Source organism: Ambystoma mexicanum, chromosome 12 (genome assembly GCF_040938575.1).
Source record: "Ambystoma mexicanum isolate Mex_15411 chromosome 12, UKY_AmexF1_1, whole genome shotgun sequence".
NCBI classification, from domain to species: domain Eukaryota; kingdom Metazoa; phylum Chordata; class Amphibia; order Caudata; family Ambystomatidae; genus Ambystoma; species Ambystoma mexicanum.
In genome coordinates this window covers 373,557,742-373,701,920 of record NC_090936.1, presented here as the reverse complement: position 1 = coordinate 373,701,920, position 144,179 = coordinate 373,557,742, and the positions used below count along the sequence as shown (strand labels likewise).

At 45.7% G+C, this 144,179-nt stretch overlaps 1 protein-coding gene across 1 annotated transcript; it reads right to left on the bottom strand.

Annotated features, from left to right (window-relative positions):
• Positions 1 to 34,128: 34,128 nt before the first annotated feature.
• Positions 34,129 to 129,975, bottom strand: LOC138513554 (uncharacterized). Its single transcript, XM_069628498.1, has 2 exons — positions 129,882 to 129,975; positions 34,129 to 37,593 (listed from the first exon to the last, which is right to left on the bottom strand). The coding sequence occupies exon 2, from the start codon at positions 36,303 to 36,305 to the stop codon at positions 34,953 to 34,955; it is 1,353 nt and encodes a 450-aa protein (XP_069484599.1). The 5' UTR covers positions 36,306 to 37,593; positions 129,882 to 129,975; the 3' UTR covers positions 34,129 to 34,952.
• Between the last annotated feature and the right edge of the window lie 14,204 nt (positions 129,976 to 144,179).

Genomic DNA, 144,179 nt, shown 5'->3' with positions numbered 1-144,179 from the left:
CCACAGGATGTAATAAACCTGTCTGCAGATTCCTGTGGGAGAGCACTGGCCCTAAGGCCAGACTCGATGCATCAGTTTCTACAAGAAAAGTCAACGTTGTGTCTGGAAGCCGCAAAACCAGGGCCGTGGTAAACACTGTTTTGAGACGTGGAAAACGCATATCTGCCTCCGCGTCCCAGTAAAAGACATGTCCCTTCTGCAGTAGTTTGGTGATGGGTGTTACTATATCGGAAAAAACCTGTACGAAACACTTGTAAAAATTACCAAAGCCAAGGAACGACTGGACCGCCTCAGCTGAAGTAGGCAGGGGCCAGTCCAAAATCATACGCACTTTTCTCTGGTCCGTTTGAATGCCCGTTGGGAATAGGAAAAAGCCTAGGAACTCCACAGTATCCTGGTGCAATATACTTTTCTCAAGCCTTGTGAATACGTGGTGTTGACCCGCCATTGTAAAACCACCCGTACATTTTGTGCGTGTTCTTGCTGGGTGCGGGAATAGATTAATATGTCGTCTATATAGACAAACACAAATAGGTCCAAATACTCTTGAAGGACATCATCAAGGAAGTGCTGGAAGGCGGTGAGCTTGTTGCAGAGGCCAAATGGCATTATTTGGTACTCGTACAAACCAAATTTAGTACAGAAGGTGGTCTTCCACTCTCCCCTGCACGCACCTGCACCAGATGGTAGCCCTCCCAGAGATCCAATTTTGTGTAAATACAGGCATCCCGCACCTGGTCTCACAATACCTTAATAAGTGGCAATGGATACCGGTTTTTGATAGTGATCCGGTTGATTCTGCGGTAATCAATACATGTCCGTAAGTCCCCAGTCTTTTTGGGAATGAAGAACAAAGGAGAGAACACTGGGGAGTTGGAATGTTAGATAAAACCGTTTTGCAGGTTCGCATCTATATACTCCGCAGGAGTTTTGTCTCTGCTACAGTAAGGGCATCAACCCAACTACATGGCAGAACTGCCCCTGGTACCAGATTGATACAGCAATCAAATGGCTTATGTGGGGGTAAAGCCTCTGCATCCTTCTTGCTAAACACATCCTGGAAATCATGGTATTCTACGAGTAGCTCTTGGGTCTCACCCTGTGCCGAATAAACCATTGGTGGTTGAACTGAAGCCACAGCCCGTTGTGGAACGCTCACACAGCGGTCCCAACAGAACAGTGAAGAAAATGTGATAAGTACTGTCACCCAATTCACATGAGGATTTTGCCCTTTGAGCCAGGGTAGCCCCAAAATCAATCTGAATTGTGGGGCCGCTATAACGTCCAACCAGACATTTTCAACATGCTCACTTCCACATTCTAATACCAGCTTCTGTGTACAATGAGTAATCAGACCTGATGTAAGAGGCGTACCGTCAACTGTCTGAATAGCTTCATCACAGGCCTTAGGTTGTATGGGTATTCCCAAACAGGCTGCGTAGTGTTCATCAACAAAATTACCCATTGCTCCTGAATCCAGCAAAAGGGACACCGGAATCAACTGCCCCAGAAGGTAAGATGCCCGCTACATGAATATGGGAGGCGTATCCTATGAGACCTAATGTCTGGGCCTTCTCAGGGGAGATGAGTTTCCCTGAACCTGGAGCTTGTTTGGACAGGTACGGACATAGTGTCCGGTCTTGCCGAGGTAAAAGCACAAGCCCTCTTTCCGCCTCTTGTCTTTCTCTTCTTTGGCAAGTGGTCCCTGCACAGTGCAATTTGCATCGGCTCGCCTTCATCCATAGCTTTTTCCACCAGGGGTTGTGGCCTTGCCTGGTCCAAGCACACCACGCCAGGCCTTGTGTCCCATCGTCACCTATCGGATTGTCACTTGGTTTTGCAGTGGTCTAGGTGCAGTGCCAAATCGATCATAGCCGAACAGTCAGTGGGCTGGGGATCCACCTGCACTATGAGATCCTTCAATTCGTCCCAAAGCCCCTGATAGAAAAGGACCATCCTTTTCTCTACCAGACACTCAGCTTCTGCTACCAAGCGGTTAAACTGTGTTACATATGAGGTTAAATCCTGGTTCCCCTGCCTGAGAGACAATAGCTTCCGATCCCGAACCATGGCTGCTGCTTGTCGGTTAAATATCTTACCGAACTCCCCTAGGAAGGTAGCCCAATCGTAAAGTACTCTATCATCACGTTGGACCAAAGGCGTTGCCCAAGTGGCGGTGTCCCCAATCAGATAGGATATCACAAAAGCTGTACTTGGTTGCGTCGAATTGAAAACGGCTGGTTTAGTCAAAAAGTTGAGTTGGCATTGGGTTATAAAGTGTTGGAATTTTTGCGTGTCTCCGGTGTAGCGTTCTGGTGCTGAAAGGGGTACTACTGGTTGAGGGGTCACTTGGACATGTATGGGTGTTGTGGTTGGCATTGCGGTTAAAGGGGTTGTTTGAGCAGTCAGACTTCTCACTTGGGTAGCCAACATTGCATAGTCCTGTCGAGTGGATGCTAATTCAGACTTCAGATCTTGTAGGGCCTTGACTAGGTCTTCCATGGCGGTGTGGTCGTGCTACCCGGGTGCTGCAAAATCACTTGGGCTTGTGCCTTTGACAGGATCCACGTTGCCCTGTGCAGGGGTAGCACGAGCCGCTCACTCCCACTATGGCTTTGGGGTCTGTGGGTGTTGAAACACACAGATTCCCACAACCCCAGCAGGGAAGGAGGGTTAGGGTTTCGTTGAGTGGATAGGTAGGAGGAGGAGTTGAGATACCAGAAAGAGGGTTAGGGAGCAGTTATGGATAGGTATGGTGAATGAGGGTAGTATGTACTGCTCCTTGGCTACTGTGTGCTCCAGGTGAGGCTTCTTCCTACTTTCATACAACACACTGTTTTGCTCCCCCACTCACACACACATGCACACGTTCTGTGACTTGTTACCTGTTGCCTCACAGGTATTTCACAATTCCCATAACCTCTGTGGGATTACACAAGTCCCATAACCACTGTGGCAGTATACCTATGATGCATCTTAACATGACAGTAATATGCAAGGAAACACTTAGCTTCGTGGAGTGTCCTGGTTCTCTCCGCAATATGACCTGAGGCTTCTAAGTCCAAGGGCGGCTGCAAAACAAACCTGTGTGAAAGACAGTACGAGGAAGCACTGCCTAGAGTCAATATGCACTGTTAACATGCAGATGAATGCATGCCTAAACACAGTATGTTAGTGTTTAATGAGCCACTCATGCACTACGGCTCCTGGAGGTCTAGTACTATAGCTATGACAGTTTGTAATGCTACGAGCTATGGTAGAGCTGTATTCAGCGTGGATTAGCTGCCAGTTAGTCAGGGTTCATTACCATGCAGGAGGGCAAGGGTCGCGGGTAACGAGCAGTGACTTATCTGCACTCAGAGCAGAGGCTGGAAGGATCCAGTGGGGGCTCGGCCTCTGCGTGCGTTGCCGCTCTGGCGTAGATGGATATGGTGGGTTGCCCTGCAGGGCGCGACGTATCTGTACTCAGGGCAGGGGCCAGAAAAATCTGGTGGGGGTTGGCCACTGCATGTGTTCCCCGCTCTGGGGCCTGCTGCTCAACTATGCGCTAAAGGTCTCTCCCTCAGTGCCCCCACACTAATCTTTGGGATGGCGAGGGGCTGATGGTCCTATCTGGTGGGGTGGGGCCCCTCGCATGTGCTCCTTTTGCTGGAGCTCTGCTCTGCATGTCTTGCCAGGAAGAAATCTTGAGAGCAAGCCCTGGGCAGAGGCTGCGCATGACCGTTTAGTGGTACATGCCCAAGATGGCTGCTGCGTTTGTAGTCTTCAACATGGGACTTGTAGTCCATAAAGTAGTCCATAAAGTCCATAAAGCGTTCTAGTGAGTCTGCCTGCAATTGGGACAAATTAACATCCGGTAGGGGTGCCTGTGCCTTAGTGCAGGTTGCCGCTTCAGTAATGTGCCTGCCATATGCCTGATTGGTCCCTTTTTCCTTCTGGCAGCTGGCGATCGGTGGCTGCCCCTGAGGCCCCTAATCCATGACAAGGCGGCAGGCCAGTCTGCCAGAGGATGTGCTTGAAGCCTGCCACTTCCGCTTAGCAGCTCTGCACTCACGTCTTCGAGAGCCCAAGTTGGAGACATACCAGTTGTTGCGCTTGGAGGCAGGTTTCATGGGGATCCTCATGACAGGGGCAAGGATGTCCAGGGTGTTGGTGATGATTAGTTGAAGGTTATAGAGGGCTGGGTCAGATTGAGAGTCAGTGGGAGGGGGAATGAAGGTAGCAGCAAAAGCAGCAACTGATATTCGCTTCATAGGTCTAATGACGGACAAGTAGATGGGCAGGGCGGGTGCGGGCTTAGATGGGGGACCCAAGAGGTCCAGGTGAGATGACAGGAGAGCATAATCAGACCAGGAGAGAGGTGTAGTAAGAGGGTTGGAGATGGAGATGTCTGCAGAGATGAGAGCATCGAAGGTGTTTCTGGCTGAATGCGTCAGACGGTAGGGAAGATTGGAGAACCAAAGAGAGTCACAGAGGTTGCGGAAGAGTCCAGAGGCTGCATCAAGGGAGTCAAGATGAATATTGAAGTCGCTTGAAGATGGAGGCCAGGAGAGAAGAGATGAGGTCAGACCACTCAGAGAGGAAGAGGGAGGCCGGACCAGGGGGCCTGTAGATGGTGACCAGAGGAGAGACACCAATCCTGCAGACGAGACATTCGAAGAAGGAGTAGGACTGAGTGGTTATGATAGTAGCAGGAACCCATTCAGGGAAGATCAGGGCCACTCCGCCCCCGGACTTGTTAGGCCTGGGCTTAAAGAGGATCTTGTAGCCCTCTGGGCAAAGAGTGTCAAAACATGTGACAGAGCTGGCCATGAACACTTCTCAGTGAGAGCAAGGAGGTTGAGGTCTTCAAGAAGGTGGCAGATGTCAGAGGAGTGTTTGACGGCAGACCGAGAGTTGAGGGTAGCTAGTTGGAGCTGGTTGCCACTTATGAAGGTCTTCCTAGGAGGGGTACAGGAAAGTGGTACACCCGCTGATGGTGACAGATCGGCAAGAGAGGTGGCAGAAGAGGAGTGCTGGTAAAAGGTAGGACGTTGATGAGAGATGGAAGACACCGATCAAAAAGGATGAGGTTGGACTGAGAGCCCTGGACCATGACAGTGCCATTCAGGTAGACATTAATGGTGGCCCTAGAGGAAGGGAAGTAAACCAAGAGTACTTCCCAATGGGTACCACCATTAATGGGTGAGGATGAGAAAGGGGAGAGCACTGAGACCATATGGGAAATCCAAAGGTCCAGAGGGGGAGCGACAAAGAGGATGTCAGCGACAGTCTGCCTGGAAGAAGCGTTGACATACGTGTCAGCAATGGGCAAGCATGGCTTGGAGACCAAGAGGTCCTTCTTGAACATTTTCCTTCCAGACTTTGAAAGAGAGATAGGATAGGTGATAAAGTAACAGTTAGAGAAGTTGGGGAGATTGAAAGCACCATGGAGGGAGAACACAGAGAGAAGGAGGGGGAGAAAGGGAGAAACTGCAGTGCACAACGCCCAACTTTAACACAACCGCAATCCCATTCCCCACTCCAAGACAGAAATGAAGCATTGAGGGACAGAATCACCGGCTTGGATATCCACCTCGTGTTGCAGGAGCAGTGCAAGCATTTCAGCTCATAAGGCTTCAACACGCAAGCTCTACCACACATTTAAATCTTTGAGCAGCGAGCGCCCCCCCACATGCTAAATTCTTCTGATGATCCCCTGAATCCTGCCTGTCACAGCATAATACATGAGATTTACTTTTTCAAGGTTCATAACCTTGCCGGGCCAATTGGGCTATTTCATTTCTGGAATTTGAATCACCTGCAACATGCCCGCTGCTTTCCTCGTGTAGAGGAGGACTCCCGCCGCCATCCTAGCTGCTCACTGATTGGCCAGCTCACCCCACAAAGAGTCAATCCAGGGAGCCGGCAGGCGAAAGCCATCCCCCTCGCCAAGGCCCCTGTCTGGACTTGTCCTCCCTGCAGCAACTCTGCAATACTCCTAAATGACTCACACAGACTTGGTCCCCTGCACCCTATGACCACAGTCAAAAACTCAACTTCAAATTGCCCTGGTGAGCAATATGAATCGCATTGGTCCACCCACATTCCTTGGACACTAAAGCCTCACCACGAGTTTGGTGGTAACCCTTAAATCCGGCGGTAGCGCTGTCACCGCTGGATTTAAGGGTCCGCCAAATCATGGCTTTGGCTGATTTCCCCCCAGCTCTTAGGTGGGGGGAAATCTGCCAAAATTTCACGCTCATACCACCGGAGGGAAATCTGCCGGCGGTAAGAGGGCGAAATTTCCCCATTAAGCCCAATGGGGAATGGGGCATTCCCGAATGGGCTCAATGGGGAATGGGGATTTCCAATTCCGCCAAACCCATGATCCGGCACTAATAGCGTTGGTGGGTTTGGCGGTAGGGCAGAAAACGCTGGCGCTATTAGCGCCGGTGTTACCGCCCAACTCGTGATGAGGTCCTAAGACTGCTCAAATTCTTGCCTCTTCCTATTCCTACCTGCCTAATCCTTAACCTCCAATCTCTAATCTCTGCACCATCTGTACTATGCAACTTGATGTGCCTCATTCTGATTGCTTCTCTACTGCTTTCTTAATACCCTTCTTCAAAATGAAAAAGAAAACAAATAATGTAAACTCTTTTCTTTTCTCTGATGCATCCACCATTTTGCACTGCTTTTTAGTGCTTTCTTGCATAATTTGAATTTAGGTGTGCTTCAAACTGTGTATCCACAATTTTGTACTGCTTTTTAGTGCTTTCTGGCATAATTTTAATGTAGGTGTGCCTCCAACTGTGCATCCACCATTGTGTACTGCTTTTTAGTGCTTTTCTGGCAGAATTCGAATTTAGGTGTGCTTTCCAATTTATTATTGATCAGTAAATCAGAGCATTTCCAGGATGTTCATTGTTATTGTCTGTAAGTGCCCTCACTCCTGTGCATTCCCAAGATGAGAATACTCTGCAAGGGCAAGTACAAAGACAATTTCATGGCAGAAAGCATGGGTGATGAGAGATGCTGGGCTAATTGGGTGATGAGGTAGCTTCATGTCCTATCTCCCCGCACCTGGATTTTGGCTTACATTCTGCTAAATGAACTGAATGTTCCAGACATGGCACAAGCGTGCCAACCAATTGGATTTGTCCATATAACGAAGGACCTTATAGCTTGTAAGACCAATGAGAAACTGTGAATCTGATGTTTCTGAAATGACATATTTGAAGAGGTTGGCATAGGTTGTCCACCTGATAATGGACAGCCAATAACAATCCTAGCTCCTATGTGATTGTATATCTAGATGTTTTCCTTAACCAATCCCGCCCCTTGGTACGTTTTTACTATTGCCACGTAGTATGACGTCACTCTGACGTATAATTGAGTATAAGAATTGTATTTTTTGTGGAGATCATTGCAAGACTGAGCGTACATCCGTTGATGTTCGTTGTAACCACCCTGTTTTAGATAATTGTTAATAAAACAGTAACTTGCCATCTTCTTGAGTTTGTCTGATTATTTGGACTCAGAATTATTCTGGTGTAATCCCATGCATTACATATGCATGTTCCAAAGGGCCATAAACTCACCATCATGGACAAAATCACCTCTCTCGCCCCAGTCTTGGCTGACCTTTGCAACCACTCATTCACTACTGGCTTCTTCCCTCAACCCCTTAAGCACTCTCTTGTGCACTCTCTCCTAAAAAAGCCATCTGCTGACCCTTCTTGCCCAGCTAACTATCACCCTATCTCTATCACCCCTTTCTTGGGAAAACTCATGGACAAGCTGGTCATCCCCCAAATTACCCTCCACACTGAATGCCCTGGCTGCCTCTAGGACCACCACTCCAGTTTCAGGGCATCCAGAGGCACGGAACTGCTCTCCTGAACACCCGTGAAGACCTACTCTGTAACCTGGAATCTAACACTCCCTCTGTTCTGATCCTCCTTGATCTTTCCTCTGCCTTTGATACAGTCAACCACTCTATCCTCATAAACTGTCTCCATGAAACCCTACGCATCACGGACAGAGCACTGGTGTGGCTTACCTCCTTCCTTTCAAGCAGACCTTCCCAATTGAAAATGTGTCCTTTTCTCTCCACCACACTATCTACTCGTGGCAGACCTCAGGGCTCTATCCTATTGCCATGGCTCTTCAACATCTACCTGGCCCCTCTGGCCCACCTTATCTCCACTTTCTCCCCTCATTTCCAGTGTTATGCAGATGACACACAGCTCTCTTTCAAGCTGCCATCCTCTACCTCCTCCTCCTTCATCCTCATACATGACCGCTATTCAGGCAAGGTGCTCCGCCAATGATCTCTGCCTTAGTGCCTGCTCATTGTCCCCCCAACTCTCTGGCCAGGGTCCTTGGGTCCCCTCCACCCACCCACCTATGAGGCTGAAAGCCTTGGGATCATCTTTGACTCCACTCTCTCTTTCTCTCCACACATCACAGACCTTGATCTCTACAAGCAGAGAGTGGGCAGTAGATCCCTTTCCTCGGCTGGCTCCTCCCTCTGGAACAGCCTCCCTCACCCTCTCAGACTTGAGCTGGATCTTCTTAAGTTACGGAAACCTCTCAAGACTTTCCTTTTCTCCTCTTTCTTCCCTCTCCCCCTCCTGTGCTAACTCTCCCTCTGCCGCTACTGGGGCATGTCCCTTCAGAGTCAAACAAGAGACAGACCACCCCCCCTACTAGATCCCCCAGCATCCTTTTCCAGCACTTGCCCTCAGGCTCCCTTTCTCAGGCCAGCCGAACTTGGTCCTCCCGGTCCACCGCAGTCATCCTCCCTTTCCCCCTTTTTCCCTGGCATTTGCCACTTTGGCATGGGCAGAACTTGCCCACCCTGCACCCCCCTTCCCTGGGGGCTTCCTACTCCTGCACTTCTCCCTCTATTCCCTGCTCTCTTGCATTTATCACCTTCACGTTAGGATTGTCACAAGGCCAATATAACAACTTGTGTTGTTCTACGCTTGTGATTCCCTGTGTCCGCCGACCCATTTTGTCTTGTGGCATTTAGAAACACTTGTGTATAGGCAACATACCAATGTCCAATAAATAAATGCACCAATCAATCTAGATTCAAGTTTTCAGGATAAGGGAGAAGTCTAGGTCTCAGCAAACAGCAGAAAAGCAATGCAAGACCCCTAGAAGCATTCTGGATAGAGGGAGAAAATCCCACATTTCAAACACACAGCAATGCAAAACATCCAGATTCGACTTTCCTAGATAGAGCGAAAAGCTAACTACGACAAAGCATCGAAAACCAGATACGCATAACATACAACTGTGAGCGACGTACAGCAGACTGCAAGCTTAGCAATTGGAGTAATAAGAGAGGAGGTGCAGTTAAATAGGGAGCAGAAATGGCTGTTCCCCCTGTATGTACATTTCTTACCTTGTCAGTCGCTGCTAGTTGAAGGCTTCTGTGCATGCTCCACCGGCGAACACAGTCAAACAGATTTGGAGCTGCTACTGCAGGAGCTGCCTTTTGCCTCGGGGCCCTTTGCCGCAGGGGCTGCACGAGCAGTGGGGCTGTTGGTTTCAGGGTATGTAAGGAAGGCATGGTATCAATACTAAGACAGACACAAGTGACCACAGTTCAAGAGTGTTTACTGAACTTTCACAAGGGTGTGATAAACGCCTATCTAAACCTAAATCGGGAGCAAGCTACGACCATCAAATAATAATAATGCAGTTCTAGTGGAGTCTTGTCAAAATAAAAGGGTCTATACTAAAAAACCAATTGCCAATCCTAAGAAAGAAGTGTTCACAAAATAATATGTCAGGATGCTTGGGCCATTGGCCTCCCTTCCCTACGTTTTCAGCCCGGGACAAGGCGGGTCACTTGAGCAAAGCACACACTCTGGCATCTGTGGAACGAAGATATAGTTCCATTTCCCCAGTTCAGGACCTTCTTTATCCAAGTCTCTTTACTTCTTGCAGGTCTCTTGACGCAGAGGACCTGCTGTACCGAAATAAAATACGCAAACATTCTTTTACTTTCACCAGTACTCAACTTGGTGTTCGCCCTGGATCCCCCTCAGCCGGGCTCAGACACGTTTCAAAACAAAAGTTCAATGTTGGATCCCCCTCTTCCGGGCTCATATCCCCATCAAAACAAGGTTCAGAGAATTGTTTTTCGCGCGACTCATGGTTCATCCCGGATCCCCCTCTGCTGGGCTCTGGTCCATTTCTTTCATTCAATTAGTCTCCCTCAGCCGGGCTCGGACCAATTGTGCTGTACATTAAACTATCAAAGACTTTTGCATGTGCCAAGGGTTTAGCTTGGCCCATTGCATGACCACTTCGATCTCAATATTTCTTTCTCTCACACTCAGCATCAGTTGGATACATAACAGAGACTTTCAAATGTGCACCCACGTGTATGGTATCTTTTCTTGGCCTCCCAAAGTTCAATTATAAAGTTCCACTACTTCTTTTGGCTTCCAATTGTATTTGCATCGCTCATCACAAATGCTTCCCACACGGTTCTCTTTACTCAATGTTGCTGCTTGCAACCTTGGTTCAAAACACAAGCTGGTTTGGTATCAGTCTCTCCAACTCAATGGCTATGCTGTCTTTTCTGATGCTGCTTGGTTGTAGGAGCCAAGGACAGTACCACAGCGGCAATCACTCCTCCACGTCTTTGTTATCAACACGGGGGAGCCACGGGTTCCTCTGACACACTGTGCAGGTTTGGTCAGCCTTAGTTCCTGGTCTTTGGTTTCTTACATTTCAAGGCTCACGAAAGTAACGGTCTTAATAGGTCAAGGGAATTTCCCTCCGTGCAACCCTACCTGGTGTCGCCGTCTTTCTCCTTGTATTAATCTACAATCTTGCAACTGCTGTTTCCTTGTGTGTTTTGTCTCGCTCAGAATGTGCTTTCATACTCTGCTTTTTATCCATCTGGGAAAGTGTGATGGAAGTGAGGTGTGTGTAATGATCCGTAATTGCCTGACCTTGCCTGACCATAGCGGTGGGACATGTCAGGTATATGGCTCTGGGGTTAGTCCATTGTCGCTCACGGTGAACTGTCCGTGAGAATGTTTTTGTGTCGGGAAAGGGGGGGTTGAGTTCCTAGGTATTCTACTTGGTAGGATGGGAAAAAGTGTTACAAGGAAGGGGATACCGCGTCTCACCATCCGGTGTCCCACTTCCACTCCCCAAAGACCCCTCATCCAGGTGATCCTCCCACACTGGTCCACCCCCAGGAACTGGATCCAAAAGCGATGGCTGTGTCCTGGCCACCTGGATGACAGATGCCCGGCGACTAGTGAATAAGTCACCTTCAGGCTTATCATAAGTAGCAGTTATACCACTCCAGAAATCTTCTTCCGCATATACTCCTACCACAGATAAAATGAGTTCTGAAATAATTGCCTGGGAGTACAAAATGTGGAATTGCATCAGCAAACTAGAAAGACAAGAGTGGTTTAGAAGAAATAACTTTTCAAAAAGAGAACACAATACCCTACATATTTTGAATAATGAAAAATTGACAATTCAACCAGCAGACAAGTGAGGAGCAATTGTGGTGATAGACAATTTGCATGTGCAGGTACGTTTAGGATCAGCATTCAGTTAAGTGGGCTCCCCTGCCCTGCAGTTGTTCCTGACTTCGCCACAGAGCTTCCAAGTTGCTGACTGGGAGGTGGCACCATTCTCTTACAGAAATCCCCCTACCTGCTTGTTGTTCTGTCCCATTTGAAGAGCAGGGCCCCTGATAGCTATCCGAGCTAGTTGCCCTAGAGGTTCCTCCTTGGCTTTCTCATTAGTCAGGTTTTCCCAGAAAGTAATTCTATTGATTTTAATTTGTGTAACATGATGTTTTTAAGTATGAACATATAGATTGTCTTGTGAAAATCTTTGATCTCTTTTTAAGTATATTTAATTTTCAAATGATATTCGAATTTTTGAATGCTTCAATCTTTTTATCTAAACCATCTACCAATATTTTTAAATTCTCTATTAAAGAATTTTCTGAAATTACTTGTCCTTTCATCAAGGTCTTTTGGGTATTAATCTAATAATTGGTTCTATGACTTTTGGCAGTGCACAAAAGGCCACACCGCGGATTGCAGCAAAAAAGGCTACATTCCGCTAGTGCAACTTTTTGTGCATGGCCCTCTTCCCTTCCTTGAAGGTGGTCCCACCTGAACCCCTGTCTGCTTTGCAGCACCCACCACCCACCTACACCCGCTATAGACCCCACCCCTGCTTGCCTGCTACAGCCCTGGGCTCCTTGCTTCCCTGCTCCATCTGCAGTCTGCAGAGCGCACAGGACAGCGTGCTTTTGTATGTAACCTTTTGTGGCACCAGGCTTCCAGTGCTGCGCTCAATTAATTGTTTATTTATTGGATATTTGTAAGGCACCTATAGAACAAATGGTGTTTCAAGGCGCCACAAGACAAAAAAAGCACAGGGAACAAGGGAGAAATAAAAACAACGATCCTACTAGGCCTTGTGACATTCAAATCGTGCAAGTGCACTAACAAGAAGTGCGAGTCATAGGGGGGAAGTGCCGGTAGGGCGAAGTGCAAAGTGCTAGGGTGGGGAGGGAAGTGCAGTGTAAAGAGGAGAGAGTACAAGTGAAAGAGGGAGGAGGGGGGAAGAGGGCCACATGGGATAGGTGAGTGCTAAGGAGAGGCCAAGTGCCAGGGATTGCATGGGGTGCAGGGGGTGAGGGTTCACAAGCTCAGTGTGAGGAGGAGGTTGGACTGGGTGTGGAGGGCTGGTGCCCTGTAGAACTCAGAGGGAACTAGGTAGTCAGCCACTGCAGCAGATGGGTGTGTTAGCAGGGTAGGGGAGAGGGAGTGATAAAGAGGATGTCTGTGACAGTCTGCCTGGAAGAAGCATTTTATTTATTAATTTATATGCTTGTAGAGCGCCGGAAGCCCGCAGGCTTCAGGGCGTTTAGCATTGACATAGGTGTCAGCGATGGGCGGGCCTTGATTGGAGACCAGGAGATCTATTTTGAAACTTTTTCTTCCTGGCTTCGTGAGAAAGGTAGGATAGGTGATAGAGTAGCAGTTAGAGTAGAGAGGAGAGCTGGAGAGTGCAGAGAAATGGAAAGGGGGGGAGAGAAAGATGGAGAACTTCACAATGCAGAACAAACTCACCAGACGGCCTAGCAGAAAGACAGTTGCAGACAAGTCAGGTGCACGAGAAGTCCCAGATTGCCGAAAACAGGGTGGGTAGCTTGATGCATGGAGAATCTCCACTTATTATATGCTTGGGGTAGCAGGGCATCCCAGGCTTTCCAAAGTGGTGTGGACGATCAGTAACCCTCCACCATTGGGGCCACTTCGCTGTGCTCAATGAAGAGCACACCAACCCGAGGCTCCTATGTGCCCTCTTGCTGGGATTGATCCAAGGTACCCATCCCTCGCCGGGGTGTCCAGATGTGGAGGCGACCCTCCGTGATCTATGAGCATTGGCCTCTTTTGTATGCCTGAGCGTTCGCTCCCAAGTGCTCTCAGCTTCGGGTCCAGGAGGTGGGATTGGAAGAAGCTCTTCAGCAGCTGGCATCCCCCTGCATCCCGTGTTGCCCTCGGCGGCGTCACTCTTCAAACACAGGCGCGCCAGTCTGTGGAGCACGCGGCTCAAGGGACAGTTTGTAGCAGGGTGGCAGGCTCACTCTGCTCAATCAGCCCAGCCATATTAATTATTGAGCAGCCTCGATAATTAAAGATCATCCAATCCCTTGACTATCTATTAAGAACATAGCTGAATTGGCCATAGGACAAAGGATAATCCATAAATACTTACTAATTAAGATAATTTTTAGAAACTTCCTTTCTCCTCCCTTGTTTCAAACAAAACTTTGTTTGCATGATCTTCCTTTTGCAAACATATACTGCCATCCTTTGTTTCTTGTTCTGTTTAAAGTGTAACAAGAAGTGCGAGGGATGGGTGGGGAAGTCCCGGTGGGATGAAGTGCGAAGTGCTAGGGTGGAGAGGGGAGTGCAGTGTAAAGAGGACAGAGTGCAAGTGAAAGACTGAGGAGGGGGGAAGAGGGCCTCATGGGCTAGGTGAGTTCTAAGGGGAGGTCAGGAGGGCAAGTGCCAGGGATTGCATGGGGTGCAGGGGGTGAGGGTTCACATGCTAAGTGTGAGGAGGCGGTTGGACTGGGTTGGGGTGCTGGTGCCCTGTAGAACTCAGAGGGAACCAGGCTGCCAGTCACTGCGGCAGATGGGTGTGTTAGCAGGGTAGGGGAGAGGGAGCGATAAAGAGGATGGCTGTGACAGTCTGCCTGGAAGAAGCATTTTATTTATTTATTTATATGCTTGTAGAGCACCTGTAGCCTGTTTGACTATGGATGTTTTTCTTTGTTTCCTGAACAGGGGATAGAAAGCATATTGAGATCTAAACTTGTATTGTAGGGTGTTCCAGGGTAGGTCTCCCGTCACTCAGTGTTTGTTCTATGAGGAATTCCATTTATGTGTTCCATTCTTTCCATTCTCTTTTCCATCAGAATCATCACACTTGCTTGCCAAATGTACTTGCTTGCCAATCTCCTCTCGTGTTCCACTTTTCTGAAGTGAGACTGTCTCCAGTTAGCACAACGTCACAACTGCTTTTGACTTTATTGACCTTCTGTACGCTCATATCCTCTGAAACGCTCTATGACCCTGTTTTCCATGCCTCTTCCCAAAAGCCACCCCCATCCTTCTCTCTCTTGACTTACACTTGTATCCCTCTCCCTTCGGCTCCCTCCTCCTCTCTACCTTATGTCACCCCTACCCTTTGCTCACTGTCCCACTTCTCCCCTGCTGAACTCCTACCCTTCCTCAGCTCAGCTAATCCATCTTCTGCTCCTAGCTGCCCCTTTGCACCACAAACAAGTAAAAAGCTTGCACCCATCACTTCGCCCCCTTTCTCAATCTCTCTCTTTAGCCTGCATCTTCCATGTCTGCCTCACAATAGCCACTGTCATCTCCATAATTAACAAACTCACTGTTAACCTTCACCATCCCTCTTGTATGGACCAGCCTCTCTTTTTCCCTGCTCCTCCAAAGTCCTTGAGTGAGTTGTCTTTAACCACATTGTCTAATACCTTGAAGATTGCTTTCTGTAATCCCTCCATTCAGGTTTCTGGGGAAAGCACTTTGCCAAAACTGCTCTCACCTACGTCTCCAACTTTCTAATAACCTCTCATCACTCTCATCCATCCTTCATTCTCGACTTACTTGCTGTTTCTGCAGGCTTCCACACGGTGGATCATTCCCCCTCCTAAAAACAATCTCCTTGGCTTCAAATGCACGATTTTTAAATGGGTTGCCTCCTCTCGCTGTGACTGCTCCTTCTCCTTTTTACAGAACTCCTACACCTCCTCTCCCACATCCCTTTCAGTATGAGTCCCCCAAGTAGCTATCCTCTGCTCACTGATCCTCAAACTCTACACCCTCTATCTGCAGCAAACTATCTCATCATTTGACTTTCAGTATCAAATCTTTGCCGATGACACTCAAACCTTTTACTCCTTCATCGCTCCCATCTCTGAACACATCGCCAGCTGCCTCATAGCCACCTTTGCTCGCACAATGGCTCTACGTTGTCCGACTCGTCGAAGACTGAAGCAATCTTTCTCCCTGCTTCCAATGTTAATCCCAATCGCCCTTTTCCAATCTCCTTCTCTACTGACCTCCTCTCCCCATCAACCAAATATCACAATATTTGAGTCTTATTTGACAGCAGCCTCAGACGCCAGGAGTTCATTACAGCAACTGCCCCTACTGCGGGTATAAACATTCTATAAGGAAAATGGTTTCCTACCTCGCCCACCAAAAAACTCTAATAATATTTAACCTTGTGCCGAAATTAACTATTGCCCAAGCCTACCACGTTGTATCTCTCTATTCTCTTTCTCTTCTCCTAGGAAAGTGCCGAACTTTGCCACAAGCATTCTCTACACCCCGCCCACATCCTCCCCCACCGCAACACTCCATCACTATGCTAGATAGCTCGTCATGTAAAACCACTCCCCCTTTGAATTCCGACTCCTTGCCCAGGGGTGTTGCTAGGTCTGGCTACGGTAATATTGGAACTATCGGGACTCGGGGCTAGCTAGTGCTTTGGTTGTAGACCCTGAGATTCTATCCGGGGCTACAACCAAAAGACCCGGCACTATAGCCCCCTAAACCCCCCCCTAGCAACGCCTCTGTCCTTGCCTAAAAATGAATTCACAGCTTTGCCCCCTCAGCCTCGCTGACTGCATCTCTGTACTCTCTCTCAAACTTTGTGATCCTTTTCCTCCTGCTGCCAGTCCTTCTCTTTACTTGTCAGCTGCCACTGAATTGCCCTGCCCTCAGACATCAAAACCAGGCAATCAGTGGAATGGTGCATGACCCGACTTAAGCCCCGCCTAAAAGGACATCTCCCAACCCCACTCTATCAACTACAATCTGACACCAGACTGTTCCTCCCTGTTAAGTCTCACTCCTATGTTCCAAATGCAAGTATGTATATTATCAACTTTAATGGCTTTAGGCCCTGTTGTTGGTAATTCATTGCTGTTTCTTTGTCTTCGGTGCCAGTCTATGTCTCAGCTGGTTATCCCTTCAACAACTGGTTCACTTTCATTCAGACATTCACCATATAGTGCAAAAGCACTTAACCCAGGGAGCGTCTCTGTGAAATGTAATGCTTTTTATATGCAACATTTCTGGTTCAAATTCCATGTAATGTAAGTAGTCTTGAGTAGAGCCATTCTGACACTAATGATGGCCTCGCTGCACATGGCTCTGTAAGAATAAAGTCTTGGAGTGGGATTCTTAAGTTGGATAGTGAGAGAGGCAGATGCAAAACCTGTGGTGTTGATGGACCGAGGTCTAAAGTAACCAGTGCCTGCGCGCTAATCTGCTTTCTATGACAAATTTTTGAATATGTTATCCAAAAGGAAGAGCCCAAGATTTGGTAGACTACAGTGCTTTGGGTGTGGTAGACACTAATTTGGGAGAGTGTGATAGGGCTAAAGAGAACTTAGTCGTAGTTTGGTCAGTGTTGATGTGATAATGGCTATGCCTGTGGCAGATATCTATCGGGTTTGCGTGTGTAGTATCAGGTGGTAGGTTGTTTTGCAGGCTGAGACATGCCTCAAACCGCACTTTAACAAACTCATGTGATGTGCTTAGTGGCCTGCCAACCACTTTGCCTATTGCTCATCGAAGGAAGAGCCCATCGCGGGAAGGCAAATGCATTTAGCTGGTGTTCATCAGGCATTGGTCAGGGCAGAGGCCAGAATCAATACCAAACTGCCACAACTCACCAGGTTGAGATCCGGCATGAGGACTTTGGTATCAGAGTGATGCTGCTACCCTGCAGGAGGTCCTTCATGATGAAACTAGGTGTCGAAAAGACAGACAGTGGTGTGGATTGCACCAAATGTGCAGCTTCTAGGCCTTAAAAGGTGGGAGGGGGTGTGGCAGCTGCAGGATGATTGGCCTTTCCAATAACACTGCATTTTCGAGTTTGCAGTCTCTTTGGCCCCTTGCTAGCTAAGGGTGTCATAAGGATTCTCTTACACAGCTGTATACTTGTGCCACAGCAACATGACGGTTCGAGGGTAAAAAAAGCCATGATTTGTTGTCCTTCCAAGGGTAGGTATGAACTGTTAGGAATTGACATATGCATAGGATGTGAGCTGTTCCCCACACAGGGCCTCTTGCAGCCAGGGAAGGTACCACCTCACAAGACTTATTTATTTTTATTTTATTGGTTATGTATGGGGAAACAGGTATGTGTTAGGCTATTTCTGAAAGTGGTGATGAAGGGTGCAGTGCAGATGTGAAGATGTAGGGTGTTCAATCAAGATGATACAATTCACCTGTCTTTAGAGAGTCACAAAATAAGGTTCTTAGTGATGCATCTAATAACACAAACATCTTATTTGGCCCACTTTGTAAATTATATCCCACCTGGTACCTTACCTGTACACACTCTGTCTTATTTTTGTAATAACGTTTTTTTATTGAAGATTTTCAAAATCTTTACAATACAAGAAATTCTACCCATTCTATTTCACCCAAGTCACTTTCAGAGCATATGTGCTGTGACGAAATGCAGTATTCATCCCTTCTCCCCGAGGGGGAGCCAAGCCAACCCCTTTGAGGCTAGGGAGGTGAGCCCACTCTGCAAGACCCGGCTCTAGGGGTATGGGCAAGTGGGCCCTCAATGGGAGTGACTGCATATTAGGGGACAAGGACTCCCATTCCGATGAATAACCGCCTAGGTCCAATACCATATCTGCCTCTGTGGGACTACCAGCTAATAAGACTGATCTGTCATCCTTACATTTGGCTTCAAGCGAAGTGGGAACAAACCAGCAATACAAAGAAAAAGGAAATGTCGCTTTAAAAAGAGACGTACAAAACTGAGACAATTAGCTCTTGGGAGGAGACAGATAATGGTTTGCAGGGGAAGCCCCCTGACCTGATTACACCTTGGAGAGGCAGAGCAGAGTGAAGTCACGGAGCCCGCAAGTGTTGGACCAGCAAGGAATGCCAGTTTGATACACCAGAGAGCCAAGGAATCCTGCAACGGGAGAACCGTTGTCTGAACGGGAATCCAACTCTCCCATACCAGGTGGGGGCGTGACCACAACTACATTGTGGACCACGGGCCCAGCTAATGAAGCCAAGACCGCCTGAAGAGGGAGTGCTCTGAGCTCCCTGCTGCCCACTTCCATATACAGCATCTCCCTGCGGAGGAGCCGGGAATGAGACACTGACGAGACCTGACACAGAGAAGAGGAATCAGGAAACAGAAGACCTGACTGTGCGCCGAGCTGTACAGGAAACTTCTAAAAAGTGAAAGCAAATACCCTGGAAGGAAGGGAGAATCCCTCAGATACATAGCCTTAAGGAGAGGAGAAAGCCCACTACAAATCAGTGTAACAAGTATTGAGAAAAGAGACATTAAGGGAATAGAATCGGAAAGAAGACAATCCAGGTCCAAGAACACAGGAGAGGGGAAAACATAGTTGGCATAAAGTCACACAAAACCGAGGGAAGATTAACCCTCAAGACTATAAACACTAGGGGCCTCATTAGACGGTAGGCAGTAAACCATGGCGCTAATAGCGCCATGGTTCATGCTGGTAAAATACTGGCACCGCCTTGGTGGAAAGGGGAATTACCGCCCTATTCCAAGGTTGCCGGGGCGGTAATTCCCCCTTCCACCATTGCCCTTCCCCATTCCCATTTTTGCCCCATAGGGCTCTATGGGAATGGGGACGGCGCTAATTACGGTACCGCAAATTGCAGTACCATAATTAGCTCCACTGGTCCCTTTGCGGGTTGGTTTTTAACGCCTGCAAAAAGCAGGCGTTAGATTCCCCGACCCGCAAAGGGACCTCGTAGTAAGGCGGTAAAGATTTACCGGTACCGGTAAACCCTTACCGCCTACCGTGTAATGAGGCCCTATGAGACTAAAGACATGAGGGTGAGAAAGTAATCCAAGGAAAAGTGTCCTAAAGCTGGCATTAAAGAAAGTACAAAACCCATAAATATATGGGAAGAGCTACAGGAGCTCATGAAATATCAAGAGATTATTAGTGAAGATAACTGAAAGTAGCACACATTCTAAACAGCGAGATTTCAGTTCCTATGACCACAGGACATTAGATAATGATTAAAAGAGAAAGCCTCTAGAAGGAAGGCAAGAAGAGAAACGGCCAAGAGAAGCAAGACATTCTTTTGGCCCCTTTTGAGTTATTCTAACATGGCAGGGTCAGGTAGAGTTAGGTTTGGGACGGAGGACAGTTACATTTGGACATCTTGATGACAGACGAGCACCCTTAGTTGATTTAGATAGGTAGGATGATCCCTTTATTAATAGGGAAAGAACAGCCTTTTTACCTATAATTTCATTAAAGAAAAATAACATGTCCTTAATGTGTCCGACACCTTCTTCTGCAGTGCTTAATATGTGTGAGATCACGATCAGTAACCAAGCAAACTTAATGCTCTCAGCCTAGCTGGCAAAGTCTTGTGCCCCCCGATTCTAAATAATTTGGCGACATTGCCCTAGAAAGTGTAGTGTCATTTTTTTCTTTCATCATTAGTCCGCACACATTTTTGAGAGCCAATCATTCAAAGAGGGAAAGTATGTTTATTAACAATATGAGGTTATCGTGAGTCTTGATTAGTAAAATGTTGCTACCAGCTCACTACAACCTTCTGTACATTGGGCTATACTCATCCCCCTAGAAGGTAAGCTGTCGGGGTGTGAGGCAGGTGTGCATCCTTGATTGCCTTTATTCCTGAAGGAAAGGTATTGTCAGTTCCTGATTAGCTTGGTACATGACCAACAAATGTGAACATTTTTTATCAGCTCCTGCATAACCCGGCCAGCAAAGACAGAATTCATCATTGAAAAAATACAGAGTCCTCTCTGGTGTCAAATACCACCTCAAAACAACTTTCTGGCTGCTCATTCTCGTGAAAGGCAATCATGATTTTATTTAACCATTCTTCAGATTTGTTCCCAAATCTCTTCATCCGATTGCTGTTGGAAATGTTCATGCCATCTGGATCCTGGAAAGAGCAAACAGGAAAAGCAAAAACAGCACTTATGATGGAAGTAAACATTGTGCTAATATTTACTAGGAGGATAGGGTGTGTGGAATTAACACAAGCAACAAGAGAGAATATGTTGGTAAAAATGCCTGTGGTGTGCCCATGGAAACACCTTGGTGAAAATAAATTGCTGTAAGTAGACTAAAAATAGAAGTCTGGTGCAGACTTTCTTTACCGTTTCAAGGTTGTGTTTACGCAGCACTCAGGAATGAACTAACTGGCAGAGATGGTGCAAGGAGCTGTGGCTGCAGCGTCTGTACAGGGATTGATGCTTAAACATCAGCAGTAGCGAAACAACTATTTGCATGGGTGGAGTGGCAAATAAAGCCCCTCACAGAAATAGTAGCAGTAGCGAACCACTGTATGTCTTGCCAAGAGTAAAGATGGGAAGTAAGTGCATGCAAATTGATGGCCCTACAATTGCAGAGCTTGTAGGGGAGGACAGGAGTGTGACTATGAATGCAAAGGTGAATGTGAATGGCGGGTTGCAGATGAATGTCAGAGGACCTGGAGAGGTAATAGGGAGAGGACAGAGTGGTGTTTCTGTGATCCTTGAGGTGTACAGAATTATCGCAATGGGTTTGTAACAAGTAGGGCAGCATTCCATTATTTTAAGCAGGAGAGCCACTGCAAATTCAAGTGCTCAAACAGACTAGGGCTCTGCACTTCCATGAACCCCACCACCCCTCCTTCTCCAAATGAGAATCCTCAGGTAAAGCGTGATGGTTAGGATAGCCAGGGTAAAAGCAACATCATTCAAGCATTAATACTGATGGAGTATTTGTATTTGTATTTGTTTTATTTGTAACGCGCATCGTCAGGCCCGGAGGTATCAGGGCACAACTTTGGACATGGTTACATGACAGGCATACATATATTCACATTTTAGATACAGTGCAAAGTATTCAGAGCATACTGCAATATACATCATTTACAGAGCAGAGATTAGATCCAGCGTTTTACTGGGACAGGGCTCCCAGGTACATAAGAAATCCGAGTTTCAAGGCTGATTGAAGAGCCAGGATTTCGTTTTGGACTTGAAGGCACTAAAGCATTCTTCTGATCTGATGGTGAGGGGGAGGGAATTCCAAAGCTTGGAAGCTAGGACGGGGAAGCTTGATCCACCTGGTTTTTGTAGTTTGAACCTAGGGATAGTTAAACAGGGGATCTGGGCGGTTCTTTGAGGGCGGGTAGGCGCGTGGCGGGATAGCCGGCTGCAGAGATATGGGGGGGCTTGGTTGGCTAGGCATTTGTGGGTAAGGCTTAAGGCTTTCAGTGCAATTCTCTGTTTGACAGGTAGCCAGTGTAGATTGGATCTAGATTCCGAGGTGTGGTGGTTTCGCGGGATGTTTAGGGCCGCTCTAATGGCATTATTCTGGGAGATTTGCAATTTGTTCAGATTCTCTTGGCTGGTTCCTAGGTAGAGGGTGCTACCATAGTCGATTTTTGCCATGATGAGGGTTCTGGCCAGTGTGATCGTATTTGGGGTGGTCAGAAATGGCCTGCAGGCTGCAATGAGTTTGCAGGTGTATGCTGAGGCAGATCTGACTTGCCACTTGTCTAGTGGATATGAGGCCAATCACTCTGCAAACAGGTCTAAATATTTTCCTGCTGTGTCGCTTCTTCTTCTACTTTAAATGCCATGGTCTTTCTGATGATCGTGTGATTATCCCTGTTGTAGCCCACTGGACAGTGACCATAGGTCCAATTTCAGATGTGCATGCTTTCATTCTAAGGCTTCTCCCCAGCGAATTTATTAGTGTGTGGCCTGCTGTGTAAACTGAGCTGCACCATTTATTGTACCCCAGAAGGCATGTTTTGTGATATTACTGGTAAAAAAGAAAGCACCGTTTTGGCAGCGTTACAGACTGAATCGCCACACTTCCAAAAAGAGGGGAGCTGAGTTCAAATCTAGTTGTATTTTTATACAACATATTTGACAAATTGTGGTCTTGGGATGCAAATAAGTGTGGGCTAATTAGGAATGCAGAACCGATGTTGAGTAGGAAATCGTACTTTTGAAAACTTGTCAGCTGCCATAACACTCCTTCTCTCAATGTTCTGGCCATAATCCCGTATTTTAGCAGGAAATAGTGCAGGTGCTCCTCCTCTCCCAACCCAACACATCAAAGTTACTATAATCCCCTTCCTGAAAGAGACGGGACATTAATGTCCTTTCCTCTATTTGTGGAAGGCTGGCTCAATATGCTGGGCTGAAATGTGGGTTTACGTGGATAGGCGCTGCTGGGCCTGGCAAACTAAGAGAATCTGTTTCCTTGAGAGGTTTTTTTAAATCTGTATTGCTATTATTATTCATGATAGCTCATATATGGCTTGCGGTCTATCCTTTATTTGAATCCGAACCATATTCCTCATATGGTGGCCTGTCATATCCTACTCAATAAGCTTCCATATCTGAATAGAGTGTGATTTAGACATTAATTGAGCACTCTTAGTTGGGCAGCCAGATAATAGTTTAGGAAGTGAGGACATGCCATTCATCGCTTTTTTCCTAGAGGAGAAAAGAGAAGAATGTAGTACTCTGTGATGGGAGGTTCTTCAAATGAATGACATGCCTGATTTCTATCAGTGTTTGGACCTTGAGGTTGGGATTGCTACATGAAGGACTGGAAAAGGAACAACATTCAACGGATTATATGCATTTTAATGGAGGCAATTCTGCCCATATCCAAAGTAGGCCGGTTCCAGCAGTAGCAGAGGCCCTCCTTGATTTTGTTAATCAGAGATGAGTAGTTATCTTTTTATGAATCAAAATTATTTGTGGCTACAAAAATACCTAGAAATTGAATTTTGTTCTTATCCCAGTGAAACAGAATTTCAGTTATTAACCATTCCTTGACTTCGTCAGGTAGAAGTTAAGAACCTCAGTCTTGCCAAGATTCATTTTAACACCACCAAAAAATTCAGGAAGTTCTGGATCAAGGAGAAGGGATCTGCCAGTGTCAAAAAGGATACCATCTCCATTACAATTTTAGGGGGGAAATATGCCATATTGAATTCAATTAATATCTATCGATTTCTGATTGTAATCACTAAGGTTTTGACTGTCAATGAGAAAAGTAAAGGGCAAAGGGACTACCCTTTCTAAGGCCACTCATGAGTAAAACAGGGGCGGGGGTGAAAACAGCTCATTGATACTCTCCCTGCAGGAGAGTTGTGTAGCAAAAAGGCTCCCCTATTATCTCCTAATTCTAGTTTTTGCCTTCTCTGTGTAAGAAGAGCCACACAAGGTGATCCAACTCATTCTCTGCATTGTAGCTATTCAGGCTTCTGGAGTATGGTGCTTGTGTGCAGTGTCTACCAGGTCTGTGATATTCTTGATATTGTTTCAGGCTTTTCTCCAAGATGGGAAACCTCTATTGATCAATGACTATAATCTTCATCAGAATAGTATCAATTTTATTTGCGAGTATTGTAGCATAGAAGTTAGCACCCACATTCTGGATAGCAATCGGGTAGTACCAGGAAGTAGTATCCTGCTCTTTTTTAGGAAGAACAGAAATGTAGGCCTCCTACATCATTTGAGAAGTTCAACCTTCTTTCCAGATGTGTCCAAAGGTAGGTGTAAAAGATTTGGTAATTGCTAGAAGAAAGTTTTATCAAATTATGCTGGAAAGTCATCTGGGCCTGGAGCTTTATTAATATTGGTACTTGTTAATCCCAATAGAATTTCCTCTTTTGGAATTGAAGACAGTAGTTGTGCCAGAGATTTCTGCAGAACGGGGCTGGAAATAGTACTCCCTCAACTATTTAAATTCCGTTGATGGCATCTCAGGTCATCCCTTACTGATTCTGGCTCGCTTCTGGCCTGGTTCCGTAGGTGGGTCGTCTTTCTGGTTTTGGTGCATTGTGCTACAATTGTAAGCGCCGGGTCCCGTTGCAATTCTTTTACTAGGGTGGTCCAGTCGACTGCCATAGGCTGTGGGTGGTGAATTACGTAGTTGATGTATGCATCTACTATGGAGGGTCCCGCTTGGCCCGGTCCTGTGGGATGTCTAGATAGGTAGTCGGCTGGGTTGCTTTCCTTGCCCGGGCCGTGCATGATGTCAAACTTGTAGTCTTGTATCCTTGTCCCCACCACGCGATTCTCAGTGGCATACTTGCTTTTGGGTCACCATAGATCATTAGGAGAGCTTGGTGGTCTGTGATGATGGTGACCGCCTTTCCATATAGGAAGAGATGGAAATACTTGCAGGCCAACACCACCGCCAGGCTTTCCTTTTCTGCTTGGGAGTATGCTTTTTCCGAAGCTGTGAGGCTCCTGCTTGCATAGGCCATGATGAATTGATTGGTTGGGTCCATGGGGTCTTGTTGTGTCAGTGTTGCTGCCAAACCCACCGGGCTAGCATCGACAATGACTCCAGTCTTCCTTTCTGCGTTGAAGTAGGCCATGTCCTTTGCCTTGTAGATCTTGTTTCATATAGTCTCAAAGGCTTGCTGGCAGTCTTTTGTCCATTCAAGGGGCTGGTTCTTCCGTGTGAGTAGATGGAGAGGGTTGCTGACTGTAGCATAGTCTTGGACGTACCTTGCAGTGTAGCTAGCAAGTCTGAGGCATGAGCAGAGTTATGAGACATTCTGAGGTGGCTGTGCAGTGTTCAATGCCGCTACCTTGTCCGGGTCAGATCGCATTCCTTTCTCCTCAAATATGAGTCTGAAAAACCTGAGCGAACCCTTCCTGAATTCACATTTGTTCTTGTTGAGCGTTAGGCCCGTGGCTTCCAGGGCCGCAGACTCTGTGTAGGGCGGCGTCCTGTTCTTTTTTCGACTTCCCGAACACCAGGACATCATCGAAATAGTTGAGGCAATTGGGGAGATGGCGAATGACTTTGCGGATCTCCTCTTGAAAAGTTTCCAGTGCAGACAAAATGCCGAAACGGACCCGTTTGTATTGGAAGAGACCCATGAGGGTTATGAAGGTTGCGATGTACCTAGATTCAGGGGCAATCTCGAACTGGTGATAACCTTTCGTAAGGTCCAATTTTGAGAAAAACTTTGCGCCATGTAGTAGGTGGATCATGTCCATTATCCTGGGCGCTTGGTGTCTTTCCCGTTCAATCGCTTTGTTCACTCTGCTCATGTCCACACATAGCCTGATGGAGCCGTCTGGTGATTTCTTGGGGACAGGGACTATGGGTGACCCCCAGAGAGTGAGCCCTGCTTTCAGGTGGTCTATGGACTTCTCACGCGTATGCCCTGCTGTATTCGTGCTCGTCTTGGCCTTCGGGATTCACTGTCCAGCCCAGGCTCATGAGGACTGGTCAGTGTTGTCCTGCATCCGTGACTGGGTGGTCATCTGCTGGCTGGGGGTAATGGTGCATTTTTGCACACGGCTCTAAAGTGGTCATTGCCTCCACTCCACACGCAGCATATCCGACTGAGTGCCGGGCACTCTCCAGTGTGAGAATATTCATATCCATATCTGAAGCATGTGGTGTCCGAGCACCTGGCCGGCAGGTTGGGTGTGGCATACAATTTGTTGACAGTGTCAGGTTCATTGGATATGGGTTGTATTGTGACCTTGCTTAGGTTGTCCAGCTGGGATTCGAAGGTGGCTTCCATATGATCCAAGGCTAGAATTTCCTCTAGTGATCTCTGTTTTTGCAGGAGGTTCTTCCTGAATGCTCAAGAGTCACATCCGGCTATGACTGGGGATCTCAGCGCCTCCTCGTTGGAGTATCTGTGGAATTCACAGTGTTTCAGCTTTATTCTCAGCCTCATGACAAATTTGTCAAGAGATTCCCCTTTGTCTTGGCGCGTCGTGTGAAAATTGTGTCTCTCATAATCGACACTGATGTGGTGCGTGAAGTATTCTGACAATTTTTTGTGTAGGTTTTGGAACAAAGCCGCCTCCAAGCTGAGTACTTCACGTGCAATTTCTCTGACCGCTGGCCCAACGGCCATGGAAAGTGTGCTCTTTAGTCTCTCGTTATCATTAAGCCGTATTGCTCCTACATAGAATTTTAAGTCTGTTTGCCAGATTCTCCATCGTGGCCCCAGATTACTGGTGTCACACAGGTCAAATGCATGTGGTAAGTGTAGTATTTGGGATCCTGTGTCCGAAGGAAGGGTGAGTCCCGCTGTGCCTGCGCCTAACGTGGATGCTACGTCATCTCCTGACATGATGCGGTGCAGGTGGTGCTCTGGTAGCACTCTTCCTCTTTACTGACTGGGTTCTACTGCCCTTCTGATTTACTTTCTGTTGCTTGAGTGTGACACACCACCTTTTGGCAGGGTGTGGTGCTTTCTCTATTTCTGATGTGCTTGCTGGGGGTCCTGCAACACTCTCAGATGTACTGTGGTGGGTCACTCTAGCGTGCAGCACTTGCTGGGGGTTTCTTTGGATGCTGTGTCTCTGTTGACCCTCCCTGGGCCCTGGCAGCCATTCAGTCTGTGAGCTCAGGCCTGCTTGTGGGAGCGTATTGCTTCCCCCACCCCCTCCTACCTTGTGCTGAATACGATGGGAAGGGCGCCGATGCGCATTGGATGCGTCCGAGGGCACCCTCCTGGGCTGCAGGCTCTGTGTTTAGCATGCCAGGGCCGCGTGTGTTCTCTCCGCGCTGTTCCCGGCGCCTCAGGGTGCTGCAGCTTGTGTGGCATGTGCCCGACTTGGGCCTCCTTCATTGCCAGTGTCAAGTTTTCGCATCACCTGTTCCGCCGGCTACATGGACAGGAAGGCACCTCATTTAAATAATGCAGTGTCAACTTGCCTCTTTATTTTACGCCGTGATGGCAGTAACCAACTGTTCCCCTCTCTGCCTGACCCCTCGCTAACCCAAGGTCATTTCCCTGGTTCCGGCCCAAACACGGGCCTTCCCATACAATGATGTGGGAGGGCGCTCAGCCCGTATTCACAACATGACAGATATGAACATGCAACATGTTATCATTCGCTATGGAATGCCAAGGAATTGGCCTTTCATTCCTCATCCCAAGGAACTCATCCAGCAATGCAGCGAAAACCCCTCTAGCGCTAAAGAGATGAATGGGATAGCAAGCTTCCTAACCTATATTTGCCACTTCCAAGGTACTCGGGAATTTCTCAGGGCTTTCTTCATTAATCCTCATTCCCAATTAGACATGAGAATTATTTCTCGGCACTCATTAATATGAAATCGAAACTTGTTTCAATAAAGGGAAGCGGAACCAAATAAAGTATACATAGTATGTTGAATCTTGTGGGTTCTTTTCCTGCCTGGTTTTTCATCGACCTTTAAAGGCAGCCAAGTCGGTGTAAACTGTGACAGTTGAGACGTATCCATGGTGAGAAACCTCAAGGAGGCGGGTTATAATTTCAAGGCTGTACTTTTCATATCTTAGATGAGGGCACCATGATGGCATTGTCGGCCCTTGGTCAATGCTGAAAAAGACCCCGCTCACACCATTGTAGCATGTAACTCAGGCACAATCATTTTGTTGACTGGAAACGGCTTTGAAACTTGTCTTTCCCTCATTGTTTTTTTGAGCCAGCAATGCAATCGTGTTGCCAAGGCATCCAGTTTGCAAAATTTCTGAACATTAAGTGCAATACACAAGTTTCAAAATTGATCTTAACATTGTCGCCATAAACTGAAATGTAGACTTAACTGGCCTAGGATGGCACTCCAAAGCACTAACAACTATGCTCTCGCTATCCAGGTGAGTGCTCACTCGGATCGAACCGCACTAGATACCAACTTAAATAAATAAATAAATATGAAGCCTTTTCCCGGGCAAAACTTCGAGCATCCGTTTCTTTATTTAAATGTCTGTCGTTGGATTGGTCAGCAATGACACCGGACCTAGTTTCTGGCTGGTTGCCTTCATCACTAGGGTGGATTCGCCGCTCATGATTGTCCAATTGTTTTCCGGAACGAGCTTCATTGTCAACCAATGTATGTGGGCCCTCAGTATATCCTGTAAAAGCTCCTGCCACATATCTGTACCTAGATTCCCCAATACTCAAAAGTCTAAAGGAGCATGTGATGGACTCCTACCAGTCTAGCATTCTGCTGACATCTGACGAAGTTACAATGCCACAATATGGGCGTGCCAGCATTTTGTGTGACCTTTTGTCTATCCAGGAGCAACTGGCTTCCGCGGGAGCCCCTTGCAGAGTGCAATGTTTGTTTCATAACATGTGCCATGTTTGGTACTCTTAATTTAGCCTACTAAAGCAAGGACAAAGTGGGAGACCTTTTCTTACAGTGTTCCTGATGCTTGCTCCTCTGTCCTGTTGAGCTTTTTGGGGTTTTCCTATTTTCAGGTCCTATTGGTATGGTCAGCCATATCTGCTCTTCAGTGCCTAAGACAAGAGGGGAAGTTTCTCTGATGAATCCAACCCCAGCACATAACTAGATTTCACGGGGGTTGGGGGAATTGGGTCGAAAAGTCCCCCCTCGTGACTGGAAAAAGCAGTGTTGTACCTGATAAGTCTTGGAAGAGCCTCCATGCAGGTTGCTGAATTATTTCAAACTCAGTGGCAGCAATGGGAAATGGGAACAAACAGGACGGGGGTGACTAGCAAAGGGAGCCTAATGCATAGTGACACAACCAACACTCAAGCAGATCCATGGCACTCACCTTACCACCACTCATCAGAAAGACAAGGCAAATCCTGTATGCAAGCTGCAAGGGAGATCCAGTGGTCGAGATGGACCTGTATGCCACACAGAGAGCAGCCACTCATTTCCGGTGACTACCTGGCCATGAAAGTATCAGTGTACACTATTGCTGACATGTGATATGATATGATAGGTCATTTATAACACGCTTAATACCCAGAGGTTTCTAAGCGCGGACCCAGGGATCGAACCTGTGTTGCTCTGTGTCACCTTGTTTCCAAAGCAAGCACTTTGCTGCTGAGCGGAGCTATCCTCCCGTGCCAAGTTCACGTCTTAGGTGGAAACGTGCCGTAAATCGCGTGCAATCATGCACAGTCCATGGAGATCGGCATAAAGGCAGTCTTAACCTGAGAGATTCTCTCAACAAGCCAATGATTCTGATATGAAAGAAACATTTCAGGGTGCATTGATCCCACAAACACAGATAATATTACATTTATCGCCTTCATTTTTGCCCGTATTCGAGGGACATAAAGACCCCTCCATGTATACATGAAGAATAGGCCACCCGTAGAGAAAGGTGCATCAGCACTTGATAACGGCCAGGATTTTGTTTGCTTTCCAATGGGAATCCCCTACTTCAAAGCAATGTTGCATGCCGGACCCGACACAACACTCCTCACTCAGATTGCAGCACTGCGGATAATGATCGGTGGAGCTATCCAGACTACACCTGTCCTTGCCTGCTCGTTCCACCACACAACCTATTTCAGCTTCCGCCTTGCTCTTGCTTTCCTACTACTATTGTTCCTGAGTAGCTGCCCCAAACTTGATTAAACTTCTAGAAGTTCTTATGCACGGATAAATCATTTTCTCTCAAAGTGTCTAGTCTCCTGAGGAATTTAAATACTGCGATCACATGGTCTCACTCTTTTCTCACATTAAGTCTTCCCAAAGCTGCGAGGAATCACATACTGCCGAAGATGGCACCCAGCGTTACACAGTGCTCACCACCTCCGCCCTAGGCCACTGTTTCTTACATCTTATCTGCTACACAGCATGATCAAGCCCAAAATGATCGGAGACCCACACACGAACACACATCAGTCCTCATACATGAGCAAAGGCCAGGCACCAGACAACATGACCAGGCAAACTTCTGTGGGGGTGTTAAGACTTCGTCATGGGTCCAGCAGGGAAGCTCGCAAATCCTCGCCTTTTGGTGTGCCATGGGGGAAGAGCTGCCCGGGGAGCAGGCAAGTGCATCAGCGTCTGCACGGACCTGGGACGGATGTCAGTAGGCGGGAAGCGTGCGATGCCATTTCCGGAACTTCCACATAGAGCGGAAGGGAGATCCTTCACTGGTGTTCCCACCAAGGGATAAGCAGTGAGACGGAGACCCTGTACTCTATTTACGTATCTTTATCGGCAATAGGTAGGAAAGAAGCTTTCTCCTCCTATGTTTTGTTTTCCTTACCTCCCTTGTGGATAGAACCAGGACTCTCTTAATCTGCAGAGGGACATTTGTATACTAACCCACTCCTGAGAAGACATCAGAATATGTTTAAGGGCCGAGCAGTGCCACCTGGCTGTTGCACTAGACAAGGACGTCCCCAGGTAGACTGGGTTTGGGGATGGAGAGTGGTACTTGGACAAATAACTTTACTAATCATTGAGCATTCTTGGCAGATCATGTGTCATGGCGTCTAGTGTTTCAAGGGCCACATCATAAAATGCGCCTGATTGGGCAGGCTGCTAAAGCCACCCATCTACTATTTCTAATGTGAGGGCACAGTTTTTCTTTCTCATGTTTTGGCACACACTTTGTTGACGCCTGAGATCGGCTCATCATCTGCCAGTCCCAAGGTCGGACAATACGGTCATCTGAATGGCTCAACACAGGCTGGTGATGAGAAGGTACTATATGTACCAGACCTCCCCGCTTGAGAAACTCATGCTCTGAGATCACTACCACCATAATACCGGACAAGATGCAGATGGCCCTTATGTACCCAGCACCTCTGCCACTATTCCACTGAACTAAAAAAAAACACAGGTGGAGAACAGGTAGAAGATGAGGGGGCGGGGGAAGAATATGTATCATACCCACCACCTGCTTGAGCATCCCAACTTTCAGACCATTACAGCAACAATCCATGACAGACCGGTGATAGGGATTGCATATAGGCACCCAAGAAACTCAGCAGGAAACTCCTGGGCTACACCACAACACTTCTACAAGTAGAAGTTGGGAAACACAAATGACCCCCTGCAAGTGCACTAGAAAGCTACACCAGGGTACAACGCAGGCAAGAGACCCACTCTATCTCTCCCTCACAGCCAATAGAAAGATCAGGTCTCCTGATATGACCCCTCTTGCTTGACAGTGCAGATGAGAAAGGACCACGCCCATCCCAGATATGTGGGAGTGGGGAGGGGCAATAGACACCTGCCCTCCTGCCAGGACTCCTATGCCCTGTACCATGTCATTCCCACAGGTAGGAGATGGGGAGGGATATAAGCGCTCAACTTGCACTCAATATTCCCGATTGCCAAGATTGGGACTGGCCAGCTTTAATTTGATCATGACTTTAATTGGATTCTGGTTGACAATCAAGCAGTTTTCTTCTTTGTCTGCTCTGGTTTTCTTCATTGCCAGCCTTGACACTGCAGCTAGTGCAGCTAGTGTTTGTGCCCAGGTACTTTGATACCATAGACCACACAACCCTCTAAAAGTAGTTTAGGGTTTAAATCACCTTAGGGATTCAGTAAACATTCCTAACAGGCATAACCTATACCATTCATTCCCCCCAATTGTGCACGCTAACCTCTTGATTTTGTGGTCCTTCAAAGCTTCACCTTGCCTGTCTGGATCAAACGCTACTTCTGCCTGTTTGCTGACATTACCATTACCTTTGTTTCTACCTTACACGGTTACATGTGCCATGTACAGATAATGCTGCGGCTTGACAGATACAGAGATGCAGTATTAATCTGCTCACCTTCTACTTTAGTACTCGACGCATGGCTGGAGCTGCCCCGGCTACGCATGATTCTCTCCAAACCTGTGCTTTTTTGGAAGGACTCTTTGTGCAGCACTCAAGAGGTCCTTCCCTTAACTCACTTAAATAGACCAGGGCCTCTCCCTCACTCCTGACATCAGCTCGTCTCGGGAGGATAGCACAGGGGCAACGTGCTTGCCTTGGAAACAAGACGACACAGAGCAACAGAGGCTTGATCCCAGAGTCTGCGCTTAGAAACCTCTGGGTATTAACTCCATTATGAATAGCCGATCATATCATAGCTCAGACCTAATTTGCCTTTTCAGAGATTAGAATAGGCGATGCGACAAGCAGAACTGCCAGCCAATTAGAATGATTTAACATTATTTACCCAGTCCAACCTTCTTCTCTGTTGCACACTCTCAAACAAGTGCAGGATTCTACAGCGTGCCTCTTAACTTATGCAGTCAGACGTGATCACATTATCCCAACCATAAAATCTCTTCAATGGCTCAATGTACATGAAGGTGTCACATTTAAACCCTTATTTATTATTCACTTTGCATTCCAAGGAGTATGGCTCCAACCGTCTTTTCTCTTGACAGCTACAACCCATTTTCCCTTGAGCAAATTCCACATAAATATTGCTCTCACACCAGCCCCAATTCTTTAAGATTCACTCTCCCTAGCTGCACCCACCACACCCCTGAAAGCCCATCCAAGATGGCAGTGCGATTTTTCCCCAGCGAGGATGCCTCTGAAACAAGAGACAATGTGGCCTAATGGCCACATTGCATTCCTTTGATCCTGGGTTCTAATCCCAACTTGTGCATATATAGTGGCATTTTGTGCAAATCTCTCCATGTGTAGTGTTGACATGTGAAAAATAACTGTACACTGTGCTGCCTAGTGCTGTATCAAGGACATGTCTCCACCCACTCTGACTTGGACCCCAGACAGCACATGTTTATGTAGCCATATCCGAGTTTGGGATGCGTGTGTTACAATTAGTATATCCTTAAAAGTCTTCTTGGAGCTTAGTCTGCCCCATTACAGAATACACTTTCCCCGATGGGCATTAGCTACATTTCAGGAAAGCTATTCGAGAATAGTGTTCAAACAGTAACCACACGTGTATGTTCCTCATTAGACCATGGACTCGGTGAGCTAGTGTCGATCAGACCCCACATATGGTACCATTCCAAGAACAGCAGCTTGTGTTTAGATGCTCCAGCTGCAATCAAGGTCCTCCATAAAGTGTCCTAACGCTCCCTAGAGCCAGGATTCCGCTACATGAAGTCGAAAATAAAATGGAGTAAGCTGAGTGTGAATACCTCCAGGCCATTCTTCTTGCTCAGGTCTAAATATTCTGAGAATGCTTTCCTTCAATGACAGCTGAAGTGCCAGCGCTGCTCCACCATTCGAGGACAATCCTAGGACATTCCACCACAACAAGCCTCAAAGCCAAAAGCCTATTTTTAGACTCGATGAACACTTTATGTTCAGATTGGATAAGGGATTGCGGCGTCCTGCTCCCTAAATTGGTCTCCTACTATGTCTAATCTCCATGTTCTCACTGGAAACAAGTGAGTTTAGTAGAAGGAGCCATACGCTACCGACCGCGTCTGTGGCCAAACATCCCTCTAACCTCTTGGTGTACCCAAACTCCCGACTTTGAGTCATTAAGAACAGTACAACTGGCCTGGTAGATGGGATATGACCATCCCCACGTGGAGGACCCGCCTCCGATTTACTATAAAGGCCTGAGTCGCCTTCCAAGACTTGCGGACACACACAAATCCCATCATGGCAAAGCCACTAACTATCTCTTGGGTACTTCTTCTGCCCCACTAAAGACATTTGCAGAACTTGTGTCTTCTTAAAAAGTGACTACTGATTTATCAGTCCAGGCTGTGTAACATGCTCTCCAAAATAGAGAGTCACATTGCCTGACCTTCAAAAACCAAACAGCATCACACTTATTCTAACTCGCGTACGACCACCTCTTCAGCCAGACAGTCTCTAGCCGTGAATGAATTCATGGTGTTACGTGCTATGCTATGTCAGTCAGCAGGTCAGTCACGCACGCACGCACGCACTCACTCACTCACTCATCCTATATGTAACCGCTAGGGCAAGAGTCTGGAATGGGGAGAGCCCTCTTTCACTTTGCTAAGAGACTATCTTAAGTGGATTTTACCCCAAAGCTGGTGCAGGCCTGGTGAACTCTGCTGATTAGGAAAACTCCACTCCGACTTTATCTTCTTTAAAACTGAATGAGGAGACTGTCAAGTGCTTTGTGTCAACTTTCTGTGGGATTGCAAGTACCAGACAGACTAATAAATTGCACAACCCATTGTAGAACATATACATTTCCTTTATTGGTCAGAGTTTTCCATATTGCGTGTTTGATGCAAACACATCAGAGGGCACCTTTCTCTCCACCCACTTCGATGTAGCTTAGATCTCCCCTTGTAGATCTGAAGCGGCGCATCTATGCCCCACACGATGGCCACCACTGATGAAGTGAGTGGTCTGTTTGGCAGCTAGAAGTTCCTCATCACACTCTGGTCACTCCGGCTTCTCTCCGCCCTGTCCCTTCATCAGACACCATGGCAGGTTACTTTCCCTGGAAGTACCCTCTTCCCAGGGCCCAATGCGCTTGGTTAGTTTTTCTGTTCACAAATATACATCAGAGCCCGTTTCTTTTGCTTCAAGTGGGTCCTTGGGGTTTGTGTGCAGTGTGCTGGCACCAATGGTAGTGGAAAGAGTTGGACTTGAGAACATGTTTGAGTTCTTGCTATTGTAGTTTACACCCCTCTTGATGGGAGTGTGGCCATAATCAATTCCTTAGAGCTTTCTTTGTTCATGTCTTCACCGCTTCTTGTTGCGTCTGTTGGTTCCGACTGTGTTTTAGCGCTCTGTTTCCCACCCAATGCTCCTGTCTCATTCATAGAACCCTGCATGTCCCTCTCGTCCTTGTCCTGGAATGGGATTGGCCACTCTGACCCCTTTTGAGGAGCCTCTTTTTGTCTGTCAGCTTTGCCAGCTCTTGGGAGTGTCGGCCCTAGCTCTTGTATGGAATCCATTCTCTTTCTATTTGCCATGCTTAATTCTGGAAGAGTTGACGTTGCAGGTACGCCCAGAACTCCAGTGGAGGCACCTACCACCCCCTCTGCTGGTAATATAAGTGCAGAGATTGTATGCAGGCTTTCACTATGACCATTCATTGGGCTCACAGTTAAGAGCGTTGGCTTTGGCCTTTCGTTGGTGCTACTTTTGACCGCCCTTATTTCCCTGGTATGGGAATTAAATGCTCCTGCATTGGCACTCATGCGGTCTGTTTTTGGAGCCAAGTACCTTTCTCTTGTGTTACTGGGCAGGTGACCCCCGGATGAATGTGTAGGGTTAATTGAAGGATGAAAACTGAGGCCTTCTAGAAACCTTCTGCTCAATGCATTCTCCAGTACTTTGTTCTCCATCCACTTTCTGACTTCCATTTCAGACCGGGCCTCTTTCTGTTGTTTTTCTTTGTTCTTTTGTTTCTCTTGCTCCTTTTCCAGCCTCTTTTGCTTCCTCTGGGCAGTTCTCTCCCTCCTCAGCAGAATCTTCTTTTTCCTCAGCCATTCCTTGAGTGCCTCATTGTCGGTGTTTTCTAGATGGTTCTCTGTGAAATTATTGACCCGCTGCTTGGGCGGTTTTTGGTGGTTCTCTCCGGACTTGGCTCTCTCCTTTAATCTGGATTTCTTCAAATAGTGGGCAGAAATGTTGACAGCTGGAATTGTGCCGCGCCTTAAAATACGGAACCCAAAGGGTTTCAGCACCACCATGGCAAGACTTCCTTGACTGTAGTCTGTGCTGTGCTGAATGTCATCGATTGTTTGAATTGCATTTGGTCTTGCATTTCTTTGAACATTCTTGCACGGCCTTCTATCCAACTCGTGGCCAATGGAATCGCATCGGGCTTCAAAGTTTTCGGTGGAAGCACCAAAGTACCCTTCATTAGAGAAGTTTTGATTCCTAGTTTCAAGGCTTCCACTTAGTGAGGATGTATAGGGTTCTGTGCATACCTTATTTTTTCTGGACGGGTACGCGCTTGCCATATTAGTATCATTAAGGCCTAGATTGACAGATTTGTTCTGTGTGTTATTATTTCTCGGCATTATCTCGGCTCAATGTTGGGATTCCTGCTGGATATGATGTCTGTTTTCTGGGTTTCCAGCAATTGGTCCTATGAATGATTGTTGGTTTCAGCTTATAAATTGCATTGTCTGTCTGCGCTTTGGCTCTTCCAAGTTTTTGTTCCTTATTGTTATTTTTCTCTGGTGCTATAGTACCTCTATTTTATAGTTTCTCTGAATTGAGGTTCTTGCTTGCAATAGTTTTTGTGTTACTATTGCTCTTCTTGATGATTCAGCTGTGTTATGCTTATTCAGGCATTTGTTCTTTATTTATAGTTGTGTTGGGGTTTCTCTATTTTATGTTTTTCATACCTTATGGGTCCCCTATATTAGAATGTTCTATGTTATTGTTTCTCTATGTTATGGTTTCTGTGTGTTATGGCTACTCTTTTTTGTGATTCAGCTGTGTTTTTTAATCCTGTATTTGGTTTCTTTAGTTGCTTGTGTTTTGTTTTTATAATAGTTCTCTACTGTAGAGCTTTTTATGTTATGATTTTTCTATATTATGGTGTTCTATGTTTGTCTAGTTTACGGTTTCTCAGTATTACAGAGCCTCTGTGGTGTCGTTCTGGTTGTGCCAGAGTTCCTCAGTTTTGTGACTGGACCGTGTTATAGTTCATCTCCATAATGGATTCTCTTTGTTGCTGATTCCTTATTTCATGATTTTCTGTGTTTTCCTAGCGTTAAGGTTCTAGGTTCTCTGTGCTCTAATTGCTCTCTGGTATAGTTCCCCTATGCTAAGGTTCTGTCATAACAATACAGAAGTATATCTTATTTGTATATCAAATTTGCAACAACAGTTTCTAAGTGCCGGATGTTACTGCTACCCAACTAAATGTTTCTCAAAGTATCATCCTTTTAAAAAGTCACACTGAGTTGGCACTGCTGGAATACAACCTTGCGAAGTTCACAGATTGAGGTCAGCAGCGCGGGTGTAATTCACTGAGCTATCCGATAGCCATGCGTTATTGTTCTGCTCTGTTGAGGTTCCTCTGGTGTGTGCCTCGAGGTGCATCTTTCTCATGAGGTTTCTTTGCAGGGGGCCTCCACATTTGAATGCATGAATGATTTGCTTTATTTTCTTCTCAGTTGTCTCCAGTTTAATAGCCTTTGCTTCTCTTGGGGTCGATGCATCTACAGAGCTTCTTCTTCAGGCGAGATAATGCTTGTGTCAGCACACAATCCAATTAGGAGTGGCAGCCCTTACTTTTCTGCAGTTCTTTCTTCGCAGGCCTTGGTTCTTTCCTTGATACAACAGCTATCAGTACTCCTATTAAAGAAACAAACAATACAAGCTTGCATTAATGCATGGCCTACTTCAACTCCCTGTGGCATGTGGTCTTGAAGTTTAAATTTTAATTTTATTAAACACCAATGGAAAAAACAGAAAAAAAATACGTAGGCAATACAGTCAAAGCGGAACAATAATAGAATCCTACAAACATAATGATAAACAATTCGTATCATAAGACTTGGCGAGCATGAAGTGGGAAAAAATATGGAGAAAAGAAAAAAAAAAGAAGAAAAACAAACATCAATGACACTACATTTGTATCAGTATTACTTTACTTCTACTACCCTCCCAGTAGGATACTAATGTGGTCTTGCCTTCTTCACTTCTGGGTTAGCACCGAAATCCCAAAGACGGACGCCATTTTAATCCAAATGACCAATGACGATGTGACTACAATGTAGCATGACATTGCTAATCCACTGTGTGGTACAACAACAAAAGAAGACATTGGGTGGAGTGTGCCAGAGTATTAAGAGCTGCTATGGTTCTAAGTTGCTGTAGTGACACTTTGGTGCATGTGTTATCCCACGGGTGAGAAACGAGGCTACACGTGCCGGCACTCTGGGACAGCCGCGAGTCTGATGGCGAGAGGGAGGTATGGGATAGGGCCAAAGATGTTGCGGACCTTGCATGAGTTCTGGGTGGCTCTGGCGAGATTAATTTGATGGGTGTGGTGTAAGCACGCTTACAGCCTGTGTGTGTGTGTGTGTGTGTGTGTGTGTGTGTATCCATGTAGGCAGTGCAGGAGTGCTAGCAGAAAGGTCAGTCGGTTAGTTGGGGAAGGGCAAAATAGTTTGTGGGCTCTTTGGAAGTCCTATTATCAGGATTTAAATCGCGGCTAAACTGGCAAAGTTACAGTCTCTCATGGGGAGGAGAGCTCGGGTCATATCATGCTAGTGTCTGTTGGGATGAGGTATTCTTACTGTTCCTGGTTACATTTTTTTTTTATTACAACGGGTTATGTCGGAGTCCTATGTCTGAAGGGAAGAGAAACAGCCAGACTGACTCGCCAGAGTCTCATTTCCAGGGTGTTGTTGATGTAAGCATTTTCCCCGGATGTATTTGCCCATGTCGACTAAACTTTTTCAAATGGGACCCCGCTTCATTTTGTGGAGGCTTGCGAGACTGGCGCTCTGGTCGGTCTTTGGATCAAAGGCTGTATGATCCAGCATTTGGGAGTTATGTGTACATGCTAGTTTCTCTGATTCCGGTAAGTCTTTGGGTCCCAGTCCATGATGGCTAGTAGTTGAAAGGTTCCGAATGGCTGGTGGGGTCTAGTGAACAGCCAGGTTTTGATAGATTTTCTGGTGATGAAGCGATATCTTCCTCTGAGTGTAGTCATCTGGCCATGAAGTTGCAAAATTGTGAAGGAAGTTCCTCCCTGGCGTTTCCAGTTGAATCATGGGGTGCCACGAAGGCTGCGGTGCTGGAGCAAAGCATTCTAACAAGTGTGTAGCGGATGAATTTCTTCATAGTACATTCTTGGCTCTGTCTTGGAGGGAATGGTGGGCGATAGTGAGGGTTTTAACTGAATCCTGCATTCGAATTTGAGCCAGTGGAGTGTCAGACAGCCGTGGTGGTGTTTTTCTAGATTTAAGAGAAGTCTTGCAGGAGTATTTTGAGCCCTTTGTAGGGTGTTTAGAAAAAATAAACCAGGAGGCCCAGGAAAAGGGGTTGTTGGCATAATCAAGCCTGGAGAGAACTGGGGTGATGATTTCCAAAGTTTTGTCTGATAGGGCCAGGAATGAAATTGTACGCCCATGCTTTCCAGTTTGAGGAAAGAGGTTCTCAAAATGGCTGTTGCTTGGGGTCTGAGTGCGTAGAGACTGCCCAGAAAGAGCAGGGTATTTAATTGTCGCTATTGGCTAGGGTCAGACTGTCATTTGTTTAGGCCAAGGAATCAATGTGAAGTTGGTGGTTGTGGTGCTGCAAATCATAAGCTCCATTTTGTATGGCTTTAGCTTTGATCTATTAAATCCAGGAGTCAATCTATGAGAGGCAGGTGCCAAGGTCCAGGTTGATTTGCAGCTGAATTGCTGACGAGCTTGTAGCTGGTTTGAATATCATATGCACATCACTGGCATAACAGGAGCCTCTGCAGTGCGGGGGCCCCAATCCACATGTACTGGGAGGGGGCCCCACTTGAAGTTAAAAAAAATAGAAAAAAAAATGTTTTCAAATTTTCTTTTGTACGGTGAAAGGATGCACACTTAAATGTATGGGTGGCCACTTGGGTGTGCCTGTATGGTGAAAGGGTGCACACTTAAATGTATGGGTGAATGCCTGGCTGTGTGTGCCTGTATGAGGAAAGGATGCACACTTAAATGTATGGATGACTGGGTGTGTGTGTGCATATATGGTGAATAGTGTGTGTGCTTATGTTCAGGAGCGCAACAAAACCTACATTTCAGGGGGGCTAACCATTCAAACGTTGGGAGAGGCGCTAACTTCATGTGTGGTGGGAGAGGAACAAACTTATTTGTGTGGGGGCATCAAACCTCTTTACGCATTTTAACGAGACTATTCTAGTGCAGTTTCAATGTTACAAGCAGTTAACTCTCTCCTTTAAGTCTGAAAGCACCCACTTAGGGACTGCTGTGAGAATGACTGGTCTCCTGTTCCCTTTCAACTCTTCCAATCACTCCCCTGGCATGCAAGTACTAAACAAACATCACAATTTCAATTGCCTAAAAAATGTGGCATTTGAATGCAGGTACTAATAGTGAAATGCTGTACATTAATAATTGCTGGGCCGGGACCTTGTTAACAGCGAAACCCAGGTGCCGTTTAACATCTGTGTCCTTTTCTGTCTGGCAACTGCTCTGTAAGTCCGCCAGGTCAAGTCAACATAGCCAAAAATTTCAGGGGGGAGGAGGGGAGTGCTTAAGCACAGTCAGCTCAATGGTGTTGCACCACTACTTGTATTTAATACCTTGATTACGTATTGGTAATCTTCATTACTCCTAGCCCTATTCTTCCACATCCCAGTACTTGTGTATGAGGCACTATGCCACATACACAAGTACTGGAATGAGGTAAAGGTACATGAAGGTAATGCCTGACTTAGCTACCTGTAATCTTCACTGCTCCTAGTCCCACTCTTCCTCATCCCAGTACTTACCTATGATGCATGGATCCTCCTATGTAAGCACTGGGGCAAGGAAGAGGGACTTGGGGGTAATTCTGGGCCAATGAGCTGATTTTAGAGGTTGGGGTTGGGGTAGGGGATGAGAGGGAGAGTGGATGTGAAGGGGGTGGGATTGTGCAATAAATCATAATGGTCGTCCATGTCCATGCTAAGCAGACATGATGTGTGGAATTAGTAGCTAGAGAGGCATTTTGGTGCAGCCAGTCTAGTCGTTCCTCAGTTTGGTATGACTTTTTTTAACTGGGTATTTCTGATAAAGCAGTCCTGCTAAGTGTAATTACCTGGATAGACTGGCATTTGGGTTCTGCCATGCCAGTCTAGCCGTTTCTTACTGCGGCATTATATATTTTTCTGGGCATCTGTGATAAAATGATATGATATGAAAAGTCATATATAACGCACCTGTACACACGTTTTTTGTTTGTTTATTCATTTCTAATACGCACCAGACCCAGGGGTATCAGGGCGCAAAGTGTTTTTAGGCGGAACAAGACAAGGGAAGGAAAACTGAGGGAAGATAAGACAAATGATCTTACTAGGCCTTGTGTCATTTAGATCGTGCGGGAAAGAGAAGTGCAAGGGGAAAGGGAGGGGGGAAGTGCAAGAGGGAGGGGAAAACAGGGCAGCAATGCTCTGAGTAAGGGCAGCCAGGGCAGCTTGGCTCTCGGTAGTGCAAGGAGAACAAGGGACTCTAGGGTTACAGTTACAGCCCTTCACTGTGTGGTAGGCCCAGAGGCAGTGCAAGGGTGACTGATCATGAAAGAGCCTGGAATCAGTGAGACCGAAGGTTGCCAAGCAACCAGTTGGTACAGCAGACAGGTAGGTCAGGTAGGTCAGCAGGGGAGTGAGAGAGAGAACGCAGAGGAGAAGAGGAACGTTTTGAGCTGCTTCCGGAACCTCAGGTGGTCAGGCTCAAGTTTGGGAGGGGCAGGGAGGCATTCTGTAGAGGAGAGAGATCTACCCACCCCACTCTCTGCCTGGAGAAGCATCTAACCCTTAGGGGCAAAGAAGGAAGGTATTTTGGAAGAGAGCATTGGATGTAGTGCAGATCCCAGCCCCAGAAAGCCTTGTGGACAATGCAAAGGGTCTTGAACTTGATCCTTGCAGCCACTGGGAGCCAGTGAAGAGATTTAATGGCTGGACAGATACGGTCTCTGGGCTTGAGGCCAAGGATAAGTCTCGCAGTCCTGTTCTGGATTAGTTGCAGAGGGCAGAGAGCAGAGGAAGGGAGACTGAGAAAGTGGCTGTTGCAGTAGTCCATCTTAGAGAGAACCAGGGCTCTGGAGCCAGTGAGCTTCTGGGGGAAAGTGAGAAAGGGAAGAGTCCCTTTGAGGAGGTGCAGCTGGAAGTGGGACTTCTTGGCGACGTCCGAGATGTGAGGAGAGAAAGAGAGAGTGGAGTTGAAGATGACACCAGGAATGAGCGAGAGAGGAGAGGAGGCTGAGGGGAGCCTGAAGGAAAGCTGAGTGTCATCTGCATACCACTGAAAGTGATAGGAGAAGGTAGAGATCAGGTGAGCCAAAGGGACCAAGTAGAGGTTGAAAAACCAGTATGAGAGGATAGAACCCTGGGGAACGCCACATGTAGAGAGAGGTGGCTGAGAGAAAGGGACCAAGTTGGACCTGGGAGGGGCGGCCCAAGAGGAAGGAGGTCAGCCACTCCAGAGCCTGATCCATGATGCCCAGGTTCTCACACAGTCGATTGACCAGGATGTGTGGTTGACAGGGTCGAAAGCAGAGGAAAGTTCAAGAAGGATGAGGAAAGAAGGAATGCTGGAATCAAGGTTAGAGAACAGAGCTTCACAGGTGTTCAGGAGAGCAGTTTCCATGCCTCTGGCATCTCTTAAGTCAGACTGATGGTCATGGAGACAACCAACAGATTCAGTGTGGAGAGTAAGCTGGGAGATGTCCAGCTTTTCCAAGAGTTTGGGAGAGGGGAAAGTTCCAGTGGCAAAATAATGATTACAGAAATCGGCCAAGGCTGGAGCAAGGGTGTCAATATGGTCTTTGATGATTCTGGAGGAGTGAGCGAGCACCTGTTTCGACGACACTTCCATAGATGGGACTTGTCTAGAAACCTCGTCAGGTGTTAGAGAGAAAGAGGAGAAGGGAGGAGGAGATGGAGAGATGGCCAAAAGGGGGCCGAGAGAGGAAGAGGTAGAGGAAGAGGAGATAGTGGACAGGATGTACTGAGTTTTAGCAGAGAAGCGAGAGGCCAAAGCCATACAGAGGGCCTGTTGAGGGAACAGGAGAGGTAGAGACCGCAACAGGATTGGCCAATTCCTTTAAGATTTTAAAAAGCTTGGCCGTGTTGTTAGAGGCCGCAGAGAGGCAGGCTTGAATATGTGCTCTCTTCTTGATGAGTCTTATTGCTTCGACTGGCATTTTGGTGCAATCAGTCTAGGTATGTCTGAATGTGGCCTGGCATGCTTTACTGTAATGTTATTATTTGTCTACAGTGGTCTACATTGTGCAGCCAGTTGGACAAGTTTTCATTGTGGCATAGCATTTTTAATAGCCAAGCATTAATGTTCCTGTGCACTGTTAGTGACTTGCATGTATTGTATTGGTGTTACCCTACAAAACAATAGCAAACACTAGCCTTTTAGCACATTTTTCTCAAAAAGTGTGCTGTATATTGCATTAAAACACATTTTTATATATTTCTCCTAGTGCAGTGAGCGGCATACCCCTTCAGCTGCACGTTTGTGTGTATTGCGCTAGCATGGTCATCTAAGCCGGCCCAGAGTGTGCACGACACGTGATTTGTTGCTGAGTTGGGGGGGGCCCTCAGCGTGGCTCGCAGGGGGGCCCCCAGATCTTGTGTTACGCCTCTGACGCATATGGAAAGAATGTGATGCCAGAGTTGCCAGTGATTTCCGAGAAGGAGGGCACACTGATTTTAGAAATTAGAGGAGATAAGCTGAATCGTTTGGGTACTCCACGGAGGATGTTGTGGTGGTGTGACCTTGATGGAGGCCATGTATTTATTCATTCTTCGTTGATTTGTTACCAATGTGAGCTAATTGCTTCAATAGGCGTCTGTAGGTAGTCTGGCCTGTCTGAGGGGAAATATGCGATCTAACGTAGCCTGGTTTCCTTTGAACTATTGTTCATGAGTCTTTTTAGCCGGATTTTTCAGCTAACTGGACAGCTGCAGATCTATCCAGAAGGATAAGTGCTCTTGGTATGTCTGCATTAGCATTGTTTTCAGCACAACCAACATGCATTAAATAGTTCATTCTTTCCCCCTCATAGTTCCGAATTTGTTTTGTGAGTCAAACTTGATGTTGCTTCTTTCGACGTGGTCTTGGCATTGCTAGCATGCATTTTTTGAGGATTGTTGCAGTGAAGTATATGCTACAGTTGAGGAGGTATCTGGCCGTGTCATTGGGTGTGGCTGTGGTTTTCTTGAGAGGCTTAACACAAGTGGTATTGGCAAGTCCTGTGATTATTTACTGTAGATTTTAGGGGTATTTGGAGGAGGGGGACATGGCCGGGTTGTTGGGTGAAAGCATTTATTTATTTATTTATGTCTTGGCATTGTTAGCATGCATTTTTTAAGGATTGTTGCAGTGAAGTATATGTTACAGTTGAGGAGGTATCTGGCCGTGTCATTGGGTGTGGCTGTGGTTTTCTTGAGAGGCTTAACACAAGTGGTATTGGCAAATCCTGTGATTATTCACTGTGGATTTTAGGGGTAATTGGAGGAGGGGGACATGGCCGGGTTGTTGGGTGAAAGCATTTATTTATTTATTTATTCACATTTTTTGAGCGTGCAACAGCCCAGAGGCATTGTGGCGCTTGTTACAGATAGTTTTCTTAGTTACAAGTAAGGTGACAATTACAATTTTCAGTACAGGCATGAAGGAAAGCAGTGCATACAGTGGGTTAAATGAAGAGGGAGGTTTTGAGTTTTTTTCGGACGGCAAGGAGAGATTTTTCAAGCATTCTATAGCTTGGCGGCTATGTAGGGGAAGCCTAACCCTCCAGCTTTGGCCCTTTTGATGTGTGGGTTGTGTAGTTGCTTATCGTAGCGAGTCCTGATAGGTTGTGTAGAGGTAGATTTTGTTATTGTCTCTCATAGATAAGATGGTGCTGTGAGGGTCAGGCATTTGTGGGTAAGGGTGAGGATTTTGAAAGTGATGCGCTCTTTAACCGGGAGCCAATGAGCTGCCTGTCTGTCATGGGAAATATTTTTCCTTTTAGGAATGCTTAATGCTGCTCTTTGAGCATTGTTGTGCGTGATTTGGAGTTGGCTTAGAATTTTTGCCGATGTGCCTGCTAGGAGGGCATTGCAATAGTCTAGCTTAGCACCAATAGTTGCTCTGGCTATTGATAGACAGTTAGGCTTGGATAGGTATAGTTTTATTGCGTTTATTAGTTTTATGGTGTGTGCTGAGGTGGAGGTGATGGCGCTGACCTGCCTGGTCATGAATAGCGTGGAATCTATGTAGACCCCTAAGGTCTTCACGGATGTGGAGACAGGGAGGATTGTATTATCAATGGTGAAGTTGGAGTACAGCTTGTCGAGTTTGGCTAATGTCGTTTTTTGACCTAGTATGATGATATCGGCCTTCTCCCCATTGAGGCAGAGGCCATTGGCTGCCATCCAAGCCTGGATGGTGGTGTAAATTAAATGAAGTGCTTCGGCATCTCTGTTGTACGAGCCTGTGAGTGGTATGAGTACCTGAGTATCGTCAGCGTAGTTAGTATACGCGATACCAAGTGCGTCAAGCTTGTCGAACAGGGGCTTCCTGAACAAATTGTACAATGTGGGTGCTGTGCAAGAGGCCTGTGGGACTCCACAGTGGATGGTGGTGGGGGCTGCATTGCCTATGTTGGAAAATACGTTCATTGCCCTGCCTTCCAAGAATGAGGTGACCCAGAGAGCTCCTTCTTTGGAGAAGTTAACTGAATGGGTGAGGTGTGAGGTAAGTGTCTTGTGATCCACCAGATCAAAAGCAGCCGAGAGGTCTAGGAATAACAGGAGGGCTGGCTTACCTTTATCCATGATTTGGGTGGTCTGGTTTTTGAGGTCCACCAAGGCTGTTTCGGTGCTGTGTCCTTTGCGGAAACCAGATTGCCTTGTCCCGAGAATAGAGTGGGCTTCAAGGAAGTGTTGGATTTGGCAGTGGGCAGCTTTATCCAAGATCTTGAGGAGGAAAGGCACAGTGGTTATGGGTCGGTAGTTATTGGGCTGTGCAGGGTCTAGAGTGGGCTTTTTTAGAAGGGGGCGTACCCAAGCTTCTTTGAGGCTAGCGGGGATAATACCAGTTCTGAAAGAGGCATTAATGAAGGCTGTTAGTAGCGGAGCAAGGAGGTCGGCACAGTCCTTAATAAGCTTAGGTGGACAGATGTCCCCTTTGCACATAGAAGGATTTAGATTTTTGAGGAGGTTGATGACTTCAGGTTAAGTGATGTCTCTAAGAGAGAAGAGAGGTTTGGTGGAGTTTGTTGGAGAGGGAGTGGGGTCTGATTGCTTGGGCCCCGGAAGGTGAGGTAGGGATTTGTAATGATCCTGATTTTATTTTTAAGGAGATCAGTTTTATTTAGCATGGCAGATTGAATACTGGCACACCAGGTTTCATCTTTGATGATCTCGTCTGGGTATTGGGAGGAGCGATGAGTTCATTGAAGATGGCAAAGGTTTCCTTAAATTGCGAGTTGGCACTTAAGATTCGGACGTTGAAGGAGTTGGCTTTAGCTTTGGTGATAGCCTCTTTGTATTGACGGCAGATCAGGTTAAAACAGTTCTTAGTATTGTCGCTAGGGTTGGCTTGCCAGTTTTTTAGTCCCTTCCTGCAGTTCTTCAGTTAACCAGGAGTTGGCGTGCAGAGACTTTTTTTCTTTTTTACATTCAAGTGGCGCTATGGAGTTTATGGCTTTAGTGAGAGTATCTTTGTAGATGTCTGCTAGAGTTTTAGGATTGTTGGAGAAGGGGGGCTAGTGCTGGGATATTCAGGTAAGGGCAAAGGTTGTCCTCGTTAAGTTTTTTGGAGCTTCTCACTTGTGCTGGGGGGGCGGGTGTGAGGGGTTTGGAGCTTGAGGTGATAGGTAAGGTGACTTTGATACATTTATGATCAGTGCATGGCAGAGCTGTGTTAGAGGTGATGGTGATGAGACAATTATGGTCTGCGACCCATTCCAGGGTGCAGCCTTTGGTGTGTGTGTCGGGCTTGAGACTTTTTGTGTGAATCCTAGATCATTAATTTCCTTAGCGAGGGTAGCGGCAGCTTTATCTTTAGAGTCATTGTTTAGGTCTCCAAGAAGTAGGGTCTTAGTGGAGCCTTTGATGTTGTCGCTAAGTAAATGGATGAGGTGTCCCTGAAAATCTGATGGGAGGCCAGGGCGACGATATAGCATGTGTATGTTGATGTTGCTATTAGGGGACAGTGCAAACTTAACAGACAGAATGTCTGAGTTGCTAGCCCATGGGTGACTGATAGATCTGAGGGAGAGGGCTTCTTTGTAAATGAGGGCTACTACGCCTCATAGGCGAGCTGGTCTGTCTTGTCTGAAGATGGTATAACCTGGTGGGAGTGCAAGAGCGATGGCTAAACCGGATGCTTCATGTAGCCAGGTTTCTGTGATGGCCAGTAGGTCAAGGTTGTGACTGGCTAGGAGAGCGTGTATTTCTAAGGCATGGGCAGGGAGTGAACGAACGTTAAGGAGGGCACATTTAATAGGTGGTGTGGGTATAGTTTTATTCTCGATGGTAGTAGGGATAATGGCTGAGGCTGGAATAGTGGGTGGAGCCCAGATGACGGGTATTTGAGGAGGTGTGGATGTAGGTTTAGGTACGAGAGAGCATTCGATGTGTGTGGTGCACCTGTGGATGCAGCGGGATTGTAGATGTTAAGAGAGAAAAAGACTTTGGGTGATCCTTCTGGGTTACTGTTGTTGACTGTGCTCATAAGTATGTGCATTGAGAAGAGGAAGAAAGATTACTATAGTGCCAGTATTTTGTTTTTTCTGGGTGCTAGCTCCATTGCTGGGCGCTTTAGTTGATCCTCTCTGGACAAGATGATTGTGGATCTGTAGAGTTTTGAGACTGAAGGGTACAATGATTGAATTGCAGAGTTGTTGGGATCAGGTCAGTGTGGTGTTGCAGGCTGAAGTTTTTTTTTAAATTATTTGATAATGTTGATTATTTCCTTCTGGGCATGCTGCAGACTCTATGCGGTGTGCACAATGGGCTTTTTTGTCCTTTAATTTCTTCTCTGTAATTCCTTGGTTGCCATTTTCTAGGTCAACAGATTTTCCTCCAGGTTTTCCCTAGCTCTATTCTCTTTCTTGCGATGGATGAGTTTGGTAATGACCCATGTAGCAGCTTGCTTCTCTTCAAAGCATTTGGAAGGCTTCTTTGGGGCCAATACTTAAAGAGTTCATGAGATCCATTTCTAGAAGTACAGGAGCTTTTCATCTTGTGCTTCTGGCTGGTTTGGGGAGGAGAAGTGTGGTTTTGATGTTTCTAGTTTTGTGAGAATCAGGTGTAGCTTGACTTCCTTCCAGGACATGATCGCAATTGAAGGAGCCTTTATTTGCGGCATTGACGTCATCAGGATAAATATCTTGAATGGTAGAACGGGTTGAAGGAGGTTTGCATGTTAGGAGGAAGCGGAGCATAGGTGTGTGCAAGGTAGTATAGTTAAGTAGCATTTCATGGTCAGGGATTGTGTCCGAGGATGCTACTGTACCATCAATTGAGTCTTAGTCTGATTCCACCTGCCCTCCTGCTGGTCTGGTTGGTGAGTTTAATCTTGTACTTCAACAGAATGCCTTGCTAGGCATTTTGTCCTATACAGTTTTTCTGGACTGTTTGTACGCTGGGGTTACTGTGTTTGGATTTCTGGTGTGGGATGCTTTTGTTTTTGAAGAGTCTTGGCTTTGGTATGCTCTTCTGGGTGCCAGTGTACATTGGAAAGAGAGTATGGTTTGGTGAGGAGTGGTGTGAGCTGTGGTGATTCGAGGAAGGATGGTGGCTTCAGGTTCCTGGGTACTTGCCTAGTATTGGTCAGTTGTTGATTTGAAAGCTCAATCTTTGGCTTAGGGGTGGAGGAGTCCTGATGGTTGGGGCTTCTTCTCCATTTCTTGTAGTATAGCATGGTTTAGGCATCCATATTTTCGCTGCTATCTCTTGAGATATCTTGATATTGAAGAGGTGAGAGGTCTTAAAGATGAGGCGTTGGTTTTGATATCTACGGGTTGTTTTTGGATTGATTGGTAGATGTATCATATGAGGGCTTCGCTGACTTTGTCTTCCTCTCGGTTGTTCGTGTTATGCTGTCTTTACTTCCATTTGCCTCCTAGTGTTGTAGGCTGATGGCGAGGGTGCCCTGGACAGTTTGTGGAGTAGTCTTGAAGTAAAAACTAATGAAATGATAGGGAGCAAGAACACTCAGATTCTGGTGTTTCTATCCTGCAGAGAACAGACACCACAGCCATCATGTGGGTGTGGACAGAGCAGTGGACTTTGTTAATGAATACGGGTCATAGTTTGAACAGTGTTACATAAATATTACAGTCAGGATAATGGGGCAAAGCTGTAGGCTCAACCAATGAACAGGTACCATAGAGAAAGGTGCAAGCAGTCACAGTGCTAAAACAATTGAGTGGATAGCACAGTGGATAAAGCCATAGTGCAAATGGCAGGGACTGTGCGTCAGAGTAAATCATAATTGGGAGCAATACAGAGCACATCAGAATGGGCGGTACCTGGGAGCACATCACATTAAGCTTTATGCAGGGGCACAATTACATTGACAAACACCTAGAAGCAATCACATTGTGCACTATCAAGAAGCACAAATTGCAGGAGGGAGCACATAGAAACAACACACCAACCACATTTTCTGAAATTGGGAGGAGCTTCCTGGATGTCTGTGTGATTGTGGGTGTGATGAAGTCTTCTGCTCTGCAGGATACAGGGATGAGTAGTGGCTAAAGCGCCTACTCAGCCCCACACTACTACTAAATCAGCAGCAATCTCAATTATAAAGGAGGAACAGCCTGACAGGTACACCTCCTTTACCTCTTTTGGCAATGTGGGCAGAGGTGTACTTTGCTTTATGATGTCATACCCACAGTGCTTTGTTTGCAGGAAGTGGGGAGGGTGCAAGAAGCTTAGGGAGCTCTAGCGCAATGCAGGATTGTGGAACCCCCCTCCTGAGCAAAACCTCTCCTCTGGACTACTCAAACTCCACCCATTACCCTGTCTGCCTAATTCAAAGGGACTACAGTGATCAGCACCCTAGTGTGTGAGTGCCTTTGTTATGTCAGGACTGTCTTTGAAGCACCAGTTCCCTGAGGACCTCCCAGGAAGGGTTCCTCTACCCTAGAGGAAGGTGTCAGCCTTCCTCAGAGGGATCAGAGGGCCAGATTCCTGGGCAGGGTCCCACATGGTGGTGGGAGGTACACACAGGCCAGACGGCTAATACACATCAGCACTGTCACAAATGAGTCACCCCACCAAGCTGACACTAATGTGACATCCAAATACTTGTGGCTTTACAGGTGTGTGATCCCAGTAGCCACCATGTCATAACCAGACATGGCTAATTTATAGAGTTTACGTGCCACTTGGCTGACTAGGGACACGCAATTCATATATTTTGAACCAGAGGTACAGATGGTTAAAAAGGCCACATCTGTTTGTGGGCACTTTGAATCCCAGCAGCTGTTCAGTGATACACAGGTGACCTTTTAGCCTGCCGTGCTGTTACTGCAGGGCAGCTAATGGAGAGGTCAGTAGACTGTCACAGAAAGGCACATGGTTGTATTATGCTTTTTGGCATGGAGCATTATGAAATCAGAGCATGATGGGATCCGATTAGCATATCTCACTTTCCGAAACAGAATTACCTGCATCATTTTATTGCTAAAAATCAAAAATGTTCAGGCTATCACACCCCCAACAGAAACCATTCTGTCACTGTGAGTTCTGTGGCAACAGCAAAAACAGGCAGTATTTGGATATACTGCCTATTTCTACCATTCACCTTATGGCCTTGCTGGTGGTAGCAAATGCAGTATTCTACAGCAATAATGCACGCTGGAATAAGCAGCGTATTATGAGGTCAAACACCCCATGTTTTAACAACAATAGCGATCTCCATCCAAAAGCTGGAAGTAAACATTTTTAAAACTCCTCAGAAGGTTTTTTTTAAAAAAATGTTCTGTCCCAAAGGAAAGCACACTTAACAAATATTTATTGAATTAATTAGAAATCCAATAATAAATCTTATTCATAATACAGTTTTAAAACATGTAAAAAAACAGTTAACAGGATTCCAGATAACATATCAAAATTAACCATATTGTAAAATCAAGTTTTTTCAAAATGTCGTCACAATGCTTCCGAGCCTCGCATCTGGCCATACAACGCTTCCTTTGCCTCTAGCACAAGCACAGTGCTTCAATGTAGCACACAAGTTCATGTAGCAGGACAATTAACGTTGCCATATAATGCACAAAAAGGTCGGAATGGAGAATTTTGGGGCATTTAAAAACTGTACAAAAAAACTGGGGAAATGATTTCCATTTCAGGAAATGGGCATCCACTACCAACCGCTGCATGCAATTGCCACCCGCAGGATTTCCACTCGGAAATCCGAAGTATGTCTAATGAGGGCCTCTGCATGCGGTAACCGCGGTGGGAAGAAGGGAGGCCTTCTGTGTGATCTGCCCGAGCGTATGGAACATACCAGCATTTCATAGGCTGGCAACTACCCATCACTCAGACAACTGCTTAAATAATGCCTTTGCCCAAAGTAATGATTCCCAAAATATGAAAAGGTGAGGGAACTACCTTATTTTTTCAAATGATAGAAGCATTTTATTTAAAGTAACAGAGCTGCTTTGATCACAGTCTACATATTGACAGTCCAGCCCTTTGCATAGGAAAATACCTCCACGTGCATGAAAACACAAGCAGAGCCCGGTTATTGCTATGAGTGAACAAACTAAGTAAAGTACTAAAAAGCATCTGGGTGATACCTTTCCATGTACCTCACCCCTCGTAGCCCCCGAATTGCTTTCCAATATTATAGGAGATAAGGCTATCATGATGCAAAGAGGCACACTGAAATGGAAAATGCCTTAAGGCTCAGTCGAATATTGATTAAATTACGGATCTGTTTGCTGTGAAAAGAGGCAGTTGCCTTTCTAAATTGGACTTGTGTAACCCACTGACCCTTAATTAACTTGATTTGTGGTGTGCCTTTGCAGCACATAATCATGGAGAACCTTTCACTGAAACATGTGTCCCAGATCACTATAGAGTCACGTATAGACACTTTTACCAATGATGATGGCGTCAGAGTGAGAAAGTGGAGCCTGAAGCTAATGCATATTGCACTGGTCATCCTCAGCTACCACTAATTGCTGTACTCTAACCACCAATTAGATTGGAAGGACTTGCTGAGATGCATATTACTGTTGGGAAGGAACCAGGGTCCTCCCAAACCCCCAAGCGCTTTAGAGTTAGGCAAGACCTCTTTAATGCACTATAATGGACTAGGAGGGAATAGGGGCACTGGGAAGGCACACTCATGCAAATATAATCATATACACAAACATAGGGAAGGACTGAAGAAGGTAGTTATTGTTTAAATATAAGGCACAATTAACTATTAGTTGGATAGATTTGTAATGTCAGATCTTAGGCATTGTAAAATCTTGTACTATAGAGGATTTGAACCCCTTCTCAGAAAGAATGCGGCCTATGGGAATCTAAAAATTGATCACAGGTGCTTATGCCATGTCCGTCACTGTGGCCAGCACTGGCAGCACACAAAGTGACTCACCAGCGGTTTACTGTCCGTTAGGTGTCCATGCACGTTAAAAATAGGAATTACATGTTCTGTGTGATAAAATTAAAGTGTGAAGGAGACTACAGGACCCAGATAAAACATGAGCACGATGAGTGGAATATGGAGAGAATGACTGGACAATGTTTGTACACATTAAAATGTTTAGTTTTTCATTGGGCTAGATTTCAAGGTTTGTAAAAAGTCTGCAGAGCTACAGTGTGTTTTTGCATAGGAGGAAAGCGTGAGCTACAGTGTATTCTTGCATTGTTACCAAAATGTAGAACAGCATGCCCTGACAAAACCGCTGAAAATGAAGAAAGAAGGCCTTGGAGCATCCCTATTGTGGAAAAAGGACATATTGGGATGAAGCCATGATCCATATACAGTGACACCACCACAGAAAGCCAGGCCTTTATGAACCCCTGCCTCAAACCACTTTGGCAGGACGGACGGAAAAGGGACAGGAGAAGACCATTCAGTCAGCATGGTCCTTTGCTACCATCCTCATTTTGTAAGATTAAACTTGTTATCCTTACAAGATTGCTTTTTTGATTTATTTCCCTAGAGGGGTATATTTATTCTGGTGTGAGCGTAATTAGGGACACCCTTACAGGTGGTGACTATCCCCACGTGATCTCAGTTCCCCCCCGTACTTTGCGTAAAGGTTCCAGGCGACTTCTCCAGGAAAAAAAAGAGCAACGCCCACCTACAGCGACCGGTCCCTCAAAATCACAAAACACGTGTTTCCTGAGCGGTTTTAGAAGGAGCCATTTTGAAAGAAATCGTCTCTGCTCAGTGAAGCGGGCGTGGCTCCAGAGAGAAGGACAGGCCAGTATTGGGACCCCGTAATGGAGGGAAACATCGGGTGAACAAGCACATGTAAGTAAACTCTAGTAAGAGATAACAAGAAGGGCACATGTATCTATGACAGTATGTGAAGTGAATGGATGAAGTACGAGGTCCATGACAGATTGAGTAGGACTTTTGGTGATGTGTTAAGGTATAGATTGAATAGGACCTTTGGTGATGTGTTAAGGTATAGATTGGGTAGGATTTCAGGTGATGTGTTAAGGTATAGATTGGATAGGAGGTGGGTTACGTAATTGTTGCATATTTCTACTTTTTCTACTTTTTATAATGGAGGAAGGAAGCCTTCAGTTGAGGAGGTATCTGGCCGTGTCATTGGGTGTGGCTGTGGTTTTCTTGAGAGGCTTAACACAAGTGGTATTGGCAAGTCCTGTGATTATTTACTGTAGATTTTAGGGGTATTTGGAGGAGGGGGACATGGCCGGGTTGTTGGGTGAAAGCATTTATTTATTTATTTATGTCTTGGCATTGTTAGCATGCATTTTTTAAGGATTGTTGCAGTGAAGTATATGTTACAGTTGAGGAGGTATCTGGCCGTGTCATTGGGTGTGGCTGTGGTTTTCTTGAGAGGCTTAACACAAGTGGTATTGGCAAATCCTGTGATTATTCACTGTGGATTTTAGGGGTAATTGGAGGAGGGGGACATGGCCGGGTTGTTGGGTGAAAGCATTTATTTATTTATTTATTCACATTTTTTGAGCGTGCAACAGCCCAGAGGCATTGTGGCGCTTGTTACAGACAGTTTTCTTAGTTACAAGTAAGGTGACAATTACAATTTTCAGTACAGGCATGAAGGAAAGCAGTGCATACAGTGGGTTAAATGAAGAGGGAGGTTTTGAGTTTTTTTCGGACGGCAAGGAGAGATTTTTCAAGCATTCTATAGCTTGGCGGCTATGTAGGGGAAGCCTAACCCTCCAGCTTTGGCCCTTTTGATGTGTGGGTTGTGTAGTTGCTTATCGTAGCGAGTCCTGATAGGTTGTGTAGAGGTAGATTTTGTTATTGTCTCTCATAGATAAGATGGTGCTGTGAGGGTCAGGCATTTGTGGGTAAGGGTGAGGATTTTGAAAGTGATGCGCTCTTTAACCGGGAGCCAATGAGCTGCCTGTCTGTCATGGGAAATATTTTTCCTTTTAGGAATGCTTAATGCTGCTCTTTGAGCATTGTTGTGCGTGATTTGGAGTTGGCTTAGAATTTTTGCCGATGTGCCTGCTAGGAGGGCATTGCAATAGTCTAGCTTAGCACCAATAGTTGCTCTGGCTATTGATAGACAGTTAGGCTTGGATAGGTATAGTTTTATTGCGTTTATTAGTTTTATGGTGTGTGCTGAGGTGGAGGTGATGGCGCTGACCTGCCTGGTCATGAATAGCGTGGAATCTATGTAGACCCCTAAGGTCTTCACGGATGTGGAGACAGGGAGGATTGTATTATCAATGGTGAAGTTGGAGTACAGCTTGTCGAGTTTGGCTAATGTCGTTTTTTGACCTAGTATGATGATATCGGCCTTCTCCCCATTGAGGCAGAGGCCATTGGCTGCCATCCAAGCCTGGATGGTGGTGTAAATTAAATGAAGTGCTTCGGCATCTCTGTTGTACGAGCCTGTGAGTGGTATGAGTACCTGAGTATCGTCAGCGTAGTTAGTATACGCGATACCAAGTGCGTCAAGCTTGTCGAACAGGGGCTTCCTGAACAAATTGTACAATGTGGGTGCTGTGCAAGAGGCCTGTGGGACTCCACAGTGGATGGTGGTGGGGGCTGCATTGCCTATGTTGGAAAATACGTTCATTGCCCTGCCTTCCAAGAATGAGGTGACCCAGAGAGCTCCTTCTTTGGAGAAGTTAACTGAATGGGTGAGGTGTGAGGTAAGTGTCTTGTGATCCACCAGATCAAAAGCAGCCGAGAGGTCTAGGAATAACAGGAGGGCTGGCTTACCTTTATCCATGATTTGGGTGGTCTGGTTTTTGAGGTCCACCAAGGCTGTTTCGGTGCTGTGTCCTTTGCGGAAACCAGATTGCCTTGTCCCGAGAATAGAGTGGGCTTCAAGGAAGTGTTGGATTTGGCAGTGGGCAGCTTTATCCAAGATCTTGAGGAGGAAAGGCACAGTGGTTATGGGTCGGTAGTTATTGGGCTGTGCAGGGTCTAGAGTGGGCTTTTTTAGAAGGGGGCGTACCCAAGCTTCTTTGAGGCTAGCGGGGATAATACCAGTTCTGAAAGAGGCATTAATGAAGGCTGTTAGTAGCGGAGCAAGGAGGTCGGCACAGTCCTTAATAAGCTTAGGTGGACAGATGTCCCCTTTGCACATAGAAGGATTTAGATTTTTGAGGAGGTTGATGACTTCAGGTTAAGTGATGTCTCTAAGAGAGAAGAGAGGTTTGGTGGAGTTTGTTGGAGAGGGAGTGGGGTCTGATTGCTTGGGCCCCGGAAGGTGAGGTAGGGATTTGTAATGATCCTGATTTTATTTTTAAGGAGATCAGTTTTATTTAGCATGGCAGATTGAATACTGGCACACCAGGTTTCATCTTTGATGATCTCGTCTGGGTATTGGGAGGAGCGATGAGTTCATTGAAGATGGCAAAGGTTTCCTTAAATTGCGAGTTGGCACTTAAGATTCGGACGTTGAAGGAGTTGGCTTTAGCTTTGGTGATAGCCTCTTTGTATTGACGGCAGATCAGGTTAAAACAGTTCTTAGTATTGTCGCTAGGGTTGGCTTGCCAGTTTTTTAGTCCCTTCCTGCAGTTCTTCAGTTAACCAGGAGTTGGCGTGCAGAGACTTTTTTTCTTTTTTACATTCAAGTGGCGCTATGGAGTTTATGGCTTTAGTGAGAGTATCTTTGTAGATGTCTGCTAGAGTTTTAGGATTGTTGGAGAAGGGGGGCTAGTGCTGGGATATTCAGGTAAGGGCAAAGGTTGTCCTCGTTAAGTTTTTTGGAGCTTCTCACTTGTGCTGGGGGGGCGGGTGTGAGGGGTTTGGAGCTTGAGGTGATAGGTAAGGTGACTTTGATACATTTATGATCAGTGCATGGCAGAGCTGTGTTAGAGGTGATGGTGATGAGACAATTATGGTCTGCGACCCATTCCAGGGTGCAGCCTTTGGTGTGTGTGTCGGGCTTGAGACTTTTTGTGTGAATCCTAGATCATTAATTTCCTTAGCGAGGGTAGCGGCAGCTTTATCTTTAGAGTCATTGTTTAGGTCTCCAAGAAGTAGGGTCTTAGTGGAGCCTTTGATGTTGTCGCTAAGTAAATGGATGAGGTGTCCCTGAAAATCTGATGGGAGGCCAGGGCGACGATATAGCATGTGTATGTTGATGTTGCTATTAGGGGACAGTGCAAACTTAACAGACAGAATGTCTGAGTTGCTAGCCCATGGGTGACTGATAGATCTGAGGGAGAGGGCTTCTTTGTAAATGAGGGCTACTACGCCTCATAGGCGAGCTGGTCTGTCTTGTCTGAAGATGGTATAACCTGGTGGGAGTGCAAGAGCGATGGCTAAACCGGATGCTTCATGTAGCCAGGTTTCTGTGATGGCCAGTAGGTCAAGGTTGTGACTGGCTAGGAGAGCGTGTATTTCTAAGGCATGGGCAGGGAGTGAACGAACGTTAAGGAGGGCACATTTAATAGGTGGTGTGGGTATAGTTTTATTCTCGATGGTAGTAGGGATAATGGCTGAGGCTGGAATAGTGGGTGGAGCCCAGATGACGGGTATTTGAGGAGGTGTGGATGTAGGTTTAGGTACGAGAGAGCATTCGATGTGTGTGGTGCACCTGTGGATGCAGCGGGATTGTAGATGTTAAGAGAGAAAAAGACTTTGGGTGATCCTTCTGGGTTACTGTTGTTGACTGTGCTCATAAGTATGTGCATTGAGAAGAGGAAGAAAGATTACTATAGTGCCAGTATTTTGTTTTTTCTGGGTGCTAGCTCCATTGCTGGGCGCTTTAGTTGATCCTCTCTGGACAAGATGATTGTGGATCTGTAGAGTTTTGAGACTGAAGGGTACAATGATTGAATTGCAGAGTTGTTGGGATCAGGTCAGTGTGGTGTTGCAGGCTGAAGTTTTTTTTTAAATTATTTGATAATGTTGATTATTTCCTTCTGGGCATGCTGCAGACTCTATGCGGTGTGCACAATGGGCTTTTTTGTCCTTTAATTTCTTCTCTGTAATTCCTTGGTTGCCATTTTCTAGGTCAACAGATTTTCCTCCAGGTTTTCCCTAGCTCTATTCTCTTTCTTGCGATGGATGAGTTTGGTAATGACCCATGTAGCAGCTTGCTTCTCTTCAAAGCATTTGGAAGGCTTCTTTGGGGCCAATACTTAAAGAGTTCATGAGATCCATTTCTAGAAGTACAGGAGCTTTTCATCTTGTGCTTCTGGCTGGTTTGGGGAGGAGAAGTGTGGTTTTGATGTTTCTAGTTTTGTGAGAATCAGGTGTAGCTTGACTTCCTTCCAGGACATGATCGCAATTGAAGGAGCCTTTATTTGCGGCATTGACGTCATCAGGATAAATATCTTGAATGGTAGAACGGGTTGAAGGAGGTTTGCATGTTAGGAGGAAGCGGAGCATAGGTGTGTGCAAGGTAGTATAGTTAAGTAGCATTTCATGGTCAGGGATTGTGTCCGAGGATGCTACTGTACCATCAATTGAGTCTTAGTCTGATTCCACCTGCCCTCCTGCTGGTCTGGTTGGTGAGTTTAATCTTGTACTTCAACAGAATGCCTTGCTAGGCATTTTGTCCTATACAGTTTTTCTGGACTGTTTGTACGCTGGGGTTACTGTGTTTGGATTTCTGGTGTGGGATGCTTTTGTTTTTGAAGAGTCTTGGCTTTGGTATGCTCTTCTGGGTGCCCGTGTACATTGGAAAGAGAGTATGGTTTGGTGAGGAGTGGTGTGAGCTGTGGTGATTCGAGGAAGGATGGTGGCTTCAGGTTCCTGGGTACTTGCCTAGTATTGGTCAGTTGTTGATTTGAAAGCTCAATCTTTGGCTTAGGGGTGGAGGAGTCCTGATGGTTGGGGCTTCTTCTCCATTTCTTGTAGTATAGCATGGTTTAGGCATCCATATTTTCGCTGCTATCTCTTGAGATATCTTGATATTGAAGAGGTGAGAGGTCTTAAAGATGAGGCGTTGGTTTTGATATCTACGGGTTGTTTTTGGATTGATTGGTAGATGTATCATATGAGGGCTTCGCTGACTTTGTCTTCCTCTCGGTTGTTCGTGTTATGCTGTCTTTACTTCCATTTGCCTCCTAGTGTTGTAGGCTGATGGCGAGGGTGCCCTGGACAGTTTGTGGAGTAGTCTTGAAGTAAAAACTAATGAAATGATAGGGAGCAAGAACACTCAGATTCTGGTGTTTCTATCCTGCAGAGAACAGACACCACAGCCATCATGTGGGTGTGGACAGAGCAGTGGACTTTGTTAATGAATACGGGTCATAGTTTGAACAGTGTTACATAAATATTACAGTCAGGATAATGGGGCAAAGCTGTAGGCTCAACCAATGAACAGGTACCATAGAGAAAGGTGCAAGCAGTCACAGTGCTAAAACAATTGAGTGGATAGCACAGTGGATAAAGCCATAGTGCAAATGGCAGGGACTGTGCGTCAGAGTAAATCATAATTGGGAGCAATACAGAGCACATCAGAATGGGCGGTACCTGGGAGCACATCACATTAAGCTTTATGCAGGGGCACAATTACATTGACAAACACCTAGAAGCAATCACATTGTGCACTATCAAGAAGCACAAATTGCAGGAGGGAGCACATAGAAACAACACACCAACCACATTTTCTGAAATTGGGAGGAGCTTCCTGGATGTCTGTGTGATTGTGGGTGTGATGAAGTCTTCTGCTCTGCAGGATACAGGGATGAGTAGTGGCTAAAGCGCCTACTCAGCCCCACACTACTACTAAATCAGCAGCAATCTCAATTATAAAGGAGGAACAGCCTGACAGGTACACCTCCTTTACCTCTTTTGGCAATGTGGGCAGAGGTGTACTTTGCTTTATGATGTCATACCCACAGTGCTTTGTTTGCAGGAAGTGGGGAGGGTGCAAGAAGCTTAGGGAGCTCTAGCGCAATGCAGGATTGTGGAACCCCCCTCCTGAGCAAAACCTCTCCTCTGGACTACTCAAACTCCACCCATTACCCTGTCTGCCTAATTCAAAGGGACTACAGTGATCAGCACCCTAGTGTGTGAGTGCCTTTGTTATGTCAGGACTGTCTTTGAAGCACCAGTTCCCTGAGGACCTCCCAGGAAGGGTTCCTCTACCCTAGAGGAAGGTGTCAGCCTTCCTCAGAGGGATCAGAGGGCCAGATTCCTGGGCAGGGTCCCACATGGTGGTGGGAGGTACACACAGGCCAGACGGCTAATACACATCAGCACTGTCACAAATGAGTCACCCCACCAAGCTGACACTAATGTGACATCCAAATACTTGTGGCTTTACAGGTGTGTGATCCCAGTAGCCACCATGTCATAACCAGACATGGCTAATTTATAGAGTTTACGTGCCACTTGGCTGACTAGGGACACGCAATTCATATATTTTGAACCAGAGGTACAGATGGTTAAAAAGGCCACATCTGTTTGTGGGCACTTTGAATCCCAGCAGCTGTTCAGTGATACACAGGTGACCTTTTAGCCTGCCGTGCTGTTACTGCAGGGCAGCTAATGGAGAGGTCAGTAGACTGTCACAGAAAGGCACATGGTTGTATTATGCTTTTTGGCATGGAGCATTATGAAATCAGAGCATGATGGGATCCGATTAGCATATCTCACTTTCCGAAACAGAATTACCTGCATCATTTTATTGCTAAAAATCAAAAATGTTCAGGCTATCACACCCCCAACAGAAACCATTCTGTCACTGTGAGTTCTGTGGCAACAGCAAAAACAGGCAGTATTTGGATATACTGCCTATTTCTACCATTCACCTTATGGCCTTGCTGGTGGTAGCAAATGCAGTATTCTACAGCAATAATGCACGCTGGAATAAGCAGCGTATTATGAGGTCAAACACCCCATGTTTTAACAACAATAGCGATCTCCATCCAAAAGCTGGAAGTAAACATTTTTAAAACTCCTCAGAAGGTTTTTTTTAAAAAAATGTTCTGTCCCAAAGGAAAGCACACTTAACAAATATTTATTGAATTAATTAGAAATCCAATAATAAATCTTATTCATAATACAGTTTTAAAACATGTAAAAAAACAGTTAACAGGATTCCAGATAACATATCAAAATTAACCATATTGTAAAATCAAGTTTTTTCAAAATGTCGTCACAATGCTTCCGAGCCTCGCATCTGGCCATACAACGCTTCCTTTGCCTCTAGCACAAGCACAGTGCTTCAATGTAGCACACAAGTTCATGTAGCAGGACAATTAACGTTGCCATATAATGCACAAAAAGGTCGGAATGGAGAATTTTGGGGCATTTAAAAACTGTACAAAAAAACTGGGGAAATGATTTCCATTTCAGGAAATGGGCATCCACTACCAACCGCTGCATGCAATTGCCACCCGCAGGATTTCCACTCGGAAATCCGAAGTATGTCTAATGAGGGCCTCTGCATGCGGTAACCGCGGTGGGAAGAAGGGAGGCCTTCTGTGTGATCTGCCCGAGCGTATGGAACATACCAGCATTTCATAGGCTGGCAACTACCCATCACTCAGACAACTGCTTAAATAATGCCTTTGCCCAAAGTAATGATTCCCAAAATATGAAAAGGTGAGGGAACTACCTTATTTTTTCAAATGATAGAAGCATTTTATTTAAAGTAACAGAGCTGCTTTGATCACAGTCTACATATTGACAGTCCAGCCCTTTGCATAGGAAAATACCTCCACGTGCATGAAAACACAAGCAGAGCCCGGTTATTGCTATGAGTGAACAAACTAAGTAAAGTACTAAAAAGCATCTGGGTGATACCTTTCCATGTACCTCACCCCTCGTAGCCCCCGAATTGCTTTCCAATATTATAGGAGATAAGGCTATCATGATGCAAAGAGGCACACTGAAATGGAAAATGCCTTAAGGCTCAGTCGAATATTGATTAAATTACGGATCTGTTTGCTGTGAAAAGAGGCAGTTGCCTTTCTAAATTGGACTTGTGTAACCCACTGACCCTTAATTAACTTGATTTGTGGTGTGCCTTTGCAGCACATAATCATGGAGAACCTTTCACTGAAACATGTGTCCCAGATCACTATAGAGTCACGTATAGACACTTTTACCAATGATGATGGCGTCAGAGTGAGAAAGTGGAGCCTGAAGCTAATGCATATTGCACTGGTCATCCTCAGCTACCACTAATTGCTGTACTCTAACCACCAATTAGATTGGAAGGACTTGCTGAGATGCATATTACTGTTGGGAAGGAACCAGGGTCCTCCCAAACCCCCAAGCGCTTTAGAGTTAGGCAAGACCTCTTTAATGCACTATAATGGACTAGGAGGGAATAGGGGCACTGGGAAGGCACACTCATGCAAATATAATCATATACACAAACATAGGGAAGGACTGAAGAAGGTAGTTATTGTTTAAATATAAGGCACAATTAACTATTAGTTGGATAGATTTGTAATGTCAGATCTTAGGCATTGTAAAATCTTGTACTATAGAGGATTTGAACCCCTTCTCAGAAAGAATGCGGCCTATGGGAATCTAAAAATTGATCACAGGTGCTTATGCCATGTCCGTCACTGTGGCCAGCACTGGCAGCACACAAAGTGACTCACCAGCGGTTTACTGTCCGTTAGGTGTCCATGCACGTTAAAAATAGGAATTACATGTTCTGTGTGATAAAATTAAAGTGTGAAGGAGACTACAGGACCCAGATAAAACATGAGCACGATGAGTGGAATATGGAGAGAATGACTGGACAATGTTTGTACACATTAAAATGTTTAGTTTTTCATTGGGCTAGATTTCAAGGTTTGTAAAAAGTCTGCAGAGCTACAGTGTGTTTTTGCATAGGAGGAAAGCGTGAGCTACAGTGTATTCTTGCATTGTTACCAAAATGTAGAACAGCATGCCCTGACAAAACCGCTGAAAATGAAGAAAGAAGGCCTTGGAGCATCCCTATTGTGGAAAAAGGACATATTGGGATGAAGCCATGATCCATATACAGTGACACCACCACAGAAAGCCAGGCCTTTATGAACCCCTGCCTCAAACCACTTTGGCAGGACGGACGGAAAAGGGACAGGAGAAGACCATTCAGTCAGCATGGTCCTTTGCTACCATCCTCATTTTGTAAGATTAAACTTGTTATCCTTACAAGATTGCTTTTTTGATTTATTTCCCTAGAGGGGTATATTTATTCTGGTGTGAGCGTAATTAGGGACACCCTTACAGGTGGTGACTATCCCCACGTGATCTCAGTTCCCCCCCGTACTTTGCGTAAAGGTTCCAGGCGACTTCTCCAGGAAAAAAAAGAGCAACGCCCACCTACAGCGACCGGTCCCTCAAAATCACAAAACACGTGTTTCCTGAGCGGTTTTAGAAGGAGCCATTTTGAAAGAAATCGTCTCTGCTCAGTGAAGCGGGCGTGGCTCCAGAGAGAAGGACAGGCCAGTATTGGGACCCCGTAATGGAGGGAAACATCGGGTGAACAAGCACATGTAAGTAAACTCTAGTAAGAGATAACAAGAAGGGCACATGTATCTATGACAGTATGTGAAGTGAATGGATGAAGTACGAGGTCCATGACAGATTGAGTAGGACTTTTGGTGATGTGTTAAGGTATAGATTGAATAGGACCTTTGGTGATGTGTTAAGGTATAGATTGGGTAGGATTTCAGGTGATGTGTTAAGGTATAGATTGGATAGGAGGTGGGTTACGTAATTGTTGCATATTTCTACTTTTTCTACTTTTTATAATGGAGGAAGGAAGCCTTCAGTTGAGGAGGTATCTGGCCGTGTCATTGGGTGTGGCTGTGGTTTTCTTGAGAGGCTTAACACAAGTGGTATTGGCAAGTCCTGTGATTATTTACTGTAGATTTTAGGGGTATTTGGAGGAGGGGGACATGGCCGGGTTGTTGGGTGAAAGCATTTATTTATTTATTTATGTCTTGGCATTGTTAGCATGCATTTTTTAAGGATTGTTGCAGTGAAGTATATGTTACAGTTGAGGAGGTATCTGGCCGTGTCATTGGGTGTGGCTGTGGTTTTCTTGAGAGGCTTAACACAAGTGGTATTGGCAAATCCTGTGATTATTCACTGTGGATTTTAGGGGTAATTGGAGGAGGGGGACATGGCCGGGTTGTTGGGTGAAAGCATTTATTTATTTATTTATTCACATTTTTTGAGCGTGCAACAGCCCAGAGGCATTGTGGCGCTTGTTACAGACAGTTTTCTTAGTTACAAGTAAGGTGACAATTACAATTTTCAGTACAGGCATGAAGGAAAGCAGTGCATACAGTGGGTTAAATGAAGAGGGAGGTTTTGAGTTTTTTTCGGACGGCAAGGAGAGATTTTTCAAGCATTCTATAGCTTGGCGGCTATGTAGGGGAAGCCTAACCCTCCAGCTTTGGCCCTTTTGATGTGTGGGTTGTGTAGTTGCTTATCGTAGCGAGTCCTGATAGGTTGTGTAGAGGTAGATTTTGTTATTGTCTCTCATAGATAAGATGGTGCTGTGAGGGTCAGGCATTTGTGGGTAAGGGTGAGGATTTTGAAAGTGATGCGCTCTTTAACCGGGAGCCAATGAGCTGCCTGTCTGTCATGGGAAATATTTTTCCTTTTAGGAATGCTTAATGCTGCTCTTTGAGCATTGTTGTGCGTGATTTGGAGTTGGCTTAGAATTTTTGCCGATGTGCCTGCTAGGAGGGCATTGCAATAGTCTAGCTTAGCACCAATAGTTGCTCTGGCTATTGATAGACAGTTAGGCTTGGATAGGTATAGTTTTATTGCGTTTATTAGTTTTATGGTGTGTGCTGAGGTGGAGGTGATGGCGCTGACCTGCCTGGTCATGAATAGCGTGGAATCTATGTAGACCCCTAAGGTCTTCACGGATGTGGAGACAGGGAGGATTGTATTATCAATGGTGAAGTTGGAGTACAGCTTGTCGAGTTTGGCTAATGTCGTTTTTTGACCTAGTATGATGATATCGGCCTTCTCCCCATTGAGGCAGAGGCCATTGGCTGCCATCCAAGCCTGGATGGTGGTGTAAATTAAATGAAGTGCTTCGGCATCTCTGTTGTACGAGCCTGTGAGTGGTATGAGTACCTGAGTATCGTCAGCGTAGTTAGTATACGCGATACCAAGTGCGTCAAGCTTGTCGAACAGGGGCTTCCTGAACAAATTGTACAATGTGGGTGCTGTGCAAGAGGCCTGTGGGACTCCACAGTGGATGGTGGTGGGGGCTGCATTGCCTATGTTGGAAAATACGTTCATTGCCCTGCCTTCCAAGAATGAGGTGACCCAGAGAGCTCCTTCTTTGGAGAAGTTAACTGAATGGGTGAGGTGTGAGGTAAGTGTCTTGTGATCCACCAGATCAAAAGCAGCCGAGAGGTCTAGGAATAACAGGAGGGCTGGCTTACCTTTATCCATGATTTGGGTGGTCTGGTTTTTGAGGTCCACCAAGGCTGTTTCGGTGCTGTGTCCTTTGCGGAAACCAGATTGCCTTGTCCCGAGAATAGAGTGGGCTTCAAGGAAGTGTTGGATTTGGCAGTGGGCAGCTTTATCCAAGATCTTGAGGAGGAAAGGCACAGTGGTTATGGGTCGGTAGTTATTGGGCTGTGCAGGGTCTAGAGTGGGCTTTTTTAGAAGGGGGCGTACCCAAGCTTCTTTGAGGCTAGCGGGGATAATACCAGTTCTGAAAGAGGCATTAATGAAGGCTGTTAGTAGCGGAGCAAGGAGGTCGGCACAGTCCTTAATAAGCTTAGGTGGACAGATGTCCCCTTTGCACATAGAAGGATTTAGATTTTTGAGGAGGTTGATGACTTCAGGTTAAGTGATGTCTCTAAGAGAGAAGAGAGGTTTGGTGGAGTTTGTTGGAGAGGGAGTGGGGTCTGATTGCTTGGGCCCCGGAAGGTGAGGTAGGGATTTGTAATGATCCTGATTTTATTTTTAAGGAGATCAGTTTTATTTAGCATGGCAGATTGAATACTGGCACACCAGGTTTCATCTTTGATGATCTCGTCTGGGTATTGGGAGGAGCGATGAGTTCATTGAAGATGGCAAAGGTTTCCTTAAATTGCGAGTTGGCACTTAAGATTCGGACGTTGAAGGAGTTGGCTTTAGCTTTGGTGATAGCCTCTTTGTATTGACGGCAGATCAGGTTAAAACAGTTCTTAGTATTGTCGCTAGGGTTGGCTTGCCAGTTTTTTAGTCCCTTCCTGCAGTTCTTCAGTTAACCAGGAGTTGGCGTGCAGAGACTTTTTTTCTTTTTTACATTCAAGTGGCGCTATGGAGTTTATGGCTTTAGTGAGAGTATCTTTGTAGATGTCTGCTAGAGTTTTAGGATTGTTGGAGAAGGGGGGCTAGTGCTGGGATATTCAGGTAAGGGCAAAGGTTGTCCTCGTTAAGTTTTTTGGAGCTTCTCACTTGTGCTGGGGGGGCGGGTGTGAGGGGTTTGGAGCTTGAGGTGATAGGTAAGGTGACTTTGATACATTTATGATCAGTGCATGGCAGAGCTGTGTTAGAGGTGATGGTGATGAGACAATTATGGTCTGCGACCCATTCCAGGGTGCAGCCTTTGGTGTGTGTGTCGGGCTTGAGACTTTTTGTGTGAATCCTAGATCATTAATTTCCTTAGCGAGGGTAGCGGCAGCTTTATCTTTAGAGTCATTGTTTAGGTCTCCAAGAAGTAGGGTCTTAGTGGAGCCTTTGATGTTGTCGCTAAGTAAATGGATGAGGTGTCCCTGAAAATCTGATGGGAGGCCAGGGCGACGATATAGCATGTGTATGTTGATGTTGCTATTAGGGGACAGTGCAAACTTAACAGACAGAATGTCTGAGTTGCTAGCCCATGGGTGACTGATAGATCTGAGGGAGAGGGCTTCTTTGTAAATGAGGGCTACTACGCCTCATAGGCGAGCTGGTCTGTCTTGTCTGAAGATGGTATAACCTGGTGGGAGTGCAAGAGCGATGGCTAAACCGGATGCTTCATGTAGCCAGGTTTCTGTGATGGCCAGTAGGTCAAGGTTGTGACTGGCTAGGAGAGCGTGTATTTCTAAGGCATGGGCAGGGAGTGAACGAACGTTAAGGAGGGCACATTTAATAGGTGGTGTGGGTATAGTTTTATTCTCGATGGTAGTAGGGATAATGGCTGAGGCTGGAATAGTGGGTGGAGCCCAGATGACGGGTATTTGAGGAGGTGTGGATGTAGGTTTAGGTACGAGAGAGCATTCGATGTGTGTGGTGCACCTGTGGATGCAGCGGGATTGTAGATGTTAAGAGAGAAAAAGACTTTGGGTGATCCTTCTGGGTTACTGTTGTTGACTGTGCTCATAAGTATGTGCATTGAGAAGAGGAAGAAAGATTACTATAGTGCCAGTATTTTGTTTTTTCTGGGTGCTAGCTCCATTGCTGGGCGCTTTAGTTGATCCTCTCTGGACAAGATGATTGTGGATCTGTAGAGTTTTGAGACTGAAGGGTACAATGATTGAATTGCAGAGTTGTTGGGATCAGGTCAGTGTGGTGTTGCAGGCTGAAGTTTTTTTTTAAATTATTTGATAATGTTGATTATTTCCTTCTGGGCATGCTGCAGACTCTATGCGGTGTGCACAATGGGCTTTTTTGTCCTTTAATTTCTTCTCTGTAATTCCTTGGTTGCCATTTTCTAGGTCAACAGATTTTCCTCCAGGTTTTCCCTAGCTCTATTCTCTTTCTTGCGATGGATGAGTTTGGTAATGACCCATGTAGCAGCTTGCTTCTCTTCAAAGCATTTGGAAGGCTTCTTTGGGGCCAATACTTAAAGAGTTCATGAGATCCATTTCTAGAAGTACAGGAGCTTTTCATCTTGTGCTTCTGGCTGGTTTGGGGAGGAGAAGTGTGGTTTTGATGTTTCTAGTTTTGTGAGAATCAGGTGTAGCTTGACTTCCTTCCAGGACATGATCGCAATTGAAGGAGCCTTTATTTGCGGCATTGACGTCATCAGGATAAATATCTTGAATGGTAGAACGGGTTGAAGGAGGTTTGCATGTTAGGAGGAAGCGGAGCATAGGTGTGTGCAAGGTAGTATAGTTAAGTAGCATTTCATGGTCAGGGATTGTGTCCGAGGATGCTACTGTACCATCAATTGAGTCTTAGTCTGATTCCACCTGCCCTCCTGCTGGTCTGGTTGGTGAGTTTAATCTTGTACTTCAACAGAATGCCTTGCTAGGCATTTTGTCCTATACAGTTTTTCTGGACTGTTTGTACGCTGGGGTTACTGTGTTTGGATTTCTGGTGTGGGATGCTTTTGTTTTTGAAGAGTCTTGGCTTTGGTATGCTCTTCTGGGTGCCCGTGTACATTGGAAAGAGAGTATGGTTTGGTGAGGAGTGGTGTGAGCTGTGGTGATTCGAGGAAGGATGGTGGCTTCAGGTTCCTGGGTACTTGCCTAGTATTGGTCAGTTGTTGATTTGAAAGCTCAATCTTTGGCTTAGGGGTGGAGGAGTCCTGATGGTTGGGGCTTCTTCTCCATTTCTTGTAGTATAGCATGGTTTAGGCATCCATATTTTCGCTGCTATCTCTTGAGATATCTTGATATTGAAGAGGTGAGAGGTCTTAAAGATGAGGCGTTGGTTTTGATATCTACGGGTTGTTTTTGGATTGATTGGTAGATGTATCATATGAGGGCTTCGCTGACTTTGTCTTCCTCTCGGTTGTTCGTGTTATGCTGTCTTTACTTCCATTTGCCTCCTAGTGTTGTAGGCTGATGGCGAGGGTGCCCTGGACAGTTTGTGGAGTAGTCTTGAAGTAAAAACTAATGAAATGATAGGGAGCAAGAACACTCAGATTCTGGTGTTTCTATCCTGCAGAGAACAGACACCACAGCCATCATGTGGGTGTGGACAGAGCAGTGGACTTTGTTAATGAATACGGGTCATAGTTTGAACAGTGTTACATAAATATTACAGTCAGGATAATGGGGCAAAGCTGTAGGCTCAACCAATGAACAGGTACCATAGAGAAAGGTGCAAGCAGTCACAGTGCTAAAACAATTGAGTGGATAGCACAGTGGATAAAGCCATAGTGCAAATGGCAGGGACTGTGCGTCAGAGTAAATCATAATTGGGAGCAATACAGAGCACATCAGAATGGGCGGTACCTGGGAGCACATCACATTAAGCTTTATGCAGGGGCACAATTACATTGACAAACACCTAGAAGCAATCACATTGTGCACTATCAAGAAGCACAAATTGCAGGAGGGAGCACATAGAAACAACACACCAACCACATTTTCTGAAATTGGGAGGAGCTTCCTGGATGTCTGTGTGATTGTGGGTGTGATGAAGTCTTCTGCTCTGCAGGATACAGGGATGAGTAGTGGCTAAAGCGCCTACTCAGCCCCACACTACTACTAAATCAGCAGCAATCTCAATTATAAAGGAGGAACAGCCTGACAGGTACACCTCCTTTACCTCTTTTGGCAATGTGGGCAGAGGTGTACTTTGCTTTATGATGTCATACCCACAGTGCTTTGTTTGCAGGAAGTGGGGAGGGTGCAAGAAGCTTAGGGAGCTCTAGCGCAATGCAGGATTGTGGAACCCCCCTCCTGAGCAAAACCTCTCCTCTGGACTACTCAAACTCCACCCATTACCCTGTCTGCCTAATTCAAAGGGACTACAGTGATCAGCACCCTAGTGTGTGAGTGCCTTTGTTATGTCAGGACTGTCTTTGAAGCACCAGTTCCCTGAGGACCTCCCAGGAAGGGTTCCTCTACCCTAGAGGAAGGTGTCAGCCTTCCTCAGAGGGATCAGAGGGCCAGATTCCTGGGCAGGGTCCCACATGGTGGTGGGAGGTACACACAGGCCAGACGGCTAATACACATCAGCACTGTCACAAATGAGTCACCCCACCAAGCTGACACTAATGTGACATCCAAATACTTGTGGCTTTACAGGTGTGTGATCCCAGTAGCCACCATGTCATAACCAGACATGGCTAATTTATAGAGTTTACGTGCCACTTGGCTGACTAGGGACACGCAATTCATATATTTTGAACCAGAGGTACAGATGGTTAAAAAGGCCACATCTGTTTGTGGGCACTTTGAATCCCAGCAGCTGTTCAGTGATACACAGGTGACCTTTTAGCCTGCCGTGCTGTTACTGCAGGGCAGCTAATGGAGAGGTCAGTAGACTGTCACAGAAAGGCACATGGTTGTATTATGCTTTTTGGCATGGAGCATTATGAAATCAGAGCATGATGGGATCCGATTAGCATATCTCACTTTCCGAAACAGAATTACCTGCATCATTTTATTGCTAAAAATCAAAAATGTTCAGGCTATCACACCCCCAACAGAAACCATTCTGTCACTGTGAGTTCTGTGGCAACAGCAAAAACAGGCAGTATTTGGATATACTGCCTATTTCTACCATTCACCTTATGGCCTTGCTGGTGGTAGCAAATGCAGTATTCTACAGCAATAATGCACGCTGGAATAAGCAGCGTATTATGAGGTCAAACACCCCATGTTTTAACAACAATAGCGATCTCCATCCAAAAGCTGGAAGTAAACATTTTTAAAACTCCTCAGAAGGTTTTTTTTAAAAAAATGTTCTGTCCCAAAGGAAAGCACACTTAACAAATATTTATTGAATTAATTAGAAATCCAATAATAAATCTTATTCATAATACAGTTTTAAAACATGTAAAAAAACAGTTAACAGGATTCCAGATAACATATCAAAATTAACCATATTGTAAAATCAAGTTTTTTCAAAATGTCGTCACAATGCTTCCGAGCCTCGCATCTGGCCATACAACGCTTCCTTTGCCTCTAGCACAAGCACAGTGCTTCAATGTAGCACACAAGTTCATGTAGCAGGACAATTAACGTTGCCATATAATGCACAAAAAGGTCGGAATGGAGAATTTTGGGGCATTTAAAAACTGTACAAAAAAACTGGGGAAATGATTTCCATTTCAGGAAATGGGCATCCACTACCAACCGCTGCATGCAATTGCCACCCGCAGGATTTCCACTCGGAAATCCGAAGTATGTCTAATGAGGGCCTCTGCATGCGGTAACCGCGGTGGGAAGAAGGGAGGCCTTCTGTGTGATCTGCCCGAGCGTATGGAACATACCAGCATTTCATAGGCTGGCAACTACCCATCACTCAGACAACTGCTTAAATAATGCCTTTGCCCAAAGTAATGATTCCCAAAATATGAAAAGGTGAGGGAACTACCTTATTTTTTCAAATGATAGAAGCATTTTATTTAAAGTAACAGAGCTGCTTTGATCACAGTCTACATATTGACAGTCCAGCCCTTTGCATAGGAAAATACCTCCACGTGCATGAAAACACAAGCAGAGCCCGGTTATTGCTATGAGTGAACAAACTAAGTAAAGTACTAAAAAGCATCTGGGTGATACCTTTCCATGTACCTCACCCCTCGTAGCCCCCGAATTGCTTTCCAATATTATAGGAGATAAGGCTATCATGATGCAAAGAGGCACACTGAAATGGAAAATGCCTTAAGGCTCAGTCGAATATTGATTAAATTACGGATCTGTTTGCTGTGAAAAGAGGCAGTTGCCTTTCTAAATTGGACTTGTGTAACCCACTGACCCTTAATTAACTTGATTTGTGGTGTGCCTTTGCAGCACATAATCATGGAGAACCTTTCACTGAAACATGTGTCCCAGATCACTATAGAGTCACGTATAGACACTTTTACCAATGATGATGGCGTCAGAGTGAGAAAGTGGAGCCTGAAGCTAATGCATATTGCACTGGTCATCCTCAGCTACCACTAATTGCTGTACTCTAACCACCAATTAGATTGGAAGGACTTGCTGAGATGCATATTACTGTTGGGAAGGAACCAGGGTCCTCCCAAACCCCCAAGCGCTTTAGAGTTAGGCAAGACCTCTTTAATGCACTATAATGGACTAGGAGGGAATAGGGGCACTGGGAAGGCACACTCATGCAAATATAATCATATACACAAACATAGGGAAGGACTGAAGAAGGTAGTTATTGTTTAAATATAAGGCACAATTAACTATTAGTTGGATAGATTTGTAATGTCAGATCTTAGGCATTGTAAAATCTTGTACTATAGAGGATTTGAACCCCTTCTCAGAAAGAATGCGGCCTATGGGAATCTAAAAATTGATCACAGGTGCTTATGCCATGTCCGTCACTGTGGCCAGCACTGGCAGCACACAAAGTGACTCACCAGCGGTTTACTGTCCGTTAGGTGTCCATGCACGTTAAAAATAGGAATTACATGTTCTGTGTGATAAAATTAAAGTGTGAAGGAGACTACAGGACCCAGATAAAACATGAGCACGATGAGTGGAATATGGAGAGAATGACTGGACAATGTTTGTACACATTAAAATGTTTAGTTTTTCATTGGGCTAGATTTCAAGGTTTGTAAAAAGTCTGCAGAGCTACAGTGTGTTTTTGCATAGGAGGAAAGCGTGAGCTACAGTGTATTCTTGCATTGTTACCAAAATGTAGAACAGCATGCCCTGACAAAACCGCTGAAAATGAAGAAAGAAGGCCTTGGAGCATCCCTATTGTGGAAAAAGGACATATTGGGATGAAGCCATGATCCATATACAGTGACACCACCACAGAAAGCCAGGCCTTTATGAACCCCTGCCTCAAACCACTTTGGCAGGACGGACGGAAAAGGGACAGGAGAAGACCATTCAGTCAGCATGGTCCTTTGCTACCATCCTCATTTTGTAAGATTAAACTTGTTATCCTTACAAGATTGCTTTTTTGATTTATTTCCCTAGAGGGGTATATTTATTCTGGTGTGAGCGTAATTAGGGACACCCTTACAGGTGGTGACTATCCCCACGTGATCTCAGTTCCCCCCCGTACTTTGCGTAAAGGTTCCAGGCGACTTCTCCAGGAAAAAAAAGAGCAACGCCCACCTACAGCGACCGGTCCCTCAAAATCACAAAACACGTGTTTCCTGAGCGGTTTTAGAAGGAGCCATTTTGAAAGAAATCGTCTCTGCTCAGTGAAGCGGGCGTGGCTCCAGAGAGAAGGACAGGCCAGTATTGGGACCCCGTAATGGAGGGAAACATCGGGTGAACAAGCACATGTAAGTAAACTCTAGTAAGAGATAACAAGAAGGGCACATGTATCTATGACAGTATGTGAAGTGAATGGATGAAGTACGAGGTCCATGACAGATTGAGTAGGACTTTTGGTGATGTGTTAAGGTATAGATTGAATAGGACCTTTGGTGATGTGTTAAGGTATAGATTGGGTAGGATTTCAGGTGATGTGTTAAGGTATAGATTGGATAGGAGGTGGGTTACGTAATTGTTGCATATTTCTACTTTTTCTACTTTTTATAATGGAGGAAGGAAGCCTCAGCATATAAAAACTGGGAAGAAAGGGAGCCTCAGCGTATAGAGACTGGGAGGTAAGGGATCCTCAGCCATAATAGGTTGAGAAGGTAGTGCCACATGGAATTCTTTTATGACAGCAAAAGCACTGGGATCCTCAGCATGTAAAACAAAGCTGAGAAGGGTTACTAAGAGGATATAAGGAAAAAATAAGTAGTGGCTCAGTATAAGGAATGGGCCTGGATATTAGTCAATTATTTTCTGTATATTTTCTCTTCCTGTCTTTTGTGGTAACAAAGGAAGGACTATGGATGAGTCGCGATGTGTATGTGTGAAAGCAAAGTGGGGAAAAAAAGGGTGGGGGTAAAGTGTGTTGATCTGTATTTTTGTGTAACAGGCAGAAGCGTGCACAGCATAGCAGTAAGGTCTAAGTGAAGCATCAGGGTCGCGTGCAACATTATGGGGAAAGAAACCCCAATAAGACATGCGTAGGGCCCTGCCACTGAACTGTGACAGGATAGAAAAATATCTTAAACAATGGGTGTTGGAAACAAAGGAAGGGGGGGATGTCCTGCTCCTGGCCAGAGCAGGGCTCCCATAATAGAAGCATGCTAGAAAAAATGGCCATCTTTTTAGCAGCAAAATATAAGGGAAAGAAGTTACAAAAAAGAAAAGAGATTTTAGATCTCTGGTGATTATTTGAGGATATAGAAGATCAGGAAGATGAAAAAGAGATCTAATGTAAGGGGATATACTCTGTAACGCCTAAACCTGCAGTGGGGTATACAAATCCAGTCTATAAGCCTCCAGTGGTATAGAAATTGTCGACAACAGGATTATCAGGATCAGCAACTATGGGGGTCGGGGGACTCAAGAGCTTTTGCACCTCCACCTCCATATAACCCATCCACAAGCTCTGACATGCCTGTAACATCAGTGTAACCAGGGGGTTCAAAAGCAGATAGAAACAACAAGTTAAGAGCATAGCGGGAAAGGCTGGTCAGGTTACAAGAACCTGGAGACGTACCACCAAAAATAAGGGTAAAGGTGCAGAAAATAGGGGATTCGAAATCAGGAGATTCTTTGGTTAGATTCAACCCTGGGGCAATATGAAATGTCTGTGTCTAAAAAGATGGTGGGGAGAGGGTATGGATGGTCCTGGGACAAGAAGTCGAACTAGCAAGGGAAAAAGAATTGGAAGATCAAGGTGGCAGAAATAATGAAGAGGCATGGCAAGAAAGAGATTGAGGAGAGGAGGCAGCGAGAAACCCATCCCCGCCACAAGAGGCATTGGGGAGGGATAGACCGAGAAATAGACCAGATTTAATGGTGGTAGTGCAAGATCAGAAAAATACTAAAAAAGGATTTGAAAACAAATTAGACATGCCTCTTATACATAAAGGAGTAGGGATAATGCAGTATGTGCCATGGCCTCAAATGGACAAAAATTATTTGATTAAAGCGCTCCCTCAGTTTACAGCTGAAGCAAGTAAATTAATCTATCAATTTGAAAAACGAACAGCAGGGGTAGCTTTAGCACTAGGAGACCTTAAGAGTTTACTGGTTGCAAAAGTTGGAGACCAAGCTGGGGACATATGGGTAAGGGCTGGGTACCCTGAGATCATTCTTGCAAATAACGAACATGATGGAGCAGCCTTTAATGAAGTAAGTGCAAGGATATGAGATGCCCTACGAAAGATGTATCCAGATAACCCTGACTTACATTATTTAATGCAGTGCACAAAGGGTGATGATGAGGACCCTGTTAGGTTTATTCTTAAGTTACAGGAAATGTGGAGTGTTGAGACAGGAGGGCAATGGGAATTGAAGCCAAAGGGTGGGTGGAGATACAAAGTATAATAGTCCACAATTGTAAGAGAATCAAGGAGCGGGACAGGGAGACCACCCAGAAGTGGCAAACGGACATGGCAAAACTAGTGGAGAAGAAACTTAATAAGGTTGTTGTCCAAACATCGGTGACGGCACCAGCTCAGGTGGAAAGGACAGGAGATATTCAACAGATTGTGAATGCCACAATTGTGGCACTATAGGCCGAAGGACAGGGACAATGGGGGGGCATTACCCCAACCCACAGTGGCAGTATGAAGGAGCACCAAGGGGAAGAGGGGGATTTTGAGGAGCAAGAGCAGGAGGCTTTGGGCTGATAGGGCCCCGCGGAGGAGGATTGTGAAAATCAAAGTGCTGGTATTGCTGCAGACAGGGGCATTTTGCAAAGGGAATGCAGGAACAGGCTTCGGATGGGATTTAATTATGGGCCATTGTCATGATGCCTACCCCAGGGGATCCAGATCAAGTCCAGCAACCCCGGAAGCAGGCATCAAGTTATTCCGAGCAAGCCCAACAACCCCTGCTAGGGGCTATTTGGGTGGCAGTCCTGGCGTCTATGGCGCCAGGCTCATATGGAGAGTCAGTCCTGGCGCCATAGGCGCCAGGCTCATAGATTAAAACTTACCTGATGCAGACCATGCTGCAAACTTACCTGATGCAGACCATGCTGCAAGAGCTCCAAGCCAAAAGAGGCTTGGAAGGGACTACTTTACCTAGGGACTATTTTTTACTCGGGTGGGGTCGAGGAGGAATACTTACCTGGGACTACTTTGGGGGCTATTTAAACCACGCCCGAAAGGCAGCACACGCTTCGCGTTATTCTGCATCCAGCAGCGTAACGCTCACCATGCCTGCAAGTCTGCATCCAGTCTTCTGCCACGCCCGCCTCGAGTCTGGAGCTCCTAGAAAGAGGGAGAAAGAAGGAGAAAAGGTTAGAACAAGAGCAATACCTTTAATCCTTACCTGAATTTACCGATCCACTGCGCCTTCGAGCTGGAAGAAAGAGGTTATTTTATGCGCGTTGCCTCGCCTGCTGCAGCACCGCGCTGAACTCACCGGCCTTCGCAGCATCTTCACCATCCACCGCATCCTTCTGCATGTTCCTGCCGCACTCCGGCACCTAAGGGGAACACAAGAACAGCAAGGTGAGCCAAGGGAATAAACAGAGGCAATATTAGTTACCCCCCACAGACTTACCTGATTTTACCGCCGAAGGGTACTATTCCTCTTCACGGGTCGGAGCAGCCTCCACCGCATCTTCGCCGCACCCCGGCCCCTAAGGGGAAACAAAAGGACAGCAAGGTGAAACAAAGGGACAAACAAGGGGAATCCTTCTCACCACAATAGACTTACCTAATTTTACCGCTGGAGGCATTATTCCCCAAGACTTCATAATTTCTCTCAGCACCTGAATAAGGGAGAAAGCAACAGGTTACATACTGGCATTATTTTATCGAACTGTGTTGGATAATACAAATCCTTACCTGAATGTTACCGGTTGCCACGAGGAACTCTTCGCTAGGGTCAAGCTGCAACCTGCAAGGAATCGGACAAGAGTGAAAGTCAGACATTTGAACTCTTACGAACTATATACTTACGGCGTCTCGCCGGAAATCTCAGAGTCAATATTGTTCTGGAACTCACCAATTCCTTCGAACCAGTGAAGCAACTGGTTATCTACGCGCCCCTGCACTCAATGCAGGATGGAGAGCTCATCTTTCCAAACCACCAGGTGAGACTATAAGAGGGGACATTAAAGGTGATCAGTGGGGAGAACAACGGGGGTCGGGGGGTTAATACTGAACTCCACGGGTGGTTAATTCCCTTTCTCCATTTGCAGAAGAATACTCCTACGGGCCAAGCAAACAGAGCTAGGTGGGCCAGTCCAGTCTGTCATCTCGGCACTACGCGTCACATTGGTGGAGACCGCAGCTGTCCAGTTCAGATCGACGCCCCTGTGGGAGCCAGGTGAGCGTAACAGAACGTGAAGCCTACCCACAAATCCCCACCCGGGCGTTATGGATACCTCAGAAACTGACCAATTGGCCCAATTAGTAGGGGAACTGAGGGCTGAAGTGCATTCCGCCCGTCAAGAAACCAATGCTCTTAGGAGAGAACTGATTTTGTCAAAGGAGCAAACTGATGACCTTGCTAGGCAACTACTGCAAAGCCAGACTGGACAAACACCCCTACCAGGACTCGGGGGAAATCCAGCTCCTGTGTCATCGAGTAACCCTGTACAAATAACCTACCAGGAACTATTCCATTAGATCCACCCAAACGCTTTGCCGGGGACCCCAAAAGCTTTGCTGTGTTTATGAAACAATGCCGCTTGCACTTTTTATGCAGACCTGGAGCCTTCCCAAACGATGAAGCCAAGGTAGCCTTTGTATTGTCAATTCTCAGCGGCAGTGCAGCTGATTGGTCAATTCCCCTAGTTAATCAGGATGACCCAATTCTTCGGGATTTTCAGGGCTTTCAAATGAGCATGGAAAGACTATTTGCCCGGCACTCCCAAGGACAGGCCCTGGATGACAAACTTTTGTCCCTACGACAGGGTAACCAGGACCTTCTATCCTACATTGTGACCTTTAATAGGTTGATAGTGGAAACTGGATGGCCCGAGGTAAAACGAATCACGTTATTTCATCGAGGGCTTCGAGGAGAACTCAAGGATGTCTTGGCTCAAGTTGTGAACCCACCTCAAGACTGCGCTGAATATATAGACTTAGTGATCCAGTTAGATCACAGACTTCAGAACAGAAAGGCTGATCGAGCCAAGTTTGAGAATCGGATGTTGGTCAAAACCTACGCTAACCTCAAAGGAGCAGATGCTTCAGAACCCACGCAAATCGGAGGGGTTAAAGGACCCTTAACCCAGAAGGAAAGAGAAAGGAGACGCCAAATGCAATTGGGTCTATATTGCGGAACTTCTGGGCATTTTCTACGGGATTGCCCTGTAAAACCACCAAGAAGGTGGTAGGAGCTGCTGATAAAAGCCATATGGAGTCAGACTCAGGAAACGACCACGCCCGACAAGCGTAGAGGTCCGCTTGCCGAGCTTGAAGAAGGATACTCAGACCTTGCATTTCATCATACCAATGGTCCTTGTAGATCCAAGGCAGCCATCACGTATGCACGCAGTAAGGGCATACATTGATAGCGGGGCCATGGGAAACTATGTGGACTACGAATTGGCTTCCAGGATGAATCTACCTCTCTGCCGAAAGACCACCTCAGATGTCATCACCACAGTCGATGGAACTGAAATTGCCTCTGGGCCTGTAACTCATTCCACCGCAGAGATGACACTTTTGGGTCAGGATGGGCATCGAGAGACTATTGTGTTTGATCTAATCAAAGCCCCACAGTTCCAAATAATACTGGGGATACCTTGGTTGGAAACACATAATCCTTGTATTGATTGGCGAGGAAAGAGAATAACCTTCCGGATTGTGCACAAACCTGTTACCCAAAGAACAACTTGAACGCAGGCCTGGCCACAGTCACCACATCAGTCGTGCAATTACCTCCGCAATATCAAGAATTCCAGGATGTCTTCCAAAAAGAACAGGCAAACACCTTACCACCTCAAATCGATCTCATACCCGGTGCACAACCCCCTTGTAGCAGGATCTATGCCCTTACGGAACCTGAGAACCTTCACCTACGGCAATACCTAGACCAGTACCTTGCTAATGGCTTCATTGGCCCATCCAAGTCCCCTGCATCTTCAGCTTTGTTCTTCGTGCCCAAAAAGGAAGGTGACCTCAGAACGTGCATAGACTACCGCGCATTGAACCAGATCACTGTTAAGAACCGATACCCATTGCCTCTGATCCCCGAATTACTAGACCAAGTAAAGGACACTTGCATATACACTAAGTTGGATCTCCGGGGGGCATACCATCTGGTACGTGTGAAAGAGAGCGACGAATGGAAGACTGCTTTTCGCACTAAGTATGGGTTATTCGAATACCAGGTGATGCCCTTCGGGTTGTGCAATGCACCAGCAGCCTTCCAATACTTTATGAACGATGTCCTTTGTGAACTCATTGACGTTTGTGTTGTCGTATATATCGATGATATTCTAGTGTACTCTTCTTCAGAATCTGACCATGTGAAGCACATCCGAGCAGTCCTTCAGAAATTGCGCCAGCACTAACTATATGCAAAACTGGAAAAATGCGTTTTTCATGCCACAGAAGTTGAATTCCTTGGGTTTATTCTGAGTCCAAAAGGAGTCCGAATGGACTCACGAAAGGTGGACGCAATTCTTAAGTGGCCATCACCAAGTTCAGTTAAAGGAGTACAAAGCATGCTCGGCTTTGCCAATTTCTACCGCAGATTCATCCCGGATTTCTCACATGTTGTACATCCCATCACAGCACTCTTGCGAAAAAACAAATGCTTTATGTGGACTGAAGAAGCTGAAAATGCCTTCCAAGAGCTGAAAGCGAAATTCACGTCTGCACCTGTACTAAAGCACCCACGCCCTGAACTTCCATACATAGTGGAAACTGATGCATCCAGTTTAGCCATGGGAGCTGTCCTGTCCCAAAAGGACCCTGAAACTGGCCAGCTTCACCCAGTAGCATTTTGGTCCAGAAAGTTCTCGGCACCCGAGTTAAACTATGCGGTTACCGACAAGGAGTTATTAGCCATTAAATCCGCCTTCAAGGCTTGGCGGCACTATCTTCTCGGTGCCAGGCATACCATTACTGTGATCACCGGAACTTGCAGTATTTAAAGACAGCCAAGGCCCAATCGTCACGCCAACTCCAATGGGCATTGTTCTTTGCCGAGTTCGATTTCGTGATAACCTATCGACCAGGTTGCAAGAATGGTAAAGCAGACGCCTTATCCAGAATAGGGATGGGAGAGGCAGAAGTGAACCCAGAACCAGTACCTATAATTTCCGAACAAAGGATTCTTGGCATGACTACTCTACAGACACTAGAGGCCATTCAGGTAAAGATCCAGCAACTCTTTGATCCTACAGCGCTGCAGGACTGGGTAAAGAAAGGTCCGGACTACTCTGTCACCAATGACCTGCCTTATTACAAAGGGCGGCTATTTCTGCCACACAAGGAACTACAAGAGCTAGTTATTTCCCATTATCATGACACCCTAATGGAGGGGCACCCAGGTATCGCAAAGACTGAAGCCAAAATTAAGAGACAATTCTGGTGGCCCACCTGGCGAAAGGATATTAAATCATGTGTAATGTCTTGTGGCATTTGCGCCCAAAACAAAAGTCAGAAAAGAAAACCAGCTGGACTCTTACAACCTTTAGACATTCCGCCTACTCCATGGCACACCTTATCGTTAGATTTAATAACTGATCTACCTCCATGCAATGGATTTAACACCATTCTAGTTATTGTGGATCTTTTTTCCAAGATGGCCCACTTTATTCCTTTAAAGGGATTACCTTCAGCTTCAATGCTGGCGAAGGAGTTCCTCGAAAACTTTGTTCGCATACACGGATTTCCGTCCGTATTGGTCTCTGACCGGGGCAGTCAATTCATTTCACATTTTTGGAAGAAATGTTGTCAATTGGCGCAAATCGATGTGAGGTTATCGACCAGTCACCACCCCCAAACCGATGGTCAAACGCAGAGGACCAACCAGACTCTTGAACAATACCTGCGTTGTATGTTACATCAGACTGAGAGTAATTGGAAAGACATTCTTTGGATCGCCGAATATGCATACAATAATTCAATACATTCTGGAACTGGACAAAGCCCCTTTTATAGTTTATATGGGCACCATCCTCGAACCTCAGACCTTGACTCACCCCAACACTTAGAAATGCCCGCAGTGGACCATCTGCACGCTACGATTACACAAGCCTTTAAGGAAGCAACTGCATATTTAAAACAAGCGAAAGAAAAATACAAGAAAAATGCTGATCGGCATAGAAGTGGTTGTATGTATGGTTGGCCACAAATCACATACCTCTAAAGGGAACACGGACCTTTAACCCCAGATATTTGGGACCTTACTCTATTAAGGCCATTATCAACCCAGTGGCCGTCAAGTTGGACTTACCTGCTAATATGCAAATTCACCCCGTCTTTCATGTGTCACTTTTGAAGCCAGTGCAACCAGGGACAAGACTAACCAAGCCACCAGATCCCATCCTTATAGACGGGGAACCCGAATTTGAGGTTAAGAACATCCTAGACTCCAAGCTGGTGAAGTCAAAGCTTTTTTATTTAATCGACTGGAAAGGTTACGGACCACAGGAAAGGTCATGGGAACCTAGTGACCACGTTCATGCACCCCGATTGGTGAAAAAATTCCACCGAAATTTCCCAGACAAACCAAAACCACGGGGAAGAACGACTTTAGGAGGGGCCTTGGGGGGGGGGGGGGAGTGCTGTCATGATGCCTACCCCAGGGGATCCAGATCAAGTCTTGCAACCCCGGAAGCAGGCATCAAGTTATTCCAAGCAAGCCCAACAACCCCTGCTAGGGGCTATTTGGGTGCAGTCCTGGCTTCTATGGCGCCAGGCTCATATGGAGAGTCAGTCCTGGCGCCATAGGCGCCAGGCTCATAGATTAAAATTTACCTGATGCAGACCATGCTGCAAACTTACCTGATGCAGACCATGTTGCATGAGCTCCAAGCCAAAAGAGGCTTGGAAGGGACTACTTTACCTAGGGACTATTTTTTACTCGGGTGGGGTCGAGGAGGAATACTTACCTGGGACTACTTTGGGGGCTATTTAAACCACGCCCGAAGAGCAGCACACGCTTCGCGTTATTCTGCATCCAGCAGCGTAACGCTCACCGTGCCTGCAAGTCTGCATCCAGTCTTCTGCCACGCCCGCCTCGAGTCTGGAGCTCCTAGAAAGAGAGAGAGAAAGAAGGAGAAAAGGTTAGAACAAGAGCAATACCTTTAATCCTTACCTGAATTCCCGATCCACCGCGCCTTCGAGCTGGAAGAAAGAAGTTATTTTATGCGCGTCGCCTCGCCTGCTGCAGCGCCGCGCTGAACTCACCGGCCTTCGCAGCATCTTCATCATCCACCACATCCTTCTGCATGTTCCCGCCGCACTCCGGCACCTAAGGGGAACACAAGAACAGCAAGGTGAGCCAAGGGAATAAACAGAGGCAATATTAGTTACCCCCCACAAACTTACCTGATTTTACCGCCGGGGGTACTATTCCTCTTCACGGGTCGGGGCAGCCTCCACCGCATCTTCGCCGCACCCCAGCCCCTAAGGGGAAACAAAAGGACAGCAAGGTGAAACAAAGGGACAAACAAGGGGAATCCTTCTCACCACAATAGACTTACCTAATTTTACCGCCAGAGGCATTATTCCCCGAGACTTCATAATTTCTCTCAGCACCTGAATAAGGGAGAAAGCAACAGGTTACATACTGACATTATTTTATCCAACTGTGTTGGATAATACAAAACCTTACCTGAATGTTACCGGTTGCCAGAGGAACTCTTCGCTAGGGTCAAGCTGCAACCTGCAAGGAATCGGACAAGAGTGAAAGTCAGACATTTAAACTCTTACAAACTATATACTTATGGCATCTCGCCGGAAATCTCAGAGTCAATATTGTTCTGGAACTCACCAATTCCTTCGAACCAGTGAAGAAACTGGTTATCTACGCGCCCCTGCGCTCAATGCAGGATGGAGAGCTCATCTTTCCAAACCATCAGGTGAGACTATAAGAGGGGACATTAAAGGTGATCAGTGGGGAGAACAGCAGGGGTGGGGGGGTTAACACTCAACTCCACGGGTGGTTAATTCCCTTTCTCCATTTGCAGAAGAATACTCCTACGGGCCAAGCAAACGTAGCTAGGTGGGCCAGTCCAGTCTGTCATCTCGGCACTACGCATCACATTGGTGGAGACTGCAGCTGTCCAGTTCAGATCGACGCCCCTGTGGGAGCCAGGTGAGCGTAACAGCCATCAACTCTGGGGCAGGGTATCCAAGGGCCTTGAGGAATGAGACCTCTGCAATTTGGGAGAGGGGGTCAAAATCAGTTCCCTTATGGGGCTGACAGGCAAGGGCAACGTGGGCAACAACTGCAGCAGGTTGAGGGAACACAGTTTAACGGGATGGCAGGGGGAATGGGCGCCCTGTTCCAAGGAATAACATTGGCAGGGGGCAGCCCTTTTTCATTCCCCGGGACAAATAAATATTCTGATTAGGACAACCCACAGAGAGCACTTGCGTGTCCAATCATATGGACAGCCACATACCCTGAAGAGGAGCCCTTGGTGGAGGCAGAAATAGGAAACAAGCAATTTATATTTATGGTAGATTCAGGTGCAACTAAATCATGCATTATGGAGGGCAACGTTACATTATCAGGTAAAACTCTTGAGACTCAGGGATTCTCTGGGGCTATTTCTACAGTTCCATACACTGAGGAGCTGCACCACATGCCCACTGACCTCCTTAAAGGATTACAGCCTGCGCCACCCACCACTAATGGCTACCCTACGGAGAGTAACTCTAACCATGGCTACCCTCTCACCACTATTTCACACCATAACACCTACCAGGTTCCTACCTCCCCTCTAGCTTCACACACCGCTGCCCCATCCGAATTCAGCATCAGCTGGCAGCACCTACTGCAACATTACTCCTACCAAATGGATCTGTCTCTTCGCTTCCCCGCCCACACTTATGTTACCATGTCCACTCAGCCATAGGAATGCTAGACTGGGCTCATGTCTCTACCATACTAAGGGATTAACCACACCCTCTGTACTGCCCACCACTAGCACTCATATCAGCACATTGACTACTAATCTCCCCAATGGGTCCACCCATTCCAACAAATACACCTACAACCAAATTCTCAGCACTCGCAGCACTAGATGCAGACACACCAATCAGTACAGTCACAACAACCATCAAAGGTGCGCTCATTAATGCTAAATCACTGTTAGCACACGCCCTTGAAATTTCCAACCTCATCTCTTCTTACCAACTAGACTTCTTAATGATAACTGAAACCTGGTTATACCCTCCCGCAGGACCAGCTCTATCCTTAGCTCTCCCAGATAACTACACCATCATCAGAGCAGACAGAGTCACCAGCAAAGGCAGGGGAGTAGCTTTCATAGCCAAAACCCATCTGGGCCTCAGAGAATTCTCTAAGGAATGCTTCCTCTCAGGTGAACTCCTGTCTGTTAAACTCCTTCTGTCAGCTGCCCGCACCCTCCTAATACATCTCATTTACAGACCACCAGGCCCAATCTCTTCCTTCGAGGAAGACATCACCCTCCTCCTCTTTCAAAACACTAAACCAAGCTCTCAAATTATATTTATGGGAGACCTCAACTTAGGCCTTCATGACCCGAACAACACTAATGCCACTACCATTGAGAATTCTATCTCACATCTTGGCTTTAAACATCGTATCCACGACCCCACGCACATCAAAGGCATAACTCTGGACTGGTTGGCTGACTTAAATTGCAACACCACAATCCTCGGCAACGTGCCGTGTGCCTGGTCAGTCCACCATTGCATCACCTTTACCTTACAGGATAGAGTCTGCCTCAACACCAGCCCTGCCATCGCCCGCCAGATCCTATCGAGAAATAATCGCAACATTACCCTAGATAATCTGATACCATTGCTACAGCCTATTAATAACCCCTCAAAAAACTTCGACAAGGATCCATCTATTCTTGTAGACCTGTATAGTCACACCTTAGATCAAGCTCTCAATAAAATCACCCCACTAAAACTAAGAAAGGCTAAACCAATAGCTCACCTAGGTAAATGGTTCACCACAAACTTAAAAACACTCTGCAACACCAAAAGAACTACCGAAGCAATCTGGAGAAAAGCACCTTCTACCCTTAACAAGGAAAAGTTCACCACAGCTGCAACCAACTACAAAGCACCTATTCTCAACACCAAAAGAGAGACCTATAATGCCAGAATTCAAAATGCTAAATCAGGAACTAAAGAGCTCTTCTCTATACCGAGGGAATTGGAGACACCAACTCCACCCATGGAAGCCTGCACTAAAGACTCCGCCTGGTGTGCTAACATCCAAAAGGGCCTTATCAGACAAAATAGCCTTGTTACAATCCAAAATTGGAACAAAAAATAGAAGCCTATCCATGACTACTAACTTAAACAAATTCCCTGACCTTCAGCCCTCACTCTGTCACCAATTTTACTTCTCTCCAGTCACCACTGAAGAAGTAGATAATCGCTGGTCTAAAACCCTCGAGATGTCTGGGAGACATTTGCCCAGCCCCAATTATCAAGGAAGGAGCTAAAGTATTAGTGCCATTCATTACCTGCCTGATTAACTCCTCTTTCGAAAGTTGTTCAGTCCCTAATAATCTTAAAGAGGCATGGGTTATGCCTCTCCTCAAAAAACCAACTCTAGATCCAAACATACCGACTAATTACAGGCCCATTACAACAGTCCCATTCCTCCAGAAAATACTTGATAGAGCTGCCTATCTCCAAATACAAAAACACTTAGATGACAATAATCTCTTGGGCTTGCACCAATCCGGTTTCAGACTCAGGACTGGCACTGAAACAGCCCTCCTTGATCTAATAATCCAAATGGACGAGGCTAAAGACAAAGGCAAAGGCAACCTCCCTCTCCTCCTACTGCTGGACCACTCAGCAGCATTCAATCTCATTGACCACCAGATCCTCACTAAACATCTGACCTCAGCCGCTTCATTCTCTCCAACCGCCACCACCTGGATTCAATCCTTTCTATCGAACAGAACAACTCGGGTCTTTGCACTCGCCAGGGCTTAAATCTTATGCAAGCTGGACTATGTCAACACTTTATTCATAGGCTCCTCTGAACAAAATCTGAATAAATTACAAGTCCTACAGAATAATGCTCTCAGATCAGCTCTAAATAGCCCTCGATCCAACCACATTTCTGCCATAAGACGGGATACACACTGGTTCCCAGTGCAAGACAGAATTTCCTTGCACACATTAGTAATTACACACAAATGCCTTTCTAAATCAACACCTAAATACCTGGCTGACAAATTCTCCAGGAACCAATACACAAGACCTACCAGATCCTTCTACTCACACTGCCTCAACGTTCTGAAGTTCAATCTGAAAACTGCCAGTGGATCTAGCTTCCCGGTTCTAGCAGAAAAGCTCTGGAACTCCATACCTACAGCTATCAGGGCTGAACCTTCCATCTGGGCCTTCAGACCCAAATGTAAAAACATGGCTTGACAACCAGCACAACTAAATTCAGCTCCAATGATATGTAACACATGTCAGCAGCCAACTGTCAAATACCTGTTATTTTTGTACCTGTAACAATTACTTAAGCGCTCAGATACCTCAGGGTTAGGTGCGCTCTACAAATAAACTAAACTAAACCTGTACAAGCCCCCTTGCTATATTCAGAAAGTTCCCCTGTTAACTTGTTGGGTAGGGATCTGCTCAGTAAACTAAATGTAACTTTATCATTCACAGATCAAGGGGTAGTGTGTTCCACTCCAGGGATGTGTGCATCTCGAGCAATGGTAAAAATCAATGCAATGGCAAGGGAGTCAATAGTCCGTGGTGTTCCTGTGGTCCCAGACATATTTGTCTAGGGCATCAAGGTAATAGCAAAAGCAGTACCTCAAATTGTGACAAAATGTTGACGAGTGCCCACAGATTTTATTTTCTGACCCATGGTGGCACCCAAGGTGGTGGTGGGGACATTATTGTCATTAGATTTGCAAGGACTAGTAGTGTCAGACAAAAGAATAGTCCCGATTGGAACGGATCAGGATGGGTGCGAGTGGCACACAGTCCTATGTGTAGACCTGACAGTACAATTGAAGGAAATGACTGATGAGTTATTTGAGGACAGTGAGCAAAATGGGGAGATCATTTTGGAAATCTGCATACCCTGTGATATCATGGTACAGCATAGGAAGCTACAGTGCCCCCTGATGGCAGTGGTGACCCCGTCTTTAGTTTTTGAGGAGGTCATGCGATATGTGCCAGAACAATTATGGACTGTTAATCCACATGATGTTGGGTTACTGAGAGATGTGACCCCAGTACAGATTACGGTGAATTCAGGAGCAGTACTCCCGAGGGTGCGGTAGCACCTGTTGTCAAGGGAAGTGGAGGAAGGGATAAAAGGCACTATTCAGGCTCTATTAGAGCAAGGGCTCATTGTGCCATCCACATCCCCGTGTAATATGGCCATATACACAGTGAAGAAAGCAACAGGGGTAGTTGGAGGATGATTCAGGATCTACGTCCTCCTAATGACATGGTGCAGAAGGAGTTTCTGATAGTTCCAAATCCTGCAACAATCCTATGTAGCATTCCCAATGCAGCGACGTATTTCACAGTGGTGGATCTGAAGAATCTGAAGAATGCGTTCTTCTCAATCCCATTCCACCCTGATTCATGGTATCTCATTGTGTTTACGGATGGTCAACATTGCTTCGAGCAGACGAGATTGCCTCAAGAGTACTGTGAAAGTCCAAGTATTTTCAATAGAGTGCTGCATGCCGACTTGGGAAATATTCAGGTGTCTAGCACGATCATCCAGTATGTGGATGATCGAGGGATTCTATTGCATTATTGCAATTGCTGGCTCACAAAGGGTACAAGGCAGATAAAAAGAAGCTACAATACTGCAAACAGGAGGTACTATATTTGGGGCAACTTATATCTGCAAATCTGGGAAGACAATACCACCAGATAGGGCGGCAGCAATATGCGCCATCCCTAGGCCCAGTACTGTCAGAGTAATGCAGCAGTTTTTGAGTTTATGTAATTATTGTAGGGCATGGATCCTAGACTACGCAGCCTACATGAGGCCACTGTTACAAAGTCTCCAAGAAGGACAGAAGACAAAAAACGGTAAATTGGAATGGACTGAAGAAATGAGGACTAGAAAGAAGGTATTTGCATGGCTTCTGTTTTAGCAAATCCACATTATACATGGGAGTTTTATTTATTTTCCCACTCTGATGGACGGCTCATGCCTGCAGTATTGACTCAAAAGAGCACAATGGGCCACAAGCCATTGGCTTATTAAAGTGGGACGCTCGACTTAGTTATGCAGAGGCAGTTCGCGTGCGAACAAGCATCCGCAGTGACTGCACTTGCGATAGAGAAAAGTTCCACGATTGTCATGGGGTTGTTACGCTCACCTGGACCCCACAGGGGTGTCGATCGGACCCGGACAGCTGCGGTCGCCGTAAACGTAATGCGTAGTGCAGAGATGACTTTCTGGACTGGCCCGCCTAGTCTTGTCTGCTGGACCCGAAGAAGTATTTTCCTGCAAGTGGAGACAGGGATTAGCCACCTGTGAGTTTTAGTGATGACCTCCCAACTGTTCTTGCTCTCCCCCACTAATCACCTCCGATATCCCCTTAGTAACCTCACCTTATGTTTGTAAAATATGAGCTCTCCATCTTACGTGTCTTGCAGGGGCACGTAGATACCAGTTACTTCACTGGTTTCAAGGCGTTGGGAGAGTTCCGGTATGCATTGACTCTGAAGTCCCAGGCGGGATTAGTAAGTATCAAGTTCAAAGAGTTCAATGTGCCCGATGTTCACTCTTGTCCCCTTCCTTCCTTAAGTTGCAACTGAGTTTGTGAGAAGAAGGTCTCGTAGCTGCTGCTGGCGTTCAGGTAAGAGTCTGTGTTACCCAACGCTGTCTGGTAACTATTACATGCGTTAACGTGTTGTTTTTCTCCCTCTTTCCAGATGCGGCATATGAAGGTATGGAGAATAATACCGCCGGTGGTAAATCAGGTAAGTCTATGGTGGTAAGAGGTATTTGTTGATTCCCTTGGCTCACCTTGTTATTCTTGTGCCCCTAGGTGCCGGAGTACGGCGAAGAAATGATGGACAGTGCCGGATCGAAAGATGCTGTGAGAACTGGTGAGTATGGCGCCGTGCTGGAGCTGGCGAAGCGACGCGTGCAGGACTGATGTACTTCCAGGTCGGGAGATGAAATGGATCCGGAATCAGGTGAGGAATTTGAAATAAGTTTGTTTTCTAACCTTGTCCTTTTCTTTTATTCTAGGAGCTCCGGATTCAAGGCGGGCGTGGCAGAAGACTGGATGCTGCCTGCAGGCACGGTGAGAGTCACGCTGCTGGATGCAGAGTAACACAAAGCATGTGCTGTTGTTCGGGCGTGGTTTAAATAGCCTCCAAAGTAGTCCCAGGAAAGAAGTTCCCCAGGACCACACCCGAGTAAAAAATAGTCCCTGTAGTAAAATAGTCCCATCCAGGCCTCACGTTGGCTTGGATTTTTTTGCAGCATGGTCTGCATGAGGTAAGTAATGTCTATGAGCCTGGCGCCTATGGCGCCAGGACTGATTTTTATTATGAGCCTGGTGCCTACGGTGCCAGGACTGAACCCAGACAGCCCCTAGCTGGGGCTGCTGGGGTTTTTGTAAATGTCTGGATGCCTGCTCCTGGGGCTGATGGGCTTGATCCGGATGCCCGGGGGTAGGCATCATGACAGCACTCCCCCCCCCCAAGGCCCCTCCTGAAGTTGTTCTTCCCCTTGGCCCTGGTTTGTCTGGGAAGTTCCGATGGAATTTCTTCACCAACCGAGGTGCATGAACGTGGTCACTAGGCTCCCATGACCTTTCCTGTGGTCCGTAACCTTTCCAGTCGATTAAATAAAAAAGTCTTGATTTAACCAACTTAGAGTCCAGGATATTCTTTACCTCGAATTCAGGTTCTCCATCTATTAGGATGGGGTCAGGTGGTTTGGCAAGTCTTGTCCCGGGTTGAACTGGTTTCAGAAGTGAAACATGAAAGACAGAATGGATCCTCATATTAGAGGGTAATTCCAACTTGACGGCCACCGGGTTGATAAGGTCCCAAATACCTAGGATTAAAAGTCTGAGTTCCTTTTAGAGGTATGTGTTTTGTAGCCAGCCAAACTTGATCCCCAATCTGATATTGTGGAGCATCGCTTCTATGTTGATCAGCATTTTTCTTATATTTCTCTTTTGCTTGTTTCAAATGTTCTGTTGCCTCCTTAAAGGCTTGTGCAATAGTAAAGTGTAAATGGCTAACTGCAGGCATTTCTAAGTGTTGAGGCGAATCGAGTTCTGAGGTTTGAGGGTGATGTCCGTATATGGTATAGAAGGGCTTTGTCCGGTTCCAGAATGTACTGAGTTATTGTATGCATATTCGGAAATCCATAAAATATCCTTCCAATTGCTTTTGGTCTGGTGCAGCATGCAATGTAGGTACTGTTCAAGGGTCTGGTTGGTCCTCTCCGTCTGACCATCGGTCTGGGGATGGTGACTGGTTGATAACCTCACGTCGATTTGCGCCAATTGACAACATTTCTTCCAAAATTGTGAAATGAATTGACTGCCTCGGTCAGAGACCAATACGGAAGGAACTCTGTGTATTCGAACAATGTTTTCGAGGAACTCCTTGGCCAAAATTGAAGCGGAAGGTATTCCTTTTAAAGGAATAAAGTGGGCAATCACGGAAAAAAGATCCACAATAACTTGGATGGTGTTAAATCCATTCCATGGAGGTAGATCTGTAATAAAGTCTAAAGACAAGGTGTGCCATGGTATAGGCGGAATATCCAAAGGTTGTAAAAGGCCAGCGGGTTTTTTCTTCTGGCTTTTGTTTTAGGTGCAAATGCCACAAGACATCACAAATTACTTTACGTCTTTTCGCCAAGTGGGCCACCAGAACTATCTCTTAATTTTCGCTTCAGTTTTTGCGATACCTGGGTGCCCTTCCATCAGGGTGTCATGGTAATTGGAGATGACTAGTTCTTGTATTTCCTTGTGTGGTAGAAATAGTCGTCCTTGATAGTAAGGTAGGTCATTGACGACTGAGTAGTCCGGGCCTTTCTTTACCCAGTCCTGCAGGGTTGCTGGATCGAAGAGTTGTTGGATTTTTGAATGAATATCTTCTAGTGTCTGTAGAGTAGTTATGCCAAGAATTATTTGCTCAGGAATTATTGACACCGGTTACGGGTTTGCATATGCTTCTCCCATCCCTATTCGGGATAAGGCATCTGCTTTGCCATTTTTATGGCCTGGTCGATAAGTGATCACGAAATCGAATTCGGCAAAGAACAATGCCCATCGAAGTTGTCGCGATGATTGGGCTTTGGCTGTTTTTAAATACTGCAGGTTCCGGTGATCAGTGATTATGGTAATGGTATGCCTGGCACCAAGAAGGTAGTGCCGCCAAGCCTTAAAGGCAGATTTGATAGCTAATAGCTCTTTATCGGTAATCACATAGTTTAACTCAGGTGCTGAGAACTTTCTGGACCAAAACGCTACTGGGTGAAGTTGACCGGTTTCAGGATCCTTCTGGGACAGGACAGCTCCCATGGCTAAACTGGATGCATCAGTTTCTACTATGTATGGAAGCTCAGGGCGTGGATGCTTTAAGACAGGTGCTGATGTGAATTTCGCTTTCAGCTCTTGGAAGGCCTTTTCAGCCTCTTCAGTCCACAAGAAGCGTTTGTTTTTTCGCAAAAGTGTTGTGATGGGGTGTACAACATGGGAGAAGTCTGGAATGAATCTGCAGTAGAAATTAGCAAATCCGAGCATGCTTTGTACCCCTTTGACTGAACTGGGTGATGGCCACTTGAGAATTGCGTCCACCTTTCGAGAGTCCATTCGGACTCCCTTTGGAGTCAGGATAAATCCAAGAAATTCAACTTCCGTAGCATGAAAAACACATTTTTCCAATTTTGCATATAACTTGTGCTGGCGTAGTTTCTAAAGGACTGCACGCACGTGCTTAACATGGTCTGATTCTGAGGAGGAGTACACTAGAATATCATCTATGTATACGACGACACAGACGTCAATGAGTTCACGAAGGACATCGTTCATAAAATACTGGAAGGCTGCTGGTGCATTTCACAACCCGAAGGGCATCACCTGATATTCGAATAATCCGTACTTGGTGCGAAAGGCATTCTTCCATTCGTCGCCTTTCTTGACACGTACCAGATGATATGCCCCTCGGAGATCTAACTTAGTGTAGATACAAGCATCCTTTACTTGGTCTAGTAATTCGGGGATCAGAGGCAATGGGTATCGTTTTTTTACCGTAATCCGATTTAATGCGCGGTAATCCATGCACGTTCTAAGGTCGCCTTCCTTTTTTGTCACAAAGAATAAAGCTGAGGATGCAGGAGATTTGGAAGAATGAATAAAGCCATTAGCAAGGTATTGGCCAAGTATTGCCGTAGGTGAGGATTTTCAGGTTCTGTGAGGGCGTAGATTCTACTGCATGGGGGTTGTGCACCGGGTAGGAGGTCAATTTGACAATCGTATGATCTGTGAGGAGGTAATGTATTGGCCTGTTCTTTTTGAAAAACATCCTGAAATTCTTGGTATTCCTGAGGTAACTGCACGATTGGGTTAACGACTGTAGCCAGGCCTTTGTTCAAAGTTTTCTCCGGGTAACAGTTGTGTGCACAATCCGGGAAGGTCATTCTCTTTTCTTGCCATTCTATACAAGGATTATGTGTTTCCAACCATGGCATCCCCAGTATTATCTGGAACTGTGGGGCTTTGATTAGATCAAACATAATAGTCTCTCGATGCCCATCTTGACTCAACAGTCATCTCTGTAGTGGAATGAGTTACATGCCCGAGGCAATCTCAGTTCCATCAACTGTGGTGATGACATCCGAAGTGGTCTTTTTGCAAAGAGGTAGATTCATCCTTGACACCAATTCGTGGCCAATATAGTTTCCTATGGCCCCGCTATCTATGTATGCCCTTACTGCGTGCATACGTGATGGCTGCCTGGGATCAAGTAGGACCATTGGGATGATCAGATGCGAGGTCTGAGTGTCCTTCTTTAAGCTCGGCAAGCGGACCTATAGGCTTGTCGGGCGTGGTCGTTTCCCGAATCAGGCTCTATGTGGCTTTTATCAGCAACTCCTACCACCTTCTTGGGTGGTTTTGTAGGGCAATCCCGTAGAAAATGTCCTGAGGTCCCACAGTACAGACACAACTGCATCTGTCGTCTTCTTTCTCTTTCCTTTTGAGTTAAGGGTCCTTTAACCCCCCCGATCTGCATAGGTTCAGATGCATCTGTTCCTTTGGGGCAACGTTGGGTTTAACCAATACCCGATTCTCGGACTTAGCTCGATCAGTCTTTCGGTTCTGAAGTCGGTGGTCTAGCTGGACCACTAAGTCTATAAATTCTGTGCAATCCTGAGGTGGGTTCACAACTTGAGCCAAGACGTCTTTGAGTTCTCCCCGAAGTCCACGATGAAACAATGTAATTCGCGTTTCCTCCGGCCATCCGGTTTCCACCACCAACCTATTGAAGGTTGCAATATAGGTTAGCAGATCCTGGTTACCCTGTCGTAAGGATAAAAGTTTGTTGTCCAGGGCTTGACCCTGTGAGTGGCTGGCGAATAGTTTTTCCATGCTCCTTTGAAAACCCTGAAAATCCCGGAGAAGAGGATCATCCTGGTTGACTAACGGAATGGACCAATCCGCTGTGCTGCCACTAAGATATGACAATACAATGGTTACTTTGGCTTGGTCATTTGGAAAGGCTCCCGGTCTGCATAGAAAGTGCAAGCGGCATTGGTTCATAAACACAGCGAACCTTTTGGGGTCCCCAGCAAAGCGTTCGGGTGGAGCTAACAGAATATTTCCTGGTAAATCCACTTGCACAGGATTGCTTGATGAAACGGGGGTTGGGTTTCCCCATATCCAGGTAGGGGCATTTGCCCAGCTTGGTTTTACAGTAGTTGCCTAGCCAGATCATCAGTGCGCGCCTTTGAGACAATCAGTTCTCTCCTGAGGGCATTAGTCTCTTGGCGAGTGGCATGTACTTCCGCCCTAAGTTCCCCCAATAATTGGGCCAGTTGGTCAGTTTCCGAGGTTTACATAACACCCGGGTGGGTATTTTTAGAAAGGCTTTGTGTTCTGTTACGCTCACCTGGACCCCACAGGGGTGTCGATCGGACCCGGACAGCTGCGGTCTCCGTAAACGTGATGCGTAGTGCAGAGATGACTGTCTGGACTGGCCCACCTAGTCTTGTCTGCTGGACCCGAAGAAGTATTTTCCTGCAAGTGGAGACAGGGATTAGCCACCCGTGGGTTTTAGTGATGGCCTCCCAACTGTTCTCGCTCTCCCCCACTAATCACCTCCGATATCCCCTTAGTAACCTCACCTTATGTTTGTAAAAATGAGCTCTCCATCCTGCGTGTTTTGCAGGGGCGCGTAGATACCAGTTACTTCACTGGTTTGAAGGCGTTGGGAAAGTTTCGGTAAGCATTCACTCTGAAGTCCCAGGTGGGATTGGTAAGTATCAAGTTCAAAGAGTTCAATGTGCCCGATGTTCACTCTTGTCCCCTTCCTTCCTAAAGTTGCAACTGAGTTCGTGAGAAGGTCTCGTAGCTGCTGCTGGCGTTCAGGTAAGAGTCTGTGTTACCCAACGCTGTCTGGTAACTATTACATGAGTTAACGTGTTGTTTTTCTCCCTCTTAACAGATGCGGCATATGAAGATATGGAGAATAATACCACCTCTGGTAAATAAGGTTAGTCTATGGTGGTAAGAGGTATTTGTTGATTCCCTTGGCTCACCTTGTTATTCTTGTGCCCCTAGGTGCCGGAGTATGGTGAAGAAATGATGGAGACAGTGCCAGATCGAAAGATCTCTGGTGAGTATGGCGCCGTGCTGGAGCTTGCGAAGCGACGCGTGCAGGACTGATGTACTTCCAGGTCGGGAGATGAAATGGATCCGGAATCAGGTGAGGAATTTGAAATAAGTTCATTTTCTAACCTTGTCCTTTTCTTCCTCTTTATTCTAGGAGCTCCGGATTCGAGGCGGGCGTGGGAGAAGACTGGATGCTGGCTGCAGGCACGGTGAGAGTCACGCTGATGGATGCAGAATAACACGAAGCATGTGCTGCTGTTCGGGCATGGTTTAAATAGCCTCCAAAGTAGTCCCAGGAAAGAAGTTCCCCAGGACCACACCCGAGTAAAAAATAGTCCCTGTAGTAAAATAGTCCCATCCAGGCCTCACGTTGGCTTGGATTTTTTTGCAGCATGGTCTGCATGAGGTAAGTAATGTCTATGAGCCTGGCGCCTATGGCGCCAGGACTGATTTTTATTATGAGCCTGGTGCCTACGGCACCAGGACTGAACCCAGAGAGCCCCTAGCTGGGGCTGCTGGGGTTTTTGTAAATGTCTGGATGCCTGCTCCCGGGGCTGATGGGCTTGATCCGGATGCCCGGGGGTAGGCATCATGACAGGGGTACTCTGTTGGCCCTGGTGGGAAAAAGAGTCTCTTTCTTTCTCTCCCCCCTCTAAAACTCTCTCTCTCTCTCTCTTCTTCTTTCTCTTTCTTGGTAAAATGTTTTCTCCTTTCCATGGATAAGCAAGGATGCCTGACCGACATGGTCAAACCTCTGTGTTATAGTGATATAATGAATGTAATTAGTTCTAAGAATTCTACATTATGCTTTTTTGGCATTATATTGTTTAGTGTGACACTGCTCGTGGTTTTCGGAGTGTATCAAGATATGTCTGTTATACGGGGTGCCCTTATACAGGTGGGATGTACAGTAAAATATAAAGGAAAATAATGTTAGCAGATTTATAAGCAATGGCATGAATATATCTATGATAAATAAGAATCAAACAATGTCCCCTTTTGCCAGCCAATCCTGCAGATTTTCTTAGACAAATAAAATGGGAAGTACGAATGACGTATGATTTATATAAGGGGTTGGGCTTTGACACCATTTCTGACATTCAGCATTCAGTGTCGTCTAATAGCTGGTACTCCGATATGCGTACTGCAGGAAGGAATGTGATGAATGAAAGCTGTTACGTGTGTGCCCTCATCCCGCATGCGTCATGGGCTCCTAAGGTTTTAGTTCCACAACCAGTCCCAATTATAGAGGCACAATGCCTGGTAAATCTTGCACTATGTAGGATAAAGGACACAGTCCAAGCACAAAGTGCGCAGTTGAGAAGGATCGATCTAGTCCCATCACTATGCAATGCAGTACAAAATACAGTAAGTGTCTACACGCACCATATTTTTATATTTTTCCTTGGGAGGTCACTCACATGTCAACAACAAATGGCAGGGTACCACGGTGACGTGCCCAGAAGATGGATTGATTGAGTACAGCAAAGAAATAATAGCCCAAGTAAAGACTATGTGTGCACAAATATGGTCCCAATACATCACAAGGCTGACATGGATTGCAACAATGGAGAAGCCAGTGCGAATACACAGAGATATGGACAATGAACTTTGATTTAGCAATGAAGGAACAGTTCCTCTTGACGCAAACACAAAGATCAACCACACTCTTGTGATCCCTGATATGACAAAAGGTACGGCGGCAGTGATGGATTACTACTGGGTTTGTGGCCGACAAGCCTACTTGCACCTCCCATCATCCTGAAGAGGCAAGTGTTCACTGGCCACCCTGCACTCAGTACTACTAGTAATCCCGGAAGAGCACCTGAAGGGAAAATAAATGCCTGTCAAGGTGCCAACAGCCACTCCAGCACCTAAAGAAGCAGAGAGAGACTTGCAGATCACACAAGAATTTCGTATGCTGCCAGAAAAAGAACGATTTCAACAGCTGAAAAGAAATAAGAGATCGAACTATATTTCAAAAGACTCTTCCACACTACTCAGAGGAATACCTGACGAGTATCGACTTTTTAGCCCAGCAGAGACTTTATTTTCATCTTTTTTGGCTCCAAGTGCGTTCAGATTATCTGATGGGAGCCAGTCTAGCTCGCAAATGATAGAGAATTGGTTCAACGCCATCAAAGTAGAGCTCTGTGTGTTGAGACTCATGGCAATGCAGAACCGCTATATGCTGGATCTGTTAACAGCCATAGAAGGACGAGTGTGTAAAAAGAATGGGTCACTATCCCACATCATCAAAGCGGTGCACAATCTAGGTGTTTAAATGAAGGAAGAAGGTGGAGTTCAGAACACGGATTGGCTATCACTTGCCTTTGATTGAGTCCCATCATGGCTGGGGGCAGCAGTAAAAATACTGGTGCCTGTTATCGTGTTTTTTTTGGTCGTCTTCTGCACGTGCCAATTGGGTCTCCGATGTTGTGTCAATGTAGTACCTGGTAGTGCAAAGATGATGGTATCAATTAATATGATATGGCATTTATAATGCACCTATACACAAGTGTTTCAAGGCGCGATGAGGCAAGGGAGGGGGGACAGAGGGAGGATAGAGACAACGATCTTACTAGGCCAGGTGACATTGAGATCGCGCAAGTGCAGGTGAGTGGATAGGGGAGGGCAAAAGTGCCAGGGAGAAGGGGGAGGGGGCAGTGCTGTACCTGGGATCAACAATAACAAGAAGTGCAGCCAGCAGTTGGGAGGTGCAAGGGTAAGGGAAATCAGCAGGTGTCCAAAAGTGCAGGTAGGGGACTGTAGGGTTACAGATACAGACCCAAGTGCAAGGGTTGCCAGGAGGCAGTGCCGATGTGCAACTGGGTGGGCAGGGACAGTGAATGAGGGGGCAGGGAATCTGAAGGTAGACAGGTGACCAGTGCAGTAGACAGGAAATCAACAGGGGAGAGGAAGAGAGAGGGCAGAAGCAAAGAGGAAGGTCCTGAGGTGCTTTCGGAACTGGAGATTGTTCTCCTCACGTTTCAGAGAGGCAGGGAGACTGTTCCAGCGGGGAGGCCCCAGCCAAAGAAAGATCTACCACCAACTCATTGCTTGGAGAAGCGACTGACCCTGAGGGAGGTGGAAGAGTGAAAAGCTTGAGAAGGAAGGTATTATGAAGAGAGAGTTGGAGGTATTGAGGACCCTGGCCCCAGAAGGCCTTGTGGACAATGCAGAGGGTCTTGAACTTATTCCTTGCAGCCACTGGGAGCCAATGCAGAGATTTCAGTGCTGGAGAGATACAATCCCTGGGATTGAGGCCAAAGACAAGTCTCGCAGTCCTGTTCTGGATGAGTTGCAGAGGGCATAAAGTAGAAGCAGGCAGATTTAGAAAGAGGCTGTTGCAGTAGTGCAGCTTAGAGAGAACCAGAGCTCTAGAGAGAGCAAGCTTCTGGGGGAAGGAGAGAAAAGGAAGAATACCTCTGAGGAGGTGTAGTTGATAGTTTGACTTCTTAGAGATGTCAGAAATGTGAGGAGAAAAAGAGAGTGAGGAGTCGAAGATGATCGCGAGGTTCTTAACCTCACAGGTGTGAGCAGGACGAGGGCCAAGGGAGGCCGGCCAGAGAGCGACAGGAAAGGAGGATGCGGGTGTGCTAATGAGGAGAATCTCTATCCTACTGGCATTAAGGCAGAGATTGTTGGTGGCACACCACTCCTGGATAGCAGACAGTCAGAGATGAGAGAAGGAGAAGAGCTGCCAGAGGGGAGCCTGAAAACGAGCTGGTGTCATCTGCATAGCACTGAAAGTTGGAGCAGAGAGCGGTAATGCAGTGGACGAGAGGTGCCAGGTATTGGTTGAACAGCCAGGGAGAGAGGTTAGACCCCTGGGGAACACCACAGGTAGAGAGTGAGAGAGGAAAGGAAGGACCCAAGTTGGGCCTGAGAGGGTCGATCAGAGAGGAAAGAGGTCAGCCAGGCCAGGGTCTGATCGGTGATACCCAGGTTATCACAGAGACGATTGAGCAGGATGGCATGGTTGATCATGTCAAATTGGGGGTTCTAATGCACCCTGCCATACAATAAACAGCGAAATTCAAACTGATACTTATGTTGGGTGGGGATGAGAGCTAGGCATGACCTCTTGAAGGTCGCTATACTGGTATAGGGGGAGGAGGGGCACTGGGAAGGCTCTCTCGTGCAAACAATCACATACACAGACATAGGAAAGCACTGAAGAAGGTAGTTAATGTTTACATATAAGGCACAATTAACTATTAGCTGGATAGATTTGTAATGTCAGATCCTAGGCATTGTAAAATCGTAAGTGCTATAGAGGATTCAAACTCCTTCCCAGAAGGAATGTGGCCTGTAGGAATCTAAAATTGACCACAGGCGCATATGCAGTGTTCATCACTATGGCCAGCAGTGGCAGCACACAAACTGACTCACCAGCTGTCTTCTGTCTGTCAAGGGTCCATGCAGGTTAAAAATAGGAATGACATGTTATGTGCAACAAAATGCAGAATGAGACACATAATAAAAACAAAGTGTGAAGGAGACTACAGGGCTCAGATAAAACATGAGCAGGATGAGTGGAATATGGCGAGAATGACTGGAAAATATTTCTACATAAAATTGTTTCGTTATTCTTTGGGCTATATCACAAGGTTTGTAAAAAGTCTGCAGTGCTGCAGTGTGTTTTTGCATAGGAGGAAAGCATGAGCTACAGTGTATTCTAGCAGAGCTAGCAAAATGTAGAGCAGCATGATATATGATATGATATGATTTATAACACGCCTATACACAAGTGTTTCAAGGTGTGACGAGGCAAGGGAGGGGGGACAGAGGGAAGGCAAAGATCTTACTAGGCCCAGTGACATTAAGATTGCTTAAGTGCAGGGAAAGGGGGAGAGGGGAAGTGCGGGGGGAGTCGAGGGGCAGTGCAATACATAGGACCAACAGTAAAGAATAAATAAAACAATAGGTAAGAGTGCGGCCAGCTAGTGGCAAGTGCAAGGGTAAGTGCAGACAAAGTGCATACTTGAAGCTCAACCCCACAAGACTGAATTTCTACTCCTTACCAACAACACAAAACACCCAGACATACAGACCTGGCTATCAAACGTGAACTCCGAGGGCTTCACACCTGAGCTCAACTCCAGCGCCAAGTCCCTCGGAAAAAATTAAAGCCCTTCCTCCTTTAGATCCACTGTTGAAGCACTGGTCCTACCCCACCTCGATGGGGGCAATGTACTCCTCGAAGGCCTCCCATCGTTCTCCCTTGTGCCCCTGAGAAGTGTCCTAAATGCGGCTGCATGCCTCATTAAGGGTCTATGCAGATATGACCACATCACCCCGGCCCTCATCGACCTTCACTGGCTCCCACTGCATGCACGAATCACCTTCAAGTCTTACTGCATCATCTATAAGGCAGTCACCCTCATTCAGCGTCTCTGGCAGACAGCGCACCACCAGAAACCAGGACACGTGCAGACTTGAAATCCTCTGCTGCAAAAAGGAAAGGACCAGAAAACAAGCCTTCTCTGCCTATGCCCCAAGACTATGGAACCTTCTCCCTGTCAGCATCAGATGTGCACCCATGCTTCTACAATTCAGAAAAGTACTTAAGACCCACCTCTTCAAGGAATCTCTCTGCCTCAACACATAGGCCATCACATCACCCTCCACGCCACATGACTCGCTAGACAATGCCCGCCCCCTCCTCCCTGCCACCCATTACAGCTCTACACTTCGTCTGAGCACCTCTGTATCCCACCCGCTGTATATCTGTTCTGCTGTTACCTCTGAAAAGGGCTCTGTTATGCATCTGTACTGTTGAATACCTCTTTAAAGCACTCTGTTGCTTCTCAAGGCTAAGGTCACGCTCAATAAATACCATAATAATAACAATAATTGTAATAAAGGTGTTATTTAGGCATTCGCCATTTGCCAACTATTACCATCCCATGCCAAGCTACGTTTTGGGCAACAATGCGTGCAGCTCATAGCACTAGACACACTCACACTCACACACACACACACACACACACACACCAGCACAACATGCACATTACTACACCTATTAGAGTCAGGGCTAGCTGTGCTAAATGGGCATACTGGAATCTGGGCTTATTGTGCTTGTTGAAGCTGATAATATTTTGATTTACTGTACAACTACAAACAAATGGAATGAGCCTGACTGTACTCACTGCGCACATAAATGTAATCTGGCATTTCGGGCAAAATGGAATCTGGGACTAGTGTACTCACTTAGTAGAGTATATGGGCCCGATTCATGGAATTGTTTGCATGGAAACTCGGGTATATGCACGCGCAACTGCGCATTACTTTTCCTGGACTTGAGTGGAGTTCGTGCTGCCTCAGCACATCTGTGCAAGCCGTCGAGGGCCTTGTGCGAGACTCCACGCTCAGTGTAGGCTTGACATGCGCAGATGACTGGGAAGGGGGCAGAACACCAAAAATGGGGAGAAATTGTGAAAAAGTGGCCGTTCCGATGGACATTAACTTGGGGATATGATGCCAATGACTATACAATGCTAATACATAAGCCAAAACGATTGGCTTTGTCATGCTTGTTTCCCATTCATATGTGTTTTTTGCAATTTAGCTTAATATTGGTTGCAGTACTGCAGGCAAATCCTTTGTGCTAAAATAACCTTATGTCTAACATTTGAATAGGCTGTGGCAGACTTCTTGCCGAATTGGCACGTGTGTTATTTTGGGGTATCTAGATGTCGGTATTGTGGGGTAAAATATAGCCCCTGAATGTCGGATATATAGAGCCCAGACAAGGATGTAAAAGTGATGCTGGCTGGTACTATCCATTGGAAAATGCAGGCAAGTCAAAAACACCTCTTTTTCTGAGTCAAGGTTAAGTGACATGGAAAGAAATGGGCCTAGTTAAATGCTACTGCAATGGACAAGTCCGCATCTGGAGAAATGCACTTACTTTTCACAAATGAACTGATAGTCAAAAGGTTAAATAATGGCCTATGCGTGGACAATACCGAAGGGATACTCATGTCATTTCAACTGTATATTAAAGAAATGCATAACACATAACACATGGACAGATAAAAAAAATGCAGCAATGCACATGGGATGAGGATAAATAGGTGTGCATTTGGAAGCTAAAAAGAAGAAACACTGCATTTGCAATCCCGAAATAAAGTGAAAGACAAATTACATTCATCACCAGCAAAGAGACCTTGTTTCATCATATAAAATGACAGCATGGACAAAGAAAGGCCTATTTGGTTTGGTGTAGATTTGAACACTGACCCCTGATGTGATTATGGCCTGTCTGTGGGGATAGAGTGAACTCATTTCTGTTAATATTATATCAAGAAAAGACTGGATGTATGCATGTCAGGCCCTGGCACAGCATTGAAAGTTGCAGGCATAGAGTGGTTAAATGGAATATGCTAGCCTTTCAGAATGGTAAACTGCCCTTGTTTTTACCTCTAAGCTAAAAGCCCCCATTGAACTGTGAACTGAATAGTGCATTTGGATCCTGACCTCGCAGTCCTTTGGTTTGATGAATGCTAGGGATGCAGGACTGGTCTCAAAGATAGGCTTAAATATACAAAGAAAGAGATCTAATGTGTGGTGAATTGCTGATAACACAACCAACAGTCACGACAGTTAAGGTCAGGTTCTCCACAAAAAAGTGCATTTAACTCTGAACAAGGACCCTTTGAAATCTGAACTCCAAGCCTGTTGGGGATGGACCCACCAAGAAGAATGTCTGGTTGTCAATTAGTTGCTGATAACAAGTCCTGCAGAAGTGGCCTTAAGGTCCAGATTCCATAAACTGTACATTAAGCACAGAACAAGTCTTTGAAGCCAAGCAGAAGAAAATGTTGAGATAAACATGGATAAACCAGATGGTTGGTCACATGTCTTAAGAAGAAATTAAACTTACTGACATAGGTTATGACCCCTGCCATGGATTAAACATTAAATACAGTGTTTCCTAAATAAAAGGAGCAGCATGTGTCTTAGTAAGCCCACCCCGGGTTCAAATTACACAGAAGAAAACCCCCACTGTGACCCTGTAAAAATGAAATTTTTGTGATCTACATAATTTAAGTAATGTGGAAAATTATGATTTTACCAATTTATTACACCTTGGAAATGGGAGAGTTGGCACAGGGGTAGATCATGAAAGTAAGGTGCAAATGGGAAACCGTCCCAATGTTAGCTATTTTGACGCAGTGGCAAACCGCAAAAAAACTGTAGCTCTGCCCAGGCAGGGCGTACCGAAATAAAATTAGTATGGCCCAACTAACCATAAAATATAGAACTCAAAAATATTGATAGTCATGTGGTTATCTGAAAGATTAAGGGTGTTGTTACCTTATGAGATTTTTCAGAACAAAGGATACACAAATCCTTGTCAATTTGAAATTATGTATCTATTCTCCTCCCTCAGCCTACATCATACATATCTCCCAACCTCTGGTCCAATCAAGCCAGGGAACATCCTAGCCAATCCTGGCCGCTTGAATTATGACAAGGTTACAGTGTCACTAGCCCTAGAAAAGGGCAGGCTTGCATCAGAACTGGGCTTTTTGTGAATTACTCCAGGAGAGAGCTGCAGCTGGACTCTTGCGAGGAACAACTAACAGAGAGGCCTCAATCCTTGCATTGGAGACAGTGACTGGGAAACAGAGAAGCTAGCTGGGACCCAAACCAGAGGAGCAGAAGGAGTCTGGGTGTAGGAGAAAATCCTTGACTGAAATCCCTTGACCAGACCTGTGCTGTCCTCAGAGGAGCCCTGTTGTTTTCCCTGACCAAAGCCTCCCATGTAAGTAGATATCCCAAAGCCATCAATTGTACGGGGAGCCACCAGCCTTTATCCCTTCGCATTAGTCGGTAAAGGGGTGGGGGGGTGAAACTGGATTGGCTTTTCGCACAATTTATTAAATCTCACTCAAACGTATTCCCCCATAGAAACCCACCCCTGTGTTGAAATTGCATTGTGTTGGGAGCAGCCAGCCTTAACCCTTTCCATTAAAGTGTGGGGAGGGGTGGGGGTAAACTGTGTAGATCCTCAGCATATTTGATTAAAGTAAATCAAATCATTCCCATATAGAAAATCACAGGCTGAGTGTTGCAAGAATTTGAAACTAACAAAGCTCATGCTCAGTTTGTTATAGCTGTATAGCCCATAAAGACTTGGTTGACTGTTTCTGAAATCCTTGACTTCTGCATAGAAAGGGAGGGGGGTGTCCATAATCCCAAAAATAAGTAATCCACAAAACACCACCTTTGAAGTCAGTGTGGAGTGTGCAACAAAACGAAATTTCCCATTCATCCCCATTCATTTTAAATCAGAATTACAAAGTACTGCATCTCATCTGTATGTGTGTTGCAAAACGAAATTCTCCATTTATTTTAAATCAGAATTACAAAGTAGTGCGTCTCATATATACGTGTGTCCAAAACACAATTTCCCTTTCGGTTCCCCTTTTTCTCTGATCCCAAGTTATCAAGTCCTTGCTTTTATTTTCATGTGTGTTGAAAAACGATTTCCATTTGAGTCCCTTTGTCCCAACGTTGCCTTCTAGATCAAAATTAAAAAAAGATTTTCCCATTGTATTCCTTTCCCTAATATTGCATTTCCAGTAACAAGCACACAACGATTTTTCCCATTGTAATACTTTGCCCAATATTGGACTTCCAGTAACAAGCACAAAATTATTTTTCCCATTGTATTCCTTTCCCTAGTATTGCATTTCTAGTAACAAGCCCAAAACGATTTTTCCCATTGAGTTCCGTCCCTAACAGCGCCTTTTTAATAAGCAGCCGAAACAATTTGTCCATTGTGTTCCCACTCCCTGCACCTTGCCTGTCAATCAAAGCAGTCATATTTAATTGAGGCCTCGAGCGTGGGAGTTGCTGGGAGAAAGGTATTGCTTCAAAGTAAGTCCTTTCTATGGACCCTGTATTGTATTGTGAATGTTTTCCATTGGTTAAATCGAAATTAAATCTGTTGTAAATTGTGATTTCATGTTTCAAAATGTCATCTGTGTTGTTTGAAGAATAGACTTATTGTTGTGAAATTGGGTGTTGCCACAGAATTGGAGGCTGATGTTAGCCTGTTTGTCCAACCTTAAATAAATTAATAAATATATATTCTTATTAAACACTGGCCTGGTTCCTAGTCTATTGGTGACACAGGATATTTGTTGGGGTTGGGTACAAGACGGGTTGGAGGCCTCACCAAAGCTAACCTGAACAGAAAGTGCTTTATTGTGCGCCACCTTACTGGGGGAGAGGGGGACTCCCTGAGTGGAGTATGACTGCATCATAAACCGCAACTGTATAACTATACCTCGTTGCCTGCTTGAAATCTCTATGGACAGCTCAGTAGCCCATGTGATTTATCCAATCTGACAACTGGTCTGTTTACAGAAAATATACCTTTAGGGGCTGCACTGTTAGTCCTTGTTTTTTTAAAATCTTTATCAATGCCTAATTATTAATCCTCTTTATCACATGGAACTAAACATATCAATTAATTATTTGACCCTGTGTTCAGCCATGTTCATCACCCTTAGCTTGATTTTTTCAAACCGTGTCCCTTCAACCACATGGCAGTGTTGCTGTGCAGCGATTGATGACTAGGGACTCCTTTTCAAATCATCCAATGGCAAACAAGTTTGGAAAAATTGGTGTAAAAGGTTGACCCGGTTACCACTTCAGTGGATTTCTAGCTTTTTGCAGTTGGGGTCGGGGGACATAACCAGATTAAGGTGTTCACCCGCCTATCCCTTTCTGTCTGCAAAAACAGAATGTTTTTTCGTCAGCATGACATTTTCATGCTGCTGGAAAACCACTAGATTCCTATGTAATCCGCCAGTTTTAGCACCTCCTAAAAGTAGGCGGAGTTCAAAGGAATTCTTGTAAAAGCCTGCCTCAATCATTTACTGTGGGAGTACTTTACACTTTTTTCCCCAACGAAGTGCAAACAATGTGTGCTGTCCTGCATCCTCCAGACAGAAATTGCATGGAGGGTATTTAAGTGCAAATGCCTGTGGTTCCCTCAAGGCAATGTACACTTTTTATTCAAATGAATCACGTTGTCTCTCTCTATATGAGTGGACTATGTTAGGTACTCAAAGGGTATGTGGTAGGTAGCTGGCACTCGTGACAAATGTGCAAGGTGCATTGTCAGCTTCTGAAAAGTCCTGGCAACAGACCAGCAGAGACAACAACATTAAAGAAAACACTGAGATGCAGGCGCTCAGATTTGTGTGCGAAATATTCCATATTGCCAATGATAAAGGTTTGAGCCTGTGCCGCTTTCTTGAGTTATGTGCAAATAACCCATCCCATGAGAAACAAAATGAAAGAAAGACAATAGTGAATACAGAAAATGTACTTACTAAAGTAGAAATGCAAATAAAATGTAAAAAATAAAACAAATAAGATAATGAAATCATGAGAAAAATCGTAAGAAGCAACAACAAATTGGAAATATTCAAGAATATGGGTAGAATTCTATTGATTCCGGTTTTAAACCTGTTGAATACAAGAAACTAATAATAGTAAGATTAAGGTGTTCTTTCAATTCTTCGATCCAGTTGTTGTTTGGGAATTAAGTGGACTGAAAACAAAATCATCTTTCATGCGGCAAAGACACAATATGATGGTATCGATGCTTTTCACCAGGTATTAAATTCCAGGCCTTGGGAAATCTGAAAAACACACCTACACCAAGTCCACGTGTATCCGGAGTGATCTAACCTTTTACCCTTCTCCTATGACAGTATCTGACATTGAACTTTTGGAACTGGATCTCGAGTGATGCCTACTCCAAGGATCCTGGAGATAACCATGGCAACACGGATCATGAAATCCCCTTTAGCTTCAGTGCAGGGCCAGTCCGCACATGTTGTTTGCATTGCATGGAATGGGAAAACTTCTATTGATCTCTGCTTCAGGAAATGAAAAATTATTGCCAAAGAATGGTTTTGTTTGAAATTTAACAGGTTACAAATAATAGGCTAATTTTTATTGCACCAGAAAATGGCACTGATCAATAAAACTCCCAGAGAAAAGCTCTTTGTGTGTTTTCTTCAATCTGCGCCATCGTGGAATGGAGTCCACAGATGGAATGGTGCATGGAGTGGGAATCCACTACATGCGTTTCCACACTCCATGCTGAGAACCACGACAGTGCTTTTGCCCTTGATGGATTTTGATAAGGGTAGAGAGGCTTGCCTCCCCATGAACTACCACCTGCTTTTTTCGATTGCAAAAAGTATATGTACTCCATAGGGATTCATTGTAATGACGACCAACACGTTTGTATATGGCGGCCACGATTACGATCACCATCTTGCATGCATGCTGGCAAGGCAGTGATCTAGGAGTATTTTTGGGAGGAATGCTAAGAGGTGCAGGAACCACCCAGATTTGCGCCCTTTTTACTGCACCGCCTGCAAACTACTCAAAACCCAACACCAGACTGGTTTCAGAGCAGCCAGAGGCACGGAAACCGCTCTCTTTAATACCCGTGAAGACCTACTCTTCAACTTGGATTCTAATACTCCCTCTGTCCTGATCTTCCTCGATCTTTCTTCTGCTTTTGACAGTCAACCACTCCATTCTCATAAACCATCTACATGATACCCTAGGCATCACAGACAGGGGACTGGCATGGCTGACCTCCTTCCTCTCAAACAGACCTTCCTAAGTGCAAATGGGACCTTTTCTCTCCTCCACCTCAATCTTTTCCTGCAGCATCCCTCAGAGCTCTATCCTATCACCATGGCTCTTGAACACCTACCTGGCCCCTCTGGCTCACCTGATCTCCACTTTCTCCCCACATATCCAGTGTTACACAGATGACACAGCTCTTTCGGGCTGCCTTCCCCTAACTCCTCCTCCTCCACCCTCATACCCAACTGCCTGCCTTCTATTCAGCATGGTGCTCTGCCAATAATCTCTGCCTGAATGCCAGTAAGACAGAGATCCATCTCATTGGGATGCCTGCTTCTTGTTCCCTTCCTCTCTCTGGCCAGTCTCCCTGGGTCCTCTCCCCTCATCCACTTGTGAGGCAAAAAAAACCTTGGGATCATCTTTGACTCCTCTCTTTCTTTCTCTCCTCTCAACATGGACCTTGCCAAGAAGTCAGATTCCCAGTTGCATCTCCTCAGGGTCATTCTACCGGTCCTCACCTTCCGCCAGAAGATAAACATCTCCAGAGCAATGGTTCTCTCTAGGCTCGACTACTACAACAGCCTCTCCCTCAACCTGCCCCTTTCCAACCTTCTCCCCCTTCAACTAATCCAGAATAGGACTGCAAGACTTATCCTTGGCCTCAAACCCAGGGACCACATCTCTCCAGCCCTAAAATCTCTCCACTGGCTCCTGCTGACTGCAAGGATCAAATTCTAGACCTTTGCATCATTCACATGGCTCTCTGGGGCCTGGGACCTCTTTACATCCAGCTTTCCCTCCCTCAATACCTCCCAGACAGAGTCATTCAGTCTTCTGTAGGTCAAATGATTCTCCAAGCAGAGAGTGGATGCTAGATCCCATTCCTCGGCTGGCTCCTACCCCTGGAACGGTCTCCCTTCCCCCTCAGGCTTGAACCGGATCTTCTTATGCTACGTAAACTTCTCAAGACTTTCTTTTTCTTCTTTCCCTCACACCCTCCCATGCTAAAACTCCATCTGTCACTGCGACTGACTGCGGCCTGGTACCTCCAGAGTCATACAGGGATCAGACCACCTCCTACCTGTCCCTCCAGCATCCCTTCTCAGCACTTGACCTCAGGCCCCCTTTCCCTGACTATCCCAACTGGTCCTCCCTGTCCACCGCACTCATCCTCCTCTTCCCCCCTGCCCCATGGCACTTGCCTCCTTGGCCCACCTAGCACTTGCCCGGCACCCCACCTTTGGGGGCACCCCACTCCTGCACTTCTCCCTCACCTCCTCCCCTTGCACTTACCACCTTATCATGCACTTGCACGGTAGGATTGTCATAAGGCCAATCTAACCATTTCTGTTGTCTACTTTTTAATTCCCACCCCACCACCCCCTACCCGCCTCCCCCACGATCTTGTTTTGTGGTGTCTGGGTGTAGAGGCACCATACAAGGATCTGCATGAATTTCTGTCACGGAAAAGTCAGTGACGGAAAAGTTTGCATGAGAAATGTACGCACCTCAAAAGGTTTGTACATTTCCCATGCAAACATACACTGCAAACCACTACATACCCACACCCCCACCCACACCCACAACACACCCCGATCCACACCCTCAACACACCCCCACCCACACCCCCAACATAAGCAAACCCTACTTACCTTTTCTTCATGCTGTGTCCCTGCGGCACCAGTTCCCTTTCACTTCCGTGACCGTGAAGCGGCACCGCAGGGCCCTTTTCTTTTACGGGCAGCTGCAGGGATTTCCCCCGCAACCCCTGTTTTTTTTTCCCTTTGTTGGGTGTGCAGCGGGGCAACCCCCACTCACTATACTGTATAATATGGTCAGCGGGGTGTTGCGGGGGACACCCTTGCCGACCCGCAGTCTTTTTAAAAAAAAATACTTACCTAAAATGCATGCCACCAAAGGTTTGAACTTTTGGTGTCCGAACCTTTGGTGGTATGCATTTTTCAAATTAGGCGCAGGCAAATAATTCAAAGAGGAAAGGCTGCACATGCAGGCCACCTATTTATATTGTAATTTTATTCTTTAAAGCGTAGACCTAGCTAGAGAGCAGTGGGGAGCGCTGTACAGAGTGTGGGTAGCCAGTGTTTAGGGTGGCATCTTTTAACAGTGGCGCAGTACTATGAGTTGAAGTCTGTGTGTTGGTATTTGTGCCCATTGAGATTAGTCTATGGTCAGGTGCTGCTGAAAAAGCCATGTTTTGAGAGATTTGTGAAATCGGAGAATTGTGGGGGCATTCCAAGCCGATACCTGAATCGAGTTCTAGAGAGTGGGTGCATGACAAGAGAAGGATTGTTTGTGGGTCCTCTCAGCGCCAAGATGCCTTTGCAAAGTGTACACTGCATTGTATAAAAAACAATTAAACAACCAAAAGACCATACCATTGGATTATGGAATCTTTCTCACAAATGGTGTGAATGGCGGGTACAAATAAATCATGCATGTTCAAAAATGCCAATTGGAACTTGTGTAATTGAGGACAGTTAGGCATTCAGGCTGCTCATTTGTCCATTATGTACCTGCCAAGATTCTTCTAGCATCCCTATTTCACCCTACTAGGGTACAGCAAGGGGAGGTCCAGTTGGTAAGAGTGCTTGCTGGACAAATTAAGTACCTGCTCAAGCCAGTGCTCCTGCTCCAAGTGGTGTAGCGATTGTGGAATGTTGCTAAGATAGGCTAGTCTTAGCGGGTTCAAAGGACTGTTTTACCGAGGAGTACAGTAGAAGTAACATTGTTATTCCCTGTGCTTACCAGGTTGGTCTCGTTTTTGGGCCTGAGGTTCTCCTGAATGGCCACCTCATTAGGTCAACATACAATGCACTTCCACATGGCCCAGGCAGTATGGGTGCAGCACGGCGTGGCTACTTCTTCTGAATTGAATTGTTAGATCTTCATGAGGCCTCCCTAATCTACAACCTCAACATACACATCGTGAGCTTCCTACCAGGCTCCCGCTGCTGTGCAGATGCACTTGACCACCATACCCCAGCCCTTCAAGCCTACTGGGATGTGTCCACAACAAGTAATATGTCATGTCTATCTGCCAGAGCAAGCTGGTTAGATAGCTTTTCCTCATTTTCTTGGCTCATCATACACTGCCATTCTTCTCGCATCTCTTTAGCACCTCCTCCTTCTTGTCCTCCACACAATAGCCCTGAGCAACTGGCGATCAACATTTAAGGTTGCTACGAGCAACATGTTGCTCCCGAGCTACACGTTGGGTATCACTGGTCTAGGTCAAAATTTGAGTACTTTATCTTCAGAAGGTATAGCTACTAGCAGGTGATGTGACTCTTTCTCTGACCAGTGCCACACTGTGGAAACTGTGGGCACCGTAGCTCCTCTTCTGTGGGAATGGCAGCTGAGCAGCACAGTAGCCAGGCTCCTGTTTAGCCAGCTTTCATCACTATTCATGCGGTTCTATGTGTTTTGAAAGATTTTCTTTTGAAAGTCTGCAGTTTGGTCGTGCACTTTTGGTCGACCTAAATTTGAACCGTTTTTTCTAACCGGCTCACTGTTGTCTCCAGATCTTGGTAATGGAAATGAAGGTTACATAGTTTGTACTGGATTTTGCCACTGAGAAACTATGGTAATAGAAGACTGTTTGGTCCATACTGATTTTTCACAGCACACCACGTACCTTTAAAGTATCACAGTGGGCTTTCTTTGGCAAACAGTGTGAGGATTGAAGCTTGTGATAGGCTGGTCCTCTCCAGCTGCATTGATCGACTAGTCCCATGTTTGCGCAATTCTGATGGATAGAAGGGGATAAAGGGGCATTCTAGAAGAGTTCTACTCGAATTTAGGGGAGATAAAGCTTTCACTGCAAAAAATAAACATGCTTTTTCCATGTAACTTTTTTATTAACATTTTGAAACATTTCAACAATAATTTTTTATTTCCACCCCCGCACTGCCCTCCCGTCAGTCCGAAACAGTTCCTTTGAATGTCCATTGCCCTTTCCATTCCAGCACGTCTTCCCCCTTTTATATTCAGAGCCCCATTGGGTCGGTGGGGTACCTTCTTTCAGTAAGCATATCAAAGGGAATCATTTCATTTCACAATAGTCCCAAAAGTCTCCTCAGTCACTGTGGCACCCTTCTGTAGAAATCCCAGCACCAGTGACGAGTCTGCCACAAACCCTTGGTGATATCCTGTAGCAAACAAGAGACGCATTCTAGTGCCACAAAATTCCACACTTTGCCCACCCATTCGTGTTCAGTAGGAGGGGCCTTCCTTTTCCACTTTTGGGCCAGTGCCAATGCTCCAGCCATCATTAGGATTGCATACGTTTTCCGTTTGGCCTTCGAAGGCAATTTGTCGAGTAGAGTAGAACACGCGGGCATTACCACCATAAATGGCTTCAGGTTCCATCCATTCCACGTTCCCGCCAGCATAATTTAGATACTGCCGGATAAAATCTATTAATTTTTTCTGGGGTTAGGTGCCATTGTGTCACAAGTTTCACCCATATTTTCTGGATTTGTATAGACCTCACAAGTTTCGGAACACTGGCCCATGCTCTCTGCCACTCTGTCGGCTCTATCAATTGACCTGCTGCCCCTTCCCAGTTTGCCATGTATGTCCTTACCGCGGGGCCCTCCCCCTGTTTGGTATATTTGTAAATGGCTCACACAACGTGTTTGTCCCCTGAGTCTCTCAATAACATTTCTCAAATGGTGTTAGGGGTCATGTCGCTGCTTGCTTCATAGCTGGGTGTGTTAGCCAACGCCTTAACTGAGTGTATCTGAACCTCTCCCCTTCTCCCACTGCAAAGTTAGCCTTGCACTGGATGAAGGATTTAATCTCAGTGCCGTCAAACATGTCTCAGATCTTGTGGCACCCTCACTCCCTCCATTCACTAAATCCCTCTCCATACCTCACCAGAGAGAATTGTGGGGTTCCAGCGATTGGTGTAGGTGGTGAAGAGAAAGTGGTCATTTGAGCTCGCTTTTTAATATCTCATCCCAGGATTCCTCCACTACTGCTGTAGTTTTCTGCAATACATGTTTGTCGGTCTATCTTCCTTGGGTTTCCATAGTACCTCCTCTAGGTTTTCCCCCACTACCGCCCTGTCCATTGCCCTCCATACCTTGTCCCGATCATCTCTCAGCCAATCTCTGATCACTCTAACCTGGGCCACCAAGAAGTATACCTTGAAATCTGGTTCCCACATTCCACCCTTGTCCCTTGGCATCATCATAACCTTTCTCACTATTACTATTAATGTTTGACATTCTGCAGCAAAAGCTCTTTCTGCTGCTTTGCTTTTCTAACACGTGTAAAGACCTCAGAATTGCTCACCCTATTACACAGACAAAAAGTTCTTGGACTCAGGAAGGCAATAATGTACACTTAGACCAGTAATTAGGACATACCTGGCTCTTTGCAGGCCCTTTATTCATATTCCATAAACATGCATAACACTATTAAATAAATGCAACTAGTTATACATAGATAAATGGACAAGGACAAACACAAGTATACATCACCGTTAGGGCAGTCGTAGGACAAAGTTTCATCTCAGCCATGGCAACACCACCCAGTCCCAAGGCAGGTAGGCACAGAGATATTTTGTTAACTAACGGGGTCTGGAGCGAAACGTCCTCCCTCCCAGCATGACTTTATCATCCGGGGTTCCAATTCTCTGTCACCTCATTGGGATACCTCTCTTCTTAAGGGGGACGAATCCCTGCCCCTCATAGGTTACCGACTGCCCCCGGCCGAAGGACAGACAGCAAGTATTGGAGGCAAGAGTGGAAAAATCCAGACAGTGGAAAAACCCAGTTTGTATCTCATGCTCTCATTCCCAGCACCCCTTATCAATGTACCTGCACATCTCTGACTCCCCTCTCGACTCGCCCTTGAGCGAATAATGCAAAACCGACCCTACAAAGTGAACTCATCTACTTCAACATTGCAAATGCCGCAGAAATAATTTCTGCCTCCTAACTGAGCTTGCTGCACCGTAGACTTTCATTGTGGTTCGGGAGAGAATGTCCAAAATGGCAGCGCACCGGCGCCATGTTGTTTAGCTCATTTTCACACACATACTACAATCCACCCCTTGGATAGTCAACTACCATATCATAATGAAACAAAGGACGGTATCAGAAACCGATGAAACATCCATACGAAACTGGGAATACATGAAACACAACAACAAACCATAAAAAACAACAGAACAACAAAAATAAATACAAAAACACAATGCTTAAGGAATCCATGAAAACAATTGATTCCACCAGCTCCTTCTCTGATCTTGAGTTACCCGGGAAGTCAGGTCATTCAAATTACTAATATGCTTCTCAATAGAACGGGAATGGTCATTTAAATCAAAACAGCACAACCCCTCAACAGCATTGCAACCTAAATTTTGCTTAAAAAACAAATAATCCACAGCAGTTCTCTTTTGCAAAATAGCCTTTCTAAAATGTCTGCCGTCCAAAAGCAGCTCTATCAAAGCTTGAGAAGTTTGATTAAGCCCCTTGACCACTACACAAGACAATCTAATCAAAGATTTATAACCACCCCCAGCCAACGCCCACACACCTACCAAGAAAAAAACAAGTGCCAAAATCTTAGGTTGAGATAATAAATGCATAGTAGAATCGCAATCTGACGATAGGTCAATATGATGAACAGAACGTGTAGCTCAACGAATCACAGGTTGTAAAGGAAACATCATCAAACTGAGCCGAGTCAAAGCACAAGGTCAACCAGAAATATTTACAGTTGTAGGTAAAGTTACCACAGGAAAATAGCCAACCTATTGGAAGTTTCACATGTCAAAGATGGCTGGCCGCCACAACAGTAAAATTACACAACATTGAATATGAAACATGCGTGCACTCGCTGTCAGAACACGCACATAAATTCTTCAAATAATGTCAGCCTTAGTCACCCCATCCACCAAGTGCAATTGCTGGCATAACGTGCTGAGGATCACAGGACATGATAAACACACACATCGGTTGGAGCAATGTCTTAGGTAACAATTTGCGTCATATTCCTCCACTTGCGATCAGTGTCAGAACAAAATTTGCAGTACTCATAAATGGAAAAAGAACTCCTCACATCGAGTCCTCAATCAGTGAATCATTATGCCGCACTCAGAATACATGTCACAGCAGAGGTGGCAGCATTGGTATGGCCACAAGGCACGTTGAAATCAAGTTCGAAGCATCATAAACATCAGCCTGGCAAAAATGTGAGATGTTCAAAACTCGACGGGGTAGAAAAGCCCACATATTCTATGGTTGCTTGACAATCGCAGCATAGCCATCCCACACAAAAGACATGAATGTCGCGGAAGAGGGCAAAACATCACGCCCATGTTCACAACGTTTCCTCAAAAAACCATGGTACAGTGCAGTCAAATTGGTGTCAGGCAACGTGGTAACATCAAAGCCGTTAGTTGTCATCCAGATCATGGGAGTCGGTAGTACAATGGAGACATTCACCACATCTTTTCACATGTCCCCAGAACCTCCCGAACGGACTACACACAAATCTACAAGCGCACACACCAAACACAGGATCTGAAGTGAAAAAAAGAAATTACAGAAAAAACAAGATATCAGAGAAGTACATCAATCACCTAAATAACATTTGTCAGCGGGAATGTGGCCCCATTTCCACTTTCCCGGTTCCATTACTAGAACAACCTGATCCTTTCCTGCTGCAATTACATCTGATGGAACCGGCGGGCCACTAGGTTTCTCAACCCAAACTTTTCCCCCTGGAACCATTTTGTCTGATGAGCCATAACCTTTGTCCCCATGTGAAGCCACCACTGTGGGCGGCTCTCCTTTTTTTATTATCATATATCATTTTACAGGGACGATAATCAGTTGAGCCACTCGATCTCCTTTATACATTGGTAACATTTCCTCTCCACTATAGATCCGAATTACCTTTATTTCTCCCTGATAATCTGCATCCACAGATCGCTCCCAGTACCTGGAACCCTCTCAATGCTAACCCAGCTCTAGGTGCAATCAATCCCATATGTTCTGAGGGAATCTGTACTCCAATTTCAATGTCAATAACACTGATCCCTCTTGGTTCAAGTCTCATCTCCTCCATAGCATGCAAATCCACCCCTTCAGTCTCTGGTGTCACTCAATAAGGAGCTAGAGCCCCAGGTAACAGTTACCAGTAGATATTGTTTCAAATGCCCTGTTAGGTTTCATTTGTAAAGCTGGTGTTAGCATTCCCATTAATGGAGTTTCACCATTTGCAATTGGTCTGTTATTTAACACTTGCACAGGGTTCAAAATGCATTCATGCCACCCTTTCAGGTTACCACTCCCAGTGTTTTGCAACTGTTCTTTTAACAAACCATTCATTCTCTCAATCAATCCCAAAGCCTATGGGTGATAAGGGACGTGGAAAATCCATTTGATGCCTTTCTCCAGACAATAGTCCTGAATCAGCTTTCCTTTAAAATGTGACCCATTGTCACTTTGAATCTGTAAAGGTACACCATAGTATGCTGCGGCTTGTTCTAACAATTTAATGGTATTCAACTGTGTAGCATTCTTGCACAGTGATACCATCAAGTATCCTGAATACGGGTCCACAATTGTACACGTATATTGACATCCTCTGCTGATTGGTATCGGGCCGATATAATCGATCTGCCAAATTTGCCCAGGTAATTTACCTTGATTTAATGTGCCTTGAATCATATGTGGAATAGATCTTTGTTTCTGATGCTGACACACTGGACATTGCAAAATCACTTTTTTCACTAATTCTAAAGGAACGCTAATTCCTCAATCTTGTGCCCACCTGATAGTAGCCTTTTCTCGAAGATACCCACTTTTCTGGTGTGCCCACTCAGCAATCCCTTCCAGATCATCTTCCTCACACCTCGCATTCTTAGCTGAAATTTTGCCATGATGATGTGCAACAGAATTGAACCAACGTTCCAAAGAGTCTGTCGCACAATGTCGATCCACATGATACACGGTCACTTTACTACGCATCAACATTTCGGCGATATCTTGACACAGGTCTTTTCCCCATAATTCTTTTGCATGAATCTTCCACCCATAGGAGACTCACAGATTTCTGTCACGTCTGGTGGTTCCAAATCAACTAGCGGAACCCCAGCCACTTGCTTGTGTAACTTCCCAATTGCACCTTTCCCTGTTTGGCACGATTTTGAATGTACCATTTCCATTTAATGATGCTGGTCTCTTGAGTATGTCCTATTCGATGTGTTTTAGGAGAGCTCAGTACCCATTGCATGATCAGAATTTCTGATCGGATTAATACATCATGACCCACTATCATTTGCTCTGGTCCAACATTAGCATGCCAACAACTGCTTTTCAAAGGGAGTGTATCTGTCACCAGCTTCGGGTACTTTGTGAAAAGTGCAGTGAGCAAAAAGCGATGGCCGCAGACTCTCAAAGTGGGGAAAAAAACACAGAACAGGTTATCATGCCATGTTCTTGCTAGAGAGGGGCAACTGCAACCTTTGTTGCTGTCACCAGCTTCGGGAAACCTATGACTCCAAAACCCCAAAGGAACTTGCTACCTGTCCTGTTTTTGCCATAAATTCAAATTGGCATAATCGTCATGTACAGATGCATTTAATTCAACTTCTCCTACTCTCAAGGGCCCTCTTTGGATCATATCTTTCGCTAGCTGAAATGCTTTCTCCTGTTCATCATCCCATTCAAAGTTACATTTGTAAAGAGGTGCTAGAATGTGTCCCAAGTGTGGCATATGCTGTCTCCAAAATCCAAACAACCCTATACATTTTTGAGCTTGTTTCTTATGCGCAGGTGTAGTGAACTCAAGAATCTTTTATATGGCTTTCGGCACCATTTCACGATGCCCATTATGCCACTGAATTCCCAGAAAAATCACGGTCTTTGCTGGACCCTGAATTTTAGTTTCATTAATTTCCCAACCTTCTGTTCTCAGTCCTTCAATAATTACTTCTAGGTGCGGCTGCACACTCTGCTCATCCTTCCCTGTATCAATATAGTGCGAAATCTGTACATCAGGATTGCACGGTATTTTATCCAAATGCTTTGCCACCAGCCGGTGACAAATAGTTGGACTGTGCACGTATCCCATAGGCAACCGTTGAAACGTATACTGCCTCCCATTCCGAGAAAATGCAAACTGCTCTTGACACTTTTCTGCAATCGGCATGGTAAAAAATGCATTTGCCAAATCTATCACTGCATACCAAGTTCCCTCGAACTTCTGCACATTCTCGATCAGAGTTACAGCATCCGGACTGCAGGTATTAATGGAGGAGTGTGCTTATTCAACTCACGATAATCCACAGGCATTCTGTAACTTCCATCTGGTTTCCTAACCGGCCAGACCGGATTGTTCCAAGCCGTAGTCACAGGACATAACACGTCCGCTTCAACATATCCCTTGATCGTGTCTGAGATTTCCTTATGCCCCGCAGGAATTAGATATTGTTTCAGCAACACATATTTCTGGGCCAAAGGAACCTGCACTGGGGGCATATTCAATTTTCCCACAAGGACAGGGGTACACGTCAATGCACTCACCCCAAACTGATACATCTTACCTCCCAGTCCTAAAGTCAATCCCTCCAGAATATCAAAGCCAATAATATATTCAGGAATGGGAACAATCAACACTTGATATTTATTCCTTCTCAAATTACCAATTTTCATATCAACTTTTGTTTTGAACTGCTGTGTCTCTTTCCCTCCCAGTCCAGTTATGGTAAAATGTCTACCATTAAATCTCGAGGATTACCATGGATCAATAGGGCCTCCGCTCCAATATCAATCAAAGCTTGAAACTCTTGCATATTCCCCGATTGGCAGAATAGTTTCACATTCACATGAGGCTGTCTGCCTACCTTAATCCGGGCAGGCGCAACCGGAGTTTGACCACAATCCTATTCGTATATTGAATGTGTCTATTTGGACTGTCTCCAACATCGTACTCACCAATTTTTGCAAGTCTGCATAAATCGGCTGATATGGTGAAGACATCCCCATTGACACTTCATCCATCTCCTCTTCAGGCGGTGCAGAAGGGAACTTGTCCCCAGCTGGCTTGTTCATATCTTGTCTTTTTTACCTGTTTGTACTGCTCTTTCCCTTCAAGCCCTCACTTTTAATATAGCTGGTATATTTCCAGAGTTTCAATCCTGTGAATGTCTTCTCGTGGCACTCCATCTTTTAGTAGCACTAAGAACATGTCTTTTCTCGATACACGAGAATCTCTGCTGTCGGATCTCTTTCCAGGAGCCAGTTTGTCACTAAGCCCCTCTCTCTCTCACGTGGCCTTTCTTCAACTTTGTCCCATTTGCCCAGGTCTGCTAGCCGTCTAATAGCATCGACCACCACCTCCGTTGAATTACCTGTCATTCCCACCAGCAAAGTCATGATTACATTTTTATAAGCCGGTGGAGCAGTTCGAATAATTGTATTTCGGGCTGAAACCGATAATGCCACCACCCCCATATGTTCTGGATCATCAATATGGATGGCTTCTTCCATAGCATGCTCCCTAAGTCTTTGAATTGCCTCTCTGTGTGTAAAGCCTCTTCTCCTCGCTAGGCCAGTCCAACGTAATCGGATACTTGTGATTACACCCTTGAGCTGCTAACTGTAACAAAGACAGTGTCGAATCTCTCCCTTGGGCATCAGGTGGCGACCCTGCATGCAATAACTCCAGAATATTAGTCTTATGGGACAATGGAAGAAATTGTGGATAATCTGTTGAATCCACCAGGAGACCTGCCACCCCTCCATCAAATAACATAACCATTGGTGATAACAGAGACTCACCAGCCCTCTGTTTCAATCGATTAATGATTTCCCCAACCTCTTGTTGAGAATAATCCTCCAACGTTGTCAAATCTACTAGACCTCTCTGAGGATTTTGCGGATATGGCCCAGTACGTCTATACGTAACCGGTTTAACAGTCATCTCTTTCCTGTCAGGCTCTGGTTCAGACAAGGTTTCTCTTCCTGAACCACTCTGAGCTAGTGTTGTCAAATACATCCCTGTCTCGTTGGTCGGGATCCCAATCAACCCCTGTGGAGGCAACCACTGTTGCCACCTTGCGGGTAGTCACACTCCCTCTTCTCTTTCGATATTTATATAGGGCAACTCTTACAGCAGCTCGCTCGGCTCCTGCCTGATATTTATCTGCCTTATGATACAATTACATCTGAAGTTGCTGTATTAGTGCAATCTGATTCTCAGCAGCTAGCTCTTTTTCCAACCTCAAGACATTCGCCTGTAATTCTACATTCTGCTGATGCATCTTTCTGAACGCATGCAACAAAATGCAACCTCTTCTGCTCAAAGCTGAGCACTCCTTTCCCTTCTCTACGAGTAATTGTTGCAAGCAAACCGCCACCTCGGCCGGACTTGCCACTCCTATACTCATATCCCAGGTCACACTCAAACCTGCGCCACATGCCCAAGTCTGTGCAAGTTTGTCATATGGACTCTTTGTCCACCCTGGGATCATCACTTCGGGACAATCTCCACCTGCGGAACTTCCCTTTTTTGTAAATAAGGAACTCATTGTTTCAATGGATATTTCCCATCCTTATCAAAAAACCTCAAACACAATCCCACAATTCACAAACTCAAAAAAGACCCAAGAAATTGCCCTTCTGAGTCCAAGCTTCAGATTCGTTTGGTATTTGGCATCAATTTAATCACAAATACCCTGCTCACAGCGCCACTATGATCGGCTTTTCTGACACGTGTAAAGACCTCAGAATTACTCACCCTATTACACGGACAAAAAGTTATTGGACTCAGGAAGGCAATAACGTACACTTAGTCCAATAATTGGGAAATCATTGGCTCTTTACGGGGCCTTTGTTCATATTCCATAAACATGCGTAAAACTATGAAATAAATGCAACCAGTTATACATACATATATCAACAAGGACAAACACAACAAGTATACATCACTGTTCGGCCAGTCATAGGACAAGCTTCATCTCAGCCACGGCAACATCACCCAGTCCCAGGGCAGACAGGCTTCGTTAACTAACGGGGTCAGGAGCGGAGCGTCCTCTCTCTCACCGAGACATCATCCCCTGGGGTTCCAATTCTCTGTCACCTCATTGGGATACCTCTCTTCTTAAGGGGGATGAATCCCTGCCCCATATAAGTTACCAACTGCCCCCGGCCGAAGGACAGACAGCAAGTATTGGAGGCAAGAGTGGAAAAATCCAGACAGTGGAAAAACCCAGCTTGTCTCGCGCGCTCTCGTTCCCAGCACCCCTTATCAATGCACCTGCACACTTTTCTGTGGAATGTATTCCAGGGGTCAAGAACATTGTGGCAGATTGTCGAGATTGCCGTCCCATCTCACTGAGTATGAATAAAGATGAAAGCGCTAGCGGTATGCAGGTGGTATGTGTTATTCCTGTGTTAGAAAAGTGTGAGTGGGAGAAGGCGAGTGAGGGGGATGCTGAGTTTGAGTGGATCAGGGAAGGTTTGCACCACGGTTGGGGCAGCAGAGAACTCACAGATGTGGGTAAAAGTTAAATGCATTTGTTGCATTAGTTGGCATAAAGTCCCTGGGCTTGACCAGATGTGATAGATGCCTCCCGTGATTTTGAGGACAAGATTGGTGAAGTTGGTGCATGAGGGTAATTTAGGAAGATCTTTGACAAAAAGAAGATTGCAAGAGTCATTTTGGTGGCTGGGGATGGCTGATGATGTTGTGTTGCTTAAGGATTGAGCAGTGTGTGCCATAAATGACAAAAGTAAGATGGCTTGTAACCAACTATTGATTCTGATCGAAGTGCTAGGTGAAGTGTGGTCAAAGTTGGCTTTCGACATAATGGGGTCACATGGATGTGTTAGGTGGGGAGTTAAGGTTTGTAGTGGTGTTGGTGGATTGTACATCAAAATGGTTAGAGAGAGCCGCCATGGAATCCGTGATGACGTATAAGGTTGTTGAATTTATGACAACAACCATATTGGAAGATAACACGTGTTCTGCTATATTTACTACTTAACACTGTAGGGTGTTTGTGATTTTCCTAATTTCTATAAAAAATATAAAGTTGTGCATACAATTTGCAACTGAAAGTGAGAATATATGGTGTGATTGAATAGAAAACCGCTAAACACATTTGTCAAACCCCCCTCTAATGGGGTTTGACAGAGAAGGGGTACCTTGTAGCATAGCGACAGACAATGGGGTGCAGTTTGTGTTGCATCGGATGGCAGAGTTTAAGCACAAATTTGGTATGAGGCATGACAACTGTGTTGTACAATCCTTCTGCAAATGGATTGGTTGAAAGAATGAACAGGTTTGTTAAAGGGGAAATACAATTGGTGATTGCTAATGGTTTGAATTGGCAAGGTGTTGTTTCGGAAGCTTTCAAAGCGTACATGTATACGCTGTCTACTTTTACAGGTACTCGCTTTTTTAACTCAAGAGGGGCAGGATGGCTGGATTGAAATATAGACCGTGGCTCTAAGGGGAGGCATGGTTACATGTGTGGATGTGGGTGAAGTGTTGGAAAGGGTTTGTTCTCGGCAAGAACAAATAAGGTGCAAGTGTGGCGAGAAGAGCGCTACATAGGTGGAAGCGGATGATGTGGTGAGGGTGAGAAATCAGAGGTACTGTGGTAAAAGTATGCAGGCTTGGATGATGGGTCACGATGGAGTAAAAAAAGGATTGCGATTCAGGATGGTGAGTGGGGGTGTGTGGTGCAAAAGCGTGGAGATGGTGTGTGTTCGGTGATAAGTTGCATGTTCACAGATGAAAAGTAGGACGTCAGCGGATGACAGTAATAACGAGAAGAGTCCGTTTGAAGAGTAAAGTGTCTCAGGGTCGTGCAAGACAGGTAACTGATGAGGTGAGCAAAAACGAAGAGATGCTGATTGACAATAGCATGCATGAGGTCCATGCGTGTGAGAATAGCATGCATGAGGTCAGTGCATGTGGGAATAGTGTACCTATACACACCTACGCCGCGATTAAGGGTACCTCCTGCCAGGTTCAAGGACTATGTCTGGAAGTGTTGTTAGCAGGTGTTTGGTTGTGCTAGGTTGCTGTGCTACTGTTTTGTTGGCTAGCGTTAATAGGTTGTGGTTGTGTGTGGAGGGAGGGAGAAGTGCAAGTAGTGTCTGCTAGCATTAGAAGTACGTTTTAAAATGGAACATTATGCAAGTAGACTGTTACAAAAAGGGGAGGTGTTCAAACTTGCGCGTCAGTTGCTGCGTTATGTGGTGGCTGGTTGCTTCATGGGGTACTTACAATAAAAGATGGGTTACCTTCTCCAACGGTATTCGGATTAATCACTACACAGATCATATCAAGAGAGGGGGCTCTTGAAACTGACAGTGGTTTCACCCCGCCCCCTCTGAATGCATCTATATAATATACATAGTGTATTGCAAGTCATTGATGCCCTCAGTCTTTCTTTCAACTTGTACCCTTATTCCCACACCACCTGGACCGCCTGCTCATTAATTGCCACCTACCATTGTAAAGCCCTGTGCAGTAGGGCAGCTCTGCTCAGTATCGTTTTTCTTATTTATAGTGTTTCTGATAAAAGAGCTGGCCTTTTTCTTCAATAAATGCATCTACTCTTTGTCAACAACTGTACAAAAACATCCAACGCCCTGTAGTTTGTGTAGTTTACTTGCGGAATTCAGATGTTCTTAAAGCAGAATTTTATGTAGTGTTGGCTGACCTGCAATACCTCTGCTTGTCTTTTGAAATTCAATTTCGAAGTAATTTTGGGAACAGGTTTAGAGCAGCAGGGTCTGTTAGGAAAGCGTCATTATTTCTTGTTGATACAAACATTAGCCCTTTTTCTAGTACTTTTGCTCCTTGCGCCGAAAATAGTCTGATAGGGTTACCATTATAGTTGTTTTTGTTGACCCATTCTTCACATTTTTCCTAATCTTGCCTATCTCGTCTCATTTTCTACGATTTCTGATCTGGAAAAGGAACTGCGTCGGTCGATCTGCAAACCCCTTCCTACTGCGGCGCGCTCATTTCAGAAGCTTGTTTGTGAGGAGACATGATTCGCTAGATTCATAGGGCATTAATAAGCTTCCCAAGGTGCATGACTGAGCAGCTCTGACATATTGGAGCTATGCCACGTGACATAATAGAGCAGAGTCACAGACCATGATTGTGCTGCAACAAAGGCATGAGCCACCTGCACCAGGGGCATGTCTGAACCGATCCACGGAGCATACCTGGGCAACACCAGAACAATAATTGAGCAGCACTAGGGCATATTTGAGTACAGCCACAAGTCAACCCTAATTGTGCTGGCCACAATCATCATTAATCAATGGCAGTGTATTTGAGCAGGGCTACTGGGCATGACTGAGTCACACCAAAGGAATAATGGAAGAGAGTCATGGAGCATTCTTCAGCAGAACCGGGGCCTAAATGAGCTGTCTTGCAGGACATAACTGAGTTGTGCTAAGGGGCATTATCGAGAAGCATCAGGGATATTATTTTGCATCACCAAAGGCATAACTGAGCCTACAACCAAGAGATATACATGAAATATTCATCTAGATAATTCCCAGAGGCACACCCATCTATTCAATCATCACACCATATATTCTCACTTTCAGTTTGCAAATTGTATGCACACGTTTATTTTTTTAATAGAAATTAGGAAAATCACAAATACCCTACAGTGTTAAGTAGTAAATATAGCAGAGCACGTGTTATCTTCCAATCATGCCCCATTCTTCCAATACTGACTCGTTATCTCATGATCTGCAAGCAATGCAACATTCTCACCAATGTTCATTCACCCCTTTTCATTTAAACACAAAAAGAAAAAGAAAACGCAGGACACCTTGCAAACCAATTTCTCAACCATATTCCACATCAACAGCACAATCGTGGTCTCAACTAGGAATATCATCAACATGACTTGGAATGATCTTGCGGCTTCATATCACAACTGGTTTTGACAAAAGGGGTAATGCACAATTTCTTTAAAGGACGACCTTCTCCGTTGAAGACATAGCTTCTGCTGGGATAATTACATCCATTTGCAGTGATGAGAGAAGGTAAATTGCAAGCTTTTTTGAGGAAATGAGAGAAAAACGAAAATCTCTGGTTTAAATTCATATCTCTCAATTGCCTCTAGTGTTGATGCAGTGTTCAGTGGGCTCTCAGTTTTAGAGTGTCCATTCCCCAAAGTGCTGTAATAAAACAAGGAAACTGTAAAGTAACGATTCAACGGGGTACTTGTATTAATTACACAGACACAGCTCCTCCAAAACCATCATCTTCTAATTCAAATTGCTGGTATATCCCTTACAAATCCTTAAAATGTATTCTATTACTTGAAGGATTAATGAAGTATCCAATACAGCTGATTATATGTGTGGGGATGCAGTTTGGGAAAAAATACTCCACTGGATTGCTAAATGATATAACCACCCAGGGGAACCGTAAACAGTTAATTTGGTATCTCACTCTGGGCTGTCCCACTGAAACATTATAGCATGCTGGGTTTAGGCAGGGGCATACCTGTCGATAATCCAACTGCCAGGGATTAGCCAGAGGTGCTAGGAACCTAATATCCTCTACCGACTGGCCATTAATGATGATATTTCTAAGACCATTTGAAACTTACTCTAATAAGAAAAAGGTACCAGATGCCTCTTGGAGCACAGAGGTCGCGTGACAGTGAATCATGTAGAGTGTCACCTCATCAACCATCCTAAAGGAATCGTAGACTTGTGTACTGCCAGATTCTCAAGAGGATTAGCACTCCATGGACAAGGACCTTATTTCAGAGGCTGTCCTGTGAATGTTACAGACATTTAGGGTCTGTTCTAGTGATAATATCCGTACATAATTCTGCAGGTGCTGCAAAACAGGCCATCTCAGGGGAGACCCTTCAAGGGCGTATCCATTACAAAGAAGAATGCTTACCTCTGTTGGGCTACAAAGGTCTAATCAGGTTGGCATCTCCTCCACACCGACAGCTCCTTGAGGGTGTATTGATGCCTCCACGCGGTGGCGTGCTGGTTTTCAAAAAGGCTTGAGATGAGAAAATGCTGTTTAGGTGAAGCGTCTCAATTCATGGTATGGCCTGTGATGACATCCGAGACCATGGGTACGTTTATGCACAACATCTAAACCCACACCTTGAGATTTGAGTCCACCATACTGGGCAGATTTGGTATTGAATGGCTAATGCAAAACTCCCATATTTTGAGCATGGCACAACATATTGGTGACACATTTAGTACTGTCCTGAATTATTACATCAACCTATTCCAAAGTCTCATGACAACGAGTCTATGGTGGCCTGAATCGAAGATCTGGACAAATCAAGATCTCTATAGTCAACTCCTTTTCATTTGTTTCAATGGTGTCCAGAACTAGCCACTGTAAATCTCTATCTTGGGGTCCTTAAGTCACACATTGCTCAATTTAAGTGCCATTCAACTGCTTTGACCGCGCCCTTGACCGGTGTTGACTGATCCAGCTATTTACTGAGCATGTAGCTATGCCAAAATACATTGGCCTTTACAGGCATATTATTTGATACTTAGCCATTTTGGTTAAAAACTGGTATGTCTATAAATCTTCCATGTGACATTGTGATATTGAAACAGGTCAGTTTGTATTGTGGAGCTGCATTTGCCTTGTCGTAATAGTACTGCCCCTTTCAGCCCCATTCTGCCAAGTGGCATGCACTGGCATCTTCTTACTGGCATCTCTGCTCCAAGACTTCCAGAATGTGCCCAAATAATGCCCTGTGATCTGACAGCAACGGGTGCAGGTAGAGAAGGGGACCCAGTATGTTTTTGAATGTATGGCTTCTGCTCTTTTAAGAGTGACATCTTTAAAATGTGTTAACCCTTTCATCCTCTGCTTTATCAGGTGGAATGGGGGCAGTGGTCGAAGTGTATGAAAAGAAGTGGTGGAGCCATGTTCCCCGCTGGCCTGCCCCCGCTCCTCACAAACCCCATCACCACGCCGCCCCCTCCCACACACAATACAAATCCCCAAACATATACACCTGCTGTTACACTGAAGTGCAAGTTTCAACTGCTTCCTACACTTTTATTTTAAAACGAAACCATTCCGGAACTGTTTCTTTTTAAAAATGAAAGTATGGCAACAGTAAAACTGAATTAAAAAAGCAGAGGAGCATCGCTCCCAAAAGTGCCGCCCACTTCGACCACTGAATGGGGGGGTCTAGGTACTTATTCTTGTGCTGCTAATCTCCAAGTCATCCCATTTAAGAACTCTAAGCAAATAAAGACACGCCTCAGAAAGGATTGACTTTAAAACCCAGCGGCTAGAATAAAAGGTGTGTACCTTTTATTGTCACCAAATGGTACACACATGCTTACAGAACACAAGAGCACAAAACAAGCGTTTGTTCAAGAGAATAAGGCTGAGTTCAATGCATTCCTCCCACCTTACATTTCTGGTGATTTTCCTCCCTAGGGTCAGTGGGATAGGCAGCTTCAAGACTTTTTTTGTGGGGCCCTGGAGACCAACAAGCACCACGAGGCACACCGTAGGCCCTGCTCGGGAAGGAGCTGCACTGGCTGCCCCTAAACCATACATTATGTTCAAGACAGGCTGAATCACCGGTATACAGTTCTTTTGCCGCCAAGTTTTCTTTAATTAGTTTTTTAACTAAATATTTTCATTGAAAAAAACATAAAATAAGGTGGTGGCGGGTAATGGGATAAAAGGGTGGGGGTTAGGGATAGGGATTAAATAATAGAGAAGGGGAGGTTTGGGGGAACTTTCTTTTTTTAAAGTCAATGAGTTTTCCAGATGAAAAATGTTCATTAAAAAAATCTCATATAAAAAAAAAAAGAATTCAGCCTAAAGGACATAGAACCGCATTACTTACAAAGCGGCCACCTCCAAACTCCCACCCTACCTGGCCAGGGGACCACCACTAGCCGTATTGCCAGTGTGAAAAAAAAGAACCGCAAGAGGGAAAGAAAACAGGAACCAGGGATTTTCCTCTATGAACCATGTCTCTGGAAAATTTTGCCAACTCAGAGGAGATGGACCCCCTCCGTTCTACACTTCCTCAAGGGCTTGAATGCTCATTGAATAACGTTCCACCAATGGCTCCAATCAACCCTACATCTCCTCCTTCGGAGGTCCCTCTTGCTCCTGCATCACCTATCCATTCTAGCTAGTTCTCAAACATCTCACCTCATGTGCTTTTGGCGGGTGTCACCCGCCATGTAATCCGTGCACTCACCCGCCAAGCCCCTTACTCGCTCATACACTTCAATGTGCTCCCAGCCGCTAAAAAAACGAATCTGCTGTTTTCAACCACCCTGGGGCAACAAAAGGTTGAGAGCTATGACTTCTGCCCCCACCCAACTCCCCCACACCAGAGCTTTAATGCACCTGGGTACTCCCCCCTGACCCTCTCTTCTCTTGCCTCCCTTCCCCCCGCCCCCATTCTCTTCTCCTTCTCTCCCATTGCACCGGACAAGGTCTCTAGAGTAGTCCGCTCTATGAAAGGCTCCTCCAATCAAGTGCTCCCCTGCTCCTCCAGAACTATCAAGGACAACATCTCCTCTCTCGCCCCCTCCCTGGCTGACCTCTGTAACCACTCATTTGCCACTGGCTCCTTCCCACAACCCCACAAGCACTCTTGTGCACTCTTGTGCACCCTCTGCTAAAAAAAGTGTCTGCAGACCCTTCATGCCTGGCAAACTATTGTGCTATCTTTATGACCCACTTCCTGGGTAAACTCATAGAGAAGCTGGTCATCCCCCAACTGATCCACTACACCGAATCGACTGGCTGCCTCCACGATCTCCAGTCTGACTTCAGAGCATCCAGAGGAACAGAAACTGCTCTCCTGAACACCCATTAAGGCTTGCCCTCAAACATTGACTCTTAACTCTCCTTCTGTTCTGATCCTTCTTGATCTCTCTGTGGCCTTGGACACAGTCAATCATGCCATCCTCAGAAATAGTCTCTGTAATACCCTAGGCATCATGAAGCGGGCACTGGCGTGGCTGATCTCCTTCCTTTCAAACCGACCGTCCCAAGTGAAATGGGCCCTTTTCTATCCTCCACCTCACTCTCTACCTGTGGCGCCCCTCAGGGCTCTATCCTATCGCCCTGGCTCTTCAACATCTACCTTGCCCCTTTGGCCCACTGGATCTCCACCTTCTTGCCTCACTTCCAGTGCTATGCTGACGACACCCAACTTTCCTTTAAGCTCCCATCCTCTACCTCCTCCCCTCCTCTCTCATACCTGACTGCCTGACTGCTATTCAGGCTTGTTGCTCTGCTAACAATCTCTGCCTTAATGCCAGCAAGACAGAGATCCTTCTCATTGGGACACCTGCTCCTCGCTCGTCCTCCCCACTCTCTGGACAGCCTCCTTGAGTCCCCTCCCCTCACCGACTTGTGAGGCAAAAAACATTGGGATCATCTTTGACTCCTCGCTCTCCTTCTCGACTCACATCACAGACCTTGCCAAGAAGTCCAACTTTCAGCTCCACCTCCGCTGGGGCATTCTTCCTTTCCTCACCTTTCCCCAGAAGCTCAATGTCTCTAGAGCTCTGGTTTTCTCTAGGCTGGACTAATGCAACAGCCTCTTCCTCAATCTGCCTTTGCCTTCTCTCCGATCTCTTCAACTAATCCAGAATAGGGCTCCAAGACTCATCCTTGGCCTCAAGCCCAGGGACCGCATCTCTGCAGCCCTAAAATCTCTCCACTGGCTCCCGCTGACTGCAAGCATCAAATTCAAGACCCTTTGCATTATCCACAAGGCTGTCTGGGGCCTGAGACCACTCTATACCCAGCTTTCCCTCCTTAAATACCTCCCCGCTAGAGTCCTTCGGTCCTCTAGCTCCAACTCTCTGCAGGTCAGATGCTTCTCCAAGCAGAGAGCCGGAGGTAGATCCCTTTCCTCAGCAGGAGTCTCCATCTGGAATGGCCTCCCTGCCCCCAGCAGACTTGAGCCGGATCTTCTCAAGTTCCGGAAACTCCTCACAACTTTCCTTTTCTCCTCCTCCTTCCTTCTCCTCCTTATGTGCTAATTGTCCCCCTGCTGCAAACTGTGCCTGGTGCCTCATGCGTCTTTGGTGGCTAGATCCTCCTTGACAAGCCCTTCCCTACCAACATCCTTTCCCTGAAATTGCCCTCACCCTCCCTTCCTGGACTAGCCTGAATTTGGTCTGCCCCGTCCTTTGCACTTTTCCCACTTTCCCTGCACTTGCCACCCGTGGCCCTCCTAGCACATGCTCAGTCCCCCTGGGCCACCTACTCCTGCACTTCACCCCCTCTTTCCCACCCGTTTCCTCACCCCTCCCTAATCCCCCCCCCCGTGTCTCCCCCACTTCCACCCTCCCCTGCACTTTTTCTCTGCACTTGTACAGTAAGAATGCCACAAGGTCCAGTGCGACAGTTACTGTTTGCTTTTATCCTAGCCGCCCCCCCCCCCCCCTTCCTTTGTCTTGTGGCGCCTGGAAACACTTGTGTATAGGCACTCATCCATTCAGTCATGAACTCATTCTTCACGAGCGCTTCCCCAACACAGGGTAGAGGTGGACCCGATCCATACGCACATTACAATGACCCACCCTCAGCAATAGAACAGACATACCAGACCCGTTCGGAAAGGGTTCGTGAACCAGAGGAGCAGCAGACAGCTGCCCTGATCCTATTCCTCTGTGCACCTTCATTTGCTGATTGCATTTTGCATTTTGTTAGTGCTCAGATGGGCCTCAGGGTGACATGTGGCGCTATAGAAGACACAAATAACTAATCAGAGACTTTCCAGGGATTTCTAGAACAAGAGGAAGTACTCACCGCACAAGTAGCAGGCAGTCCCCAGCTGCTCCCGGCTGCAGGTTTGTTGTTTCTCTCCAGGCAACCAGGGGGGACAGGAGTGGGAGGCACTTAAAGGCACAGGCAGGTGTCCTTCTCCAGTGCGCATGCTCATCGGCTTTACAGATCCTCCTATTTTTGCAGGGACAACACATGTTTCTCATTTAGAAATGTCGCACCAATAGAGACGAATACAGGAACAGCGCTCAGTTTTCAAGCGTGTTCTCTTAGCACACACTCAGCTAACCCTAGAAGAGATCAGTGGAGAAGCGCCTAGAAGCCGGTCAGCCAGTGATCAGACATGATATACATAAATCTTTAAGCACCCTCGTTATGCCATCCTTTTTCATTTACAACACGACCTATTGAAACGTCAATATAATATTTAAGACGGCCGCTACATGTGTTTTGAAATTATCTTTGACACAGCTTTTGGAAGCTGAGGGACGTATTCTTACGAAGCCTCTTCACATAGCATATAAACATACATGCCAACATGATCCATTCCATTCGAGACACACTATTCCAGATTTGGGATTCACTTTGCATTCTGGGACCTCAAGTCCTGGTTTTCCCCATAAACCAAGGACTACAAGTTCCAGAATACAAAATGAAAGCCTGGACTGGATTAGTGTCCCCCGAATGGAATGGATAGTATTGGTTTGTATGCATCATTATAACATACCACTCGACGGTTCAATAGTAGAGGCCAGGTCACATTTCCTCAGTGAGAAGGGGTTCTTTGCTGGGATTTAGATGATATGATATGATAGTTTATTTATATAGCGCCTATACACAATGTGTTTCAAAGCGCTTCAAGGCAAGGGCGGGAACAAGGGTAAATACAATGACATTCTTACAGGCCATGAACAGTAAGGATGTGAAATTAACTATCGTACTTGGCCTGACAACATTTCAGATAGTGAGAACAAAGTATATGGTGGAAGGCACAACTGTGTCAAAATGTATATATTTAGATCATTATGATAGTATATGGTTGTAGAGCTTCAAGAAGTTCATACAAGTTTTCAGGTGCAGCAGGGAGAATCCCGAGGCCACTCGAGATTCATTAAAACAAAACACCAAACACACAACAGTCGTTGCCAGCTGCTAACCCTATGCTGCACTCCTAATGGAAAGAAGACCCAGTTGTTATTTTTAGAGTCTTGTGCGTTCAATCCCCCTCCAACTAGGAGAAGTTTTGAGTCACGAGAAACCACAATCTGAAATAGTTACGATGCAGTCAGCATTTCACTGTGTACATAGTCCTTTCATGTAATCAACCAGGTATATTAAACATCTGTCTATCTGCTCGTCTACAGAAAAGCACCACCAGACTGAGACAGAACAGTATATAAACAGATCAAGTGTTTTTATATATAGATTGGTAAATTTTACCACAATGCATTCAAATTTACACCCACACTGTTACCTAGTAGTGTGCCAATCATTAACAACAAAAATAATAGTACATTGACAATATTCTGAAACAATGACAGTATTCTGAGCTGAATCACAGTCCTCAAACGCATCCAAATGTACTCAGAAGATTATTCACGCAGAAACTTGAAAACTAGGAATTCACATGTAGCTGAACAAAACAGAGTAACCACATTAATTTAATTTCCCTTCTGAGCAGTATAATTCTTTCTGCTCAGTGCCTCCTTAACACAACCATGTGTGCCGACGCGTTTCGGATTACGCAACAATCCTTCTTCAGGGCGGGGTGTGTTATGGTATCAAAAAATGTTCATAAATTCCTTATTCCTATGTATGTAGCAAAAGCCGGAATCAACCCGGAAGGAAGAAAAATGCTTCTCCCCGGGTGAAATGCGTGGTGATGGGCCGTGTTTTCCAGTGGGCGGTGGCTGAAGGCAAGAAGAGATCAGATGTGTGCCTTAGACATTTTATCGACTTGTCTCAATGCACTTGTAACAACAGTAAGCTAAGTGGAACAAAGGAATGGCAAAATCACTCCCATTGGGAAAGCTTTTCAAATTTACCCGTGTTGAAAATACAAATTGTGCTTTTAAACGCCAAAATGGGCATGCATCATGGTGCAGACCATGTCTGGCTATCAAAACTGTGCTCCTCACCAGTTTTTAGGCAGAGATAATGTCTCTTATTCAAACGGGATATGGCACTCGTACGAGCTGAAAATTTCACATGAATATGAACTTAAAGGCATGGTCTAGTAACATTTTTTATTGTCCCTATGGGTCGGCCATGTTTTTTTAAGCCTAAGTGGCTCGATTTTAGAAAACTTTCCTATGGACCTTACCCGAGTTTTCGTCCATTAAACGCATGCGAAAACAGGCACCAGGGAGCCGCCATTTTGTGATAATCCTATCACTTGCCGCATCGCCCTGGCTGACCTGCTTCTGCGGCACTAAATCAATTCCCCCGCCCCTGAGCCTGTCATCAGCAGACTCGTACCGCCCATTTCCCAACGCCAAAGCACGTCTTGTGTCAACATTCGCTGCGCTTCAGCTAATGACGTGTCACCATGGAAATGGCAGGACGCCTCTTTCCTCAATAAGTATAAACAGACCGTTTCACAACACACAGCAGCAGATTTTCGATTCCATTCCTCTCTCTGTGTTACTTAGAGTATTTTGTGACTCATTTCTGTGCTCTGCTCAGCTACCTTCGCCGCTTGTAGCCCGTGTGAACACCTGTACCATCTCGGTAAATTATTTTACTTTGTTTACCACACAATGGCTACAATAATGCCCTACATGTACGAGCCCGAGTATACCGAGGAGGAACTACTGGAAAGGGAAGCACGCGAAAACGATGGGGATTCGGACGGCAGTTGGCAGGACGAATCAACAGATGAAGAGCCTGGGCCTAGTCGCATGGACGGCGTCTCCACCTGGTGCACATGCAATCGGTGCGAGCTAATGCCAACCGAGGAGGAGAACTGCTGCTGCCGAGAAAACTCGGGATGCCTGGCCTACATTTCGGAAGGCGAGCCACGACCGCAATGCATCACTGAGCTGCCAGACTTCAGGGCAGCCTGCCTCACACGGGCCGTGTTTAGAATAACGATGGTGCTTCTGCATGAACTTTGCGCAACTGTTCGTCCTCGTAATCCGAGTAGCGAGTAAGTATACTCTGCTTGTCATGCCACTCCTATTTCATGTTCTTCTACTATATCCAAATCTACACATCATTGTAACGCATGTAAGTCGTTCAATAGTGTGCATTGTCTAGATAGCATTTGTCCGTGCAGAATGCCATTAGTTACAAGAATTGTCATTGACAACAAACGTTTATTAAACTTATCTTGGTCATTTAAAAACAGTTTGTTTCATTCCTTTTCACAGGTGGTACAGGCTGGTGGCCTATCGTTCCTTTACATGGTGGCTCCACGGGAGGCTTGGACACCGCGTTCGAAGAGTGATACCCGCCTGTGCCGTTCGTGCCATAAGAGAAACGTTCCCGAGTGACAGCGGTCAGTGCAGGGGATTTTCTCTCTCTGTGCTGCAACCTGACCTGTATAATCTTTAAAGTCTTGTATTTTTGTGTCATGAAAATAAGATACAAAATAAAACACCACATACATTTTAACAACGGTTGTTTCTATTTTTTTTTAAATGAATCAAGTGTGTCTCCATTGAAGGATGGACGTCAGACATCTGTGCTCCGAATGGGTGAAGGTCTGGTCGCTGTGAAGCAGGGCGGTCACTATCTAAGCTAACATAAAATATTCTCGATAATGCATGCACTAAATAACACTTGTTCAAAGCCTTTCAGTAGGTTATGTCTCTATAAAAGTCACACATATATCTATACTAACAATTAACATTGGATTATACAGGCCTTAGGTTAAGGGTCTTGACCACTGTAATACACAGGTTGAAGTGTGGGTCTGTGCTGACAAGAATCTCTGGTATGTGGCATTTGTTATTGATAAGCAACGATATACTGCAGTAGGGGTCTAATGTTAATTGGGGATCTGCTAGGTGGGCATCATGTCGTGGTCAGTGGTCTGGCACTTGAAGAGAATACCTTGCAGGTACACAGGGTCACAATGGCAGTAAGTTTCCACTGGCGAGGGTGTGTGGGCAAGGACACGTTTATGGAGATGAACGAGCGATGTGCTTAGTTCAGGTTGGTTCACATGCAGGACAGTGATCTCAGAGGAAGAGTCATGCTCAGTGGTCCCATCTACGCGATTGTCAACTAAAGTTATCACATAACGGCAAGGGGTGAACCCACTACTGGAGGCACTTGGTCTGAGTTTCTACTGAGAAGTAAAGCATGAGAGGGGCCATCGAGAGGGACCTGATGGCCCCTCGTTCCCACACACTTATCTGCACGCCCACCGGCCCATCCATCCACACCCCCTATCAAAGGCAGTTCGCACCCGTGGATGAGCGCTGGCATGTGGGGCTGTCTGGGGTGCGAACAGCCAAGGTGCCAAACAACATGTACACTTCAAAAGGTATCTTACGCCCAGGGGCCATCGTTCACATGGTCTCCTCAGACCCCGTGTCTCCAGGCAGGCCTCCCCCGAGGTAGGCCGCCCCCCTGCAATCCACATAAGTGTGTCTCCATTCAGCAGTCTTCCTGTGCCTTATCTGCACGCCCCAGGCCCATCCAGCCCACCCCCCTCTATCAAAGGCGGTTTGTGCCAGTAGATGCGCGCTGTCAGGGGCGCGAAAGGCCAAGGTGCCAAACAACATGTACACTTCAAAAGGTATCTTATGCCCAGGGGCCATCGTTCACATGGTCTCCTCAGACCCCGTGTCTCCATGCATGCCTCCCCCGAGGTAGGCCGCCCCCCTGCAATCCACATAAGTGTGTCTCCATTCAGCAGTCTTCCTGTGCCTTATCTGCACGCCCCAGGCCCATCCAGCCCACCCCCCCTCTTTACCAAAGGCGGTTCGCGCCAGTGGATGCGCGCTGTCAGAGGCGCGAAAGGCCAAGGTGCCAAACTACATGTACACTTCAAAAGGTATCCCACGCCAAGGGGCCATCGTTCACATGGTCTCCTCAGACCCCGTGTCTCCAGGCAGGCCTCCCCCGAGGTAGGCCGCCCCCCTGCAATCCACATAAGTGTGTCTCCATTCAGCAGTCTTCCTGTGCCTTATATGCACGCCCCAGGCCCATCCAGCCCACCCCCCTCTATCAAAGGCGGTTCGCGCCAGTGGATGCGCGCTGTCAGGGGCGTGAAAGGCCAAGGTGCCAAACTACATGTACACTTCAAAAGGTATCCCACGCCAAGGGGCCATCGGTCACATGGCCTCCTCAGACACCGTGTCCCCAGCCAGGCCTTCCCTTGAAGCAGGCCGCCCCCTAATACCACGACATATATACGTCATTCATTCACAAACACACCCCTGTTTATAAACCACTTGATATGTCTCATGAGAACATCTTTGTGCTTTGCAAGTCAACTCCTGAACGTGCTACCTGGCAACCACTGAGATCTACGCTAATCTACTTGTCGTCGTGCTATCCGTGAACTTCTGTGACCGCTTAGAGCAAACCCATCAGTGTGCTACCTGTGGCCACCCACCTATTCTCCTGCAACATACTGCTCTGCTTGCTGAATCCAACTGTTTGTTGATCAAGGTAAGGCCATGTATCCTAGTCATATTTCGCAGATTTTTAAATTTCTATCTATTTTCGAGTAGAGTACACAATAGTGCTATTTTCATTGGTCTCATTGCTATTGACTTGAGTTTCCATTGCTATGCTATCAATAGATCTATTTATTTTCATCCTTGTCTATTGTCATCGAATTGCATCCATCGGGGGTCCAGTCTATAATGTAAGCATGTTTCCTTCTCGTGCAAGACAGAACATCCAAGGGACGAGTCACATGTTCAGATTTTAGTCACATCATTTATACATTTCTGCAACTTATGCAAATACTTAGCCGCACATAATGAACTGGTATAGTTCCTGCGACCAAAACAAACCTTGCATTGATCATTGTTTGATTCATTTACTTTTGTATCAAATCTTTATTCATGAAGATTGTATAATAATGTCGATATTTAATTTTCAGATTTATCAAGAATGCCTGCCTGTTCGATTAGCGGTTGCCCTTCGAAGACCATTGCGAAATCTGAAGGCACTACAATGCATGTATTCCCAAAAACTGTTGATCGAATAAGAGAATGGGTCAGACATTGCGGATATCCACTGGATGAGCTGGAAAGTAGAGTCCAACAAGTCTTACAGAACAAGAGGGATGATCGATACCGCATCTGCAGCCGGCACTTTTCCTTGAACATGTACACAACATCTTGGGTAACAAAGAAGAATAAACGGCGAACGACACGGAAATTGATCGAAAACGCTATTCCCACTATATTCGTCCACATTCCGCCACTGGTGAGTCAAGTGTCCAGATTTAGCTTTAGGCCTTGCGGTAGTGTGTAGGTAGCCCAATGGATTAATTGATATTGTAGGTGTTCTATCCCTTGTAATAATTTCGATATTGATATGAGTGTATAGTTTTTTGAATAATGACATTTATCATATATTCTTTTTCGATTTCATAACCCACAAACGCAATGTATATATATATGGGAACAGGGAACTGTGCTGTATTGAGCATTTTTCAAGTATTCTGTCACCTTACATGGCTATTTTTAATATTGGCATTTCATTATCAATCATTAATTTACCTTTACAACTTCTTGACTATCCCTTGAATCTGAAGCAAGAACATTCTACATCCTTGACGTGGTCGCAGTTATCAACCACTTCTAGCGTGTATCAGGTAATCTTACTAGGCTAATCCGCTAAATACTTGTTTTATGCATGTCAAGTAATAGTTTTATTCTATTGTGTACTTATTTTACCGAATGCTTGGTTAGTGCTTTCCAATTGATATACACCTTAGTTATCGTCCACTGGTGTTTGTTTTCAGTTATAATTAGTGTTATCCATACTAATGCAAGTACTGTCTTTCAGGGAGATGCCGAAGCGTCCGCCACATCTACAACATTTCTAGATGTTCTTCACCAGCAGGAGGTATGGATACTGACAGCTCCATCGAGCGTCATCATCAGAGCTGGAATTCTTGTAGTTTGATTGTTCTACACAATGTTTCATTCGTGGTTAGCCGTTGATATGTACCTGTGCTGTCGACCCTAGGTGTGTGTTATGTTTTCACTATTGTAATCCTCACTAATGCAAGTACTATGTTTCAGGCAGTTGATGGAGCGTCAACCCCTGCACTTGATGCAGAGCCTGACATTCAAGTAATTCCAGGGGAAGTGGAAGCGGGACCATGCGTATACGAATCGGCGCAACAGCTTTCACAAGTTTGCACTATATTTGCAACATCCATAGATATTCTTCAGCAGCACGAGGTATGGATACTGACAGCTCCATCATGGGTGATCATATAATGTGATTCCATTTGCTATACTTTCTTCCCTATTAACGCAAGTGCTGTGTTTCAGGGAGACGACGAAGCTTCCACTACAATCACAACATCCAATTTAGATGATGCAGATGTAAATAAATCAGAGAAATAAGTCGATGAAATGTGATCATATTTAGATTTTCCTTGATTCTTTTAGACAATGCATCATTTGTGGTTATCTCTTTATATGTACCTGTGCGTTCGACCCCAAGTGTGTGTTAAGTTTCCAATATTGAAAACCATACTAATGCAAGTACTGTGTTTCAGGGAGATGCGGATGCCTCCTCTCCAATACAACCATTCATGGCAGTCCATGCAGAGCCAGAGGTATGGATACTGACAGCTCCATCGGAATAGATAATCACTGGTCGAATACTTGTCGTTTGATTGTTGCACACAATGTTTAAATCGTGTTTGGCTATTGAGATGTACCTGTGTGTTCGTCCTCACGTGTGTTTTATGCTAACAATATTTTGATACATAGTAATGAAAGTACTATGTTTCAGGGAGATGATGAAGCCTCATTCCGTGCTGTCTATGCGGATACAGAAAATATAGTCGTTGCAGCGCAAGAGGAAGGGAGGACATGCGGAAACGAATCAGAGCTACAGCGTGCAGATGTTGAAGGTCGAGTCAAAAAAGTTGCAAAGAAAAAAAAACAAAAAAGGTTAGTTACAAACAGTTCATAATTTAAAAAAAATGTTTGTGCTGGGGACTATTTTATGTTTTTTTCCAGTCAATTGGACTACACTTTATCTTGTGTTTAAACTGAATATCCCTTTTCCAATCTCTCCTCCAGTTACCCGTGGGTGTCAGAAGTATACATACACAGACACTATGGAGGAATTATTAATTGAGGCGAGGCGTGTTCAGGCTCGAGATGCTCATGTCCAATGGCCAGAACATGAATTAACTGTGTTTGGAGACTACAGCAAAATGGCATTGGACCTTTGTTACTGTGCGACCGCACCACCACAAGAAGATGTTATTGAATGTATTGAAGATAGCTCTGAAGTAGTTGCAGATCAATTCACACAATCTACACCCGCCAAAAATTTGCCACCCAAAAACCTGTCGACATTGTTGTGTTCTCCCATCAATGTTGAAGTAATAGATGTCAAAATGACAGAGAATTAACCAGTCGCAGCATCCATAGACGCATCAGAACTTGATATCAGCGATATTACTTTCCAATGTGTTGAAATCTCCACAACGTCACAGGCCAAAACAACGTTGACGCAGGATGACAGTCTAATGAAAGAGAGCAAATACATTGCATTCGACAGTTGTTTGATGGAAATTATAAGTATGCTGAAATGTGTGCATTCCATTAGAGGGAAAGTATGTGGGAAGCCATTGATTAATGTGACTCGTCAAATAAAAGGCAGTAACGTCAAAATAAATGCCGCCTGTAGATTAAATCATAGGTTCTCATGGTCTGCACAACCGATGCTGGGGAAACTGCCATCAGGCAATCTACTGTGTGCAGCTGCATCACTTTTTAGTGGCTCCAGTTTTAGAAAGTTAGAGGCTTTCTTTCAGTTTGTGGAACTCCATTTCATTTCTAAAGCGCTGTACTACATATACCAACGTAATTATCTGTTTCCGGCCATTAGTGATGCTTGGAAAATTGAACAATTGTCTCTAGCAAGTACATTCGAAGGCAAACGATTCAGGCTAGCCGGCGATGGACAGTGCGACAGCCCTGGATTTTCTGCCAAGTACTGCACCTACCACTTTCAGGACATGGATAGTAAGAAAATTGTGAGTTCGGTGGTCGTGCAGGTAACACAATGTACATCGTCAGTGGCCATGGAGAAACTAGGATTTATAAAATCAGTGGAATATCTACAATCAAGGGGAATGCACATCGACCTCATAGCCACAGACACACACGTTTCAATTGCCAAGACAATGAGAGAGCATTTCCCACATATTAATCATCAATTTGACGTATGGCATCTTGCTAAATCAATCAGTAAGAAAATCTCGGCTGCAGGAAAAAAAAAGGTTTTGAAAGTATTTTGCAGTGATCCCATTCTATCACCAACCATCTTTGGTGGAGCTCAAAAACTTGTGAAGGGTCAGTGGAAATACTACTTGAAAAATGGCGGTCACTGATGCACCACTGTACCAACGTTCACCGCTGGACAGCAAATCAACATTTCCACCAATGTGAACATGGCCCTTTGTCCCTAGAGGAGGCACGGAAGAAGAAGTGGTTGATTCCATCTTCACCGACACACAAAGCCATTGAGAAGATTGTTTTTGACAAAACTCTATCAAGAGATTTGAGAGGACTGACAGAATTCTGTCACACAGGAGATTTAGAGGTGTTCCACAATATGTGCCTAAAGTACAGGCCAAAGCGCTTGCATTTTATCTTTCGCGGCATGAAACATCGCACTCTACTAGCGGTCTTGGCCCATAACAGCAATGTCGGACGTGAACAATCTAGGACTAGGGGTAAAGTAAGGATGCCTCGCTACACTAAGGTGTTTTCAAAACGAAGTAAGCAATGGGTGATCAAACCAGTCTATGATGAAATGCAGTTCGACTTTGTGAAAGGCCTCATTGTTGCTGTGTTAGAGAAGCACAGATATGGAATTTTGGACGTTTCTGTGCAGAGCAGTGATCCATTGCCACCGAACATTGCGACTGTGCCATGCCCACCCGAAGCACAGCTGGTTGTGAAGTACAAATCCCGGTTTAAATAATTGCAATACGGTTGTCTTTTTGTAAATAAATGTTATTGTACAGTGTACCTGTAACCCTAACCCCTACCTTCACCATCATGGGTGGCGAACAAGCTGGGTGTCATCTTTGAATTCTCTCTATTCACCTCATATATGTGTATGTATATATTTTTCTCATGTCTCATCTCATGTAAATGTAAATGCTGCACACTGTTGCGCACTGTTAACGGAGGGGAGGCTTGCGTATTGCAAATAATAAAACAAACAAACAAACAATAAATCTCACTTTTAACTCAACTCCTGTGGTACTTTATACTTTCCCTGACCTTCTGCCAAAAATTAAATGTCTCAATTTGGGCTGCAAAGCTCGCAGACAACGGGGACAAAATTGGGGCACTTAGAACACGCCAAGCGGGCCGTGGCATTTGGGAGAGAAGCCAGTTCGCATTTGCACATCGAGGCGCACTACATAGAGGGATTCTAAACTTCAAGTTCTCACAGATGCCTATACTGCGTGATGTTGCAAATAAAGAATGCGAAGGACAGCGGCTTTGATTTTCAGCTTGCGCCCAGATGAGGCCCACAAGTCGCACTGGAAGTATAAGGGTCTATTGTTTTTTGACCTAAAGACAGGGACCATGCCGAAAGAACTACATTTGAAGGGGGTGCGCAATAATGTAAGAGACGATAAGGCAGAAAATTCAGAAACTAGACCGAGTTTCATTTTAGTTCAGTATACGAAAAATCGTTGTCAAGAGCACGGTCCATTTTACAGACTGCATTACGAAGAGACACAATGGAAATTTCAAATATAATGTAAGTAAATCTTTACACGCTTTTATACCGGAATGAAGATTTAATGAATGGATGCATGAATAAATGAATGAATGAAGAGCTAGGAAAAGCAAGGAAAACGTGTTCGTAGTGGGCACATGGGCATGCAGGTCCACTGGTCTCACCGATCTCGGTCCTTGGCCCAGCCACTTTTCCCTGCACTGCCTACCTGCACTACGGGACTGTCTCTGTATCCTTCAGCCTCTTCTCCCGGCATTTACCTTGCACTTGCCACCAGCTGGCCCTATTATTTAATTTGTATTCAACTAACCATGTACAGCACTTTTACCCCCCTCCCCCCTTCCCCATGCGCGATCAGAAAGACACCTGGCCTAGTACGATCGTTGTCTGTCTGCCCTTGTTCCCCACCTGCCTCGTCGCACCTTGAAACACTTGAGTATAGGCGCGTTACAAATGCCATATCATATATCATATCATTCCTCACGCATGTAGACTAACTGTCGTTTATCATTGTGTGTTGGCCTCGATTTATTTAGTTACTTTTCGCATTGATTTTAGAGCCGAACATACTTCATTGAACTATCCTTGCAAGCAAATAGTTTCTGATCGGCTGTAATAAATAAAATGAGTAATATTAATGAAGATCGGCTGGCGAGACTAATTATAATTTTTTTGTTTTCATAACAGGTATTTGCTCCCCTTCTGCTACTGCCATCGATTTGAGACACCAGCAGACGGTTTCTTCGTGAGACACCTGCAGCTTCGTGTGAACAACTGGAGCACACTGACAAATTTATGGGACGATCGCCAAGGGCCCACATGCCCTTACGCTGTACTAGTGGCTAGAAGCAACATATCAACCTTTACGATGGACTAGTACCTAGTTGATGGAACAGCCTTGCGGTTCACCGTGCTTCCAAAGTGCTTCTTTTAACGAAAAGCAACACCCTGTGTACCATTGCGGATACGGATAAAAGAAAATAAATGGCTTTCGGAGTTCATATGGCAATTGCTGAATATTCTCTAAACATTTAATGTCAAATAAATGTACTTTACCAAATGTACCATGTTGCTGTTTGATTTTAAAGTACAGTTTCATATTCCGAATTGTGGCGCGCTGTGTTGTGAGATGGTCTGTGTTGGTTTCCGGATTCTGTGTGGAGTCGCGTAGAAGACGCAGCACAGTAACGTCACGGAGAGAGGCGGGGAATATGAATGTTTGGATAATGTCAGGCTCAGGGGAGGGGGAATTGATTTAGTGCCGCAAAAGCAAGTCAGCCAGGGCGATGCGGCAAGTGATAGGATTATCACAAAATGGCGACTCCCTGGTGCCTGTGTTCGCGTGCGTTTAATGGACGAAAACTCAGGTAAGGTCCATAGGAAAGTTTTCTAAAATCGAGCCACTTAGGCTTAAAAAAACATGGCCGACCCGTAGGGACAATAAAAAAATTTACTAGACCATGCCTTTAAAACGTAACACAGGCTCTCTTGTGCTCGTGCGTGGATAACCGCTCTGATGGCCAAGTTCTACAGTGTATAAGGTGCCTATCACATTGAGCACAAAGTTATAGCAAACAAGGGAACCTCACTAAAGACACTCACCAAGCGAAGATACTCAACTCCCAGTTCCGTTTACATGGTCGTCATGGAGGCGGCGCACATGCGCGTCTCGGCTCCAGACTTCCATCTTAGTGTGGGACTCAGCGACTGCAGCGCACGGCTTGCAGGACGCCCCTCCCACAGGCATCCTTACATTAATCTGGGGAGGAGCGCAGTTTTGATATTATTTCACCCCGGGAGAAGCATTTTTCTTCCTTCCGGGTTGATTCCGGTTTTTGCTACATACATAGGAATAAGGAATTTATGAACATTTTTTGATACCATAGCACATCCCGCCCTGAAGAAGGATTGTTGCGTAATCCGAAACGCGTCGGCACACATGGTTGTGTTAAGGAGGCTCTGAACAGAAAGAATTATACTGCTCAGAAGGACAATTAAATTAATGTGGTTACTCTGTTTTGTTCAGCTACATGTGAATTCCTAGTTTTCAAGTTTCTGCGTGAATAATCTTCTGAGTACATTTGGATGCTTTTGAGGACTGTGATTCAGCTCAGAATACTGTCATTGTTTCAGAATATTATCAATGTACTATTATTTTTGTTGTTAATGATTGCCACACTACTAGGTAACAGTGTGGGTGTAAATTTGAATGCATTGTGGTAAAATTTACCGATCTATATCTAAAAACACTTGATCTGTTTATATACTGTTCTGTCTCAGTCTGGTGGTACTTTTTTGTAGACGAGCAGATAGACAGATGTTTAATATACCTGGTTGATTACATGAAAGGACTATGTACACAGTGAAATCCTGACTGTATCGTAACTATTTCAGATTGTGGTTTCTCGTGACTCAAAGCTTCTCCTAGTTGGAGGGGGATTGAATGCACGAGACTCTAAAAATAACAATTGGGTATTTTTCCCATTAGGAGTGCAGCACACAGTTATCAGCTGGCAACGGCTGGTGTGTGTTTAACATTTCAGATAGTGCAAGAGCTAAGACATAGATAAGGAAGGGAGGGGTAGAGTGGGAAGGAAATGGAAACAGACGGGCGACTACCGTACTAGGCCTGATGACATTTCTGGTTGAACTGGAGAAAAACAAAAGGTGAGGGAGAGGGGTGCAGAAAGGGAGGGGAGGAACAAAACAAGTGACTATCGTACTAGGCCTGACGACATTTCAGATTGCCTGGGGGGGGGTGTGACAAATAAGGGAAGGGGGGAAGAGACAGAGAGGTTGCTATCATACTAGGTCCAGGGACAATTCTGATAGAGTAAGTGCATAGAAGAAAGTAAGGAGAAGAGGGGAGGAGATAGGAAAAGGGAGAAAGGAGAGGAGGATAGAACAGAGAGTAAGCAGTCAAAAAGAGTGGAGAAGCAAGAGGGGAGAGTGAATACAATTGCAGAAGTCAGTAGTAGCACATAATGTTGCAAGCCTGGATACAAGATGAAGACGGGAACAGCATGATTCAGGGCCACCATGAGAAAGGGTGACGCACTGTGAATCAATGAAGTCCATAAAAGTAAAAGCCAGCATTGGCCACAAGACGGTGATGGTGAAACCAGAATGTATCAGGACAGACTCCTGCCGAAGTAGCCTGGAGTGGGCAGAGGGGGAGCAGGGTAGAAGAATCAAGCAAATCAGGCAACACCTGTGTGCGAGAAGGGGGGGGGGGCACAAGGGAATATCAAGGGGGGACCCGAGGGATGGGGATGGCCTGTGGGGACAAAGGGAGTAAACACATGTTGGTGCATGCTTACCTGCTGTCTGAGCAGGGGTTCAGGCCCTGGATCCTCCTGGTCCAAACAGGAATTGCCCTTTTCTTCGACTGCCCGT

Coding starts and splice junctions, on each gene's coding strand:
- LOC138513554 (XM_069628498.1), bottom strand. CDS start 36,305: ATGCCGAGAAATAATAACACACAGAACAAATCTGTCAATCTAGGCCTT.